The sequence below is a fragment of the Carcharhinus amblyrhynchos genome, chromosome 25 (genome assembly GCF_965287045.1).
Source record: "Carcharhinus amblyrhynchos chromosome 25, sCarAmb.v2.hapA, whole genome shotgun sequence".
Lineage (NCBI taxonomy): Eukaryota > Metazoa > Chordata > Chondrichthyes > Carcharhiniformes > Carcharhinidae > Carcharhinus > Carcharhinus amblyrhynchos.
The window spans coordinates 7370253-7491677 of record NC_137348.1 but is presented as its reverse complement, the minus strand read 5'-3'; the positions used below and the strand labels follow the sequence as shown (position 1 = coordinate 7491677).

The following is a 121425-nucleotide window of genomic DNA, read 5'->3' as shown; positions in this document are numbered from 1 at the left end:
GGTTACTGTCCGTCGGCACAGTGATAGATTTGTCATGTGGTCACTCTGAGTCACAAAGTTCGCCACATTTATGCAAACATTAATTAAAATGTTCACATGGTCACTTCCGATGAGATTTGTTGAAGAAGCATCTTAAAGAGCATTAGAATGGATGGAAAACACGGTTAAAATAGTGCTCGTGTCTTTTTACTGGGTGCAATACATCACAGTGATCGTCTCCTGAGTGTGTACTGAGGCAGTCAGACATCACCCGGACCACCAACCTTAGATGACATGAGCTAAAATAAACGAAAATCGATGTGACTTATTATTAATTTTCCGTACAGATTTGTACGTGACTGCGACCCTGGTCCTTACCGTCCCCTGAGCGGAAAGCCAAGTCTTTAACCTGTGATTATTCTAATTGTTGATTTGGTTGGGAGATGGGACCATTTCATTTCCTTAATTACACCACGATAAGTCACGGCTGAGCTGGACTTAATTAAGGACCGCTTGTGGCATCCGCAACCGAAGATGTAATGGAGGAACATTGGAGTTAAATAACTTGTCAAAGCAAGTATCGGCCAAGGCCGAAGAGGAAATGGTTCATTAAGTGAGAGCATGCCATTCACTTTTTGCTGAATAAGTGTTAGCAGTTGAGCAGAATCGTTGGATGAAAGCAGGTTTCAACAGTTTAGTCCGACTATCAATTGTAGCACTCTTCAAAATTAGAGAGCGAACGCTTAAAAGCACTTGATGCATAATGGTCAGATTATCGATGAAAGACCTGCTCATCTCCAGCTATTCTCCCCCTTAGACGGTCCACAATGAATATGTTTACCTGCAATGATGTAGAGATGCCGGCGTTGGACTGGGATGGGCACAGTAAGAAGTCTCACAACATCAGGTTAAAGTCCAACAGGTTTATTTAGAGTTGAGACAATTCACACCTCTTTAACCTATGATTATCCCTCTCCCCACTCGTACTGTCCGTGCCTAAGACTTGAATACCTGTAAAGATGCGCATTCCAACCATCATTTTGCAATTGGGTCTCTGTCTATAAATGTGCAGTGTTTGTGAAATTTACCTCTCCACTCATCTGATGAAGGAACAGCACTCAGAAAGCTCGTGATTCCAAATAAACCTGTTGGACTTTAACCTAGTGTTGTGCGCAGGTAGTCACGATGTGGAGATGCCAGCGTTGGACTGGGGTAAACACAGTAAGAAGTCTCACAACACCCTACTCACCACTCACCTGATGAAGGAACAGTGTTCCGAAAGCTATTGGTGTTTACTACCAAATAAACCTGTTGGACTTTAACCTGGTATTGTGAAACTTCTTGTTGTGATCAGGGGCTGCACAGTGGCACAGTGGTCAGCACTACCGTTTCCTATCACCATGGACCTGGGTTCAATTCCTGGCTTGGGTCACTGTCTGTGTGGAGTTTGCATGTTCTCCCTGTGTGGGTTTCCTCCGGGTGCTCTGCTTTCCACCCATTAGGGGAAATTTCACAATAACTTCATTGCAGTGTTAATATAAGCCTTACTTATGACTAATAAATAAACTTTGAGATTTCTTACTGTGCAATATATGAGGATTAGAGTGTTATTGAAACACTCAATGGGGTGGTAAGGGTCACTGGTGCACTTTAAAGATTTCACCCAATCCTCTCCCCCACCACTCACCCAAATGATCCAATGTAAACCCGTGGCTATTAGTATCTGAACAGCCCTTGATGTATTTTTGACCTGATGTTACTTCCAAGTTTTGAGCTTTTCTGTTAATATCAGAAGAAAATTGGTGAAACCTAAATCTCAAAAAAGAAACACATAAATCAGACTGAGTGATGTTTGGAAGTATAGGGAGCTGGACATTCTTCCAAGAACAAAGAACATTACAGCACAGGAACAGGCCCTTCAGCCCTCCAAACCTGTGCTGATCACATTGTCCTATCTAGACCAACTGCTTATATTCCTCTATTCTACATCTGTTCATACGTCTATCCAGATAAGTCTTAGTGGTTAATGTATCTGTCTCAACCGCCTCACTTGACATTCTAGGCCCCCACCACGCTCTGTGTAAAAAAAAAACTTTCCTGCACATTTCCACTGGGCCTTTTCTGCCTTACCTTGAACTTGTGTCACCTTGTAATTGTCATTTCTGCCCTGAGAAAAAGCTTCCAACTGTTCACTCTATCTATACCCCTCATAATTTTATAAAGTTCTATCAGGCCACCTCTCAGCCTGTCTTTCCAGGGAGAACAATCCCAGTTTATTCAATCTCTCCTCATAGCTAATACCCTCCATACCAGGGCAACATCCTGGTAAACATTTTCTGCGCTCTCACCACATCCTTCTGGTAATGTGGTGACTAGAATTGGACACAGTATTCCAAATGTGGCGCAATCAATGTTTTATATAACTGTAATATAATTTCCTAACTCTTATAATCAATGCCCTTCCTGATGAAGACAAGCATGCAATATGATTTCTTCACCACTTTTTCCACTTGTGCTGCCACTTTTAAGGATCTCTGGACCTGCATGCTAAGGTCTCTCTCTGTTTATGCCCCAGGTTTGTCATTTTTTTCATATATCCCACCTGAATTGGATCTACCAAAATGTATCACCTCAGATTTGTCTGGATTAAATTCTATTCGCCACTTCTCTGCCCAATTTTCCAGCCTATCTATATCTTGCTATATTCTCTGACAATCTTCATCACTTTCCACAACTCCGCCAATCTTAGTATCATCTTCCTTGGAGGGAGAGACTTAACTGTGACACTTAGCTGTAAATTCATCTGTGCTTGTCAATAGACTCAATAAAGTTCAGTGCAGACAACTGGGATAGGAGGAAAATGTGAAAGAAATGAGATATTTCTAGGTTATTAATATATCTTTGCAAATTTACTCCAGAGCAAGCAGCATCCTAATGATAAAACAATTAATCAAAATCATCCAGGGGCAGTTTAAAGAATTTTGGTAAATTGAGAGAGAGAGAGAGAGAGAGAGAGAGTGTGTGTGTGTGTGTGTGTGTGTGTGTGTGTGTGTAGTGGGGGAGGGGGTGGATGGATGTGTTTGATGTGGATGAGGTATGTGTGTGTTTGGGGTGGATGGGGTATGTGTGTATTTGGTGTGTGTCTGTGTGTTTGGAGTGGATGGGGTATGTGTGTATTCGGTGTATGTCTGTGTGTTTGGAGTGGATGGGGTATGTGTGTGTTTGGAGTGGATGGGGTATTTGTGTGTTTGGGGTGGATGGGATGTGTGTGTGTTTGGGATGGATGGGGCACGTGTGTGTTTGGGATGGATGGGGAGCGTATGTATTTGGTTTGTGTCTGTGTGTGTGTGTCAGTGTATTTGCAGTGGATGGGATGTGCCTGTGTTTGGTTTGTGTCTGCGTGTGTGTCAGTGTGTTTGTGGTGGATGGGATGTGTGTGTGTGTGTTTGGGGTGTGTGTGTCCATGTGTTTGGGGTGGATGGGGTGCATGTGTGTTTGATGTGTGTCTGTGTATTTGGGGTGGATAGAGTATGTGTTTGTGTCTATGTGTCTGGTGTGTGTGTCTGTGTGTCTGTGTGTTTGGGGTGGATGGTGTGTCTGTGTGTTTGGGGTGGATGGTGTGTCTGTCTGTTTGGTGCATGTGTTAGGATGGATTGGGTGTGTGTCTGTCTGTTTGGTATGTGTCTGTGTGTCTTGGGGTGGATGGGGTGTGTGTGTGTATCTGTGTTTTGGGGTGCGCGTGTGTTGGGGTGTGCGTGTGTGTTGGGATAGATGGTGTGTGTGTTGGGGTTGATGGGATGTGTGTGTGGGTGTTTTTTCTGGGTTTTCTGTTAAGGAAACCCCGACCCCGATGGACTCTATTTTGTAAAAATCGCCAGTCAAATAATACCAGCAGAATGTAAATACTGGATCATAACTTTCCAGGTCAGGTTTCTATTGAACAGCATCGCAGAAAGTGTGATTAAAGTGTGGGAAGAGATGTTAGAAAGTACAGGCAGATTCCTGCATTCTTAAACATTCATCGCGTAGAATAGAGAAACATTGGTGCAGTGGATGGTGTGTGAGATCTAGGATTGTAGGCTTACTGCGGGAGCAGCACAATTTCTCTTGTGATTTAAACCAACATTCTGTGTTGTATTTGTTTGACAAAGTGTCCAATATCTGCTCTAATCTTCCTTTGTTACGGTTAAACTCCCGCTACCTCCACCAGTTGGGTCTAGCGGTCTGTAGAGTCTCTGTTTAATGATTGCTGCATAAACCACAATTACTCATACCCTGGGAGTTAGGAATTAGCGAGCTAAATAGAATCGAAGTCGAGCGCCCAATTTTCACAAAAAAACACAGCTTCTGCGCGGCTCGTGTCCTCACAGTAACGAAAAGAGGGTTCCCTTTGATTCTCGCACTTGTTAGGGGCGAGTATGTTGATCCTGTTTAATCCGTTTACCAGACGCTGAGAGAAGATTAATAATCAGACAGCGCTTCAAAACCCAGTTACAAGATTGTAAGGGGGACACGAATTTCCGGATTCTCACTCAATGCTACAATCTCTGCCGGTTCTGAGAGGGGCACTGAGTGAGAAACTTCTGTGGTTTGCCCAGGTACTTCTTGTTAAACAGAAAGATTGCCCGCCGCTATCAAAACTAGAAAATCGGCAGAGGCAGTAAAAATGTATCATTTTAATGCTAACATGAGGCTTGAATCAACTCAAATGTGTATTAGAACTCATTAAGAACTCGAAACTTCAAGTCTGTTTCTCTCTCCACAGATGTTTTAAAGTTTAAACTTTATTTATTAATCTCACAAGTAGGCGTATGTTAATACTGAAATGAAGTTACTGTGAAAATTGCCTCTGTTCGAGTAAGACACAAAAGCAGAACTAGGCTATTCGGCCCATCGAGTTTGCCCTGCCATTCAATCATGGCTGATATTTTTCTCATCTCTATTCTCCTGCCTTTCCCCCATAACCCCGATCCCCTTATTAATCAAGAAGCTGTCTATCTCTGTCTTAAAGACACTCAAGGACCTGACCTCCACAGCCTTCTGCAGGTAGACTGAAGGAGAATTTAGCAAGGCCAATGCACCTAACCAGTACGTCTTTCCAACTGTGGGAGAAAACCTACACTGACATAGGCAGAACATGCAGACTCTGCACAGAGAGTGACCCGAGCTGGGAATCAAACCCAGGTCCCTGGTGCTGTGAGGCAACAATGCTAACCACTGTGCTGCTGTCCCACCCTGACCTGCTGAGTTTATCCAGTATTTCGTGTCTTTATTTCAGGTTCTATTGAATTTGGTTGCACCTGATCTCTCTCAATGTCATTGTACCTTCAGCCTCTCTGTCCAATAGGCTGGCCGTGTCTGCTTGGGCACAGGCTCTGTATAATTTGCCCAGAGTTTGCAGTAATTTGCTCTTTGTGGAACTGCCTTTCAAAGTGAGATAATTAGGTGAAAACGACAGTTTGAAAGAAGTTGGTTCCGATTGAACAGCAGGTGACTGCTGGCTGATGATGGTGGCAGTTTATTCCAAAAACAGTTTTGATTTCATTTTCCTCACTCACTGAATGGTAACCAGGTTTCTACTCAACCTCCTAATATTCACAGGATAGCATTACACACTTGTACCACCCACTTTGCTTCACTGTTTAAGTAATTATTGCGTGTGCACGCAAGTGAAGCGAGTATGTGTTCACCTCAGTGAATGTGTTACTGTCACTGTTTCAGCGGGTATTGATAGGAGGGTATGATTCTTTCATCTGTGTGTGAGAGTGAGAGTGATGTGTTTCTGTGTGAGCGTGTGCATGTGTGGTTCTGTATCAGTATGTTTGTGTGCTAGTGAGTGCATGTATGGAAGTCTGTGTGTATACGAGTTGTGCTAGTGTGCAAGTGTGTGTGTGTGTATGTGTGTGTGTATGTATGGGAGTCTGTGTGCGTGTATGTTTGTGTGCAAGTGAGTGTGGGTATGGCACTGTGGGCCTGTGTGAATATGTGTCTGTATTAATGGCATAAATGGGTATTTTTCCAATTAATAAAAAAAAGCTCTAGGCTGAAGAGGCTAGGGTAACTACAACTCTGAGGATAGCACAAAATAACTGAAATTACAAAGGGGATTTTTAAAAACTGCCTTTTAAAATTACTATTAACAGAGTAATAGTAATTACTCTATTACTATTAATGTCCAATGTGACAGGTGAGGTTGAGATCTGCATAGGTACAGCAGTTAAATTCAAATTGATTTTTGGTCATGAGGTAACAGGTTGATTTATATTGATCAAGGAGAAATTGGTGAGTCAGCATTCTGAGATACATTGATGGACTGTGTGTCAAAGTTTAGGGCTGATGAGTTGGTTTGACAGTATTTAAAAGTGGCACAGCATGTGATAGAAAAATAAGGGGATACGAGATTAGTACTAACAAAACTACAAACTGCTTTAGTACTGGTGGTAGGTGAACCATTAAGAGCAAGGTTTAGTGGGCCTTGGCAAATTGAAAGAAAATAAAATGAGGTAAATTATTTGATAAGAATGCCAGAGAGAAGGAACATTCTGTGTAACGTGAATATGTTCAAACGGTATTTTGATAGGGAAGGAAAGCAGAAGCAGGATGTGTTAGTTGTTACAACTCAGAGTGAAGAAACAAACTCAGATGATTCTGAATTTGAAATTCTTCACATTAAATTGGACAATGAGGAAATTATCAGAAGTTGAGATAAGTTACTGAGTTACCTTCTGGAGGAAAATCAAAATTACCCGAGTTATTACAAAATACATAGAGCTATACGTGGGAACACATTGGGAAACACCAAAGTAATTGTGCACGATTTGAATGTAGGACGTGCTGTTCCAATTAAGCAACATCTGTATGGACATAATCACAGCTTCGGAAAGAGAAGCAGACACTTGCTTAATCTGAGATGCAGCAGCCAAATTCTCAATCAAATACTACGGAGGTCTGGTGATTATTAATGAAAGCACGAATGGAGGCAGGTGAGTGCAACATGAAACTGGCAAAGGCAGAGAAGGAGAACAGGACAATGATGTGAATAAGGAAAGTGAGCAGGTGCAGAGACAGATGCAGGAAAGTTGACTGATTTGGAGCCTATTCCTGAGTTGTTGAAATCAAGGACTGTCAACAACAACTCGTCATCTATGAGAAGAAATATTTAGATCAGACAGCAATCATGTGATCTCAAGTTGGACATTGAAGAGTAGAAGCATTTTACTACCATAGAAGAAAAGGACAATAACATGAAGCAAGGGTGTTTGATGAAACGGCATTATCATTCCTAATGAACTCTGGAATAATGAATCCATATAGCTTGCACAGGAATTGATACCCATGAAAACAGTGCTGTTAGAGCTGATATTTGAGTAAATTACACTGGTCTTCACAACAGCATGGCTGCCACAATTATCATTAAAGTCATAATTACAACAAATCCTGCCAAAGAGCAATGCAGAAAATGATGACGATCTAGAACAAACAAATTAATAAACTACATTGGAACAGAAAGATATACAATTGGAGACTCTGGAAATAATTTTGAGTGTATCATTTCATAACAGGACTGGGAGTTGGACAATCAGACAGAAGAACTAAGGCCCATTAAGACAAAGGGCAGGTATAAAGTGACCCTTCTGGATGGCCCTGAACACACATGTGAAATTGAGAAAACATGCAAAGATAAAGGGCCCTTTAACAAAGTTTGAGAGCAGCTCAATCTTCTGAAAAAGATTACTACAGTCTAACATTTCAGGATTCTAAAAATCAAAAAAATTGGTTGGATTCAAAGGAAATTAAAAGGTAAATCTGAAGTAGTTTGTGGCACTTTGCATTCAATGTAAACGTTTACCCTCTGGATTCTGCCCAGCTCTCTGAGGACATTACCAGGGTTAAATTACGATCACGGCAACAGAACAATGTTCAGTTTCAGAATCAAAGCAAGATTGGAAATGGAAGGTCTTTGAAAAGAAAGAGGAAGCCATTGAACAAGTGTGTTGAGCAAAGCAGAGAGAATTGCAGATGCTTTATCATGACTTTAATGAAAGATGGATGGAACTTTCAACATTGGAAAAGAAAAACTCAACTGGACTATATGGCTGTTTAACTTTGCATGTAATAAGGTCTATATCTTATAGAATATTAATGGTGTGAAAACTAGAGGCTTTAGAAAAATGAAGCCATCTTTTCATATTGTTAGTTCATTTTAGTTAAGGGGGAGGTATGAATATTGTGCTATTGATGTAATGTGTTTAAAGTTGTATTTTTTTTCCTCAAAGCAGTTGGTGTGTATGGAGGGAATTCAGCAGATGCTGGAAAGCAGGATAATTTAACCCTGTAGTGTTTACTCAAAATGAAATTATTTGCTTTTTGTCTATAACTAGAGAGAATCCCTCGTACTTTTGTTGATTAAAGTAATGGAATGTGAGTTAGTTACACAGGGTCATAAAGTCATGTGCTGTAGTTATTGGGAAGGGCTAGGTATGTCACAGAGAAAAACAGCTTTCTGAGTTCAGATACCAGGGGGTTGTTAAAAGATAGAAGCCTACAGGCTTCTCTGTCTGACCAGTCTCTGCAAAGACTTTCTGGAACCTTCACACCTGTTACCCAAGTCAGAGAAAGTGAGTTTCAAGTCTACAAGAGAAATATTGCTTAATTGGAACTGAAGTAGTGATAAGTTAGAAACAAAAATTGTTTCCTTTCATTTTAAGTGTTGTCCAACTGTTAGAAGTCAAACTACTTCATTTTGTTTGAGCTGCATGTGAACTTTTATGAATAAAGCTTGTTTTAATTAAAAAAAATCAAAGTGTCAAATCCTCATATTTATGCCAAAAATGAAAAATATTGGGGTCTAATCTGACTTCATAATATACTTTGGGGTTTGAGTCCAGCAACCTAACAGCAAATAACTAACAAATTTTAAAACATTACCCAAGATACCATATAGCTACATAGCCAGGTTTAGAACAATAAATAATTATGAAGTCCCACAAGTTTACAAAATGGACAGGACATTTTAGAAGGTCTAATGAAGTTGTGAATATTTAACAGATAATTAGCTAATTCATTGTATTTTTGGAGCAAGCATAATGGTCCAGGGATATAAGTTGCTCTGTGCTATAAAACCTCCTTAAAACACATCAGGTAGTATTCAGATCTCTGGAATCAGAAAAAAAACCCATCAGCCGTTTTGTTAAAAAAGTAAATTTGTCTACATTTTTTTGAGTTGATCTGTTCATTCAAAATATTTTCTGCCCATACAACCACAATTTTCATCTGTATATTGCCCTTAATACAAAATATCCCAAGGAGCGTTACTAAACAAACATTGACACTGAGGCACATAAAAAGATTGTGAATGTACAGTTGACCAAAAGCTGGCAGTAAAGGTAAGCTTTAAGGACTATCTTAAAGGAAGAGTGGTAGACTACAGCAAGTTAAGGATCTGCTTAGTTAACGTGATAAGGCACTGCACAAATTTTAGTTATTTTCTTCCTGCTGCTATTCTAATCATAAGGAGCAATAGGAAATAAAGTCACTTTACCAACCATGACCTCAGAGAAACGTTGAATTTAGGAGTGGGGTTTGGTCAGAGAGGGGATATATTAGTGGAAAATACACCTTGTATTTCAATGTGTGCACAAACACCTGGTCATATAGTAGAGAAACTGCTCGATTGAATCTTACAAATAACACGTTATGTAAGCATTCCCTTTTCATTAAAAAGCACAGCCAGGCAACTAGACTGCTAATTCTGATTATTTGGATAATGTAAACCATCTACTCATTGTTATAAGACGAGTTATTGCAGATTATACATCTATAATTGAGTTGTGAACACCAGAATACAAAATAGGAGTAGGCCCGGTTCCTCAGGCACACCCAGCCGTTCAATACAATCACGGTTAAGCTATGACAGTCTCAATTCCATTTCTGCATCATTTTCTCATAGTTCTCCATTCCTCGATCTATACTTACGGGGCGAAAAACTGCAACAGGCGACGGTGCAGAGGGACCTCGGGGTCCTTGTGCATGAGTCGCAAAAACCCAGCTTGCAGGTGCAGCAGGTGGTCAGGAAGGCGAATGGGATGCTGGCCTTCATAGCGAGGGGGATTGAATATAAAAGTAGGGAGGTCTTGCTGCAGCTGTATAGGGCATTGGTGAGGCCGCAGCTGGAGTACTGTGTGCAGTTTTGGGCACCGCACCTGTGCAAAGATATTTTGGCCTTGGAGGGAGTGCAGAGGAGGTTTACTAGGCTGATACCGGAGTTGAGGGGGTTGAGCTATGAGGAGAGGCTGAATAAACTGGGCTTGTACTCGTTAGAGTACAGAAGAATGAGGGGAGATCTCATTGAGACGTATAAGATGATGCATGGGATGGATAGGATAGAGGTGGAAAGACTCTTCCCGCTCAAAAAAGACAGTAGGACTAGGGGGCACAGCCTCAAGATAAAAGGGGAGCGGTTTAGAACGGAGTTGAGGAGGAACTTCTTCACTCAAAGGGTGGTGAATCTCTGGAATTCTCTGCCCGTTGAAGTGGTGGAGGCTGCCTCGCTAAATATTTTTAAGACGCGGGTTGATGGGTTTTTGATAAGAGAGGGGATTAAGGGCTATGGGGAGAGGGCGGGAAAGTGGAACTGAGCAGCGACAGATCAGCCATGATCTTATTGAATGGCGGGGCAGGCTCGAAGGGCTGGATGGCCTACTCCTGCTCCTATTTCTTATGTTCTTAAGTATTTATCCACCTTCACTTTAAATACTTCTAATGACCCAGCCTCCACTACCCTTTGGGATAAATGAGAATTATACATCCACTAAGTTACGATGGAAATTAAAACATTCCCAAAAACCACAAATTCGAAATTCTGCACTGTTAAACCATGTATTGCCACTTGTAATTATGTCCATTTTTATGTTAATATTTTACATCCAAATATGCTTCAAGTCTGCACAATCTGATTTCACCATGTCATGCTTTCGTTAAGCTTTACATGCTAATTTTTTTCCAATTATAAATGTGGATGCAAGGGATTTGTAATTGCTTATATAAATTTATCATTATTTTCAGTCTGGCCACTGGGTTTCCGGAACTCAAAATGCTTTCTGCAAATGTTTTTATTGTTCTTCTCTCAGTAAGAGATTTCTAATGTCCAAAATAACTTTAAAATGTATATTTTCATAACAACATGATTAAATAAACCTATTACATTGTGCTTTTGTGCATAAGAGCTTCATCCAAGACTTGATACTTTTGCCCAATTGAGTGTGCATTTGGATTGGAACTCTGTGCAAATGCAATATAAAAAGTCTGACAACACTAGGTTTAAGTCCAACCGATTTATTTGATAGTAAACTCACAAGCTTTCGGGGTTTGTCCCTTTGTCAGATGAATGGAGTGTTCTGGTCTCAGACAGAGCATATAAAGCACAGTTTACGGATTACTGATTAGAATGTGAATCTTTACACCTAACCTGCTGTTCAAGTCCTAAAGTGGCCGACAATGTGAGTGAAAGGAGCACTGATCACAGGTTAGAGATATGTATTGTCTCCAGACAGTACAGTAAGTGAGATTTTGCAAACCCAGGCAAGTCACGGGGGTTACAGATAGCGCAACACTTTGTCGGCCACTTTAGGACTTGAACAGCAGGTTAGGTGTAAAGATTCACATTCTAATCAGTAATCTGTAAACTGTCTGTGCTTTATATGCTGTCTGAGGCCAGAACTCCATTCACCTGACGAAGGGACAAACCCCAAAAGCTTGTGAGTTTCCTATCAAATAAATTGGTTGGACTTAAACCTGGTGTCGTTAGACTTTTTACCGTGTTTATCCCAGTCCAACGCCGGCATATCCACATCAAGTGCAATGTACCCGATTTCCAGCTATGCATTAGAAACAAGACACCTATATTGATGGAAAAAAAAGTTTAGATTTTAGCCTTTTCTGCTTAATAATTTCAGATTGTTTTGAAATAAAAACTTTCTAAAAGCTTGTCAAATTTATATTGTACTTATTTTAAAATGAGAAGCGATCGTGTACCCCTGATATTTTTTTCCAAAACTAAATCTTGAAAGTACATCAAGTAGAAAGATACACGAATATTGTGACAAAAAGCCTTGTGTCATTTAGGTATAATTTTTGAATGTTGACGAAAACTAAATGTCTCAGCTATGTTTCGTGACACCATATACATACTAAATGGAAATGCACAAGACCACTGACTCTATCTTAGCTAGGAATTATCTTTTGCACATTCACCTCCAGGCCTACACAGTTCCAGTAAAGGCAAGTGGTAAGGTAGTTTAGCAAGATAAATACAAGCTCCTCTGTAACCTGAATGCCATCATGCAAACTCCAAGAGACCATCACGACTGAGTGATAAATCTTTTCTATTGGCCATTTCCAGGAAAATCAACTGGCATACCATTGAATGCTTCTAAAAGAGACACATTCACTGTGAAAGTCAGCAATTAGTGGCAGAGGCAAATTACTCTGCAAAACATACCTTCAAACATCACTTAGATCCATGACTGGCTTGAAATGCAAATTAAAACTAAACTAAAATAGCCTTCACAGGGACAGTGTCTAATTCTTTCATAATTTTAAGCACAATATGATAGAATTCTTTAGCATGGGAGGTGAACAAGTCCAATCTGAAATTAGGGTCCTAAATCTAAACAAAAGAAACTGCAAAAGGTATGAGGTATGAGGTCTGAATTGGTCAAGATAGCTTGGGGAAATTCATTAAAAAGCATGATGATGGATAAGCAATGGCTAATATTTAAGGAATGAATATATGCATTACAACACTTATACATTCCTTTCTGGCACAAAAACACAGCAAGTGGCTCAAATCATGCCTAATAAAATAAAGATTACTAGGTCCAATGAGGAGTCATATAAAGTTGCTAGAAAAAGTTTGAAGATTGGAAGCAGTTCAGAATTCAGCAATGTAGGTCCAAGAGATTGTGGGGGGAAAAAGTAGAGTATGAGAGCAAACTTGCAAATAACAAGTGGATTGTATGATCTTCTTTAAGTAAAAAGAAAAAGATTAGTGAAGACAAATGTAGGTCTCTTACAGTCTGAATCAGGAGAATTAATAACAGAACAAGAAAATTGAGCAATAACTACTTCAGTTCTATCTTTACAGGAAAGGCGCACAATTTTTCATAAATGCTAGAGAACCAAGGGTCTAGTGACAAAAAGAGGTACTGAAGACATTTAGCTTTACTAAAATAAGTGTTCTGGAGAAATTAATGGAACAGAAAGCTGATAAATCCCCAAGACTGATAATCTACACCCCAGGGTACTAAAGGAGATGGCTACAGAAATAGTGGATACATTAGTTGTCACCTTCAAAAATTCTATACATGCTGGAACAGTCCCAACAGATTGCAGGGGCAAATGTAACTCAACTATTTAAAACAGAGGGTGAGAAAACAAGGAACTATAGACCGATCAACCTAACATCAGTACTGGGAAAATGCTAGAATGTATTATAAAGGATGTGATAACAGGAAATTTAGAAAATATCATTGGGATTAGACAAAATCAAGTTGGATTAATGAAAGGAAAATCATGTTTGATGAACCTAGTGGAGTTTATTGAGGATATATCTAATAGAATAGACATGGTGAACTAGTGGAATTGGTATATTTAGATTTTCAGGAAAGTTTGATAAAATCCCATACAAGAGGAAAATGGGCAAAATAAAAGCATAAGGGATTGGGATATCATATTGGTATGGATTAAGAATTGTTTAGCAGGCTGGAAGTAAATAGTCAGAATAAATGGATCTTTTTTAAAGTGGCATACAGTGAATAGTGGGGTCCTTCTAGGATCAGTGTTTGGGCCCCAGCTGCTCACAATATACAATGATTTGGATGAGGGAACCAAATATAATATTTACAGGTTTGCTGACAAAAGGAAACTTGGTTGTAATATGAATGGTGAGGGGGATGTTAAGAGGCTTCAAGATCACTTAAGTCAAGTTGAGTGAGCAAATACATGGAAAATGCATTAAAACATGCATAAATGTGAACTATCCACTTTCAAACAGAGGAACAAAATAGTGTATTTAAATATAATAGGTTGGGAAATGTTAATGTACAAAGGACCCAGGCACCTTCGTTCACCAGCTGATAAAAGCAAGCACGCAGATAAAGCAAGCAGTTAGGAAGGCAAATAGCATGTTGGCCTTCATTGCAAGAGGACTCGAGTACAGGAGCAAGGACATCATGTTGCAGCTGTAGAAGGCCTTGGTGAGACCACACCTGGGGTATTGTGTGCAGTTTCATTCTCCTTATCTAAGAAAGGATATACTTGCCATACAGGGAGTGCAGCAAATGCGCATCAGGCAGATTCTGGGATGGTAGGATTGTCATTGAGGAAAGATTGGATCAACTAGGCCTGTATTCGCAAGAATCAAAGGGAATCTAATAGAAATGCATAAAATTCTGACAGGCCTGGATGCAGAAATGTTGTTTCTTCTGGCTGTGGGGTGGGGCGTCTAAGATCAAGGAGTCACAATATCAAGATAGGCCATTTAGGACTGATGAGAAATTTCTTCACAGAGGGTGGTGAATCTATGGAATTGTCTACCACAGAAGGCTGTGAGGCTAAGTCACTGAATATCTTAGAGGCAAATGCATTGCTAGAATCTAATTGTGTTAAGGGGTGTGGGGAGAAAGCAGGAGTATAGCGTAGAGGATATGATCATACAGAATGAAAGAGCAGGGTCCTAGGCTAAGTGAATTGCTCCTATTTTCATTATTTCTAGAGATCTCCTCCTTGAAATCCTGGCTTTTCTAAATGAAAAAACCCAGCGTTTTATGCCCATCATGATGAGGAAAAACAATTTAGATTGGTAGTCATCTACATCCCCCAACATCATCTTTGTTCCATTACATGCTACTTTTAAGTTTAGAGATATGACCCAAAGACTATATTTTATCTTGACAAGCCATATAAAAAAAAATCAGAACTAGTATTGAAATAATTGTACATTCTTTCCCATTATTCTGAACACCAATAACTCTCTTTTGAGTGATCTCTGTAATCAAGGATGAGTGTGGCATTGAGATAAATGAATAGCCATGATTATATTGAATGACATTGCAAGCGTGAGGGGCCGAATGGCTTACTCTTAATTTTTATGCAAGAACGTCAGCACTGACATTAAAGATATTTTGTTGATTTAGTGTTTAAAATATTCCTCTCCATAAAAAGGAAAACTTCCAGAGATTATAAAAAATGCTATATAAATTCAAGTTCTGTTAGAATTTATAATTAAAATTTTAAAAACTGAGAAGGTAGCGTCACATCAACATCTGCTGAACTATTTTTACAATGAATTGTTTTGTTGGTTCCTTGCCAGTAAGATTTGGCCAGTATTCAGGTGAACAATATCCCTTGAGTTGTTCTATTTGGTTCATGGTGGGATAAATTTTAGATTGCTTGGAACATTTGAGGGAATACTGTAGCTCAGTGCAGTTACATGCATGTACACTCACATGCAAGTATGCACAGAATCTGGTTCTCAGAGCAAGAATTACTTGGGTCTGAAGCTCCACACTGCTTCCTTTACCTGCAGAAGTAACGTTGAATTTTAAACTTCTCCAAATGCTCATGTGGGGAAGATGTCCAAAAGCTAATCATTCATTGCACTAGTGATACACAAGAACCACTACCTGTTAAGACGCAACACAAATAATTTCACAAGTACATTGCTGCTTTCTAAAATAAGCAAGCCAGGAGATAACTGCATAAATACAAAAGACTTAGGAATTCTTTGCAGAGTATTTTATTTCAAATAGAATTAAGTTTCCTTCAATTTCTGTTCAGTACAAAAGACTGCCTACATTTTTTCCTAATGAAAACATACAGCATTGACTGGCACATATGTCAGAGTACAACAGTTTCAATAAACTGAATAAGGCAGCTATGAACAAAATAAATACATGCAATTATGATCTTTAGGAAACACTTCTGAAGTGAAGGCAGCTTCTGAATGAATAAATGGCACACGGTCGGTTTAGAAATGTAACAGGACAAAGACAGCTTGAAAACTTCCTCCAGTGGCGCAACAATTTCTGGAGAAGCTTCAGGTAGTTTTGGGGTGATATTTCACTGGATAATACTGCAAATAGTACTACTGAACATTCATTTGACTCTTCAAAGTGATTTTTTTTTATATAAAAGGAAGGGTGGAGGAAACACGAGGTAATTGGTCCCTTCCTCAAAGTTGGGCAGCTATTTAGCACATTTAAAATTCAAATAGGACCATTCTCTGCCTGAAGCACACAGTGAACTTGTTGGCATTTGGTCTCAGCACATGCTGTGGACATCACAATCTGTCCACCTCAATGCATAAATGAAAATCTAGTAAATGACAAAAACAAGGTCCCTTTTTACACACATTTCAGGCTATAGAATGTCAGACTGTGGCACAAATCAGATTGAAGTGTTAGCCACCACCCACATTGCCCTCCATTATTGTAAAAAAACCACCCTGGCCCAATATCATGGCCATGTGTGTCACCTCCCAACAGCAATCACCCTATTAAACTACTGTACTAGTGCAATGTTCAATACGTCCTTGCTGTTACAGCCTCTTAAGATCTGGCAATTGTATTTATAACAAATCTAAAGATTGTTTTTAAAGAGAGGGATGGTTTGAACAGAGTTAACATTATTAAACAAGAGTCATTTCAGCATCCCTGCAAAAGCTCAGTGTTCACTGAGCAAGTGTCACACTTGCTCAGTGAACACAGTCAGCCAGTTAAACATCAACAGGCAAATATCTGGTGACACCAAAAATATTTCTGTATGCTTAAAATTCATAGATGTAGCACTAGGCAAATCTTGACTTGACACAAGTACCATAACTATTTGCAGGCTATAAACAGGCAGACAAATGACTATCCCTTTCAGCACCTTCGTTATACAAAATATGTAGAAAAAAATTTCCATGGCAGTAATGCCTCAAAACTTTTTCACAGGCAGATGAGCATGAGGCTTTGGTTAGTACATGCTCCAGTTGAAAGGGATACAGTTACTACCACTTGTTAAAATAACTGAATGCCTTCATTTCAGGCAAGTTTTTTAATTAACATTTTATCATTGAAAAATACACCTTCCAAAAATATAGGCAAAATATTTCACAGACTCAGGCCGATTGAAAACTAGAAATTTGGAGTATAGTCCATGCTGGTGTGATGTTGTCGCACGTAAAATACCAGACATTGGTCTTAAAAAAAGTGCATAAGTGTACAATGAGTGTGCTTGATTCAGCAGAGGGATCTTGGAAAGTAACTAGACAGTAACAGCTCATTCAGTACTGCTAATGTTTGGACAATGAGGTGAAGCTATTAAAAAAGGTGAAACTGTGTTTAGCCAGAACTGTAATGGCTATGCCAGGGCCATGCCAGGGCTGCACAATTGGTCAAACATGAATTATTGCATTCAATTATTGCCCAATCACAAAGAACACATATGTGAGATGGTGCACAGGGGAAGGAGATTAATCCTTGGTGTAAGGGTTAAAAAAAAAGAGTAGAGACGCTGAAATTCACAGGCCAGAATGTACAAGGTTAGTCCATTAAATAAAAACCTACCTGGACACCGATGCTGAAATGCTGAATAGAAACACTTCAATTTGTGTAAAATGAAATTTTTTAAAAGCTTGCATGAAAATCAAGGTTGGGGAGGGAAAGCACAAGGAGAAATACAGAAGTCATCATATCTATGAGGAAGATAAACCCAAATATCACTTCAAAGTAGGGGTGGAAATGTAGGACCAGGGAGATATTTAAGATAGCGGGAAATTAGCCTGAAGTAGTTATTAGGACAGACTTCCTCTAAAGAGTGATGGACATTTGGAATCAGTTAGGGAGGGTAGTGAAGACAAATATACTAGGGGAATGAACTAGATCCCTGCCCAGTTTTCAAGGAGGTGGAGAAGGAGCATGGCTACTACCCAGAGTCGAGTAGCCTGATATTTGTCAAGACAGTTTGTGCGAAAATTAGCTGCTTGGGTGAGCTACCACTGGGTGTCCAGCCTCCATGGAATTGTAAACCAGTAAGAATCAGCAGTCAGGAGTGTTGCTGAGAAAAAAAAAGGGCGAAATGAGTTCCTGGGTCATTTCTTTAAATGCTCTAAAAGGCAGCCAAGCAATTCAAACCTATTTTCCATTTTTCTTATCGCCCAAAGGTAACAGAGTTGCTGTAAAACATATTCATGATCAAGATAACGTTAGAACTAAACTTTCACTTCCTTACCCAGATTGAAAATGCTACAAAAAAAAAAGTAGTGAAGGTGTGCTCTGTGGAAAACAAAGGTTCACCACACCCTCATCAGAATGACTACATGAAGCCATTTTCCTTCTGCAACATAGTTGAAAATGGTCTTAAACAAAAGGGCAAACATATCTAGTTTTCCACTTTTTGGATCTCATTTGGAAGTAGAGGTACATGATCATTAGGAAAAAACAGGAAGCTGCGTACAACATGACACACAGGCTCATGTCCACACTGGAAAACCCTATTCCAAAAAATGAAACAGATTGTTTAAACTCTTTCTTCAGGCTGGCCACATCCCGGTCAAAAGAAATTCTTTTCCGGTTACTGTCAGCCAGATGGCCATTTTCAGGTTTTGTCAAGGCACTGCGTCTTGAGTTTTGGCCTAGATTCTGGAGGTTGCCTTTCTGCTTCTTGTGGCCATTTTCTGGTGGTGGTGGTACCTGCTTTTTACCCTCATTTTCATTACTTTCTGCAGCTGCTTTCCTTGCTTTGTTTGCTTGCAAGTCATATTCACTATATTTATACGAAATGTTGTCCACGCCGTAATGAGACTTCAAAAATGCCAGAACCTCTTCCTCCTTCCAGGTATGGAGTCCCTGAATCTCTTCATGGCATCTAGGACACTGGTCCGGAGTTGGCCATGCCACCTTCGGGAACATTGGATCCTCACTTGGTGCACCTAAAGCAAAACCAAAAGAAAATATAATCAAACTCAAGAGTTATACAATACTACAAGCGCCAAAACCACAGGTCATTTTGAAAATGGAGGCAAATATTTAGAATGAAGCTCATATGAAAGTTTTTTGGATTTGCAGTCTTTTAGATACTTTTTGTTCTAAATGATACGTTAGCTAATTGATCAAAAAATTTCAACCTTATTTTACTTGCTGTATTGACAAGCTACCCAATCATTGTACAGTCTTAACGCTAAAGACATTGAACAGAGGTCGCAGTAGCATTGGAATTTTGATGCATGCATAAAAAATCATCTGCATTTGATCCAGTTACATCTAAAATTTACAATAATACCACAATCAAAAGAAGTTGTAATTCACCAACATCCACCTGTTTCCTTTTGCTTTTCGGTTTTTGGAGTCAGACAGAGGGAACTTGTCTCCTTTTCTTCATGCTCTGCCACTTTTTTTTTTCAGTCCAATTAGAGTGCAGAATAATATTAAAAGATATAATTAAAAGCACTAAATCTGAATGCATGCAGCATTCACAACAAGGTTGATGATTTAGAGGCACAAGTTGTGGTAAACGGATGTGATTTCATTGCTATTATGAAGGCAGGGCTACAGGGCGATCAAGATTGGGAACAGAACATCCAAGGATATTTGCTATTTAGGAAAGATAGGCAAAAAGGTAAAAGGAGGTGGGGAGCGCTCTTAAGAGACAAGATCACTACATTAGTAATAGAAAATCTCAGATCAAGGTTTGAGATGTAGAATAAATTGGGTGGAGCTAAGGAATAGAAAGGGGCAGCAAACATTGATGAAAGTTGCTCAGAGGCCACGAAATAGTGATGGTAATGTTGGGGATGGTGTAGGTCAGGAAATTAGATACGCATGGGTTACATATGAGTTAATATGGGTGACTTCAATTTCCATATAGGCTGCCTTAACCTAAATCAGCATGAATGTGGAAAACGATGAATTTGTGGAGTTCGTACAAGATAGGATTCTGGAGCAGTATGTTGAAGAACCAACTAAGGGTCAGGCTGGAATTCTGCTGAAACCTGCAATTTTTGCCATTGTTTTACATAGTTATAATTCATCTCCATTTATTTCAATCTATGTATCACATATGGCCTCTGTTTGTTGGACCCTGTAACTGAACACAGACATTCAGTGTCTATGTTTTGTTTGTATTTAAGACGACCCTGTTTATTTTCATCTCTTGTTGCAAACTAGTCTTAGTCACAAAACTGTTAATTTATCAGCACTTGTTTGCTGAGGATTCTTCTTGTTTTTTTTCCTCTCTCTCGTCACCTGTAATCAGATCCAATGTCCATCTGGCTAGCACTCAGATTAAAATTTGCAAGCAAAGATCAGGGTTAAACAGATGGATTTACCTTACCATTACTATTGTTATTCAGCTCTGGTGCTTAATGAAGGACAAATTTGCCTGAATGTTCATATTATCCAACTGGACAGAAAGACATAACTAATCCCATACTCAAACACAGCCTTGGGGATAAAAAACACTGAAGCAACAGGAGATTGAGCACCTGGACATCAGTAACTATATCCATAAGGATCAGAAACAAGTGCCCTGCAACTTGCTATGCAGAACTGCAATACGCTTGACAACAAACTCATACATGCAGTAACTATTAGGTATTTGCCTTAGGTGTAGTTAAAATTACAGTAATAGACATTCATATGAGCCATGCTAAGAATGACTAAATCAGATAGCTTTAAGCTATGCCCTTATGAAACAAAAAAGAAAATACTGGCTGAGCTCAGAAGGTCTGGCAAAATCTGTGGACAGAAAAACAGAGTTAATGTTTTAAGGGTTCTACAGACTCGAAACATTAATTTGATTCCTCTCTTCACAGAAGCTGCCAGACCTGATGAGTTCATCCAGCATTTGCAGTTTTTATTTCTTTTTTTCCAGCATCCACAGAATGCTGCTTTTACGCCTTATGAATTTTGACATTCAAATACCCACACTGATCAGGGTGTTGCTTGATTCCACTTCAACAGCTTGGAAAGTATCCCTCTAAGGGGTAAAACAAAGGATACTAATCCAAAACAAGAGGTATCTGGTCCAATAGATATCTTGGAGGGGTCTTAAAAGGAGGTGGATACAATCGAGGAGCAGAGAGAATTTCTTTTGGAAGCTGAAGGGATAATTGGCAATAATTGGCGGTGTGAAAAAGCTGGAATCAGAGTTCAGGATGCGTTTGCAGAAATGGGGAATGGTACAAAGATAGTGAGAGGTAAGAGCACGTAGAAATTTAAACACAGATGAGAATTTTATTTTGATGGAAAGCTAGTAAGAGGAGGCATCTGAACATTGCTCATCCATCCTGCCCTGCACAGAGGTTTAACCAAGTTAGTGAAGGAAAGGCCAGCTTGCAGACCATGAAATAGTCAAGTCTGAAGGTGACACGGCTATGGATGAGGGCTTTAGTGGCAGCAGGGCAGAGCCGATGTTACAGAAGTTAAGTGGGCTGGGGGTGGGGGGAGGCTGTGATGGAGAATATGAAGGGGGTTGGAGTACAGCTTAGGGTCAAGAAGGACACAGAGGTCATAACCAGTTTGGTTATGCCAGAGATAGTGGTTACAATGGGGAAATAAAATTAGTGACAGGAGTAGAGATTGCATTTGGAGCTGAAAATGCATCCTATGCCTTGACAGAGCCAGGTATTGGTGTCCTGGGAATTTCAGGCAGTTGACATCAGCATTAAAAGAAACAATTTCTGATGGGTATAATTTGCCCTAAACATAAACAAGTTTTGAATCGTGACACACAGGCTTGAGATTGAGGGGCTGAATGGATTACCTGTTCCAACATGTGGACAGTACTTCGCAATCCCTCCTTTTTAAATTACAAATATTTGGGAGATTGGGTTTGAAATGCTCATTATATCTCTTCCATTTTGCTTATGGGATAATTTGCCTAAATTGACTATTAAAAACATTTCAACAAAAATGACAGAATCATGCTAAACTCAGAAGACACCTTTTATCTAGCAGCTGTTTCCAGAAATAAGTTAAGAGCATGTGCATAGAATGCAAGTGAAAAGAATTTAAGTTCAATTGAAGTTATTGTAAATAACATTAACTCATGGTCTTTGTCTGACCCAGGGCCAAAATACAAGTCATTGCAGATCGGATAATCCTAGGGACCTACCCCTTTTCCAGGGATTATGTCCCCAAGTTCTTGACTCAACAGCCAGGGAAAACATTCTATTTCTGTAAATCATCACAGACCTACAGTTTGAGAACCAACACTACAAGCATTTTCTGCTTTTACAAAGATTAGGTACAGATGAAAGTTGCAGACAGGTAGCTTCTTGGACGGTTTCAATGCTTTAAATTTGAAGCATGGGTCTTGTAAAGTGATGGACGTGTAGCAGGCTCTGAGGTTTCTTTCTAATTTCTAGGTTTGCTTTCAGGTGAACTTGAATTTGGGGGGAGTTCAATTCTGGCCTCAGCTGGCTGACTGTGTGGAGTTTGCACGTTCTCTCCGTGTCTATGTGGGTTTCCTCCCACAGTTCAAAGATGTGTGGGTTAGGTTGATTGGCCATGATAAATTGCCTCTTACTGTCAGGGGATTAGGAGGGTAAATATGTAGGGTTACGGGGATGGGGCCTACGTGGGATTGTTGCTGGTAGAGGCTTGATGGACCAAATGACCTCCTTCTGCACTGTAGATTCCAGGATTCTATGAATCTCTCTGAATTTGTAGATTAACTACCCTCATAAATGGTAACAAATTGTCCAATTATTACAAGGTATAAATACTTTGCATCTTCATCTGCACAAAATCAAAATCATCCCTTATATATGGAAAACGTTACTTGCAATGAGAGTTACAGGTTGAGGTGATTGTCCTGTACTTTCTAACAATTTTTTCCTGCTCTGCAAGAGATGACAACACCCCAAAGGCAGTGAGTAAAGCTATTCACAAAAGTTAACACGGCATTGTGATGGTGAAAGTTGTACAAGAACTTTCTAAATATAAACACAAATACAAAATCATCAATTTTAGAAAAAAAACACATTCTCCCCTAGTTTTGTTTTAAATGAGAAAGGCTAACAACTGCTGAAAGTTTTATGTGTACATTGTCTCAAAAGGTACGGTCTGACAGATGCATTGTTCAGCTTTAACTGCCTCCTCTACCAGCTGTTTCTTTGAAGCCTGTTGTGTATAGGCCTTGAGCCTGGTTAACAATTCATTACAACACAAGTAAAATAAAACCAACTGGCTCCTACTTTGTGGGCTGTGAATGAGGGATTCTCCCTTTCACTGGTTACTGGTTGACAGATGACAGGTTGTGTGTCATAACTCTCCAGAGAAGAGGTGGTGGTGGCAATGTTTTTTTTGATTCGGGTGGTGGGGGGGGTGGTGGTGGCAGGGAAAGAGAGAGAAACAGGGCTGCATCTCCAAATGTGACCGTCTCTCGGGTACCACGGTGATCTCTCACTTAACGCCCCTTGTGTTTTTATAACTAATTGTTTGGAGACATGCAAGTCCTGCACTGCTTATGGCGGCAAACATACAAAATAAATGATACAACACGGCTGTCTGGTGGGATTCAGCCTACATGTCCTCCAGTCTTCACAAAACAGACTGCTATTCAGTTGCATGGGCAGAAGCACACAAGTAGCCACTACAAGTCGATAGCTGTAGCTGCAGCTGCAGAGTACAATTAATTTGCGCACACCCCTGCTGTGGTGTTATTGTACGTTTGTCAGTATCAATCATTGTTCTCGCCATTTGGTCTTGTGTTAGTAAATGGGACCTATTTTATGGATCATTACACAGGCTTGGGTATTCAGTATATGGTATGGATAGGGAAAAATATATCTGGAATAAACTGCAGCAACAATGCCTAAACGGACAGGCCACGCTGCCCTCTAAGGGTGGCCCTTCACAAAACGAAGACACCCCATCTGTATTGGGCTGCAATAATTCAGAAATCGCCTTTCAGAAGCTGCCCTCTCTTTTCTGTTGCAACATTAACGAAACAGCACTTAACAGTCCACTTGCATTCAAGTGGTAATTGAATACAACTCATAGACAATGACCTCACTCAACAATGGAGATGCAGAACAAAACCCACAATTTACATATTACATGTTTACAACATCACAGAATGTGCACACAGGCAGGTTAAGTAAATCATCACAATTCTCTAATTGAAATTTCCCCAACTATCAGTAAAAACAGAAAAAAATGCTATGCTTGTGTGACTAAAGAAAACATTTGTTTTTTAATTAACAATGCAGCCTTGCACATTATTCAAGACAGCAAAATCCTTCAACTGGATTAAATCGTGCACAAAAGATGGCCATTTGGCCCACTGGATTGGTGTTAGAAAAGCTGAAGGAAAAAGGAATCTGTTCAGACTTAACTCATCAGGTGAGGTACTGTCTCAACATACAATAACCAGATATATATTGGAGATTTCATGTGTTTCCTGCTCATTTCACCCAGGTATACTGACTGGAATAATTATTTTCTGTTAACCTGTTGAATTCCACTAAGCGTTTGCACAAAATTTTTTGTTGGATCACATTATTGATGTCACCTCATGGCATTTATAGCAAATGCATATTTATTAAAGTTAGTTAGTATCTGGAAGAATGAAGAATACTTAGAAGTTTCATTAGTGATTATTGACTTTTTCACCTCAAATCTGCTCCCCAGTTCTCCTTCATTTTTTTCTTTGACCTCAATCTTAAAATGAGAGATCACCATTAAATAGAAAATAAAAATGCACTGCGCATACTCAAAAGGCTTGTTGCGTGAGGCAGCATGTAGAGACTGTTAGAAAGGAAAACAATGCCATGCTACATAAATTAATGGCCAAATGCTTGGTCTAAGTTGTAGGTTTTAAGCAGCACCTTAACAGGGAGCAGTTAGAGAAATTTAAGAACACTAGCTGCCACTGCATGGGGTCATGACGTGGAGATACCGGTGTTGGACTGGGGTAAACACAGTAAGAAGTCTCACGACACCAGGTTAAAGTCCAACAGGTTTATTTGCAGCTAACACCACTAGCTTTCAGAACTGGCTGTTTCTTCATCAGGTGGGGCTGACGAAGGAGCAGCCAGTTCTGAAAGCTAGTGGCGTTTGCTACAAATAAACCTGTTGGATTTTAACCTGGTGTTGAGACTTTACACCGCATGGGATCACCAGTGCGACTCAAAGCCTGCATAGTACCATGGAGTACTGGGAACCTCATGTTTCTCATGCCATTTCCTGTTTTGAGCTTCAAACTAATTTTTATACTTTAAACCCGGATACAAAAATCTGAAAAGATGACCACCCAAGGGTAACCTGACTTCCTTTGTGGATTGGAGCCAGTCCCCTGTCTCAAAAAGGGAACAAAAGGAACATTCCAGACTGATATAAATCAATGCCATTTACTGAAATCAATCCAAAAGGATTATCGGATTGAAGGAGAACACTGAAAAACAAAGACTTCAACTGTCTCAAACGATGTTAAACTACAACACAAGGAATGTTAGAATCAACATGTACTTGGATAAAGGTTTGGGCTTCTAGAAAATCACATGCTGAGGCAGCCATGTTTTCTGTTAGCTTTCAAAAAATTAACACAATCTGTTTGCATAGTTCCACCAGAAGCCATCAAACTCGATGCAAGTAGTTTAAATAACAAAGTGATTAACAGCAATACTTTGTAAATGGAAGAGCTCCCCCAACTTCAAGTTCACCTGAGAACAAACCTCCTAGAAATTCGATTTCAAGAAACCTCTCAGCCTGCAGTGAATCCTTTGCTTAACAAGACCCACACTTCAAATTTAAAGTATCAAAATCCACCCAAGGAACTACTGGTCTGCCACGTGGGAGTCGGAGATTTGCAACCTTCACTTGTATCTAATATTTGTCTGTATGAGACATCACATTTAATTCATGGTAGGTGAACAAGGATAAATAACCTTCTTTATTTTTAAACTCTCAAAAGTTTGTTGCTGGAATTATTTAATTGGGACCCACAATGAAGTGGGTAAGAAAACAAGCCTGTATCACAAAACATGTGATCATGGGAGGAAGGGAACACAAATATTCTGACACCAGAAAGATTGCAGCACCCAAAGAAATCCCATACTTAGAGGTTCATCTACCTATCTGAAAGCAGGTTAGATTTTTTGATGCATGCTAAACTGGGGATTTTCTCTTGACATCCACGAGCAAAAAAGATACAATAATCTGAAATCACATACCAGCTGACTCAAAAACAGCTTCTTCCCTGCTGCCATCAGACTCTTGAATGGACTTACTTTGCATTAAGTTCATCTTTCTCTACACCCTAGCTATGACGGTAGCACTATATTCTGCACTCTCTCCTTTCCCATGCACGGTATGCTTTGTCTGTATAGCACGCAAGAAACAATACTTTTCACTGTATACTAATACATGCGACAATAATAAATCAAATCAAGTTGGAAAAGTTCCAACTAATTGACAGTCAGAGAATGTACTATAAACATGGCCTTGCACGCTCCTACAGTTATACTGTAATAAGGAGGAGAATCAAATTTACATCTCAAGTGCTTCTCAGGTGACTTTACACTCAAATTACACTTCATGGGTCGCATCAATGCAATGTTGACTGTGCAAGCCATGCACAATGCCAGCCAATTTAGTGCTGTCTTATTCTCAGAATTTCTACCAAAATAAAAATAATTAAAAACTTCTAGTTTTAGTTGCCTGGTCACTTTAATAAGCATTTGAGATGACACATTGTTTAAGATTTGATTTGTCACATGTATTACTATACAGTGAAAAGTACTGTTTCTTGCATGCTGTACAAATAAAACATATATATACATAATATAGAGAATGAAAAGGAGACAGCGCAGAATGTAGTGTTACAGTCATAGCTAGGGTGTAGCGAAAGATCAACTTAATACAAGATGGGTCCATTCAAAAGTCTGATAGTAGCAGGGAAGAAGCTGTTCGAGTCAGTTGGTACGTGTCCTCAGACTTTTATATCTTTTTCCTGATTGAAGGTGGAAGAGAGAATGTCCAGGATGCGTGGCATCCTTCATTATGGTGGCTGCTTTTCCGAGGGCAACAGGAAGTGTAGACAGAGTCAATGGATGGGAAGTTGGTTTGCATGATGGATTGGGCTACATTCACGGCCCTTTGTAGTTTCTTGCGGTCTTGGACAGATCAAGAGCCATGCCAAGCTGTGATACAGCCAGAAAGAATGTTTTCTATGGTGCATCTGTAAAAGTTGATGGGAGTTGTAGCAGACATACCAAATTTCCTTTGCTGTCTGAGGAAGTAGAGGCGTTGGTGGGCTTACTTAACTGTAGCATCGGAGGGATCATGACAGGTTGTTGGTGATCTGGACACCTTGCAATTTGAAGCTCTCAATCATCTCCATTTCATCCTTGTTGATGTAGACAGGGGCACACCCTCCATTATGTTTTCTGAAGTCTTTGACTATCTCCTTCATTTTGCTGACATTGAGGCAGAGATTATTGTCGCAATTATCTGCCATGAACTCAGCTCCTCAGCCAGACGGCCAAGTCTTTGGAATGACTGAAGTGTTTGCACTTGCCACGATTGTGAGCAAATGTAGAGTCAGAATAGTGATTACCTTCTTGACTGATCTCCAAAAGTACAACAAAGCACTAGGGCAGACTGATATAATGCCTCACTTGTCACAGGCCAAACAGAAGCCTAAGTTACTGTTGCAAGTCCCACAATTCAGATAATCATTCTGCCCCGGGAGGAAGAAAATGGGGAGGAAAAAAGGATAGATTGCAACAGGTCGAAAATAGGCTCAAACAAGCATAACATGGCAACAATTAGGAGAAAGCAAGTGGGAAACTGGCAGACAGGCTCAGTGCACCTCCCAGTGGCTGAATCTCAGTGACACAGTTCCTTCCCAAATTCTTAACATTGGATAAGCAATGCATGCAATTAATTCCATTTCAAAATCCAGGGAAAGTCAATGAGTTGCAACTTTTGTTAAAGGATTATGTCAACGTTTTGCACCTGAGAACTACTCAAAATCCCACAGTTCAATCCATGATGTGTACACGTGCATCAGGAGTCACCAGAGATGAGGAAAACCGAGTATCAACATGTGCACACAACGATATGCCAAGGCACACAATTATTCATTTATTTTCCTGGCCATTAAGGGGATGAAGCAAATGCTTACCCTCACAAAGCTAGCAATGTGCCAGTTATCTCACTGGCAGTTTCTTCATAAATCTCCGCAAGGAAACTTTTACCTTAATGTCAATCAATTTATTAGTTAGTAGCACTCCAGTCTCGGGAGTCAAAAGTTTCTGGCTATTAAGTCCACTCCGAGGCTTGGACACAAAACCAAGCCAGATACTTCGGTCCAGTTTCGACATAGTGCTGCACTGGAGGTGCTGTCCTTTGAATGAGACATTAAACTGAGTCTCCATCTACCATCTTGGATGAATGCAAAAGAGCCCAATGTGCTATTTCCAAGAGCAGGGGAATTCCCCGCTCCAGTGTATCCTGGTCAATAGTTATCCCTCAATCAAAATCAGATATGGTCATCATCACATTGCTATTGGTGGGAATTTTCTGTGGGCAAATTGACTGCCATTTTGCTGAGAATACAATAGTGGCTTTGCATCTAAAGTACCTGTATCGGACTGCCACCTCACAGTGCCAGGGACCTGGGTTCAATTCTTAGCTTGGATCACTGCCCATATGGAGTATGCAAATTCTCCCCGTGTCGCGTGGGTTTTGTCCAGACACTCTGGTTTCCTCTCAGTCCGAAAGACATGCTAGTTAGGTGCAATGACCATGCTAACTTCTCCCTCAGTGAGCCTGAGCAGGCAAAGGGTGGTGACTTGGGGATTTTCACAGTAACTTCATTGCAGTGTTAATGTAAGCCTACTTGTGACACTAATAAATAAACACTAACTCCATTGGCTGTGAAGCAGTTGAATTTGAACTAGTGAAAATGAAAAAATGGCAAGGAACGCCAAAGTCAGGAAAGAGTGCGTTTTGATGGGGTCAGAAGTGGATGTTTACTTTTCGTCATTTGCAGTTACACTACAGCTGAGAGAGACCATCACCTCCTGCTGGTTTCACTTCTGAAGCAAACTGCAAAGAAGAGTCATACAGACGAGAAATGTTAACTCTCGAGTCTGTCTACACTTCCCACTGCTTCGGCAAAGCAGCCAGCATAATTAAGGACCACGCACTCCGCACATTCTCTCTTCCACCTTCTTTCGTCAGGAAAAAGATTCAAAAGTCTGAGGTGACGTACCAACCAATTCAAGAACAACTTCCCCGCTGCTGTCAGACTTTTGAATGGACTTATCTTGCACTAAGTTGATCTTTTTCTACACCCTAGCTATGACGTTAACACTACATTCTGCACTCTCTACTTTCCTTCTCTATGAACAGCATGCTTTGTCTGTATAGCGAGCAAGAAACAATACTTTTCACTGTATACTAATACATGCGACAATGATAAATCAAATCAAATCTTTTTTTCTCCACAGGTGCTGCAAGATTGACTAAGTTTATCCAGCATTTTCTGCCCTTACTCCAAAAGGACATCAGTTTTGTGTTTTTTTTTACATTGTAGTGACGCTGACACTGTTGCTTAGAGGCACAATATATACAACATAACCATCCATAGAAGTGTATGCTTTGAGTGATTAATTCTGAATTGTCCAATGTTTGTTTGAAGCATTAGCTGCTGCTTAGCTGGTAGCACTTTGTCTCTGAACACCTCAGCCTTCTGATTCAGAGTTGAACACAACACCAAGGCTGACACCCCAGTGTAGTGCTGAAGGAGTGGTACACTGTCAGATCTGTGTCTTGTTAAACCAAAGCCCCATTGGCCCTTTCAGGTCACCACAAAAGATCCTACAACAGCACTGTTTTTGAAGGACAGTGATCTGGTTAATAATTACCCGTCAACTGACACTATTGAAAGCAACAATCTGGTCATTTTCTCACTGCTGCCTGTGGGACCTGGCTGTGTGCAAACTTGCTACTGTATTTCCTACGTCCAACAGTGACTACATTTCAAGTCTATTGTTAGGTGTAAACACTTTAGGAAATGAATGGAGATTGTGAGGATACTACATAGATGTTAGACTTGAAAAAATTGGGAGCTGGTTACTTCAGTACTGGAAGCACATTCCATTTATCTGATTTACAAACATCCAGTCACTGGCTACCTTTTGAACATTATTGTAGCAAAACCTCGGCGATGTACACTTGAACTCTGCTCTTACCTGCCAATCTGTTGTTCACTTCGTTGTGTTTTCTCCATAGCCAGAGAATGGCATCATCCAATGTGGCCACCTTATCCATTGATTCTTTTGCCATCTCTTCAAAGTGCTGTGCACAGTCTCTGCAGCCGAAGAAATGATGAATGTATCTCCTGATAATCTGCAGAACCACTTGAGGGCTATCAAAACCTAAACAGAGAAAAATAGGTATATATTTTAAACCAGCACAATATACCCTTTTTTGAAAGATTAGGACCTACCTTCTCACAATGTCTCCAATTTCATTTTCCCTCCCAAAGTACATTAAGCAGCTACATTAACTCGTTTATCCTGACAAATATCACAATAAATACTGGGCATGCCACAGGGTGAAAATTATGCTCAACTTTCCTTTTGCGCTTAAAAGCTGCGATGCAAGTACTTTTCCCCTAAAAAAATCCTTCATTAAAAGTGAGTGCTTTATCACTGCAACTTAATTGTAAAGGGAGGTATGCTGCTGAAGCACTTTACTTTTTCACTGATAAATGCAAGAATGTTAAATTTCAAGTCATCATAAGAACATAAGAACTAGGAGCAGGAGTAGGCCATCTAGCCCTTCGAGCCTGCCCCGCCATTCAATAAGATCATGGCTGATCTGTCGTGGCTCAGTTCCACTTTCCCGCCCTCTCCCCATAACCCTTAATCCCTTCTCTTATCAAAAACCCATCAACCCGCTTCTTAAAAATATTTAGCGAGGCAGCCTCCACCACTTCAACGGGCAGAGAATTCCAGAGATTCACCACCCTTTGAGTGAAGAAGTTCCTCCTCAACTCCGTTCTAAACCGCCTCCCCTTTATCTTGAGGCTGTGCCCCCTAGTCCTACTGTCTTTTTTGAGCGGGAAGAGTCTCTCCACCTCTATCCTATCCATCCCATTCATCATCTTATACGTCTCAATGAGATCTCCCCTCATTCTTCTAAACTCTAACGAGTACAAGCCTAGTTTATTCAGCCTCTCCTCATAGCTCAATCCCCTCAACTCCGGTATCAGCCTAGTAAACCTCCTCTGCACTCCCTCCAGGGCCAAAATATCCTTGCGCAGGTGCGGCGCCCAAAACTGCACACAGTACTCCAGCTGCGGCCTCACCAATGCCCTATACAGCATAATTTATACTACAGGAGGATGCTAATTGGTTGCTAAGTTGACTCTGACTGGCTGAGGTGCTGCTGTGCAGAAAGCAATGGAGAACAATAAGACTCGTCAAGCTTGTGGGTAATTCAAAAAAAGGTGCAAGGCTTGAACATCTTTCCTTTGTTTGCAGAGAACGTGTCCTTACATAGAAATATATGCCGCAAGTGTTTAGGTATTCAGATCACCAACAACCTGTCCTGGTCCCTCCCCCATGCTGACACTATGATTAAGAAAGCAGTCAGCATAATTAAGGACCCCATGTACCCCGGGCATTCTCTCTTCCACCTTCTTCCGTTGGGAAAAAGATACAAAAGTCTGAGGCCACGTGCCAACTGACTCGAGAACACCTTTTTCCCTGTTGCAGTCGGACTTTTGAATGGACTTACCTTGCATTAAGTTGATCTTTCTCTATACCCTAGCTATGACTGCAACACTACATTCTGCACTCCTTTCCTTCTCAAAGAACAGTATGTTTTGTCTGTATTGCATGCAAGAAATAATACTTTTCACTATATGTTAATACATGTGACAATAATAAAATCAAATCAAGTGCAAAAGGACTACCTTATGAGTTTGACTATCTTAAATTAGTTGTTAGCGTGGCTATTAGCACTCTCGGGATTGGTCAACAAATGCTGCACAATCATTTATTTTAGGGTCCTGCATGCGCAGGTTTTGTAGTATTAGGTCTACAACTATGCTTATTATAAACAAAGCAACATATTGATTCTATCAGCCAATCATTGAGACATATTGCCCAAGAAATTAAGAAATGCTTCAAGATAATTTTTTGTTTACTGTTAAAAATAATAAAATATTTCTCAGAAATACTTGAACAGTCAAAATAGAAGAATTTAAAAATAGGACTATTTCCTTAAGTTAAATTTCAAAAACTTCACTTGCAAAACAAAGCATGACATATCATTGGAGCTTTCAGGTTAATTGCAAAACGTGTATATCGCAGCTCTGAGCAACAATCTAAAATAGCTGATTAACTGATCCCTAGAGAGGTGGCACTAGAACTTCAAGTCTACAATGATGTCCGAGGGCTATGATGAAAAAAACAACTCATAATAGCCTCACCTGTATGGCTATCATGAATCACAATAGAAATTACACTTTTGCCTTTCAAGTTGTGTAGGCTGGCACTTCAAACAAGTGCCTGTCTTCCAGACATGAGCTTATACTTGGTCCCCAGAAGCACCTTTAGGGCTATTTCCAGCCTTTGCTCCCTGCTTTATGCTTTTAGATCCTACCTTTCTCCCCATCATTGTTTCCACCACTCTATTTCCTTGAATGCATTTCCCCTTCCTCCTACATTCAGCCACCAAATCCTTCATCTGATCTCCCTTGCTCCTGATTGGGGAACCTAGGACAGAGAAAAACTCCCATTTTTTGACTGAGGTGAGGTGGAGGGTTGTCAGTCTTTGAAATCTCTTCCATTGAGAACAATGCAGGCCAGGTCATTTATTCAAGATAGAGTTGGATAGATTTTTGATTGACAAGGGAGTTGAGGATTATGGAAGACATGCTGGAAAGTGAAATTGAGACCACAATCAGACCATCCATGATCTTATTGAATGGTGGAAGAAGCTTGACTGACTGAATGGTTTACTTCTGCTCCTTTTTTTTAAATCTTATGCTCTGCACTCCCAAGGACTTTTGGTTCCTTCAACCACTTCCTGGCTGCCACAGATCTCTAATGGCCCTGACATTTTGAAGAATCTCAGTCCTTCTCCAGAGATCCCACAGTCTCACATTATCTTTACTTTCTCCATGTACTAAGCATCAATCCCATTTCCCAAGTGTTCCCAGGGCTCACATGCAATTGTCAGAGTCTTCCCAACTCTGAGCTCCACCATGTTGAAATCCTTCAAGGTTTCAGATTTCAACCCCACTCGGTGTTCCTACAACCAGTTCCCCAGTTATTCCCAACATCTTCACACTTTCGCATACCATGTGTAACTTCTTCTGTCATCACCCCCTACATTAACAGCAAACCCTTTGTTTCCTCAAAGCTGCTGTCATCCTTGAGCCTTTCCTGGTAAGACCTCAGTAACCATTTCAACATAGCTCTTCCATAGCCACATATCAATCCCATCTTCAATATAGCTTAGGCCTTAACCAAGCTCAGAAATTAATATCAATAACGTCAGTAAAGGAATCTAGTTATTGGAGGCATTTAATGGCCATGAGAAAAATTACACTGAGCAAAATGTATATAATTGGAAAATTGCAAAGGAGGAAAGAACAGAAAAATTGAATAGTGAAAACAGAGACACACCTGCAGGTACTTTTAACCATAGTCAGAGGTTTACAGCATGGAAACAGGCCATTTGGCTCAATTTATCCATGCCGTCCAGTTTTTAACCATTTAGCTAGTCCCAATTGTACAAGTTTGGCCCATGTCCCTCTATCCCAATCTTACCCATGTAATTGTCCAAAGACTTTTTAAAAGACAAAACTGTACCCGCCTCTACTACATCTGGCAGCATGTTCTAGACATTCACCACCCTCTGAAAAAACTGCTCCCCTGGACCCTTTCATCCTAAAGCTATGCCAATTTTAGGCTCCCCTACCTTGGGGAAAAGATGCTGACTATCTACCTCATCTGCGTCCCTCATTATTTTATAGGCCTCTATAAGATTACCCAAGTCTCGTACGCTCCAGGGAAAAAAGTCTCAGTTTATCCCGCCTCTCCTTATAACTCAATCCATCAAGTCCCAGTAAGCATCCTAGTAAATCATTTCTACATTCTTTCTAGTTTAATAATAATATTTCTACAATAGGGCGACCAGAATTGCACACGGTATTCCAAGTGTGGCCTTATCAATGTCTTGAACAACTTCAGCAAGACGTCCCATCTCCTGTATTCAATGTTCTGACCAATGAAACCAAGCATGCCGAATGCCTTTTTCAAAACTCTATCTATCTTTGACTCCACTTTCAAAGAGCTATGAACTTTAACCTCTAGATCTCTTTGTTCTATAACTCTCCCCATTGCCCTAACATTAACTGAATAAGTCCTGCTCTGGTTCGATCTACCAAAATGCATCACCTTGCATTTATCTAAATTACATTCCATCTGCCATTCATCAGCCTACTGCTCAACTGCAAGATCCTGTTGAAATTCTAGATAATGTTTTTCACTGTCCACTATGCCACCAATCTTGGTGTCATCTAAAAACTTACTAACCAAACCTCCTGAATTCTCATCAAAATCATTAATATAAAATGACAAGTAATGGTGGACCCAGCATCAATTCCTTCAGGCACACTGCTGGTCACAGGTCTCCAGTTTGAAAAACAAACCTCTACAACCACCCGCTATCTTCTGTCCTCAATCCAATTTTGTATCCAATTGGCTATCTCATCCTGTGAGATTTAATCTTATACAACAACCTACCATCTGATACTCTGTCAAAGGCCTTGCTCAGGTCCACGTAGACAACGACGACCACAGTGCCCTCATCTACCTTCGTGGTTGCCCCTTCAAAAAAACTCAAATACCTGAGACATCATTTACCAGTCACACACCGACAGTCCCTAATCAGTCTTTGTCCCTCAGAATACCTTCTAATAACTTACCCGTCACAGATGTTCGGCTCACCAGCCGATAATTCCCAGGCTTTTCCCTGCAGCGTTCAGAGAATATCTGGCTAAAATATAAATATCTATAATGTACAGTATTCATTTTCTTTACCAATGGATGCAATTCACATTGCTGCATGCTACTTGGTGTAATAATTTTGATTCTAGACAAGATTTAGCAATGCCTGGCACTGTCATTTTTAATGGGCAAGCTATAATAGGCATTAAAATGACCATTATGCTTAAGAAATTGCTTTTCAGTCTTCCCACCATTAATCATCAACATCTTACTAAAGTTTTAACCTTTCCTTTCTAAATCAACCAAGTATATTAATATAGATACATTTTCTTGCTGGTTTTGTGCCTGTCAATTCCTGGCACCTGCCCTACAATTAGCCACCCATCCTTCAGCTTCTTCACACTGGACCCTGCTGCTTCCATAGCCACAGTAAAAAGTCTGACAACACCAGGTTTTAGTCCAACCGATTTATTTGATAATAGACTCACAAGCTTTCGAGGTTTCCCTCTTCGTCAGGTGAATGGAGAGTTCTGGCCTCAGACAGAGCATATAAAGCACAGACAGTTTAGAGATTACTGATTAGAATGCGAATCCTTACACCTAACCTGCTGTTCAAGACCTGAAGTGGCTGTCAATGTGAGTGGAAGGAGCACTGATCACAGGTTACAGAGATGTGTATTGTCTCCAGACAGTACAGTAAGTGAGGTTTTGCAAACCCAGGCAAGTCACGGGGGTTACAGATAGTGCGACATGAACCCAAGATCCCTGTTGAGACCGTCTTCATGTGTGCGGAACTTGGCTATCAGTCTCTGTTCAGCGACTCTGCGCTGTCGTGTGTCGTGAAGGCCGCCTTGGAGAATGCTTACCCGAAGGTCAGAGGCTGAATGCTCGTGACCACTGAAGTGTTCGCCAACAGGCAGGGAACAGTCTTGCCTGGTGACTGTTGAGCGATGTTCATTCATCCATTGTCGTAGCGACTGCATGGTCTCCCCAATGTACCATGCTTCGGGACATCCTTTCTTGCAACGTATCAGGTAGACAATGTTGGCCGAGTTGCAAGAGTATTTACCATGTACCTGGTGGATGGTATTCTCACGTGTGATGATGGTATCCATGTCGATGATCTGGCATGTCTTGCAGAGGTTGCTGTGGCAGGGTTGTGTGGAATTGTGGTCACTGTTCTCCTGAAGATTGGGTAGTTTGCTGCGAACAATGGTCTGTTTGAGGTTGTGTGGTTGTCTGAAGGCAAGAAGTGGGGGTGTGGGGATAGCAGTGTTGTCAGACTTTTTACTGTTTACACGCCAGTCCAACGCCGGCATACCCACATCATGGCTTCCATAGCCAGCAGGAATCAGTTGAAGACTGAAATAAAGTGATCCATACCATAAAAAATTATTAAACTTAACTATACAATTGCATTGTGTGTTGGAAATGCCTGTCTTTGAAGTGCTACTTTGGTCAGAGAATTCCTGGGGTGGCACGGTAGCACAGCAGTCAGCAATGCAGCCTTACAGTACCAGGGACCCGGTTTTGATTCTCGGCTTGGGTCGCTGTCTGTGTGGAGTTTGCACGTTTTAAACATGCAAACAAAGCTTTGTTTTGGACATAGCTTTTAATTAAGGGGTGGTAGTTATAGGACAGATGTCAGAGATAGGTTCTTTACTCAGAGGGTAGTAAGAGCGTGGAATGCCCTGCCTGCAGCAGTTGTGGACTCGTCAACTTTAAGGGCATTCAAATGGTCAGTGGATAGGCATATGGATAATATTGGAATAGTTTAGGTTAGAGGGTCATTAGATTGGTTCCACTGGTCGGCGCAACATCGAGGGCCGAAGGGCCTGTACTGCACTGTAATGTTTTAAGTTCTATGTTCTATGTTTTCCCCGTGTCTGCATAAGCTTCCTCTGGGTGCTCCGGTTTCCTCCCACAGTATGAAAGGCATGCTGGTTAGGTGCATCGGCCATGCTCAATTCTACTTCCACGTGCCATAAGCGCCAGAGCATGTCGACTAGGGGAATTTCACAGTAACCTCACTGCAGTATTGTGAGCCTACTTGCGACAAAGAAATAAACTTTAACTTTCCTATTGAGAAGCCTGCGTCATAAATTCAATGAAGGTTCCCAGGGCACACTCCACAGCCCATCCAATGGTAAATTAGGCAGAATAAAATTCTCACGAATTATTAGAACAGAGAAAACAAACAGTTTATTCTTTGTAAAGCAAAGATAAAAGGAAGACGCAAACCGCAACATTTAAGCAATTTTCCTTAAAAAATTATAAATACCAAAGTTGCCAATTCTCTTTGGAAACGTCTGATGCTTTTGAAAAGAAGTACACTTTCTGATGTAAAGACTCATGATAAACTGCTACTAAACAAGAAAGGAAGGATCCAAAATCATCCTTTCCCCCCCCCGCCCCACCCCAAGAGCTCCAAGTCTCAGTATTTAATCCTTTCCTTGAGTGGGGACCTGGCCGTGAGTTCATTAGCTCCCTCATCTGGTATAAATGTTAAAATGCAAGGAACATACTCCGTTGGGGGATTAAGTTAAGGCTTATTTATTAGTGTCACAAGTAGGCTTACATTAACACTGCAATGAAGTTACTATGAAAATCCCCAAGCCACCACTCTCCGGCGCCTGTTCGGGTACACCGAGGGGGAATTTAGCATGGCCAATGCACCCAATCCGCGAGCCTTTTGGACTGTGGGAGGAAATCGGACCACCCAGAGGAAACCCATGCAGACACGGGGAAAATGTGCAAACTCTACAGTGGCCCAAGCCAGAATAAAACCCAGATCCCTCGTGCTGAAGTGCTAACCATAATTTATTTTGATGTTACAGCAGGGCCGTTTACTGATCGAATTACTCATCCCCAATGCTTTGATTGACAATTGGGATGCTCACTCTTATAAACACTTGGCTGAGGTGCGAACAGTAGCCTCCTAGTCCTTTGGTTTATCTAACAGCATCAAGACCATAATCTTTCCAACTGTTTGGTACTGGCTGGCATCAGTGTAAATACTTGCATTCCTTTAAAAGATCTGCTTCATTTGAGTATAATGGCTGTGGGAAGTAAAAACATGATTGTGGTTCTGACAGAGCAGAGATAGTGAATCCCCCTTAAAAACAGAAAGGATTGGATTTACTCAGCAGGTAGAGATGAAGTCCAGAAAAGGAAGATTCAGATACGGACCACATAAAGGGAGAGTCAAAAGATTTGCAACGTTGAAGTATGTGCAAATAAACAGTCTAATGCATATTACAAAATATTACTGTAGCAAGCTATAATATATCAACCTGTGTTTTACCAGCACAAATATTTAGTCATTGGCATTTCATTTTATTTGGACTTGGTAGAGGTGAACTATAATTGATTAAAACACACTTTTTAAACACGTAATCCTCCTGTCCTTGCTAGTACCACCCCAACTTCTGCAATTTAATTTATCCTAATCTTTAAAGTGGACGAACAACCCACCGACTTGCAGTGTAGGATTAAAGGATCTTCACTGGTTACAATAGTCAATATAGGCAAATAATAAGAAACAAACATTTCTGCACATAATCCGGCTGTCTTAGCTGACCTAGTTCTTAAAATAGTACATCAAGAGTAACGGACAGACTCATCTCTGTGTATAAATGTCAAAGACCAGCTGGTGCCACTGAGCAAATGAACGAACTGTCATTTCCTGATTTTCTCTCCACAAACAATTCATTTCGAGGTATAGTTGCAAAGGTAGATGAAGTCTCCTGAAACTGATCACCCTTTGCTTGCAGGTATTGACTCAGTTCCTACCATACGCTCAACTCAATCTGGTCCCACATTCTATTTTCCAGCAGGATTCACTGCATCAGGAAGAAATCAACCTGCTTAGTTTTCTCCTTAGTGGCCAATAGAAACAAAGATGATCTCAGGCACCCTGCTGTGATCAGCCAATTCAGCACAAACCAAAGACTAAACAAAGGACAGAGCTTACTAAAATGTTTTGTTTTATACTGTAACAAAAGGACACTGAAGATAGGGATTTAGTCATTAAGGAATATGGAAGTTAAACTCAAGGCAGATAGGGAATATATAATGAGTTGGTTTTAACTGAAGAAATGGTACTATTAACATTAGTCATTAGCAATAGCTATAAATCAGGAAAGGGAAAGGAGCAAAGAACTTGGAAAAGTTACATTCACCAGGGAAATGGGCATTGCTGGCTGGACCAGCATTTTACACCCATCCCTAACTGCCCATGAACGAAGTGGCTTGGCCATTTCAAAGGGCACTTGCTGTGGCTCTGCAGTCACATGGAGGCCAGGCTAGGTAAGCATAGCAGATTTCTTTTCCCAAAGGATACTAATGAACCAAACGGCTTTTTATGACAACCAGTAGTCCGAGTGCATGAATCACAAAAGGTTAATATATAGGTACAGCAAGTAATTAGTAAAATTAATAGAACACTAACATCGATGGTGAGGTAAATTCAATACAAAAATAAGGTCATGCTCCAGTTATAAGGCAATGTTGAGATCACATCTGGAGTACTGGGTATGGTATTGTTCTCCATATTTAAGGAGATGTAAAGATGAAGATGTGAGAGCAAATCAGAGAAGGTTTACCATATTAACACGTGGACCTCTATCAGAAAAGGTCGGAAAGGCTAGGCTTTTATCTGCTGGAGTTTAGAAAGAGTAAGAGATGACGTAATTAAAACACAAGGTCCTGTGGCACCTTGACAGTGTCAATGTGGAAAGGATGCTTCCACTTGTGGCAGAATTTAGTACTAGAGGCCACTGTTTAAAAATAAGGGGCTGCCTATTTGGGGAAGAAATGAGGAGAACTTTTATCTCAGAGGGTTGGAAGTCAATGGAACTCTTCCTCGGAACCACGATCTTTGAATATTTTAAAAAGTCGAAATGGATAGATTCTTGATAAGTAACAGGGTGAAAGGTTATTGGAGTAGGCAGAAATGTAGAATTGAGGTTACAGTCAAATCAGCGATGATCTTACTGAATGGCAGAGCAGGCTTAAAGGATGGTGTGGCCCACTCCCAATTTATACGCTCACTGAAGCAGTTAAATAAGAACGAACATGCTGGACAAGATCTGCCATCTGTGAGCACTAGAGAATAGGAACTCACCTGAATCATAATGTTGTACCATTCCAGGGAACTGAGCACATAACGTAGACTTAAACTTCAGGGCGTGACCAAGATATAGCTGCTAGGTCAGAGTTGCCATCTATCAGATGATAAGTTATCCGTTCTCAAAGTCATTCACAAAAGATCTTGTGGCATTATTTTGAAGAGCAAAGCAGTTCTCCCTGGCATTTGGTCAATAATTATCCCTCAACAAACATCACAAAATGATATTTTTTCTATATCACAATGCCATTTATGGTACCTTGCTGCACACAGGGCTTTTATTGATAATCAGCAATGGTCCGAATGCATGAATCAGAAAAATAGGTTGCCATGTTTCAGAAAGTATATTTCAGAAAGTAGTTCATTGGCTGTGAAACGCTAGGCATGTTTGGAATATGCGAATGATCAATGTCATTTGTACAAACAAACATTGAGTAGACAAATTATAGGACTGAATTCTCCATTTACAAGACTAATTACAGTGGCAGAAGGCTCCAGCAGCATCTTTCTTGCTGGCCAGAATGGCTGGATCTCACTGCAGATTCTATTTGTAAGTTCAAGAATGATGCACAGGTGAGTTCCCCTCCAAATTACCTGACATCTGATTTATCCACCCACCATCAGCTGGGGGTGGGGGTTCAAAGCTCCTGGTACTATGACTAAGCACCAATCCAGCAGACTGATATCACTCTTTCCAGCCCACCTATCTTCTGCAAACTGCTGAAAATGTCACAAAGCCAGAAGCAAAAGAGTAGTCTCAAAAAAGGCACAGCTGTTTTCACTGCCAAAAGTCTTCAGGGCTCTTATTTGAAGAGTCCAGAGCCACAGGCACTTGCTGTACCCCATGGACGGCGCAAAAAACACACTAACATCACCTCCCCGGCTTGGGACGTTAAAGACCAAATACTGCGGATGCTGGAATCGGAAACGAAAACGAAAACGAAAGATGCTGGAAAATCTCAGCAGCGACTGTGGAGAGAGAATAAAGCCAATGTTTTGAGTCAGAATGACCCTTTATCAGAGCTGCAGGAAAAAAAGGACAAAAATTATGTTGTGAAGAGTGTTGGGTGTGGCTGTAACTGATATGGATGGCATAGACAAAAAGACAATGTAAACATTCGAGATCCTTGACCTCTAAATTTGAAGAAGCTGCAGTAGAGCTTGCCAGCAAGAACAGCAAATCCCCTGTAGCAATGCGGTGCTTGGCCTCTCGCAACAACCTCATGGCAACTCCCAGGGAACCAAGCACATACGTACAGCATGTATTTGTGATGGTCACACATCAGTTGCAAGTTGATGGAATGGAAGCTCTTGGAGTTGACAAAAATTAAGGGTTGCTGCTAGGGAGCCCTTATAAACACACAGGTGAGGTCAATTGCACCCTGCAATTGGAAAGCCTGAGATAACTGAAAAACCTGGGAATCTGAGCCTGGATATCTTCTCCCAGAGAGAAGTTTAAATAATGATGGGTCTTCCTGTAGAGGAAGGGTCACCGCCTGAATACACCGATGAGTTAATAACTGTGAAACTACACGGGTCCCCAATTTATCCCTGGAAAGACTCAGAAGCAAAGAAAGTGAGTGAGTGTTGCCGTCACTTCTGAGCCACTGATAGGGAGAAGTGTCCAAACCCACGTGGCATCCAGTTTTCTCGCAGCAGGTGGCAAAAGTGGTAAATTAAATCTCCGAACAACCACAGCTTTGCCCTGTCTTTCACTCATGTGCAAGGTAGAAGACATGTTGATGGCAGTCCACTGGTGTGGCAAGTCGTCTCCACTGTCTTGGCTGAGATCCTCAACCTCCTGTTGAAGATCTGGCTCCCTCTGGCCATGTCCCCCATACAGCACCTCCTGCTGGAGCTGTGCGCAGCGATGCCTTTCTCTCTTTCATCACCCTTGTCAAAAGACTCCAAGAAAAGCTGCCTGGACCACGAGATCCATTCTCACTTTCGTCTCCTCTTTGAAAAAATATATTGAGGATCAGAAAGGTTAAAGAGCGCGGAAAAGGAAGGAGTGAAAGAGAGACCTAATGGAAGTAGTGGGGCAGCTACGCTTTGGTAGCCTAGGTTGTAATGTTCCTCATGCTACCTCATCCTGGGACATGGATACGCATGCGCGCATGCACATAAGCAGCAATTCCACAGGTAAGATATCTGGAGTCCTGTGGGGGACGGGTGGGCAAGGACTTGTGAATTTCACGATTGGACCAACATGGCTCTGAATTCCAATCACTGACTTGGTGTAACTATGAGCTTTCAGTTGCTTATGGTGACCGAATGGAATCCATTTGGCCACTGAAGGTCGGCATTAATTGTTAATCTCACTAACTGTCTTGGCTGGGGACAATACACATCTCTTTAACCTGTGTTTAACCTTCTCTCCACTCACATTAGCTGTACCTTTAAGATTTGAATATCTGTAAAGACTCGCATTCCAACCATTATTTTGTAAATTGAGTTTGTGTCTTTCCATGCCCTGAACAGACCTCCCACTCATTTGATGAAGGGGCAGCGCTCCGAAAGCTTGTGGCTTGTGCTACCAAATAAACCTGTTGGATTTTAACCTGGTGTTGAGAGACTTCTTATTGATTGTTAACCCAGAACACCCCGTCACTGATGGGATAGCAGAATTGATGCAGCTGTGTCCTCTTCATCCTAAGACTTCCAAGCGGCACAATGGTTAGTACTGTTGCCTCATGGTACCAGGGACCTGGGTTCGATTCTGGCCATTCGTGGCTATCTGTATGGAGTTTTCATGTTCTCCCCGTGTCTACATGAGCTTCCTCCAATTGCGCGGGTTTCCAACCATAGTCCAAATATGTGTAGGTTAGGTGGGTTAGCCATGGTATATGTGCAGGGTTATGGTAATAGGACTGGCCTGGGTAAGATGCTCTTTTGGAGAGTCAGTGCTGATTCAATTGGCTGAATGGGCTCCTTCTGCACTGTAGGGATTTGATGATTCTTAACTTCATTTCTGCCTTCTACTATGTAGCAATGGAAACTTTGACGTGAGTCTATCGATTGTACTTAGTTGGAAGTACAAACTTTGAATTCTGGCTTTCTGCTGCTTCCTGGGCAATGGGGTCTATGTCTTATTGACCTGGATCCTGTCGAGTCCATCACCTGTCTACCAAGTCCATCACCTGCAAGGCCCCTTTGCTGTGAGTCACAGATCTGGACACCCCACCTGGAGGCAGTGTGCACCATAACTCTCAGGAGTTGCCCCCTCTTCACGCCAGCTTCAGTGTTCCCTATCTACAGGCTGCAGATGCCCTGTCACCGTCACAATATCCTCTGCAGCCTTGTACTTAGCCCATCACAGCCGAAGGATGTTGACTGTAGGACAGCCCTTTACACATAGTCCCTGCAGCTGGGCTTCCCCATGCTTCCAATGATCCCTCTTGTTGCATGGTAGCTGTGTGACTGCACTGTCTCCTATCTCTTGACTTCAGACAGAGGTCCACATAGCCCCTGGATTGTTTATAATCTGTGACTCACTTCCATTAAACAGCAGGAATGCCTATACTGTCTGCCAGCCCCAAAACGCAAATGGGAGCCTTGACATCATTCCTGCTACTGAAGAGGGTTATGGACAACAGTGACTTCCACAAACCACTGCAGCCCTTCCCTAATGTGCCACATGAACACTTTCCCACCTCATATCCTAGATCTGTCTGCGGCCTCTTCCAGCAATATACACACTATCCTTTCAACCCCTTCTTTGTCTACTTTTCATGCAGCCTTGTTGGGATCCAGCACCCCTTCCCTTGGTTTCAGCCTTCCATTGCTTGTCTTCTTCATCCACCTCCACGTCCCTCTGCCTGCCATGAGTCCTTGTACTCACACCGCACCACCCCCCCCACCCCACCCCTGCTTCCCACTGTACACTTCCCTTCTTCCCCCTCCCCATACCTTTGTTTGCCCTTCTTGCACACTTTTCCTTTCACACTGCACCCCTGGTCGTCATCAGTTCACGTGCTTTCCCTAACGCTGGCTTCCCTCACCCCCCAATTCCAGTCAAACTCTGGACCTTCATCATGAGACACTGGCGTATCACCCAAGGAGGTGAGATGCAATATCTTGTATTCCCCAACCCCAGGTGCAGTACTGATTCCAAGCTGGTGATGCAGGACTGACAACGTGTCCAATAGCACAATGCTGTCTCTGAAGGCCAGCTCAGCATGGAGTTCATGGGCAGAAATCAATCTGCCCTGGTAGGGTGGTGCACAGCACAGTACTGAGGTAGGTAGGCTTTGTAGGTTGTACTCACCCCAAAGTCTGAGAACTGAGGACTGCCTTCTGCGCGTCACTCTATCAATCTGGTTCTAGACCGACGCAAATTTCCGCTGGTGTAAGACAAAATTGGAAGACCAAATGGGATGACCAAATGGTATTCTCACTGGACTATTAATCCAAAAACTCAGCAAATGTTCTGGGGACCTGGGTTCGAATCCCATCATGACAGATGGTGGGATTTGAATTCAATAATAAAGATCTGGAATTAAGAATTGACCGATAACCATGAAACAATTGTTGGAAAAACCCACCCGGTTCAATAATGGAAGGAAATCTGCCATTCTCACCTGGTCTGACCTACATAAGACTCCAGAGGCATATAAATGTTGTTGACTCTCAACTGTCCTCAGGCAATTAGGGATGGGCAGTAAATGTCGGTCAGCCAGTGACACCCATGACTCACGAATGAGTAAAAAATGCCAGCAGCCAGCTATTTTAATAAGCATTATTGAGATGCAAATGAATGCAGATGGCATTGACACCACTTGACAGTGGGAAGACTGACCAGTCATTGAGAGAATTAGAATAAAATCTCTGCAGTGCAGAAGGCGGCCATTCGGCCCATTGAATCTGCACTGACCACAACCCCACTCAGACTCTATTCTCACAACCCCGTATATTTAACCTGCCAATTCCCTGGCACAAGGGTCACTTTTACATGGCCAATCCACCTAACCCACACATTTTTGGAGTGTGGGAGGAAACCAGAGCGCCCAAAGGAAGCCCATGCAAACACTGAGAGAATATGCAAATTCCACATAGGCAGTGACCTGAGGCCGGAATTGAAGCTAGGTCCCTAGCCCCCTGCCCCCGATTACAAAAAGTGTTTACTCTTTGGCTCCTGCTAAATTCTCTGCTCCCACTCAGCACCAAACCCACTGTGGGATGGGAGGATTCCACCCCTAACATTCAAGTTTTCTGGTCATTAGCACCATTAACTTCTCAGACACAGTCAATCATGTTGGGTCACAGAAGATAAAGCTGTTTGAAAATAAACGGTTTTACCAGGAAGAATTCGCATTTCAGGGCGTGTCACAGCATGTACTGTCAGGGTATGAAAGAGTGTCCAAAGCGAGCATGGGTAACCTCGGTACTGAGGCTGGCTGCCCTGGCAAGCAACCCACTCGATACGATTTGCAAGAAACATTCCAGATATCTGCAAGAGAATGATACACATAGAAAATAACTGAACAGAATACTTGGACTGCATTTGTATACAAAGGTATGTCAAAACTTAACTGAATATTATAATAAAATTCTCCCTCTCTCTTTTCCCATTATTAAGACAGATTTAATAGCAGTTGGCTGGATTGACAATGACGGAAACAACATAAGCCCCCATTATCTCTACCTAGGGCATAATGAGAACAGGTCCTCATGGAAGACTTCCTCAGCCTGATAAGTAGGAATATCATGTTCCATATGTAAAGCAACTATCTAAACTAAGTTAACCACATGTGCCTCAAAACCACTTAATGGCCAGGCAGTGAAAATAGAACAGATTTAGCTTGGGCATCTACCCCTTGCTAGTTGGATAAAGTAGTAAATCATTGGCAAGGGACACCCTCAAACCTATAGAAATAAGGTAAAGAAATAGACTCGAGTCTGTAAAAAATACATTGGATGAAAAAAAAAGGTTCCCGAGGGTCCAGCTTAATAACCTGGCTCAGGTTGGGATGACAAAGACCAAAAGAGACCGTGGCTACAGCAATGTAGACCATCATTTCTCCCCTTGTATTTTCTGGGATCTGTAAACTGTTCTTGCCTGCTTTGGATTGCATATTTGTTCTGCCTATTTAGCTCATGTGATATATTTAATTCATTGCTATGGTAAGTGGCTTAAAACAACCTATGAACTCGAATCCTTTCTCTGGTAATCAGCGACTCCCAGAACAAATCTTACATAGTCATCCGATAAGGTAAATGCAGGGAGCATATTCCCAATGGTGAGGGAATCTAGAACCAGGATCACAGCCTGAGGTTTCAGTGTCGACCATTTAGGACGGAGGTGAGGCGCCATTTCTTCACCCAAGGAGTGGTGAGCCTATGGAATTCATTACCATATGAAGGAGCTGATGCCAAAACATTCAATGTATTCCAGGGGCAGCTGGATATATGACTTGGAGTGAATGGGATCAAAGGTTATGGGGAAAAAGCAGGATTAGGTTACTGAGTTGGATAATCAGCCATGATCATAATGAATGGTGGAGCAGGCTTGAAGGGCCAAATGGCCTCCTCCTATGTTTCTATGATAATTGATTCTCAAAAATTCATTCTCAAAATGTGGACTTGGCTGGGATCACTGCGCAAGGAGGTGGATGACATTATTGAACCACCACAACAGTTTGATGCAATTAAATAGTTTGCTAGGCTACTTCAGAGAGTAACTAAGAGACAAACACGTTGGCAGGAATTTTCCAGACTCTTGGATTGGTTTTGCTGCAGACTGCCTCAGGACTTTCTGGTTCTGCTGAAGTCTATGGCATTTTGCATATTCGCTGGTCTCACTGCTGGGAAGCAAACAGTAGGGGTCAACTGGTGTGGGACTGGAATCAAAAATAGACCAGACTGAGGAAATGTGATCAGTTTCCTTTCCTGAGAAACATCAGTGCACCAGTTGGGTTTTGATGACAATCTGAATATTTCATGCTCACTTTTTACTGATGACTCCTTTTGCATGTAGATTATGCCGCTGTTTTCAGCATCGTGACCAATGTCATTGAAAATAAACAAGCAGCAAGGCAAGGAGTTTTGGAGGCGAACAGCATGCAAATGTCACATTTGAACAGCCTGCAATAAATGCTTTAAGATGGCAGCAATCCCAGAAAACAGGCATCAATTATCTTGTTGAATTGCAATGAAACCAAATTCATTTACAATACCAGGAGCATTTTTGTTTGCAAACACAAAGATTACAATAGGATTAGGAAGGGCTGGTAGCTGGCAAAATACTTTAAAAATTTAATCAACCAGTCAGTAAAAAGTTAGTTAGTGAGCAGAGATAATTCATGTTCCTTCGTAATTCATTTTAGCTTAAGGAGCATTCTGGAAGTCCCCACTTTAGCAGTTTTTAGAAAAAAAATAACCTGTTCCTAGCTTACTGGTGTACTTTGAAGTTGCAGTATTCCTGCTCAAATTGAAACCTCCAAGAAAAGCAGTTGATATCAGAATTTTCACTATGAACAACTAGTTGGTCTCTTCTTAATGAGAACATTTATACTGCCCTGCTACAAGTCTGTTCCCTGGCAGCTGAGAAGTTCATAAGACAAGTTCCTCTCACTAAATCAATAAACAAAAGATTGCTTGAAGACATAATGCAAGCAAAGGTAGCTTGGAACACATTTCAATGATTTTTTTTTCCAGTCACTTACTAAACACACTAGATCTGGGGAAGGTTCACCACAGCAGCTGGTGAAATTTAAATTCAATTAATAAGATCTGGAATTGAAAGCTAACCTTAGTTTCATGATCACCATCATTATCATTGGTTGTTGTTAAAAAAAACCCTATTTGGCTCACCAGTGTCCATTAGAGGGGAAATTTGCTATCCATACACAGTCTCACCTACAGGTGACTCCAAACCCACAGTAGTGTGGTTGACTCTTAGCTGCCCAATGAAATGGCCTAACAGGCCACTCAGATGGGCATCAAATGCTGATCTTAAAATAATGTCTTCAACCTACGAAAGAATAAATGAAGACAACATGCTGACAATATCTTAACGTCAACTTATTACAGCACTGCAGTTCTTTATTTTCATATCAGCCATCCATGTGGCTGGTGAGAATCTCAGAGTCCTAATATCCAGCATAACTTCAACAAAGTGAAAAGAAAAATAAATTAATTGGCAGACCTAGATTGAGAGAGGAACACAGAAAATAATGGTTTTCATAGATCACACATTGCAACTTGACGTTGGATGCTTCCATTCAAAATTATTCAAGGTTTTCCACTTAGCAGTGCAAGGGTAATCATAGAATCATCTCCCTACAGTGCAGGTGGTGGCCATTTGGCCCATCGAGCCAGCAACGAGAACAACCTCACCCATGCCCTAGATCCATAACCCATGTATTTACCTTGCTAATCCCCTGACATTAAGGGGCAATTTAGCATGACCAATTCACCTAACCCGCACATCTTTGGACTGCAGGAGGAAACCCACGTAGACTCGGGGAGAAAATGCAAACTCCACGTGGTCATCCGATGCCAGAATTGAACCCGGGTCCCTGGTGCTGAGAAACAGCAGCGCTAACCATCGTGCCACCCCAGAAACCCTATAACCATGGCAGTAAGACTACATTCCTACTAGAAAAATTCTTCACTCCCCAAATTGCCTAAAAAAATTTTTAAAGTCTCATGGATTTCGACTGAAAACATTTCCCACGAGATTTACACTCTAAGCTGAAACCACAAAGTAAAAAGAGAACAATTTGCAAGTATTTTCAGACAATGAAATAAGACTTTTCAAGAGATAGTGTTCTTATTGAAACCTCAGCTATAAATAAAAATAAGTAGGCAGCGAGGAGATTAATGCAGTTTATCTTGAAGAAATATTGTCACAATCATCACAGGACATAAATTCAGCTATTGCATTAACAGAAGAATTTTCTACTTTACTTGCAGAATTGTTTTTTGAGAATTTGCACAAAAGAAAAACATTCCCTTCTTTACTATGAACAAATATCAGGTAGTGGTTTCTGTGGCAAGCAAGATACGTACCCTCATTTTGTTATTCACCAAATCTAGGATTGCATCATATGGGATTTTATCCAATGGAAGGCTCACTAACCACTCCTGCAATGTTTCCAGTAACTTCACCACTGGCTGCTGACCAGGGAACAGCTGCCAAAAAAAGAGAAAAAGTTACCGGGCAAGATTTTCCTAAGAGCTGAAGATCATTACATTACAAAGCATGATCATTTGACAAACTTAGATTACGTCATAAGGCTTTCAATTTCAACTGTGGTTAGCATTTCATGACTGTGCAACTTGCAGTACACCAGAACCATGCTATGAACAATGATAACATAACACTGTAATCGTCAAAGTGGGTGTGACGAGTGATTGCTCTTGATATCATGGCAGCATTTGACAGAATGTGGCATCAAGCAGTCCTAGCAGAATAGAAGTCAATGGGAATTGGGAGAAAATTCTGCACTGGTCAGAGTAATACCTAGCATAAAAAGATGATGTTTGTCGTTGAAGGTAAACCACTTCAGTGCCAGGACATTGCTGCAGGAGTTCCTCAGGGTAGGGTTTTCGGCCCAAACATCTTCAATTGCGAGATCACCAAGCTTCACTCCATTAAAAAGGTCAGAATTGGGGACTTGCGCTAATGACTGGACAACGTTCTGCACCATTCGTAACAACTCAGACACTGAACAGTTCAAGTCATGTAGGTAGACCTGGACAATATTCAAGCTTGGGCTGTGAGAAGTAACATTGGCACCACACAAATGCCAGGTAATAACCATCTTCAAAAAGAAAGAATTCAACCATCTCCACTTTGACATTCAATGTCATTGCTGAATTCCTCACTATCAACATTCTTGGAGCATTAACCAGAAACTGAACTGGACTAGCCCAATAAATGCTATTGCAGGTCAGAGGCCAGGAAATCCACAGCAAGTAACTTACATCCTGACTCTCCAAACCTGTCCACCATCAACAAAACACAAGCCAAGAGTGTGATGGAATACTTTCCACGTGCCTGGATGAGCACAGCTTTAACTAAACTCAAGAAGCAGGATAAAGCGGCTCGCTTGATTGACATCCCACCCCATCACCTTCAACATTCACTCCCTTCACCTCTGACACACACTGGCAGTAAGACGTATCATCGATGAGATGCACTGCAGCAAGTCATGAAGGTTCCTTGGTCAGCACTTTCTAAACCTGTGAATTCTACCACTCAAAGGAATAAGGGCAGCAGATGCATGACAACTCCACCGCCTGCAAGTTCCCCTCCAAGCTGCACGTCACCCTGACTTGGAAATATATTGCTGAGTCAAAATTCTCCCTCCCTCATGGCTCTCTGCGTGTATCTACACTACACGCACTACATCATTCAAGATGGTGGTTCACCATTACTTTCTCATGGGTAATTCGGGGTGCTAGCTTTGCTAGTGACACCCACATCCCAAGGACAAATAAGAGAAAACTCAATGCATAATGTTCCTAACATATTATATATAAATATATAAAGTCTATCTCTCACTGTCCTATCCCCCGATTCCTCCCTTCACTCCTCTCTGGAAATACTGGACAATCTACCTTAAGCTTTCTAAATCCCAATAACAGATGCTATGATTCATTACTCTATTAGATCTCCTTCTGTCACAGAGGGACATCTGCCAATTGTTGCAGCCAGTTTGTACTTCACAAGATTAACAAATGACATTTCAATTCAAAAGAGAGCCCTGCAATCAATATAGTTTATTTGATTTGTGATTTTTTAAAAATAATGGCAATATCTTTTCGTGCCAAGACCAGGAATCATAATCCAGGCTCAGTACATAAATCCGTATCGGATTAAGCGGAGTTGCTCCACCTGTACTACCGGGCAGAGCAGCAGTGTAAGAAAAATATTTTAAAGAAGGTGTTGCACAAATTCATTGTGGACCGGATGTAAAGAGTTGTGTTCACAAAACAGATTTCATGCAAGCTGTTGCATATTGCCATAAAGCAAACCAACAGTACAGCATTGTGGCTCTATGCATGTCATGACAGCTGAAGGCACAGATTCAAATTTCAGGACATTGATTTCAGCTGTGGTTGAGTCATGTGGGTAAGCAAATGAACATATATTACAGTCACTACACTGGCTATAAAATGCTTTAGGATGTCTTGAGATAACAAAGACGCAATGTAAAGCACAGGTTTCTACCACTGGTCAAGGAATGCAAATAGGAGTCTGCTCCCACTGCTTAGTCTTTTACGTTTATTTATTAGTGTCACAAGGAGGCTTAGATTAACATTGCAATTCAGTTACTGCGAAAAATCCCCTAGTCACCACACTCCGACACCTGTTTGGGTACACTGAGGGAGAACTTAAGGCGGCTAATGCACCGAACCAGCACGTCTTTCGGACTGTGGAAGGAAACTGGAACACTGAGGAAACGCACGCAGACACAAGGAGAACATGCAGACTCCACAGGAAGTGACCCAAGTTAGGAATCAAACCTTCTTGAGCTGCAAAATGTAAATTGAAAAATATAAGAAACAGGAAGAGAAACAAAAGAAAAGCCCCTTAACAGTGTTCAATAAGCCCATGTATAACATCCAGAGAATATCAGAAAAAGGGGCTGGGTGTATACTACATTCACTACACAAAACCTAACAATCTGCATTATACTAAACAGAAACAAAATAGAACTAATACCTTCATGTTTCTGAGCAATAATCATGAATACTAAAAAAAACAGGATTTCAAACAAAGTATTTTGCAAAATTTTTCCAGATCACCATTCTTTACAATTCCATTTGACAGTTTAAACCCAACATAATCTTAAAGTGTCTGGCATTATTGAAAAATCTCTGTCTGAAAAATTAATCCCTCCTGTTAGAGGATCAAATCTATAGATGTCATGCTTTCCTTTAAGAAAGCGCAGTATTAATCTGGCCATCACATTATCTCAGCCAAGTGACATCATTTAGTTGAAGGCTAATAGGAATAAAGGCGTGTAGGGAGGAGGTGGGGTAAGATTGCATTTATAAAACTTCAAAAAAAAACAAATCACATGGAGAAAGAGTTATATACAATTAGCATTCAAACCAGCAAATTATTCAGTTACAAATAGTAAAGAAATCTGAATACAGCATATAACCCAATAAATTAACAGCAAAAAGATCCCTTTGAGTGCCATTTTCTACAGAATTTAGCGAGAATTGTTTTTGCAAGGGTTGAGTGGTTGAGGGCACTTACAGCCATTTCCAAAAGTACAACCAAACTACTAAAAATGTGCCATCTAGAGCAAAGACTTCTAAACACAAGTTAAACTTGCTAAAAATGTGCTTGCACAACTAGCAAACAAGATAATCTTTGATGATTTTAACTAATAATTTGGGCCTTGTCTGATCAGGCTGTGTCTGACTGCATCATCTCACTGCAAAGTGGTTTCGCAGAAGTGAGTCCCTGTTTCTACTGGGGAGGGATTGCTGAAGACAGGGCAGGTATTTTGGGTTGCATTGTGGCACACTGCTGCCTCACACTGAGGGGCTTGGGTTCAATTCCTGGCTTGGGTCACCGTGTGCAGAGTTTGCACATTCTCCCCATGTTTGCGTGGGTTTCGTCCAGGTGCTCCGGCTTCCTTCCGCAGTCCAGTTGGGTGGATTGGCTATGCTAAATTGCCCCCGAGGGTCAGGGGGACTAGCGAGGGTAAATGCATGGGGTTATGGGAATAGGGCCTGGGTGGGATTGTGGTCACTGTAGACTTAATGGGCTGAATGGCCTCCGTCTGCATTGTCAAGACTCTTACTTTCCTGACTCATGGGATGGAGATCATCATGGAGTATCATCTATGGGTGAATTTAAGAGCAGCAGCGTATTATCACAGCCTCTCTGGGTCCTTCAACTACAGTTGCTGCTTAAAACAACCAACCATCCACAAGATGCACTTCAGGAATTCATCAAGGTTCCTCAGAGGACAGTGGCAGGGATCAGGGAATACAACCACCTGGAGGTTTTCCTCCAAGTCACTCACCATCCTGATTTGGAAATACATCACCATTTCTTCGCTGTTACGAGGGTAAAATCATGCAACACCCTCCCCAACAGCACTGTGGGTGTACCTATACCTCAGCGACTGCAGTGGTTCAAAGCGACAACTCACTATCCTCTTCTCAAGGATGACTAGAGATGGCAATAAATGTTGGTCCAGCCAACTATGCTAATATTCCAAAAATGAATTAAAAAAAAAATCACAGCTGCAATTGAGGAATAAATGGGAATTCATTTAAATATAGATGTTTTGTTGTACATCACAGAGCATTCATTCAAAAAGGGAAGGTGGCATGGATATGGAGCAAAGGTGGGAGAATCACTCTAAGCGAGTTGCTCATTTGGAGAACCAGTGCAGACATGGGCCGAATTGCCTCATCCTGTCCTGTAACAATTCTGCAGTTCTGTGGCATATTCCATCTGAACAATTAAAGCTCTTTGATGGCATCTCTCTCTCCTATTTGCTGCACATTTGGCACACAGATGAAGTGATTACTGCCTGCGTAACTGAAGATTTTGTCCCTGAAAAGTTTGCTGATACAACCTGCACAATAATTAAGAAAACACCAATTAAACAGAAAATATGTTCAAATTTGAAGTCTCAAACTTTCATATGAATTTCAAAAGGCTTAGGGGGTGACCCTACTATCCTGTTGCGCTACTTTTGTAGTGGTGGCGTGCCAGAGATCAGCACAGAGCTGCCTAATTATTCAAAAGCTAATTTTAATAAAATTCAAATAGCATTAACGGGTCCGGGACTGAAATCTAGCCTTCCTCACAACATCCCACTCCCCAATTTGCAGGGAGTTCGCAACTTGCCGTACTGGAGTTAAGGTGAGGGGCAATCGTGGCCCTCCAGAGGTTCGGGTGCCAAGGTGCCCCTGGGCATTGTCACCTAGACAGTGCCAGCCCAGGCCCCCCGGCACTGTTGACAGTAATGGAGCAGTGGGTTCTGCTGCCAAACTGCACTGGGATCTGTGACAGAGGGAGGCCAGTGATCTGGGCCTGGATATGTCTGGTTTGGGGGGCAGTGGGGGAGCCAGCGATTGAGCCATGGATGGGGGTCGCATGGCCGACCAGCGATTGAACGGGCCAATCAGGAGGCCGACAGAAAGGAGCAACTACGCATGTGTCACTCTCAGCGATCACAAATTGGCGCATGCGCAATGCCTGCTCAACGCTATGTTGCTGGCCCCACCCCAATTCACACCAGTGCACTCTGCAGTACAGTGTGAGAAATCCATTTTGAAACTCCTGCTGAGAAAACCAGTGCGATTTACTCCAGTTTTTACTGGAGTTCAACAATTTGGAATTTTTTTTGGGAGAATCACCTCCTTAATCGTTCAAGTAATACTTCGTACAACAATCTCTATTTAATTTTTCAGCTACTCCCCCACCATTGCACCCCCAATTTGATTCTCATCTACAGAGATTATTTATTTCCATTTAGCTCCCTTTAACCAGAAACCTACTAAAATCAGCCTTGCTCTACAATCTGGCAGCAGGAACCATGCTAACACACATCAGTTAATCCCAATCATCAAACCAAAGGTTCAACACTACCAGAACACAAGGTGCGCCATCTGGTGGCTTGACTGGGAACACTAGATTTATTCCAAACTGCAGTTAAGTGGATTTAATCGCCAGACTGTTAAGAGTTCCATCTGTTATGGAAGACAAGGGTCGACCCTTGCAAATCTGCAATTTTAAGTATGCCTGTGTCGGCAGCATGAGATAATCAATTGCATCTTGCTCCTCCTTTTGAAATGGCTGTATGTGACCCAGATACACTGGATTAAAATATATTAAGTACCAGTTTTTTTTAATCCTTGTAGATACATACATTTTCAGACTTGACTGGTACGGAGTGGTAATTTAGTGATCAAACAGGCTTTTAGTGGAACAATGCTAGAAATGGTTTGCTAGCTATATCCTTACAATTACAATTTTTAAGTTTTAAAAGGCAATGATCTTAAAATGCTAAAAAAATGCAAATGGACGACAGCACTTTTTGGCAATTTTGGTTATTGTTATTGGTGTGACAACTCAGGAAACTAAGTACTGTGCACAATTCCTAATTTCTCCCCACATCATTACTGACGAGCGCTGTGCCCAGTTCCTTAACACAGAAGCCAAGAACAACAAGCACTACTGCTTGGTGCAGACATCATTCCTGCGATTCCCAAATATAGAGCTACAAGTTCCTTCCTGGTGACCAAATTTGTTCCTGCCTTTAAAAGAGGATACAATCGCAAAACTAGTCTCAGACATGCTCATGAAATTCAAACAAAATGAAATTAAACACCTGCGCTGCTGAATCAGTTTAGCTCAAGCGGCTGGACGACTGGTTTGATGCAAAGCAACGACAACAGTGCGGGTTCAATTCCCATACCAGCTGAGATTATACCTGAAGGCCCAGCCTTCTAAACCTTGACTCTCACCGGAGGTGTGGTGGCCCCGAGGTCAAGTCACTGTCAGTCGGCTCCCCCCCACCCCCCACCTCAAAAGGAGACAGCAACCTATCGTCACCTGGGACTACAGCGACTTTACTCACTGCTGGGTACAGAAAAATAGTAGTAAGAAGTCTCACAACACCAGGTTAAAGTCCAACAGGTTTATTTGATAGTAAACGCCACTAGCTTTCAGAACACTGTTCCTTTGTCAAGTGAGTGGAGAGTTCTGATCAGAAACAGGGCATATAAAGGCACACACAGTTTACAGAATCCGTAAACTGTGTGTGCCTTTATATGCCTTGTTTTTGATCAGAACTCTCCACTCACTTGAAGGAACAGCGTTCCAAAAGCTAGTTGCATTTATTATCAAATAAACCTGTTGGACTTTAACCTGGTGTTGTGAGACTTCTGACTGTGTTTACCCCAGTCCAACACCGGCATCTCCACATCATGACTATAGAAAAACAGAAGTTGCATCTCTCCAGAGTCCTACCTATTTGGCAACCTGACGCACTATGAGGAGAACTAGCAGCAGTAGAAGCAGATACAGCATTTAAATATTACTTTGGTGGCAATAAGCATAGGAAATTATGCTCAGGCACATGGAGGTCGTGGGAAAGTACAAAGAGTAGTACAGCACAGGAACAGGCCTTTCAACCCTCCAAGAATGCACCAATCACGATGCCTGCCTAAACTAAAATTGTATTCACATACAGAGTCCATATCCTTCCATTCCCATCCTGTGCATGTATTTGTCCTGATGGTCCTTAAATGCTGCTATTTAACTTGCTCCCAACCCTTTCCCGGGCAGCACGTTCCAGACATTTACCACCCCGTGTAAAAAAAACTTCTCGCACATCTCTAAATTGTTCCTCACTCACCTTAAAACTATGTCCTCTAGTACTTGGCCTTTCTACCCTTGGAAAGTGCATCTAACTACCCACTCTGTCCAAGCCATCGTAAACCTCTATCAGATCACACCTCAACCTCTGTCCTTTCAGTGAGAGAACACAGTTTATCCAATCTTTCCTCTTAGCTAGTATCCTCCAGACCAGACAACATCTTAGTAAACTTCTTCTACACCCTCTCCCAAGAATCCACATTCTTCTGGTAGTGTTGCGACCAGAATTATACACAATATTCTAAATGAGGCCTAAGGTTCTGTACAGCTGCAGCATGACCTGCCAATTTTTATGCTCGGTGCCCCGACTGATGAAGGCAATATTGAGGTAAAAGTACATCAGACCAATTTTTCTCCACCTGCGTTGCCACTTTAAGTGATCGGTGGACATTTATGCCTAGATACACAAAGATAGGCAATACTGAGGTAAAAGTACATCAGGCCAATTTTTAATTCATTTTAGTTTTGCCATTGTGTCAATGGCTGTTTATTTCAGCCCAGCGTCAATGTTGCCCAACGAATCAGTCATTCTGTGGTCAGCCTATTAGCATAGATCCAAGCATGGGAATTGAACACATTTGAAACAGAAGACTGGGAGAATGCTGCATGGAGCATTGTCCACTGAATAGTACCAGCGCACCGGCATTTACAGAAAAATGTTGGACATTTTTCTCTTTTGCAACCTACTTGATCAGACAACCAGTGTGGCTCTTGCATTTTCATACCCCCAACCACTTGTGCACACTCAACATCACACCTAAATCCATACCTATATCACATGCTGACCACAGATAATTGACCACAGTATGCAAGTCTGCCTGAATCATCCACTAGCTATTCTGACGTAACACCAAAAACAAATCTGTTCCAACCAAATCTTTCGGACAGTGCAAGAATAGCTACAACATGGTTAAATGGTATCGACGACCAGCCCGAATTTTAGCGCTCATGTTGCTGAACTGCGGAAGACCGATAAGAAGCTCAATGAAATGGAGGAAAGAATTCTTAATATTAAAAATGCAGCTTCCTCAGGCGAGGCCCACTTTCACTCCTTGGAAAGTCAGCTAAATGATGTGTCAGATATCCTGATCGTACCAGAGGAGGAGTGTTTGTGTCACCGGTTTTTCAGTCGGAGCTGAAGGCCAACTCCAAGCTATATTTTTTGAGAACCGGTTACCATGTTTTCTTAATCTCAACTGAAAAGCTGGACGTATTAATTTTGGAGAGACAAGTCGAATCCTGGCTGGTGATTGTGATTCCATAACACCAGTCGCAGATGTTTCTATAAGACTGGAAAGCATCTGAAAACTATCTGAATGCAGATTGCCCTGCTTTATTCTGAGGGTGGTAGCTGATGAATCCTTAAGACTGCTTGACAATCCTACTAATGCTTTGGCCTCTCCGAGCTCCAAGAATGGCAATAATTTGAAGTCATAATCTGCAGTTCATCATTAATCTTGGACTTTACCCCTTGTTGTTACACTCCTTTTCCGATTTTGAGATGTTAATTATCATGTTGACAGGAATGATCCAGTATCCAAGTGATGAGGTGAATTTTGCCCATTAGCCTTAAAAACTAGGGACATACGTTCCTCAGTGTGCTCCTTTAATTGCTCCAGGTTTAACACACAGATCCTACTATATCCTTGTGTCAGGGGTGACACAGGGGACCTATCTGCATTGCTTCTGGTCCTGTGTCAAAATTGAACCCCAATAGTTTAATATCCTTCAAGAGCTTGATGGGGAGTGTGTTGGCCAGGTTATATGGCACTACGGTTGAACTACCTACCTGTTTCTTCTTCTTATAATCCTTGCATTTATAATGGTGGCACAGACTACGTGGTATCCTTGACTTTTACCATAGCTAATATATGAGTAGTGCCATTGCGGGGAGGTGGGTGGTTGTGGGTATAGCCCAAGTCCTCTCAGCTGGTGAGGAAAAGCCCCTTAGAACTACTGGTATTGGTGTAGTTATTTTTCTGTTTTGTTGATATTTTGGGGTCAAAGAATCTCTGACAGGTTCCTGCAGATGTGCAGACAGAGCACATGCCCTGGGAAAATGCATTGTTTTGTGTCAACGGCACTCCTGATGTAGCTGATGGAGAAGTATGCTTTCGTGCCCGCCTAAGCATGGCATGAGAATCTTTGGCTGTTCAGCCTTTTCTACGCCTATGTTCTTCTCGATTGAATACGCAATGGCAGTAACTACTTCAAAGATCCTGGAACGTGCAGGAAATACAACTATTTAAATGGAACACATCCCTTGATGTGCTCCTTCAATGAAGCAGAGGAGACTGAAATTACAATACAACACATGCTTTATTTGAAGCCAGTATTTTTCAAACTTTTCTACGATGACCCACTTTTACCAAGTGGCAGGGGGGCACCTTGAACTATGTTTGAAGGACCCTGTTTGATGTGCCTTCTTGTGGACAGCTGTGTCGACAGTTTCCCTGAGATACTCCATTTAACTTTATCCTCAATAAGATGGCTGTTCTGAGGCTATGCTTCTCTGGTGGAAAATGAAAAGTTCTGTTGTCTGTGGAACCTAAGCAAGCATTTTGCTTTGGATTCTGCAAGAAGTTGGGTTTCACATCGTCTGACTTACTCCTATAATACCTTCCCTAAGTTACATGACGTGAAGGCACGTGCACAATTCTTTATCTTATTATCCTCCAACCTTTGAAACATCTTTTCATTGTTGGTATCTTTGGAGGTGCCAATTGTAATAAATAATCTGAGCAAACTGCATTGGCACTTCCTTGTCTCTTTCTATATGCGTATGAGGAGAAATGATTATGCTGTATTGTACCAATCCTTGAGGGTTTGTTACATTGTTTGATCTTCAATCCAAATATATTTTAAAAATCTGATGAAACACTCTGCTGTTTGTAGAATTGTGTGCTTAGTTTGACTGCCGTGCTTCCTACAACAGTGGCTACACTTCAAGTACTTTAACAAGTCCTGGGTCATGAAAAGCGTTATATAAATGCACATTCTTTATCTGGAAACCACACTGTCCCATGCCATTTCCAAGAGGAGTCAATGATGGCTTTAAAGAAATATAGTTTTCTTTTCAGGTTAAATAGTCTCTTGAAAACTAAATGATTAGCAACAGTCAAAAACATACCTTAGAGAGGACTGTAACAAAATCCTTCAGGGTAGTCAGTTCTGGTCCTTCCAATATCTTGTGACTCGCAAGTTCTACTCGCAGCAAGTAGTGTAAACTGGATTCTAGGTCAGCCATATATACCTTACTCCTGAAAACAAAGGGAATCTTAGAAACAAGCACATTTCAAACAACTGTCCATTATTTGTTAAGCTTACACATTTCTTTTTATTTATAGCATGGCTGGGAACAGAAACTCTTTTTTGCTCCTTGTGTCAAGGTGGGCAAAGGCTTTTCAATATTTTAAATTAAGCAAAAATAATGTCCAAATTACTGTGACAGATTAGTTATCATGACAGAAAAAGTGAAATTTAAGTCTTCTGCAGCATCAAGATGCCAATTTACAAATTAGGATATTTCATACCTACACCCCTCCCACAAAAAATTAAAGATTTCTTCAGCAGCAGTGATTCAATGCTTTGTGAATTATGGATGTCACATACAACTCAAAACCATCTGAGAAGCAGGGTAAAGGAGCCAAAAAAACACACATTTTAGCTTTTCCAAGCTATGTTATAAAGGAAAATATTTCAAAATGGTGCACAACAAAAACAGCTATGTGACTGTTAAGAGAATGAAAAGTCTACACAGCAATAACCATAGAATAGTTGAAAATTACAATACAAACTAACTTGGAGAAAACCAACTTTGTGGGCAGTATAAAATTAGCAATAAATTTGTCTGTAAGTGGCCTTTATTATCACTATTTTAATCACTGCTACGTATTGGTAATCATGATGTGGAGATGCCGGCGTTAGTCTGGGCTAAACGCAGTAAGACGTCTGACAACACCAGCTTTAAGTCCAACCGACTTATTTGATGGTAAACTCAAGCTTTCGAGGTTTACCTCTGTCAGGTGAATGACCTGACAAAGAGGTAAACCTCGAGCTTGTGAGTTTACTATCAAATAAATCAGTTGGACTTAAAGCTGGTGTTGTCAGACTTCTTACTATGTATTGGTCATAGCAGTTTCCGTTTTCCTGTCCAAAGAGATACATATAACAAATGGAAGGACCTTTTTCAAAACCAGGATCAATTACTCATTTTTTTTTTAGCCCAAATATAAATTACATTTGCAGTGCTTCAACAGAACTAACTAGGTCCCAATACTTGCTGCTTTAGTTTAGTACATCAAACTGCACTACCCTGCCTTGCCAGCAGAGAGCTGCACTACCACAGAGTATCTCTCATTTGACTACACTGCATTTTACAGGTTGTGGCAGTGTCCTGTCACAAATAGTTGGGGCAAGAGTTTTGGGAAGCAGGTTGGTTGGAGTAGAAAGCTACTGCTATAATTTTACGATCCAAGATGATGCATCTCAGGATAAGATTCCTTGGCCTCCTTTAAAAAAAAATTAAATGGCATGGCATTTTTGTTGGTTTCCTCACAAAAGGCAATTGCTACTTTGAGGTGCATAGTTTCTGGCTTCAAAATCATATCTACGAGACACACCTTCAAAAAAAAAAAGGACATTGTTTGGCAAGCCACATTTCCACATTTTTCACATAGCATTGTCTACAGTGACCACAGTTCAGTAGTTTTAAGTATTCTGAGGTAGTGCAAAAAGATGTGTAGGGTATTAGAATGTGTGTATAGTGTTAGATATGTCTGTTACATATACACAGACACACATTATACTTACAAATATAAAAACGTATTTTTCCACTGCCAGAATATTGTCTTTAAAAGATAAGGTAGGAGAGGAGCAAGAGCAGAACACATTCTTTTGTCCTGGTTTACGTTAACATTGGATTTACCCATTTCTCTGCTCAATAACAGCAATGAAAGAATGGATACCAAAGTTGCAGCAGAAGCCTTTTGTTAAGCCAAAGACAAATTGAGAAAGCAATATTAAATAGAAGCTAGCTGCCCCGGAGGAGAGGCCAAGTCTAAGTTCCTTCTTTACTATGACATTTGGGAGCACCAAGATGCTCCAGGACTACTCTCAGCAACCAAGAGTAGATGGGTGACTGACTCCATTGTCAAGTGAGTAAGAGGATGATACCAACATGCTATTTGTGAAATACTGGCATTCCAAAAAAGCAGGTCGAAAAACTCATTGTATCACAAGGATGTAAAATAGGAATAGAGTTGGCCGCATGGCCCCTCAAGCTGTTTTGCTGTTCAAAACAATTATAGCTGGCCATTTACATCAATTCTACTCATTTTGCTTATACCTCAATTCCTTTTGGTGTTCAAAAATCGACTGGTCTGAGTTCTTAACATATTTAACTGAGTATCTCTGGATGGAGAATTCCAAAGGGTCACAAATACAATAAAGAAAATACTCCACAGGTTAGGCAATGCCTGTGGAGAAATTTTTATTTCTGATTTCCAGTATCTGCAGTATTCTGCTTTCCCCAAAAATTCACAAGCTGATTATCTGCTTCTAAAGGCATCAAGTTTTACAAAGAAAGACTTACCGATCAAAATCCTTCCATGGCTTGACAAGATTGGTTGTCTCTTCCTTCTGCCTCATCCGTACAGTGTTTTGTGAAGACAGTCTCTTGGTTACTCCTGACAGTGACTTTAAATAGGAAGAAAAGAATGATCGTAGAGGCTTCTCCCTGTTGTAGAAAGCAAGAGAAATTATGTAGAATAACCAAACCATGTAGCTTGCATGTAGAGCTCTTAAGTAATGTAAATCCATAAAGCTTTACAAGCCTTAAGATTTTCTCAAATCGAATACATTTCATTACAATACTCAAGTATCAAATGAATTGGAAAATGGTGCTCATGGAACCTGTTTGAAATCCAATAAAGTACATGCATATAAATAGGGACTTTTGAGTTGCCCGCATCTATAACTTGCATTAATAGAGGTCAGCATACAAGAAATAAAACAGAAAATGAAAATGCTGGATTTGTTCAGCAGGTCTGGCAGCATCTGCGGAGTGAAACAATATTAACATTTAAAGTCCATATGACCTTTCCATAGGAAACAGCAATATCTACTGGATGTTTTTCCAATCACTGAGTTTCATGTGCATGCAGATGGTTAAGAATCCAACTGCACACTTAGACACCCGCCCAGTAAAAGGCAATATGAAAAATTTGGTTGATATCTGATAATTTCTGCAAGACAAATTACTTTCAATTATGGATGGTTTTGGAAGACAAGAAGAAAGGTATTTGAAATGCAGGAGTTCATGGACAGCATTACCAAAATCATTACAGGTCACCTTTAGGCTCTGCCTCTGAATCTGTATTGGGAGAAGATTAAGGAATGCAAAGGTAGCCTGATTCAGAAAAGCAAGGGCCGACCTGCAGGCAAAAGTACGTTGTGGAGAGATTTGCAAATGCAGGAAAGAATAATTGGGAAGGGCAGTCAGTAGTGGTTGGTGTGACAGTGAAGAGTAGGATGAGAATGGGATGAGTTGCAGTTCATGTGGGGTGAAACTCAAGATTAACAAAGAAATAATGAAGAAAATTAAGACTGGGATTTCAGTAGCAATAGGGGGAGAGTCAAGGGCAGAGATAATCCACATTATGGAGAAGGAAATAGGAAACTTGGTCATGGGTGTATCATGACATTTGAAACTTAACTCAGGATTCAACAGAATATTCAGGATACACCCCATCAGGTGAATTCTAAGAAAGCAATCATAGAGGAAAAGGATCAGAGGCAATAGTACAGAGCTTTCAGTGGCTCTACTTGGGATGGTTTTGATCTCTACAATGTTAAATTGGTTCAATCTTATGGGAAATCAGTGGATGATCCTCCATCTGATTTAGTGAAAAAGGATCCTTGCAATCAACACTGATTTAAATCAAAGTCTTAGAGAGAACAGGCCAGTCAATTAGGGCTTTGGCATATTCACTTTCACGATAATTAATCTGCACTTTTCTTCAGCATGGATCAGCGCCAGTCACTGCTATTCTTCATTAACAGTAAAGCTGAAGTTCTCATGGTTAAAACTGCAGTTGGAGCATTGTGTAGCGTTTCAAAGAGTGCATTCCAGTGTAAGAAAGAGTTAATCTGTTCAAAAGCTCGGTTACAGCATTTGTACTTAATTGCTGCAGATGTTAGCAAGTTAACAATGAGCAGATACTATATAGAGATCAATGAGTCATTAAACAGCATTCTGTATTGAAGCTGAAACAAACTGCAGCCATGGTGCGAGTGAGATGGGACATGATCAAGAAACTGTGCATTGATTGGTATGATGGAAATTGAGGGAAGTGTGGGATGTGCCAATTCATTAGGCAGTATGTAGTTCCAAGCTTTGATGTTTAATGTGGGGAAAAAAAATCCAAGGTGCAACATCAGAAGGAAGAGAACAGATCTGTTGTTCTCAAGATTACAGGATGCACTTCCACCCAGGATGGAAGCGGCAATATATTTTCTGTTATGTCACCAGGAAGCCATCACCAGGGCTGAGGGTTTACAGTTATGAACCGAGACCCGACGAACTAGGGCTACTTTCTCAGGGATGAAAGACGGTGCAAGAGTGGGCAGACTGATGTCTTCAAGATTGAGAGAGGTTGAGAAGTAACTATGGCCATTTCCATTGATTACCAAGATGGAAATGAAGGTGACAAATCAATAATCAGAAAATGAATGGTCACTACTGGAAACAAGTCTTCATGTAGAGAATGAAACCTGATGTAGAGATGCTGGCGTTGGACTGGGGTAAACACAGTAAGAAGTCTGACAACACCAGGTTTAAGTCCAACCGATTAATTTATTTGCGTTTACTATCAAATAAATCGGTTGGACTTAAACCTGGTGTTGTCAGACTTCTCACAGAATGAAACCTGCCATACACTGTTGAAGCAAATAATGTTCCAAGCAAGTTAAATGGCTCCTTGCAAAAATATGAAGTCTGCAAGAGTGTGAAATGGTTTACGAGGAGAAAAATGTTGATTATATGCTGCAATATTCCATGATCACCAGAATACATTAAATCAGGTTATTTTAAGATCAGATTAACAACCTTAAGTTGCTTCCAATGCAGCACTCTCAATTTGCTCCGAAACATATAGGTCAAGAAAACATCATTATCAAAAAATGGATTACCAAAACATTTCAGTTTCTTTAAAAATGCTCATGAATTATAACAACAACCTGGTGCCGGACAGATACAGTCCACAGGAGTCACGGGAAATAATGTGCTTTTATTAACCTCAAATAGGCAACAAACGTTAGCTTGCATGTTCCATTAAACTCAGTGATTCTGCAGCATTAATCCTTAAAGCAACAGTCAGCACTTATTTTATGAATGCACTACAAGCTGCCTTATGCGGCGTTGCAAAAGGTACAATAGCTAGGGTTAAGTGTTGTTATGCCAGCAGGATGACTGACGCCTGCTTATCCAGCAGGGTAAAGGTTAAAAGCAACAGAAACTGACTTTATTGCACTAACCATCGCATTTCTGTTCATTCAGCAGAGTAAAACACAAATTTATTTTTACAACACCATTAGTTACACAGTGTCATTGCATCAGAACTCATGCAATCCCAACACAAGAGATCTAATTCACTACTATATAAAGATCACAAAAGCCTTTTCAGCGCTTAAAATGTTTTCACACTGTCATTGAGTTATTGGGATTATGCATGAATGCAAACATAAGAGTTCAGAGCCAATACAAACTGCCAGAATAGAAAATGCAATATAATAAATTTTCTAGTTCCTAGTTCGAATAAAGGTACAAATGACACTGCACAGTACTTGAAACTGCACTTTAGGAAGGATTAGTTTATTCTCAATTCGAGGATGGGAATATGCAAATTTTACTTGGGGCGAACAATGAATCCCACAAACAAAGCAGGAACTGCTTCAAAGGATAAGCAGCGTTTTTATGCCTCATGTTTTTCAAGATTATCTAGACGGTGCATATTGTATAGCAGGGAGGTGGATCAAGATGCACAGAAAATCTAACATTGTCTAATTTCAAATATGCCAAAATTAAAAAGGTCAACACACTTGAACATGCCACTACTCTCACGTGGCATGTGAGAGTAGTGCCACGTGTGAGTAATTTTGCCAACATCAAAATTAACATTATTCAACACAACAGGGATGGTTATTAGCTGGAGCTATTTTGGAAGAAAAAAGTGAATTAATTTCTTTCGTCTGGCTGGGTGCAATTTTTTCCAAATAAATCCTGGCAAGACACTAGAAAAGAGGCTAAATCACAAATGGATTGTTAAGATGCTGAAGCCATTTCTTGATTAGCACTGTATTCAAATCCAAACATGTATGTAGTACTTCAATGGTGGGATCTGCAAATTTATGGATTTTTTTCTTGCTCATGAATTTTTTTTTCCTACCCACCTAAAGTAATTTTCCAAACAGTAACACATCCGTCACTGTTTCAGTCAAGGAAAACTGTTGCAAGGACAAAAACTCAGTCAGACACCAATGTCATGTGTATGCAAAAAGTACTGAGTTACTGTCCTAGCTTAAAAGTGCTTTCCTGGACATACTCCAAGTAATAAATTTAAAACACCCAATACCAGATGTGAAGTTTCTGCAGTTTGGAATTTGCTTTGAGGGAAAGTAAGATTTTCAAAAATGGTTATGGCCAGGTGGTCTTTAACACATTCTCAAGAGCCATTTTATCCAAGTAGCAGGCTCAGGCTTTGACTTCCATAACAACTTCCTGCATAATTCTGCAGATGAAACACAAGATTAAAAACACAAAAACTTGTATTTGCAGGAATAAGAGTTTTCACGTTTTAGAATTTCCAAAGTGCAGTTGTTTTAATTCAAATGTACTGTAGTCTGCAACTTCGCCGCAAATTGAGTCGAAAAGTATAAATTGTAACTCAGCTTTGACAGAGAGTCATCTGGACTTGAAACTTCAGCTCTTTTCTCTCCTCACAGATGCTGCCAGACCTGCTGAGATTTTCCAGCATTTTTCTTTTTGTTTCAAATTCCAGCATCTGCAGTAATTTGCTTTCATTTAAATTGTAACTCATTGGGTAAAATTCTTGCAATGGTAGGTGGCTCCAGTGGTGCTTGTCTTATTGACCAGAATAGCAGGATCACAGAATACCACAGTACAGAAGAGGCCTTTCAACCTATCAAGTGTGCACCAAGGCATGAAACATCCTGACCTGCCCACCTAATCCCACTTGCCAGCACTTGAATGTTATGGCATGTCAAGTACTCATCCAAGTACTTTTTAAGGATATGATGCCTTCACCACCCTCCCGGGCAGTGCGTTCCTGACTGTCACCACTCCAAGTAAAAAAGGGTTTTCCTCAAATCTCCCCCCAAACCCTTCAGTTTTAACATGTCACCTCGTAACTGATCCTTCAATGAAGGTGAACAGTGGCTCTCTATCCACCCTGTCCATGCCCTCAAATCAGGTCGCCTCTCAGTCTCCTCTGTTCCAAGGATAAAAACCCACGCCTGATTACATGCCAATTATGCACTTGAAAGTTAACTGGTATGGACAAGTATGATCTTCAGCTTCCCTGGTGAGCCAGCAACTGGTGTCTCTGCCCACCCTCAGATGACAGGATCAAAGATCCCAGCATGAGTTTAAATACCAATCCAGCACATTCTCATTACTCTCTCCTGTCTTCACCAGATTATGCATGATGTCAACAACCCAGAGGAAGAGGCTACTATAGCCAAGAGGAAGTCAGCTCCTTGGTTCATCCACTTACTTGACACTGTGCATACCATTGCAAACGTCACCCTTTCCCCCCTTGGTTGCCCTCTTGCACAGCCCTCCTTTCACATTTTCCCCTGTCTTTGTCCAGTCACCACCCCACCCACCCCCGACCAAGACCCACTTCACACCCTATCCGTGGTTGAACTTTGGACTTTTGATATGGTGGCAACACGAACTCCGTTGCACAGTCCTGTCCAAATAAACACTGCTGTTAGCACCATGGGGCAAGGAAACCCCTGTACTCCCCAGTCCTAGCTGCAGTACTGATTGGACTCAACCACAAGTGGTGCTGTCCACAAAAATCAGTTTGGTGTGGGGGATGGAGGCCGGAACCAACTTGCCTTGGCAGAGTGGTGAACAGCATATTAGGTGCAGCGCAGCATTATGATAGAAAATTGCTCCACCCAGCTTGAAGTCTGGCGAACTGAGGATCACCGTGCACACGCCACTCATGAGCAATTGGGTTTCACAATGGTGTAAATTCCTGCTGGCGTGATGCGAGATTGAAAGGCCTGATGGAATGCTGGCAGGTTGCTCTTTTTAACGAGCATGCATGAGAAGCAAACGAAGGCAAGTTGCGTTTGTGTCACCTGCCAACGGGAAAAGCAACTTGCCATTAGGAGAGTTGCAACAGGATATTATGCCGGTGGGTTTCTGACTTGTTAGCTCCAGCCAAGTTCACTGCATTTGCCTGGCACCAAACCAGCCACAGGCTGGTTGGAAGAATTCCAACCATCACTTTTGCCTTTGTCAATCCTGAACACCTGGTCAAGCACAAGTGCCACAACGTTGCTGTGTGTGTGCGTGCGTGCATTAATCCATTCAACATTACTTGAATTTTTAGTTTGAGGGGAAAAAAGTTACACGATTAGTTATATTGATAATGCAAAGCACCAAATAAGGATTCAATTACCAACTTTGTATGTGAACCGCTGCCAGGATAAACAATAAGTAACAAGATATTACTGTATAAGAAGCAATGAACAGATGGTGGAGTAGCCTTACATACAAATTCTCCTAAATATGTTCAACTGTATATTCCTTTCTGGAATTATCTGAGACCCATCCCCACAGTTACACATCTGCAGGTTACAGGAACAAAAGTGCAGGATCCTATTACAGTTGTCAAGATTGCAATAGGTTGTTTTCAACAGAATAGAGCAGCACAGGGTGAAAGTATTCACTTTCTTCTGCTGCCAGTTCAATAGATGCAGTGTTTCACTAAAGCATATTGTTTTTTGTGTCATACTTGATTTGTTGCTGTTTACCATCTTTAGTGCATTTAATTATTTACTTTAAATATTTTATAGAATAAGGAGCAAGGAAAATGAATGGCACGGCAAGGACCAAGTTAAAGCTGTCTTCACTCTTTTTCTCCAAACCAATAAACATGACAATGGATTATTGTTATTCTGACAATAAGTAGGAATTAATTTGGGCATTTTGACCCAGGTATAGATCAATACAAAGATAAAGAACAGAACTTCCCACAACCAAGAGCTAACCGACACCTTACTGGGAGCATCACCTAGAAATGCCACAAGTTTTTAGGAATACAATTACGATAAAACAGAGCATACTTGAACAGTATCGTGCAAGGATGTACAACCTTTTGATGTGAATAGCCATCTGCCAAAGCAAATGAGTGAGCCAAATTTAGTTATGAAGCCCTATGCATAAAATACAAGCCACTCCACCCTCAATCATACATAAAATGTTCAACACCAATCAGATCCCCTCCAAGCACACAAAGCGAAATATTTATTCAGATTGGCTTTATTTGACTAAAAATCATAGAATTCCTACAGTGCAGGAGGCAGCAATTCAGCCCATCAAGTCTGTACTGGCTCTGTTAGAATATCTTACCCAGGACCACCATCCCATCCTATCCCTATAACCCTACACATTTAGCATGGCTAATCCACACAATCTATACACCTTTGGAAATGTGGGAGGAAACCCACGCAGGCACAGGGAGAATGTGTAAACTCCACAAAAGAGAGCCACCCAGGGTCGTAATTGAACCTGGGTCCCTGGCACTGAGAGGCTGCAGTGCTAACCACTGTGCCACATTTGCATTGTGGTTTACAAAGCAGAAGTTATCAAGCAAGGAATATAAATACCATAATTCACATCTTAAACTTGCAGGATTATTTTTGCCTTATAGAATCAAAGCAAGTGCTACACCAAATTCTCTCAAACAAAAATGTTTTTCCCCCAGAAATAATTAAATGAAATATCATCCAAGTGGGAACAATCATGAAACCTGCGTACGTCCCTCTCTTTATAAGGCTCAAAATCATACAAGTATTCCCATACAGCATATATTACAATTCATTCTGCAATAAGACTTAACTTAGTGATGGTGCCAAGAATGAATTTGTGGGATACTTTTACAATGGAAATACTTTTTCAATTCTGAGGATTAGATTTTATCTTCAATTTTTGAGAAAGTTTAACACGACACTATTTAACATTTGTTGCAAATTAACAAGAAAACATACATGACAAACAAGGAAATTTCCACTAGATTTGCTGAAATGTACACACTATTAACATGAATTTGAGTCGACATTTGTCAGGATGGTGTAGTCACTCCCAGCAGAGAAACAACAAACAGGTATTTGGCTTATCTGCCCATGTAAATCTGAATTAAGTTACGTTATTGCCAATGCGCTTCCTAAATTTGATTGTGAATTTAAAAGCTTCTTGCAATTGGAGCTTAAGGAGAGCTGCTTTGTAAGAAAACCACAGGATGTCCATTAGGGGATTGTATATATTAACACAATGCTGAGTCTAAGCTCCACCAGATGCCCATTACTCCAGACTGAAATGCAGGCTGGCTAAAGTGCTGCTGCACCCATTAGATTAACCTTTCAACCATTTTTTTTCAAGTGGCAGGGAAATCAAAGAAAAATAAAGCAAAAACACACACAAAATAGGTTGAAGATCAAAAACCTACTTAACAGCAGAACCTCCGTTATCTGCACTGCACATTATCTGCAAAAGTCCTTCGACATGTTGGAGCTTGGTATTGCATTCATCAACTAAAAATAATCAAGTACTTTTAATTGATTTTTCAGACTCTATCCTTGATCCACTAACCCTAGAAACTGTTGCAAGATCTGTTACATCCTTGTAGAATTCACCCAGATCAAGAAAGATTGTTTTGCGTATTCAGCACTTGTAACTGAGAATCACTGAATGATTACAGCACAGGAAGCCATTCAGCTAATTGTGCCCATGGTAGTTCTCAGCAAGACCAACTCTGCTAGTCTCACTTCCCTGCTCTTTCCCTATAGTAGGGAGTCTCACAACACCAGGTTAAAGTCCAACAGGTTTATTTGGAATCTCGAGCTTTTGGAGCGCTGCTCCTTCATCAGTTAAGTCTTTCATCCTTCGTCTTACAGTGCCTACCCCAATCCAACGCCAGCATCTCCACTTCACGGCTTTCCCTCCAACCCTGCAAATGCTCTCCTTGGATGCTCATTGAATTCCCCTTTGAAAGCTATGATGGAGTCTGCCTCAACACTTTCAAACAGTGCATTCCAGGTCCTAACCACTTGCTGCATAAAAGAATTTAAAATGTGACATTACCTGTACCTTGCTGAGAATTTGATTAGATAATTAAACAGGCAAATCACAAGATAACTATCAGACCAAAAGTGGAAGAGCTCAATTACCTGGGAGACAGGAGGGGAAAGAGACAGTTGCTCACTTAATGACAGATAATTTAGATTTCAATTGTAATTAAAATAAAATTAACTTCCCTTATCTGCATCTTAAATCAAAAAAGTTTAAATAACTACCTTGTTCATAGATATAAAAATATCAAATTCAACACTAATTCCTTTAAAAAGGCAAATCCTTGTGGAGCAATAGAATAAATGCCTGGTTTTATCCACTGACTCTATAAATCAATAAAAAAATGTATCAACAATTGCTTCACTTCTAACCTAAAAAAAAGTTTGAATTCTTATCCTAGCTCCCAACAAGAAATTTCAAATGGAATTATACAATTAAATGGAAGTTTCAGCTTAAGTCAGCATAAATTTGTATTGATCACAAAAGCATCACCAACAAAACTTGTAAATTCTATTCACTTAATCTACATTAGTGGGATGACAACATGCTGTGAAGCATTTTATTTGGATTCTAACACTGACTGGACAGTAGTTTTACAATAAACCATATCCAATCTGCAATAAGAGAGGCACCATGTATTCCCAAAGGGCCCAAGCACAGGTACAAAAGAGAAAAAGGCCCTGGAATTCAAACAGTAAAATCATCAAAGGTGGAGAAACAATCAAATAGCGGATGAGAATTCTTGTTCCAAAAGAGAGAAATTTTCTCATTAAAGAGACAATTTGAGTAGGAACAGCAAAGATTTTAAGCTATTAATTCATGGGATGCTAACATCAATAGCAAGGTCAGCAGTGGATGAACTGCCTTTTTGAGTGCCGCTGACCGATAGGTGAAGACACTCCCACAATGCTCAAAATTTTGTGATTTTAATCCAGCAACACTGAAGAAACAACAATATATTTCCAAGTTAAGGTGGTATGTGACTTGGAGAACTGGCAGACCATGCTTCCATGCCTTGTCCTTCCAGGTGATTGGAGACTGCAGGTTTTGGATGTGCTACTAAAGCAGCCATGTCAAATTTCTGCAGTGCTCTTTGTAGAAAATACCCTCTGCAGCCACAATGTGCCAGTGGTGGAGGAGAGTGAATGGCACTCCATTCACCACTTTCAAACAATCAAGTTGATTTCTTTGTTCAGGATGGTGTCCAGCTTGTTGAGTGTTTTTAAGAGCTACACTATCCAGACAAATGTATGGCAGCACAATTCTGACTTGTACATTGTAGAAAGTGGACAGGTTTTTTTTGTGGAGGGGGAGGCTAGGGTCAGGAACTGAGTAAACAACAGCAGAATATCTAGCCTCTAACATGTTCTTGCAGCCACCTCTTATTATAGTGAAATTACCAGTCAATGGTGACTAGCAGGATGTTGACAGAGGCAGATTCAGTGATGATAATGCAACTGAATGTCAAGGGTCTGTTGTTCAGCTTTCTGCTGGAGATGGTCATTGCCTAGCACAAATATTACTTGCCTCTTATCAACCCAAAACCGAGTGCTGTCTAGGTCTTGCTGCATGTGAACAAGGACTGCTGCAGTATCTGTGGAGTAGCATTAAAACACTATGCAATCATCAGCAAGCATCTCGTTATTAATCTTATATTGGAGGGAAGGTCATTGATGAAGCAGGTGAAGATGGTTAGAATCCAGGACAAGAATCCCAAATTACATTTGAAAGCTAGACTAGCACTGGACAATTTTTCTATTTGGCATGAATGTGAGAAAAGGATACTTCCTTCCAAGAATGACTCCATGACAGAGTTGGGATCTTTTATATCAAAACAAACTTTAGTCATTAACACAGTTTACATACAATTCTAACAAGTGAAGCACTTAACAATTAACAGTTGAACAATTTTTAAAAAGGAAAAGTAAACAACTTTATTCCTGACTTATCAATGCTTCAGTTCCAAATAGCAACATTCATCTTCCAGACATAAATCCCACTTTGAACACAGTTAGCAACCATATATGAGTGTGTACACAGTTTTGGAAGCTTTCAGAGAGTTACAGGGGCCTGCAAAATCCATCTAGCTTCAGCCAGGCTTCAGCTGCAAATGAAACTGTTTTCTGCAAAAGAATTTCTTTTTCTCTGTTACAGACCCAGGACTGTACATAAACCACATCATTACATGACTGTCAATCATTCTAATCATAAATCCTATGGGAAACTTGGGTAAACAAAAGTCCATTAACTCTACTTAACCACTTGCAAGGCTAAACTGAGTATTTATCTTGCTCTCCCAGCATCCAAGTTGCATTCCCTCAAGACATATAGCTTTATGCTACAGATAGTGGTATTTTAAACATTCCCCTGAAACATGAAGTAAAAATCTCTACATTAAAGGTACAATTATCATCGCAGTTGAGCCAAGGCTGCTGTCTAGTGGAGCTTCTGCATTAATCTTATTGGGTATGAAATGATTGGCCTTCAACAAATATGACCACGTTCCTTTGTACACCTGGAATACAGTGTGCAGTTTCAGCCTCCATATTTAAAAGAATTATACACTTGCATTTGAAACAGAACATTGAACATTCACTAGATGAGAAGGCTGTCCAAGGTTAAGAAACTGAGTAAGTTGGATCTATATTCTCTGGAGTTTAGAAGAATGAGAGATGATCTCATTGAAACACTTAGAATGGAAATTTGGCAGGGTAGGTACTGAGACTTCTCTTTCCCTGGTTGGGAAATCTAGAACAAGAAAAAGTTTCAGGAAAGAGACCAATCGTTTTAGACAGATTTGAGGAGAAATTTCTTCAAAGTGTCATGAACCTTTGAAATTCTCTATCCCAGAAGGCTGGCGGTGTACCAACATTTAATATATTTAAGGCTGATATAAAACAGACTTTTGGTCTCTCAGGAATATGGGAGAAGGTGGGAAAGTAGTTATAGCCTGAGATCAGACTGAATGATGGCATAGGCTTCTGTTCCTATTTTCTTACATCCTGTGCACTAGCTATGACTTCAGCTGGTGAAGAGTTTCTTCTCCCACCACTCTCCCAATTTCCACTGACTTCTAATTTTACGAGGGCCCCTTGATGCCACACCCTGTCCAATGCTGCCTTGTTGTCAAAGGCAGCCATTCTCACCACAACTCTGGAATACTGATTTTATATCCACATTTGGACCAAGGCTAGAATGAGATCTCAAGCAGAGTGGCCCTGCCAGAGTCAAACTGACAGATGAACGCATGTTACTTGATAACATTATCAATGACATCTTTCATCGCTTTGCTAATGACGAACAGCAGACTAATGAGGTGGCAATAGTCTGATTGGCTTTGCCCCACTTTCTGTAGACAAGACCCACCTGGACAAATTTCCATTTTGTTGGATAGATGCTAGTGTTACAGCTGTATAGGTACAGCTTGGTGAGAGGTGTATGCAGTTCTGGAACATAAGGGGTGACACGGTGGCAGTGGCTAGCACTGCCACCTCAGCGCTAGGGACCTGAGTTTACTTCCTGGTCTTGGGCCACTGTCTGTGTGAAGTTTGCACATTCTCCCAGTGTTCGTGTGGGTTTCCTCCAGGTGCTCTGGTTTCTTCCTACAGTCCAAAGATGTACGAGTTAGGTGGAATGGCCAGGATAAATTGTCCTTTAATATTAGGGGATTAGCAGGGTAAATATATGGGGTTACAGGGAATGGGCCTGAGTGGGATTCTTGTCAGTGCAGTCTTGATGGGCCGAATGGCTTCCTTCTGCACGGTATGGATTCCATGCAATGATAAATCTTCAGCATCACAGCTGAGATTTGTCAGGGCCCATAGGCTTCACTGTAACCCCTGCATTCAGCTACTTCACAATATCATATGGAGTGAATCTGATCAGCTCAAGACTTTCTCCCATGATGCTGTAAATCTCGAGCGGAGGCAGAAATTAACCATTTGCTCAATGCCTCTGACTGGAAGATATTTGTAACTGCTTCAGCTTTTTCCTTTGCATGCATTTGCTGGGCTCCACCATCATTGAGGTTCTGGGTATTTGTAGAACAGCCTCTCTCTACTTGGGGCTTAATTCTCCAGTATTGTTCGATTTGATCTTTTGGTTGTTGGATTGCTTAGCTATTTATAGCATGCATGCAGTACTGTATTGCAAGCTCACTTGAAATGATGCCTCATTTCAAGTCAGTCTATCCACTTTCATAATAGTTTATCTTTGTGGTTTGACATTTATTAGCTTGCTAGGCCATTTCAGAGAGAGTTAAGTGTCATCGACATTGCTCTGGGCCTGGAGTCCCATGAAAGGTGCAGGTAAAAACAGGTTTCCTTCACAGCAAGGGCATTAGTGAATCAGATGGATATTTACAACAATCAGATAACTTCGTGGTCAGCATTACTGGCACTAACTTTTGAATTACAGATTTGTTTAACATAATTCAAATTCCTCAGTTTTCACTGTATTATACAAATTCATTTCTTCAGATCATTAGGCTAGGCACATGAATTACTAGCCCAGTAACATAACCACTATATGTTACAATACCACCATAGCCTTCAAATGAAAACCAATTTCCAATACAATTTCTTATTACAGATATGCAAACAGAGCATACAAATTGGTCAAAAACAAATCCCAAATGGAATTTATAACAGAAACACAAGATTTGTGTGGCATTCTAGTAAGACCATGGTGGGCAAATCGCCGAGTGAGATTGTCAAAAACCGGCAGTGTTCGGATACAAATTCACACCCTCAAGGTGAAGAAATTACAAGTTGGATTACCTGTTGCGCACACATAACCTTTGTTATAATTCAGGTCAGAAACGCCAACGAGTTTTATGAAGTCCTCCTGGATCATAGGTTTTATAATTTGAATTTAGCTAGGGCGAGCACAAGATGTTTCATTTCAGGTATGATTCAACTGATCCACTAGGGAGTTTTTGTCAAACAAAGTTTATTTAAGAATACAGTTAACATGTATGGGAAGAAAATGATAACTTTTACCAATTACAAACAACAAAAAAACCCATGATATCATATAACCTTAACAGCTAAATACCGTTCTCAGCAAACAAATCCCACACCACAGGTTTAGCACAGAAATTACACATGCTCATGTGATGCTGGAGCTTAGTCTAGGGGGGAGTGGGAGAGGCTCTAAGTATAACTATCAAACCAACAACAGAATTTTCATTCCAGGAAGGTAAGAAACCTTGCTTCCTGCTCGCCAGCAGAACTTTCAATCCCAAGGACAGAGAGAAAACCTATCTGCCATTTGACAACCAGGACTGTTTCTGATTCTAAAACCAAACTGAAAATGAATCCTTTGATTCTTCTGCGAAGGAACCACCTGACTTTGACATGTCAATCAAACTTCTCTGCACAATGCTCTGCACTACCTCATTAGTCACCCAGCAAACATTGGTGAAAGATTCAGTATGTTTAAATTGTTTCACACTTACACGTAAATTAATCCATGGGAGCCATTAGGATGGAATAGATAGCAAGATGGCACTGAAAGGATACCAAATTTCTCCATTAACTTTTTGTCTGTGTCCAGTGCTCGTTTTACAATAATATTTTCATACTGCATCAAATCGAGTATCACCTGTTAGAAAATAATGAAAAATACTTTTATGGCATGAGTAGTTTAAATATATAGAAGTCTTAACAACCACTTAATCAATCTCCTATTTGTTTTTTGGCAGTGAATATTGGTACAGACTGTTCAAATCGATTGCCAAAAGAAAAAGAAATGAGTGCCTGGGTTTAACATCTCATCCAAAGAGCTGAGCTTTTGGCATATAGGGCATAGAACATTGGGTGGCACAATGGTTAGCACTGACTTCCTCAGTGCCATGGACCCAGGTTCAATTCTGGCCTCGAGTGACTGTCTGGGTGGAATATGCACGCTCTCCCCATGCCTGCACGCGTTTCCTCCGGTGTCCTCCAACATTCAAAGATGTAAGGGTTAGGTTGATTGGTCATGTTAAATTGCCCCCTTAGTGCAAGAGGCATTAGCAGGTTAAACACGTGGGGTTACAGGACTAGGGCCTGTTGTTGGTGCAGACTCGATGGGCCAAAAGGCCTCCTTCTGCACTGCATGAACTCTGATTCGAATCATCCACCGAGATATGTGCAACTGGAGTAGGGCTTGAATTCAACCTTCTACCTCAAGGAAGAGTGTACAACCAAACAATCCAAACATCCAGAATTTAAATGCTGGTAATATTTAGCTCTGTATAACCGAAAACAACTTGAATTCAAAATCCTGCATTGAGCTTTACATTTCTGGATTTTCAGAAGGCGTTTGACAAGGTACCTCACAAGAGGTTATTGCAGAAGGTCAGGGGACATGGAGTTGGGGGTAGGGTGTTAGCGTGGATAGAGGATTGGTTGTCAAATAGGAGGCAGAGAGTGGGGGTCAATGGGTGCTATTCGGATTGGCGGTTGGTGACTAGTGGGGTGCCCCAGGGGTCGGTGCTGGGGCCTCAGCTATTTACCATTTATATAGATGATCTGGAGGAGGGAACCGAGTGTAGGATGTCGAAATTTGCTGATGACACCAAGACTGGGGGAAAGGCAAATTGTGCGGAGGGTGTGGAGAGTCTGCAGAAGGATCTAGATAGGCTGGGCGAATGGGCCAGGAAATGGCAAATGGAATTTAATGTTGGCAAGTGTGAGGTGGTCCACTTTGGTAGGAAGAATGGTAGGAAGGACTATTACTTACGGGGCGAAAAACTGCAGCAGGCGACGGTGCAGAGGGACCTCGGGGTCCTTGTGCATGAGTCGCAAAAACCCAGCTTGCAGGTGCAGCAGGTGGTCAGGAAGGCAAATGGGATGCTGGCCTTCATAGCGAGGGAGATTGAATATAAAAGTAGGGAGGTCTTGCTGCAGCTGTATAGGACATTGGTGAGGCCACAGCTGGAGTACTGTGTGCAGTTTTGGGCGCCGCACCTGCGCAAGGATATTTTGGCCTTGGAGGGAGTGCAGAGGAGGTTTACTAGGCTGATACCGGAGTTGAGGGGGTTGAGCTATGAGGAGAGGCTGAATAAACTGGGCTTGTACTCGTTGGAGTTTAGAAGAATGAGGGGAGATCTCATTGAGACGTATAAGATGATGAATGGGATGGATAGGATAGAGGTGGAGAGACTCTTCCCGCTCAAAAAAAACAGTAGGACTAGGGGGCACAGCCTCAAGATAAAGGGGAGGCGGTTTAGAACGGAGTTGAGGAGGAACTTCTTCACTCAAAGGGTGGTGAATCTCTGGAATTCTCTGCCCGTTGAAGTGGTGGAGGCTGCCTCGCTAAATATTTTTAAGAAGCGGGTTGATGGGTTCTTGATAAGAGAGGGGATTAAGGGTTATGGGGAGAGGGCAGGAAAGTGGAACTGAGCCACGACAGATCAGCCATGATCTTATTGAATGGAGGGGCAGGCTCGAAGGGCTAGATGGCCCACTCCTGCTCCTATTTCTTATGTTCTTATGAACCACAGCAGAGCTTTAGTCAATGCTGTACAAGAACTTGTTCTTCCAGATTTGGTTACAAGTGTAACCAAAATTTTTTTTTGAGCTTCGTCTCAGCTTCCTCATCACTGATCCTCATTTCAGTTTTAAATCAGCAGCTAAAGGGGACCATTTTAACCCAAGTATATGAAAATAAGATCCAAGCTATTAACCCTTTGGTATTGGTGGTTGGGGAATGAGACATGCAGGAAGGAAGAAGGGAAAATAAAGTATCAGGGAGGACACAAACTCACCTCTCGACCAAGATAGGACAATTCTGTTTCAAATATAACCGCCGTATAATGGTTGTGTTGTTTACCCAACAAAGACAGGATAGAGTTAGAGCTGAAATAAAGATAGACATTACACAAGGAACACTTGCAAGACATCTACAGTGACCATATTAACTTTACATTTAAAAATGTACACTAGAGATAGCATCAAAACCTCATTCTATAAAATTATTAAATTATATTGATGTTCTGCATAGCTTATATTATTCTGCATAGTACAAGTTTATACATTTTTTTAGAATTTAGCTTTCAGGGCCATTTATTAGCACAATGTGGTGGGAGTTCAACATAATTTGGGATCCACACCCATGATCTTTATTATAAAAAACAAAGAACAAAGGAAATTACAGCACAGGAACAGGCCCTTCGGCCTTCCAACCCTGCACCAACCATGCTGCCTGACTTAACTAAAACCCCCTACCCTTCCAAGGACCATATCCACCCATTCCCATCTTATTCACTTATTTGTCAAGATGCCCCCTATTGTATCCTCTTACACTAGTCACTGAAGGTAAGCATGCAGATGCAGGAAAATGGTATGTTGCCTTCACAGCGAGAGGATTCGAGCACAGGAGCAGGAATGTTTTGAAGCAGTTGTTTGAGGTCTTGGTGAGGTCACAGCTGTAATAATGTATGCAGCTTTGGTCACCTTACTGGAGGAAGAAAATTGTTGCTTTAGAAGGAGTGCTGAGAAGATTTATCAGACTAATTCCTGAGATGACAGGACTGACTTACAGGGAGAGATGGAGTCAGTTAGGATTATATTTGCTCGAGTTCAGAAGAATGGGGGGGGGCGGAATCTCAGAAACCTATAAAATTCTAACAGGACGAGACAGAATAGATACAGGAAGAATGTTCCCAATGGTTGGGGTGTTCAGAACCAAGGGTCACAGTCTGAGGACACAGGATAGACTGTTGAGGGCAAAGATGAGGAGAAACTTCTTCACCCAGGGTGGTAAACCTATGGAATTCACTAGCACAGAAAGCAGTTCAGGCCAAAACACAATGTTTTCAAGAAGCAGTTAAATGTAGCACTCGAGGCAGGGTCAAACTATTGAGTTGTATGATCAGCCATGATCATAATGAATAACCGAAAGGGCCAAATGGCATTCTTCTACCTCTATTTTCTACATTTCTACGAAAAAGCAGAAGTGGACCATATGCCCGATGAGCTTGCTCCGCAATTCAGTACAATCATAACTGATGTTGGGCTTCAATTTAATTTCTCTGCCTGATCTCCACAACATTTATGGGACGGCATGGTGGCACAGTGGTTAGCGTTGCTGCCTCACAGCTCCAGGGACCTGAGTTTGATTCCTGACTTGGGTCACTGTCTGTGCAGAGTCTGCACACTCTCCCTCTGTCTGCGTGAGTTTCCTCAGGGTGCTCTGGTTTCCTCCCACAGTCCAAAAGACTTGCTGATTAGGTGCTCTGGCCATGCTAAATTTTCCCTCAGTGTACCCAAAACAGGTGCCAGAGTGTGGCAATGAGGGGATTTTCACAATCAATTCATCTCAGTGTTAATGTAAGCCTACTTGTGGCATGAATAAACTTTAAAAACTTGATTCCCTGAAACACCAAAGGTCAGCCTATTCTGAACACGTTCAGTGATAGAGCAACTACAACTGCCTATGGGCAGAGAATACCAAAGAATCACAGAAGTAGTAGCGCTTATGAGTAGAACACCTCTTGAAACCCATTTGACAGAACGTGCTTTTCACCCAGTTTGAGCCGTATATAATTGCAAGTGGAAGACTTCATAGAAGAGCTCTTTCAAATGTGTACCAAGCATACAGTTTCATTGCAGGTCGACAAATGGCATCACTGAGAAGAAATGATACTTCCAACAACAGTACCTTGCCACGCCCAGCATAGGGCAAGCAGGAGGCTTGTTCACACTCGTGTGATTTTGTAGAAAGTCAATCATTATTTGTCGTACAGTCTGCAACTCTCTGTTTGGTCCTGTAAAACAAATTTTCATTTGATTTCCTAATACTACTGCAGATTTTTTTTACATTTCCCTGAAATCTTTTTCATCCATGGATTCAGCAAGACTAACGAAACGACCATTGTGGGAACTAGGAGAGAGATTTGGAAGAAGTCGAAGCTTGAATGGCTAAACTCAGAAATATAACAAAATGCTGAAATGTTACAGTTGACCTGCATCCACTCCAACCATACAATAAGAGGGCTAGACGTTCAGATGACAGTTTTAGTTAATACCACAAGCTTGATTTCACAATAAACGAAGAGCCATTTGTGTCTTCCTCATAGGTACTTTGTGGTAACTCCCCAACTATATCCAGCTCCCGTTTCGTATTTTTAATTTCACTAGCAGTATTTTTGAGTTCTGGTTAGAAAGCAACAGAAGACCTTCATTAAAAATGCCAATTAACTTTTTGAAGTCAATTTGTACCTCATAAGTACAGAATCAAACAGAAATATATTTTCAATACACCTTCAGCACGGTAACCAAATTGACCTGAATCTGTTAATGAAGGATTTTGATTTAAAAATAACACTAGTATGTATTTAAAGATAGATAGTGAGTTGGGTACGGGGAAAAAGGGGGAAAGAGGGGGAAGGTGGGCAGGTCAGGGCCTTTCATGCATTGGTGCGAACATAATGGGCTCTTCTGCACTGTAGCACTATGTGATTTGAAAGACTAGCTTTGAATTTTTTTTACACTACTTTTAAATTTTTGCCAGATGATTTGAGATTTTATATTACACGTTGCCTTAGTTGAATAACCAAACAACTCATTTGGAGAAAATGTTATCTAATCTACTGTAGTCCTTAACAGTCAGCAGACTCACAGTAACATTCTTGCCAATGGTCTGAAGTCTCATTATAGGTCTGAGCACTTAATATCTTTGCAGATATGGTGATCTAGTACTGCTTTGCCACAACATTTTCCCATACGAGAGGTCAAAGCAAAATTACAGCTACCTAAAATAAAAATAGAAAATGCTGGATATACACAGGTCTTGCAGCATTTGAGGAGAGAAAAACAGATTTAACATTTCAAATCAATGGAGTTCTCTCGGAACAGGATAATTCTAGGCCTAATTTTGGGTGAAAGTTGGAATCAAACTTACTTTCATTGGAAGGAAAAGTTGGCACAGCATGACAAGTTTTTCAAATAAATAAGTAAAGATAAGATTGACTTTGTCCAAGGTCAGTAACTTGTTTATGAGCAGAGGACATGGGACAAAATGTAAATCAACCTCCTGACAAGGAAGTGGAGCACATGCACAAGGAAGATAGCTAATATTTTTTGTAAAAGGAAGCTAGATGGTTAACTTTTGAGCAAAAGTAGGGAGAGGGCTACAAAGAAAGAATATTTCTCCTTTTATTCCCTTCAAGTTTAGCAGGCATTAAATGTCAAATTCCTTCAAACACAGGGAATCAAGCAAGTGGCAGTAATGCTGGCAGAAGGAACAGGAGAAAAAAGGACAAAGCATCCATGATTGAATAATTGTTCATCGGGTCTGGAAGGAGCACACTGCATAAGCTACATGACGCTTCTCAATTTATACCAAGGCAAAAAGCTGGGGGGCAGGGGGTGTTGGGGGGGGGGGGGGGGGGGGGGTGCTGGAAATCGAAAATAAAACCCAAAGTGCTAGAAATACTCAGCAGAGCAGCCAGCATCTGTGTAGAAAGAAACAAATCTTGCAACATCAAATTTCCCCATTAAGCACATAGGGAAGGGGAGGATAATACAACAAAAATAAAGATCTGGCATAGGATGGGGAGAAGAGATTAAATGGTAAAAAGGATGATAGTAGAATAAGACAAGTAATGGGTCTGAAGGTGCAAACTGGAATAATGGATTCATCAACAACTGTTGTATGAAAAATTTCTCATGACAGATTGATTCTATATCTAACTGCCCTAATGGTCAGAAGATTTATACATGAACAACTTGCTCAGCTATACTTGCTTACAAACACAGACATTGCTGTCACTTGGAGGAAAACAAGTATTAAAATAGGATTTATCTTTTGAGACATAGCATTTACATGTGCTGGCCACCATTTGAAACTTGACCATTTCAGAAAATAAATCCAAGATATGTACCACAAAGTTTAAACAAGAATAGTTACTAAAATGATGCAACTGCTGCTGACCTTTCAGTCCACTCCCAAATGGTCAGATTTAAAACTCTTGCTTAGAACTAAATTTTGCTCGAGTGTTAAAATAGCATTGAGACTTCACAACACGTGGTGGGACCTGAGGCAAACATTAACCACCAATCTGTCATTTTACTTCTAATTGTGGAATTTTCCCCATAATGCTTATGTACCGTACCTTTGTAATTTTCTCCTGTTGTGAACTTGGTTGCAAGTGCTTTGAAGTACTGGAAGGGGAAAACAAAATAAAAATTAACAACGTTAACACAGTGGGTTTTCAGTGACAGCATGCAAGTTGGTGGAAATTAAAATGGCTCCCCAGCAGCAATTAATTTTAACATCTTAACCGAGAAAGCAGAGCCCTATTACAAAAGCAAGAAAAACTTGGCAAAAGAAAGCAACGGATCCACTCCAAAAGTTCAACTGACGTAAAAACAGATTAGAAATTTTATCTGTCCCCACTCACAGAGCCAACAGTTGTTAATTTATTTTTTCTAACTATGGCAGCATGTTCTGTTCTGAAGCAAAATTTATATTTGATACGCTCATGTTCAGAAGCAAAGTCAGGTCCAGTAGTCTGCCCAGTTGTACCCTCACTGGAAATAAGACGCACTAGACCTTCACACAAGAAGGTGGGATTGCTGTTGGGTCAAAAATTAATGTTCCAATTACTTGAGAGTATAAGAAACAGGAGGAATAGGCCACTTAGCTCCTCAAATCTGCTCCACCATTTAATAAGATCATGGCTAATCTGATCGTGACCTGAACTCCATTTTCCTGCCAACCCCGACAAGTCTCGACTCCCTTGCAGACAAATTTTTGAAAAGTGATAAAAATTCTGCACGCAGTTGCTCTAACTAGAATTTGATGGATGACACTGGATCAGGGAGAGAACCACCAAGAATGACAACTGCTGTTTCCCTCACCACCAAAACGTCTGCCAATTTTAATCCCAAGGAGACATTGAGGAGGGAAAAAAAAATCATGTCCAGCTACACATTACACTTCAAGGGATGGAAAGAAAAAAAAATGGAGGATCCATCCATCTCACTTTGGTTCAAATTGAAACACTTCCCCTGAGGCTAATCAAGATCTAAATTCTGACCGACACTGCCATGTTCTCATCTCATTGATGACTCGTGGTTCACCGCTTAATAAATCAAGCCGAGTAGTAAAACATATTTACCCTCCTCAAAAACCAAAACCAATAACTCGCTATGCAACATGAAATTCAGATGTGAAAGAAAGGCATAAAACTCAGTACCATTCCACAGACAAGAACAAAATAAGTCTCAAGGGACTTGGAAGAATGCTTGCTCCCCCAAAATAGATGCTTATTTATTATGTGCTGGCTAAGCTGAGGAAACACAGTAAGAAGCCACTGGTGGCTTTTGCTACCAAATAAACCTATTGGTCTTTAACCTGGTGTTGAGAGACTTCTTAATGTGTTTACCCCAGTCCAACGCCAGCACCTCCACATCATAAGCTGTCGAATACAGCAAAGAAAAATCACCATCTCTTATTGCGGTGTGTCTGAAATTCATGAGACAGATTAGAAAAAATAATTACTTTTGCACAATAGTTAAGTACCAGTCGTGTTCAACATATTTCAAGGTCCTGAAGACATTATCCAGTGATACAGGCATATTGCTCACAGACCATTTAAGTGCCATCCTCTTACACCTGGATTCCAATCAGGAATTGCAAATATTGATTTATTTCATTCATCCTTGACAAAGGAATGTTTAATTCAACACTGTAACCGGGGTCTAAGCAGAGCTGTGAACAAGCACAAAATAAGAACTGAGCTTGAGATTTTCAAGTGCTCATGGCTTTGTGTTAAACCAAGATGGTGTCTTTACCCTTGGCTGCCTTATCTCGCTACGGCATTAAAATAGTTCTAACAAATAACAAAGATCAGTAAACTACAGGAACAGGCCCTTTGGCCCACAAAATCTGTGCCGGAATAGATGCCTCTCTAATATTTTCTTGCCTTTGTGTGATCCATATCCCTCTATTCCCTGCCTATTCATGCATCTATCCAGAATGTTGTTATAGAATCAACTTCCACCATCTCCTCCGGCAGCGTGTTCCAAGCAATCACCACCCGATATCAAAAACTTACCCCTTACATCTCTTTTAGACTTGCCCCCTCTCACTTTCAACCTATGCCCCTAAGTAACTGACCTTTTGACCCTGGGAAAAAGGGTGACTATCCACTCTATCCCAGCCTATCAATCTTGTAAATCTCTATTAGGTCCCCCCTTGTCCCCTGACACTCCAGTGAAACCAATCCAAGTTTGTTCAACCTTTCTTCAACGTCCATATCCTCCAAACCAGGCAACATCCTGGTAAATCTCTTCTGCACTCTTTCCAATGCATCAACATTCTTCCGGTAGTGTGGCGACCAGAATTGTACATAATACTTCAAATGCAGCCTAACCAAACTCAAACAGCTGCAACCTGATTTTCCCATTCCTATACTTAACACCCCAACCGATGAAGTCCAGTATGCCATCCGCTTTCTTCACAATCCAAGTTGTCGCCTTCAGGGAACTGCATGCCTAGATCTCTCTGTATGCTAATATTTCGAAGGACTATACCATTTAGTGCATACTTTCCTTCTGCAGACCTTCCAAATTGCATCACCTCACGTTCGTTCAAGTTAAATTCCATCCGCCATCTTTCGGCCCAGTTCTCGAGCTGATTTATATCTTGCTGTATCACTATGCACCACTCCCCCAATTTCTGTATCACCTCCAAATTTACTAATCAGACCACCTACATTTTCCTCCAAATCATTTATACATTATAAACAGAGGCCCCAGCATTGATCCTTGTGGAACATTGCTTGTTACAGGCCTCCAGTTAGAAAAATACCCTTCCACTGCTGCATTCTGCTCTGAATGCCCAAGCCAGTTTTGTATTCATCTCACCAGTTTACCTCAGATCCCATATGATTTCAATTTTTCTATCGGCCTGCTACAAGGAACCTTATCAAAGTTCATGTATATAACATCCACTGCCCTGCCCTGGTCAATTTTTCTTGTCATGTCCTCAAAGAACGCCATCAAGTTTGTGCGACATGACCGCCATTTTACAAAACCATGTGACCTATTACTAATAAGCCTGTTCTCTTCCAGATGCGAGTACATCCTGTCCTTAAGAATCTTTTCCAATAATTTCCCCACCATTGATGTAAAACTCACAGGCTTGTAATTTCACAGATTGTCTCTTTTTCTTAAACTGAGGAACAACGTTAGCTACTCTCCAATCCTCTGATGCCTTGCCTGTGATTAAAGAGGATACAAAGATTTTGGCCAATGCTTCAGCAATTTCTTCCTTCGCCTCTTTAAGTATTCTGGGATACAATCTATCTGGCCCTGGGGACTTGGCCACCTTAATGTTTTTCAAAACCGCCAATGCCTCCTCTCTTTTTATCTCAAGATGTCATAGAACGCCAACATCCTCCTTTCGACACTCACCATCCACCACATCCTTATGTTTCAGTTTGATTACTTCTTGCCCTATTGAACCAATACCCCATTGAAAAAAAAGGACAAGGAAGCAAGTTAACTGATAAATAAGGTACAACTTTTCTCGATTTATGAATTTTGTTTTTTTATTTACCCTGTGTGTTAGGTATCCTCTGCTACTAACTTCTATTGGATAGCATTAAATCTGTGGGGAAGATAAACTACATGACTGCCTATAGCAATGCACTATGGCTACAATTGGAGACCCACTACATTTTGCAAACTTTAACAAAAGTAACTTAATGTAGCTTACTGTGAAAATCCCCCAGGTGCCACACACTGGTGGCTGTTTGGGTACACCAAAGGAGAATTTAGCATGGTCACTGCATCTAACCAGCACATCCTTCAGACTGTAGGAAGAAGCCGGAGCAACCGGAGGAAACCCACGCAGACAGAGGGAGAAAGTACAGGCTCCGCACAGTGACGCAAGCCAGGAATTGAACCTGGGTCGCTGGTTCTGTGAGGCAGCAGTTTTAAGGTTTAAAAAAATTATTACGTTGTAAATGCCATTTTCCACTCCAGCAGGTGGAGAAAAAGGGACATCAAATTTCAACAGAACAGATGGTGTATTGATGGAATTGATCTGCATTAAGACAGATAACCTTGTTTTCCATTTCAAAATACAGCAGTTTGCAAAGCGAGTGGTTTATAGCACAAAGCCTGTTCTCTCCAAAAGCCACGATTAGTTATCAGGCGTGTCCTTACCCTAAAGGTTGGATAGAAATGAATGCCGTATTCTGTACACGTGGCAAAATTCTTCTCATCGGCACAATCCATCACACCAATGCGAATTGCCAACTCCCAATCTGAAGGGGGAAAATTTATTGCATTAACACAAACACAGTAATCCTCTATTTTCACAAAAGTTTTCAGTTAGACTTGACTTTGTTTGGAGGACCCTACCCCACTTCCCATTTAGTGAATCTAGAATATGCTGTAACTGCCAGAGAAGGAAGAAATGTTTTTCATTTCAGAAGTTGTAAATGTTGATCTGCCTTCAAAAAAACTTTTCCCACTTAACCTCTCAACATGTTAGTTCACTTCATAATTAGTAATCTTTCAACGTCACAACTACCTGAAAAACCATTTTAGCTGTTTCTAAATACAAATAATGTCATTTCAAAATTCAAAAAAGCCCTCCTCAACTAATGATATCACTCTCGATCAGATTGTAAGATAAAGTCAGTGGGTCCAAATTACATAATGCTCACACTTCACCATATAAGCAGTAGGTGGTCAATTGTGCAGAGCTCTGCTTCCAAGCCCAAGCTTGGAATGCATCTAAGGACAGTAACTGAAAGTGATTCAAACGTAAGCTTATTAAATGTCACAACATGGCTAAAATTACAGCAGCCCAAGTAGACTACCTATTGGGTGTACTTGCATGTTACTCAGGCTCGTGCACACACTTGATAGTGACCTTGCAATTGATAAAGTAAGTCATGAATATGTCACTGAGCAACTGAATGGTTTAAAATTGTGTTGGAAAGCAGAAAGGAGATAAGTAGAGATTATTCCACTGTCATTTGCTCTGATAACAAGATGTCAAAACTCATAAAAGGTAACAGCAGTCATGGCAGTTTGCAAATCTACTGAAGCAGATAAAATGCCTTGGGGAACATGAAAATGTATTGCATGTTTGGCCTTTGCCATGTATGCAAAGCAAGTGATATTGGTGCTGGAGACCACAGTACTGCATTTCAGGTACATAATGTTAGAGTGTGATTATTAGTTTGAGTGGTTTTTGTCAGATGTAAAAGTGGCTTATTTTCTATTTAAACCCACAAAGGGGCTTTTTGTAAACTTAGTACAAGATACATTAATGTATTCCCTTCTCAGAAACTCACTATGGATGCAAAACTGCATCTGCGACAGAATATTTGTCAGTCAACATAACAAAAAAGAACAACTGAATTTAGAATCTGTGCACATGTACAATAATCCAAAAAGGTGAAAGTCTATTAGAATGTTCACTCCAGATGAATGTTTAAGAGATGACCATTTCTCCTTCAACAATATTTTTTGTCTCAAAATGGCAAAGGGAAATGGAAAATAATATAGAATATTTTTCTAATCTTCAACACCACTTCAAGTTCAGAAACTAACTTCTTTTTTCTTTCCTGACAGATGCTGCCAGACCTGCTGAGATTTTCCTGCATTTTCTCTTTTGGTTTCAGAAACTAAGACTAAAGCCATGAAATGATTGTTCTAATCAGAGTTGCCTTCAAATATTCAATAAATGGAAACATACTTGCACAGATGACTACACATTAGCTTCAATGGTTGGATCTGAAGCAAATTACTGGCCAGAACTCCTTTGCTTGAATTTCCTTGTGACTTCCGTGCGGCTTGTGTACAAAGCATTTTTTTGATCCTCGCCAACTTCAACATACCCTATAAATCATCTTGTTCTACCTACTCAGATTTCTTCCCTCTTTCAAAATCCATTCTCCATACAAAGTTCATCTACACTTTCATGAATAAATACCTTTGTTCACCTGTTTGCTGCAGTGGGAAGGGGCAGATGTGGAAAAGAAGAATTCCAAAAACAAACCCAAACTTGTCAACTGAACACTGAGTAGAGCAAATATATCCACCATGCAATGTTAAATCAAGCCTCTTCCTGGAGGCTTTTCCCTGTTGATGTTTTAAGTACAAAGCCGAAAAAAGGAATACATTTATTAAGAGCTACTATCGCATTGAAGAGGCTTCAGGCCATCTACATGACATTAAGATGGGTGGCACAGTGGATAGTGAAGGAAGTTATCTCCAATTGCAACGGGATCTTGATCAATTGAGCCAGTGGGCTGACGAATGACAGGTACAGTTTAATTTAGACAAATGCGAAGTGATGCGTTTTGGTAGATTGAACTAGGGCAGGAGTTACTCATTAAAGGTAGGGCACTGGGGAGAGTTACAGAACAAAGAGATTTGGGGTACATGTTCATTGCTCCTTGAAAGTGGAGTGACAGGTGGACAGAGTGGTGAAGGCGGCATTCGGCATGCTTGGTTTCATCAGTCAGAACATTGAATACAAAAGTTGGGACGTCTTGTTGAAGTTGTACAAGACATTGCTAAGGCCACACTTGAAATACTGTGTGCAATTCTGGTCACCCTATTATAAAAGGATATTATTAAACTGGAAAGAGTGCAGAAAAGACTTTAGGATGTTACCAGGACTTGATGGATTGAGTTATAAGGAGAACTTGGATAGAGTGGAACTTTTTTCTCTGGAGCGTAGGAGGCTGAGGGGTGATCTTATAGAGGTCTGTAAAGTAACGAGGAGGACAGATCAGCTAGATAGTCAATATCTTTTCCCAAAGGTAGGGAGTCTAAAACTAGAGGGCATATGTTTAAGGTGAGAGGGAAAGATACAAAAGGGTCCAGAGGGGCAATTGTTTCCCACACAGAGTGGTGAGTGTCTGGAGCAAGCTGGCAAACGTAGTAGTAGAGGCAGGTACAATTTTGTCTTTTAAAAAGCATTTCGATAGTTACATGGGTACAATGGGTATAGAGGGATATGGGCCAAATGCGGGCAGTTGGGATTAGCTTAGGAGTTCTTAAAATAAGGACAGCATGGACAAGCTGGGCCCAAACAGCCTGTTTCCATACTGTAAATCTCTGACTCTGACATCCATCAATCAACTCTTAAAACTCTGCTCATAGTGATAGCTGTGACAAATTCCACCATATCAGCTGAGACGATTAACAACATTCTACAACAAAAAAAACTCAGATGCAAAACAATGCACAAAACTCTAAAAATAGTCAATTTGCCCTATTTTGTGGAACCCTTTTAAATAAAAATCCCGGGATTCTGATCTTCATCTCCACCAAAAACTATTCATGATATGGCGATGCTGACAATGGACTAGGGTGGGCACAGTAAAAAATCTCAAAATACCAAGTTAAAGTCCAACAGGTTTATTTGGAATCACGAGTTTTCGGAACGCTGTTCCTTCATCAGGTGAGTGTGCACCTGATGAAGGGGCAGTGCTCCAGAAGCTCGTGATTTAACATGGTTTTGAAAAACTACCCAGTTTTTGAGTCAGACCCTGTACCAAGTTTTATTGAAATCCATCAGCTATTGTTTACAGACAAACAATCTCAAATACCATGTTATAACTAGCTCTATTGCAGAATATATTAAAAGGAACAGAAGTTCAAGCATTGTTTCTAAAGACACACAGGCATATTGGACTAAATTGAAAGCTGGCAACCCCAATTTACCTCTGGTTTCGATTTAAGGTAAATTGTGGGCTGCTGATTCGGTTTAATTCAGCATGCTTGTGTACATTCACAAATAATGCTTGAACTTCTGATACAGCTGGGGTACTTTTAGAAGCAAGGAAGCCCCGAGGCTGCTACGGAAGAAACTTCTGAGGGGGAAGTGATTTTAGAAAATAAGTGCAAGATAAGCTTTTTTGAAGCTGCAAACCTGTAGTCTGTTATGTTTAACCAGACAACTGGGTCCGACCAAGTAGCTCTATAAAGATAGGAAAAGTTCAGCTACAGAACATATGGTGTGTGCGCGTGCATGCGTCTGGTGAGTTGTGGCACATGACCATGAGGAACGTCCACACTTGGTGACCAGGAACATACAACAGACCTGAGCATTGACTGGGCAGCCAGACTCGAAGGAAAAAGAACTGCCTTCAGAAGTACGACTATGTTCACAAGCCTATCAGAGAGAAAACCACAGCAAAAGGGTTAACCTGAACTAGGAAGCTCATATTGTTTAGAATCGTTATTTCGTTTGCTCACTGTACCCATTTAGTCATTTTCGCTTGTTTGTTTGGAAAAAAAGTAATTTGGTGTTTGAATTTAATCTTGGAGTTCTGCTACTTATTTCCATGTATTACATTCTTCAAAATGGTTAAGCTCTGTTGTGCACTCTCATAACACGACTATCAGGAGCAAAAACATTACCTCCATCCACCTTTCGTAACGGAGGCTAAAAAATAGAAATTCAGCCATGTTAACCATGGTAAGTAACAGAGACTTGTCAACTGAATACCACATGCTGACACATGTTGATGTAGTATGAGATCTGTAGCATAATTACATTTTGTCAAGCCTTAGGTCTAAGGCCATAAATCATATTAAGACAGATGGTTTGATAATGAAAATATTAAGGAGTCTGTGATTGCTTACACGTTGGTGTTAATGACAGAACTGATAAAGAAACCTGTTGCCTTAATGGGTAATTACAAGAGGATGATTGTCGCCCATCATTCAATATTGATCATTAAAGAGTAGATTATTAGTTTCAATCCCAGTTTCTCAAAATAAAAGGATTGTGTCTGCATAACTGGGGACTGTATAGTTTTCAGGAAGGAGGTAAATAAGTAATGCTACTAGAAAATAATTAAGACTAATTAGGACCAGGATGCAATAGCTCACAATGTGCCTCATTCTATTAAGAAAATGGAATACAGGTAGCAGTAAAGATTTCAATTACATAGATGAAGATTGTTGGAAAATGAATGTGGAATTATTAATATGCCTCATTGAAATGTGAACAAACATTTCAAATGGGGCAGCATAGTGGCTAGCACTACTGTCTCTCAGCGCCAGGGACCCAAGTTCAATTCCAGCCTGGGTCATTGCCTGCGTGGAGTTTGCACATTCTCCCTGTGTCTTCATGGGTTTCCTCCCTATGCTCTGGTTTTCTCCCACAGTCCAAAGCTGTGCAGTTTCGGTTAATTGGCCATGCTAAATTGACCCTACTGTGTGAGGGATGAGTATGGAAAGTGTGTGTTGTTACAGGAATAGAGTCTGGGTGGCATTGTAGTCGATACAGACTCGATGGGCCAAATGGGCTCCTTCTGTACTGTAAGGATTGTATGATTTTACCTGAAATCTTAGTCATACTGATGGATATTGAAGTGTATTTGCAGGATCATATGGATTTTTGTCACGATATACTGACCGATAAAAAAGGGGGGCTACAGCTTTACTGGATGAAGCTCATGCAACTGCTAAGGAAAAGGAGGACCCTGTTTAATAATTTGGGTGCAGCGGACCTTGGGAGTTGTTTTAAGATTGACTTCTTATTATAGACCACTAGCGCAACTGATAGCTCAAGACAAGAAAACCATGTTATCATATTAGGTGGGAAAAGTAACAACATTGCTGTAGGGCAAAACCCAGGGACTGTGGGCTGCAGCAGGACAGGAGTGTATGCAAAGGTTTAAACAGACAGCACGGTAGCATCCATACTCACTACAGGCAGACAAGACAAATAACTATATCTCAGATGGCACTAAATAGTCACACTCCAGATGGTATCGCTCTAAGATTACAACAACCATTTGAAAATCAATATCAATCATCAAGGCTCCAAAAGTTAAAGTCCAATAACACTTGGATATTGTAAACACAGACAGGAGATGTTCAGAAAATGATTAAAAACTAAAGCACACAAGACAATGGAACCATGTAAGGCCAATTTTGATGGTATCAGGAAAAAACTTTTAAAAGTTGATTGGGACAGTCTGTGGGAAGGCAAAACGACGTCTGATAAGTAGGAAGTTTTCACAAATGTCTGTTAACCAGGGTTTAGGGTCAGCACATTCCTCTTAGAGTGAAGGGCAAGGCTGGTAGACGTAGGGACCCCCGGATTACTCGGGATAGAGGTCCTGGTCAAGAGGGAGGCGGCACTTGACATGCTAGGATCAAGCAAATCCCTTGAAGAGTATAGGGGGTGTAAAATTAGAGTCGAGAGAGAAATCAGGAGGGCAAAAAGGAGACATGAGATTATTTTGGCAGATAAGGCAAAGGGGAATCCAAAGAGCTTCTACAAATACACAAAAGACCAAAAGAGTCAATAGGGAGAGAGTAGAACCTCTTAAGCATCAAAGTCATCAATGTGCAGATTCACAAGAGATGGGTGAGATCTTAAATGAATATTTCTCATCAGTATCCACTGTTGAGAAAAGCATGGATGTTAGGGAACTTGGGAAATAAATAGTGACGTCTTGAGGGGTGTACATACAACAGAGGTGGTGGTGCTGGAAGTCTTAAAGCGCATCAAGGTAGATAAATCCCCGAGGCCTGATGAAGTGTATCCCAAGACATTGTGGGAGGCTAAGGAGGAAATTGCAGGTCCCCTAGCAGAGATATTTGTATCATTGATAGTCACAGTTGAGGTGCCTGAAGATTGGAGAGTGGCAAATGTTGTGCCTTTGTTTAAAAAAGGGCTGCAGGGAAAAGCCTGGGAACTACAAGCCATTAAGCCTCACATCTGTAGTGGGTACTTGAGAAAATATTTTGGGAGACAGGATCTACAGCCATTTAGAGATGCAAGGACTGATTAGGGACAGTCAGCATGGCTTTGAGTGGAAAATCATGTATCACAAATTTGATTGAGTTTTTTGAAGGGGTAACCAAGAAGGCAGATGAGGGCAGTGCAGTTGATTTTGTCGACATGGACTTTAGCAAGGCCTTTGACAAGGGACTGCATGGTAGGTTGTTGCGTAAGGTTAAATCTCACGGGATCAGGGGTAAGGTAGCTAAATGGATACAAAATTGGCTTGATGACAGAAGCCAGAGGGTGGTTGCAAAGGGTTGTTTTTCAAATTGGAGACCTATGACCAGTGGTGTGCCTCAGGGATCAGTGCTGGGGTCCACTGTTATTTATCATTTATATTAATGGGCTGGATGAGAATATAGGAAACATGGTTATTAAATTTGCAGATGACACCAAGATTGGTGGCATAGTGGACAGTGAAGAAAGTTATCGCCAATTGCAACAGGATCTTGATCAATTGGGTCAGTGGGCTGATAAATGGCAGATGGAGTTTAATTTAGACAAATGCAAGGTGATGCACTTTGGTAGACTGAACCAGAGCAGGACATTCTCAGTTAACAGTAAGGCACTGGGGAGAGTTACAGAACTAAGAGATCATATAAATATGTCCTTGAAAATGAAGTCACAGGTGGACAAAGTGGCGAAGAATGCATTTAGCATGCTTGGTTTCATTGGTCAGAACGTTGAATACAGGAGTTGGGACGTCTTGAAGTTGTACAAGACATTGGTAAGGCCACACTTGGAATATGGTGTACAGTTCAGGTCACCCTATTATAGAAAGGATATTATTAAACTAGGGAAAAGTTATTAGGATGCTACCTGGACTTGATGGTTTGAGTCATAAGGAGATAACTGGGACTTTTTTTCTGTAGAGCATAGAAGGCTGAGGGGTGATCTTATAGAGGTCTATAACATAATGAGGGGCATAGATCAGCTGGATAGTCAATATCTTTTCCCAAAGATAGGGGAGTCTGAAACTAGAAGGCATAGGTTTAAGGTGAGGCGAGAAATACAAAAGGTCCAGAGGGGCAATTTTTTTCACATAGAGGTTGGTGAGTGTCTAGAACAAGCTGCCAGAGGTAGTAGTAGAGGCCACTACAATTTTGTCTTTTAAAAAGCACTTAGACAGTTAAGCAGGTAAAATGGGTATAGAGGGATATAGGCCAAATGCGGGTAATTGGGGCTAGCTTAGTGTTTAAAAAAAAGGCGGCATGGACAAATTGGGCTGAAGGGCCTGTTTCTATGCTGTAAACCTCTGACTATTGAATTGGGATTTTGTTCTTCCAAAAAAAAAAGTCAATGCGTAATGACAAGGCAATAAAGAGAAAAATATGTTTAATGTAAATGTACTGTGTAGACAACAATTAGAGGAAAAAAATCAGACCTCATGGGGTTACATAACTGGTAGTACACTGCATTATTTCAACCAGCTGTCCATCCAGAGGACTGTTACTAATAGCAGTGGATCTGATTGCAGCATAGTTGAGACCAGAATTCCACACAGCTCTATTGAAAGTCCTGTGCCTCAGGTGTTCATTTGGGGACCACATACATTAGTTTTAATAGGTAGATGATGCAAAAAGCTGAGTGACTGTCACTGTGGATTACAATACATCAAAGTACTCCTTAGTTGGCTGCGAAATACTTTGGGCTCATGGAAGGTGTTTTAAGTGCAGATGCTAAGTGTACATTCCTTATCTAAATTGACCAACAACTTGATTAAGATGGGTTAACCGGTCCATATCATCGAATGGGGACAAGCAGAGACAATGGAGGTTTGGAAACTCCAGGCAAGTTTACAACATGTGGACAGATCCTGAAAAAAGATCAAGACACAAACCGTATCAGGTGGCTATCAGAAAAGTTTGTACCGTTTTAGGATGCACTCCAAGGACTGTAGGATACAAATCTAGTACTGTACTTATACTGTACATGATTCTGATACCAAATAAATGATTTGGGCATCAGATTTAAAAGACCACAAATGAAACCAATAGCCACATTTAAAAGCCAGGTGTAAAACCATTAGAAAAACATGGTGCTGTCTGGCTGACCTTTCGCAAAGTGTGTTGTAAACAAGTTATTCAGGAGGTTGCTCAAGAGCCAATTCATTATCCATACATTCTACCTTGCATGAGCAACTGGAAAAAATAAGCAGCAGCAATTCTTACTTGTCACATACTTGCTCCTTTGGGAGCCTCCTGTAGTAATGAGCCTCAGCATTCCGCCCAACCAATTGGTGCACATTCCCCAACTCAACAATGCTTTAGGAACAATATTTTTTAAAAACTCATTTATGGGACGTGGGCATCAATGGTCAGACCAGGATTTATTGGCCATCCGTCGTTTTTTTCTCAGTATGGTGATGGTAAGGTACCTTATTGAACCTCTGCAGTTCTGGAGGTGTAGGTACACCCACAGAGAGTGAAGTGGGGATTTGTCGAATGATGGCCTGATTCCTAAACTAAGTATTTGAAAATTAAATCTCACAAAGGCAAAATCAGTTTTAAAGCGTACCGAGGTTTATTAAAAACATAACTTATACAGACAAAAACATAAAACAGCTGAGGGGAAATCCTCATATTACCAGGCAGTACAGAGTACCACCAAACCTTCCAAAACTCCCAACTTTGTGCCAAAATTAAAACAAAATTCTCTTTCTCTCTTATCCAAGTCTTTATCTTAATTTGGTTTCATTACATGTTAAATTGTCAGTTTTTATCATGTCAAATGTCTTAGTCAACTGCAATGCACCATCCGGTTTAGCGAGATTTCTATTGGCCCATTCCAACATCTGATTCCCACCTATTTGGCACAATCAAGATATCATTCTTTTCTTGTATGATCTGTGGCACTAATACCAAAGATTTGGATAATATCAAATCCTGGGCCCTTGGATCTAATATTTGCGCGTGCTTGTTAATTAACTCTTTATTATACTGCAAATTCAATGTTGCATCGATTGTTCTTGCATTGAAACATTGTTGCTGTTAAGCAGATCATCAACATTTAAATTCCACAACTGCCACTTCTGCATTCTTTAACTAAATGCTTGGAATATTTGTAGTGTTAGCATTTTACTGAGGGGCACAAACATATTAAATTTTAGTTAACATTATTTAAAAGATATTTTCTCAGTTGAATAAAGATACTTTTTGTCATATAGTTAATTTCACTTCAATTAAATGCACTCACATATTAGAAAATGTTAAAATCCAAGGTTGAGTTAAAATCGTTTTAATTCTTCCCTCTCCATGTGCTACTGGAACTAAACCAACGTCATCCTCTTAGCTAACTGGAATCCCCTTCTACACGACGGAATTCCAGGATGTTGAGCCAACGACAGTGAAGGAACAGTGATATATTTCCAAGTCAGAATGGTGCGCGACTTGGAGGGAAACTTCCAGGGGATGGTGTTCCCAGGTATTTGCTGCTCTTGTCCTTTTAAATGGTAGTGGTCATGGTTTTAAACTCATTTACAGGGCGTGGGCATTTATTTCAAAAGATGCTAAGGAACCTCAGTGAGTTCCTGCAGTGCCTCATGTAGATACCCACACAGCTGTCACTATTCATTGGTGGTGGAATGATTGAAAGTTTGTGGAAGGGGTAGCAATCAAATAGGCTGCTTGTCCTGGATTGTGTTGAGCTTCTTGAATGTTGTTGGGGCTGCACTCATCCAAGCAAGTGGCGAGTATTTCATTACATTCCTGGCTTGTGTCTCGTAGATGGTGGATAAACTTTCGCCGGGGGGGGGGATGCTGTGAAGAGAAGTAACCTACTTGCCACAAGGTTCTGAGTCTTTGGTCTGCTCTACCAGAGTATTTATCTGGCTAGCCCAGTTATGTTGATAACGGGGCATTCAGCAAATGGTAATGCTACTGAATGTCAAGGAGTAATGGTTTGATCCTCTCTTGTTGGAGATGGTCATTGCCTGGCACGTGTGGGGTGAATGTTACTTGCCACTTGTCAGCCCAAGCCTGGATATTGCCCAGGTCTTGCCGCATTGAACGTGAACCTCTTCAGTATCCGACGAGTCACAAGTGGTACAACAAACATCCCCACTTCTGAACTTATGATGGAGGGAAGGTCATTGATGAAATAGCTGAAAATGATTGTGCCTACGACAATACCCTGAGGAACTTCTGCAGTCAGGAACTGGAGCGCAAATGACTGACCTCTTGCCATCTTCCTTTGAGACAGATTTGGCTCAACGAACGAAGAGTTTTCCCCTGGATTCCCACAGACTCTAGTTTTGCTGGAGCTCCCCCAGTGCCGTACTTGGTCGATGCTACCTCGATGCGAAGGGCAGTTACTCTCGCCCCTGGCATTCAGCTCTTTTGTTTATGTTTGAACCAAGGCTGCTACGAAGTCAGGAGCCGAGTGATCCTGGCAGAAGCTGCGTTGTTGATGACCCCTTGTATCACACTGCTGACAATCGAGAGTATACTGATGAGGTAGTAATGAGCCAGGTTGGATTTGTCCCGTTTTCTTTGTGCAGCACGTACCTGGACAATTTTCCACATTGCCGGGTAGATTTCAATGTTGTGGCTGTACTGCTTGGTTAGAGGCATGGAAAGAGTTGGAGCACAAATCTTCAGGCCTATTTCCTGAAAACTGTCAGGGCCAATTGCCTTTGCAATATGCAGTGCCTTCAGCCATTTCTTGACATCACATGGGTGTGAATCGAATTGGCTGAAGAATAACATGTGATTATGGGGGCCTCAAATGCAGGCAGAGATGTATTGTCCACTCAGCTGAAGATTTTGCACCGAAGCGCTGGGTTCCTCCATCATAAAGGATGGGGATAGCTGTGGAGTCACTTCCTCCTCCAGTGAGGAGTCTAATTGTCCACCACCATTCACAGCCATATGTGGCAAGGCTGCAGAGTTTAGTCCTAATCCATTGGTTGTGGAATGGTTTAGCTCTGTCTGTTATTTGCTGCAAATGTTGTTTGACATGGAAGCAGTCCTGTGTTGTAGCTCCACCAGATCGACATCTCTTTAGGAATGCCTGGTGTTGCTCCAGACATGCCCTATAGGACTCTTCATTGCATCAGAGTTGATCAGGGTTTAAGGGGAGGCGGTGGCATAATTACATTACCACTGGACTAATAATCCAGGAATCCAGTGGAAGATCTGGGGACCTGGGTTCAAATCCCACCATGGCAGTTGGTGACATGTGAATTTAATAAAATTCCAGTAATGACCACAAAACCATTCTTAATGTCACTCCCACAAATGACTTCTTGCCTTGATCATTCCTCATGTCTGCCCAAACCGCTTCTATATCTTGGCTTCCTGAAATTAGGTCATCCCTCTCTATTTTGCTAATATTGTCTTTAATAAAAAGATCCAAACCTCTACCTTTTCCTAACATCTTAAATGTCACATACTCTTGAATATTCATGTCCAATTCATGCCATAGTGCAGCACGTCGTTGTCATGGCTAATGGTGCAAATGGAGATAACTAAGTATGATTTATCAGTTTATCTTGTTATGAAACCCCACTGATGTTATGTGAGATTGTTCCAAACTGAAACACTGGCTTCATGTGGTTTTTTTCATATTAGCGAGAAACACTTGCAGAAACAATGAGAATTCAGATTTCCCTTTCGTTAAACAATTTATTGAAGTGGAAGAAGATGGTGGCGTGTAAAGAACAATCTTACACTTCAGCAAATTAAAAGCAAGCACTTAGTCCCTCAAAGACCTAAAATCCAAAAGTATCACTTTCCCCTGTATTTAGCAGCATTTAAGACCCTCGTTTCCCAAACAACCAGCATAAACATACTGGTCAAATCTAGCCAGAAATTACCACACCATACAGGTTTAATGATCAGAACTTAGGAACGGTCTTCGGTTCAATGAAGAAAACCATCTTTTGCACAAACTGGCTTGCCTTTAGCACTTCAACTCTAGCTGAACTGTATCCTGAGGATGAATGTCCCTCTGTCTTTCTTGCTGCTAGTTCAACACCTTATCTGTATCTAAACTGCTTCCAGAGCAGGAGCACTCTGACTACTAATGCTATTGAGTGCAAGGAATTGCATTGTTTCCTAGTATTTCCTTTATTACTGCTCAGACATAGCTTATGAAATATGGTTTATCTGTGCAAACAAAAACATTTTAAAAGCATCCTGACAATTTGTTTTTTGAATGCTACCTGCATTTAGATACAGAGCCTTAAGTTTCATCCGTTTATTATTTGTAATCTCTAGTCATTTCAATTGATTATTTAGATTTGTACTCTGTCCCTTCCTGTCAGTCTGTTTATCATTTCTCATATTAATACCTTCCTCTCTGTCCCTTCCTGTCATGGTCCATGTACTATTTTGTATTTTATATTCCTCTCTTACCTTGTCTCTGTTCTTTGGTGCATCGATACTTCCACATTTGATCCCTCGCCTCCATTATTTTGTTTAAAACCCTCAATTTCCCAAGTTATGTGGTCTGTCAGACCTCTAGTCCCAGTATGGTCGAGGTGCAGACCACCAAATTGGGGATTGGCAGGGTAAATATATGGGGTTACAGGAATAGGGCCTGGGTGAGATCGTAGGTGCAGACTCAATGGGCTGAATGGCCTCCTTCTGCACTGCAGGGATTCTATGATTCTATGAAATGGTAAAAAGTCTGACAACACCAGGTTTTAGTCCAACCGATTTATAAATCGGTTGGACTAAAACCTGGTGTTGTCAGACTTTTTACTGTGTTTACGCCAGTCCAACGCCGGCATACCCACATCTATGAAATGGTACAGCCCCCACTTTCCCCAATGCTGCTGCAAATGCCTCATGAACCATGGCCCACTTCTCCCACACCAGTTTTTGAGCCATGTATTCATCTCATTAATCTTATTTTCTCTATGCCACATGGTTCCGATAATAAGCCAGAAGTGATTACCTTTGGGGTTTTGCTTCTTAATTTGGTGCCTAGTTCTTCATAAGGACTGCTTAGAACCTCTTTGTCAAGGGGCAAGACAAGAGGTCTTGCCAAGGTCATTAGTACCTACATGAATTGCAATTGCTGGATTCTTCCTCTCCCACTCTAAGTGCCTCTTTAGCCCCGAGCAGACATCCCAAACCCTGGCATCAGACAGGCCACATGGCCTTCTGGACTCACTTTTTGCTGCAAAGAACAATGTCTGTCTATCTCCATAATACCACTAAATTCCTTTAGGATTCCCTTGCTTGAATGGCTTCTGCTATCATGGTGCCATGGCCAGTCAGCTGATCCATCTTGCAGACTTCATAAGAACGTAAGAACTAGGAGCAGGAGTAGGCCATCTAGCCCTTCGAGCCTGCCCCGCCATTCAATAAGATCATGGCTGATCTGAAGTGGATCAGTTCCACTTTCTGGCTCTCTCCCCATAACCCTTAATTCCCTTGTCCGTCAAAAACCTATCTACCCATGACTTAAATATATTTAGCGAGGTAGCCTCCACCGCTTCAACGGGCAGAGAATGCCAGAGAATCGCCACCTTTTGAGTGAAGAAATTCCTCCTCAACTCCAATCTAAACTGCCCCCTCCCCCCCCCTTATCTTGAGGCTGTGCCCTCTAGTCCTGCTATCCTTTCTAAGCAGGAAGAATCTCTCTACCTCTACCCTATCCATCCCTTTCATTATCTTATACGTCTCTATAAGATCCCCCCTCATCCTTCTAAACTTCAACGAGCACAGACCCAGTCTATTTAGTCTCTCTAACCCCCTCATCTCCGGTATCAGCCGAGTGAGCTTCCTCTGCACTCCCTCCAAGGCCAAAATATCCTTGCGCAAGTGCAGCGACCAAAACTGCACACAGTACTCCAGCTGTGGCCTCACCAGTGCCTTGTACAGTTGCAACAAGACCTCCTTGCTTTTATATTCTATCCCCCTCGCTATAAAGGCCAGCATCCCATTCGCCTTCTTGATCACCTGTTGCACCTGCAGACTGGGTTTTTGCGACTCATGCACAACGACCCCCAGGTCCCTCTGCACCGTAGCATGCTGCAGCTTTTCACTCTTTAAATAGTAATCCCTCCTACTATTATTTCTGCCAAAGTGGATAACCTCATACTTGCTAAACATTGTACTCCATCTGCCTTTGCTTTTGTCCACACAACGTCAAAGTACTTCAAACTTGTTTGACAATTGCAAAGTCTGAGTTTCCTCCACTTGAGTCTGCTCGGTCCCTTTACCTGCCTCACCTCCTGGTCACATCCTCATTTCTATTGCCTGTTTAATTACTTTATTAATTACCTTAGAATAACTCCTACATATTACAAATTTACTGTACTTAAATGCTAGTATCACTTACTAAAAGTTATACATTTCTTGAAATAAATACTTTACCCATACCTGTGTAATTAAGTTAATTTTTATTTTACAGACAGATCTGGTATCCTAAAGCTAGTAATAAACACACTGTCCTTTACACCAAGCACTTATAACTAACGTTACTGCTGAATAACTGTCACTTGATTGCACTTTTATGACACTCTACATCACTTTTGAGAAAGTAGACTAGAATCATAGAACCCTACAGTGCAGATGGCCCTTCGAGTCTGCACCGAACACAATCCCACACAGGCCCTACCCCTATATCCCTACATATTATACCCACTAATCCCTGGACACTAAGGGGCAATTTCTTAGCATGGCCAATTAACCTAACCCGCACATCTTTGGACTGTGGGAGGAAACCCGAGGAAACCCACGCAGACACGAGGAGAATGTGCAAACTCCACAGTGTGACCCGAGCCAGGAATCGAACCCAGGACCCTGGAGCTGTGAAACAGCAGTGCTAACCACTGTGCTACCATGCCGACTCATGGAGCAGTAATTGGCTGGGCTGGATTCGTCCAGCTTTTTGTGCTTAGATCATGCCTGACAGTTTTCCACATTGCAGTAGCTGTGCTGGAACAGTTTGGCTAAGAGCACAGCTAGTTCTGGGCACCATTTTCAGTGCTACCATGGAATGTTGTCAGGGCCCATAGTTTTTTCTGTATCCAGTACCTTCAGCTATTTCGTGCTATCACTCGGAGTGAATGAAATTGGCTGAAGACTAGCACCCGTGATTCTGGGGACCTCAAATGCAGGCTGAGATTGATCACCTGCTTGGCACTTCCAGCTGAAGATGGTTACAAATGTTTCAGCCTTGTCTTTTGCACAGATGTGCCAGGTTCCCTGATTTTTTTTGTGTTAACCAAAAGGCAATTTTTTTTTTCAAACTTTCATTCAATCCAAATTCCAATTCATGGTCCCCAGAAGGGAGACAAACAAGATCCAAGCTGACAAGATGAAGCATTTCACCCCATCCTGGATTGACCTAATGCTTGATTTTAGCCAAAAGGCTGAAGTGACTTTGAAATATTTCATCAGGAAGATCAACCTGCCTGATCATAAACTTGATTACTGAGTTTGGGGATATTTATTAAGCCTCGTCTTCCAATCAGTTGTTTATTTGTCCACCATCATTCACAGCTAAATGTGGCAGGGCTGTAGAGCCAAGATCTGTTCCATTGGTTGTGGAATCACTTAGTTCTATCAATTGTTGCTTATGCTGTTTGGCATGCAAGTAGTTCTGTATTGTAGCTTTACCAGGTTCACACCTCATTTTTTAAGGTATGCATGTCGCTGTCCCTGGCATGCCCTCCAGCACCCTTCATTGGATGGTAGCAGCATGAACTCAACATTCTGGGAAAAATAAATAAAGATGAGCCAGAACCACTGAAAAGACGACAGCGAACCAGGTGAATAATTGTTAGACCTGGAATTAAGTGGATTTCAATGTTTCTAAAGTGGTCAGCTAGTTTATATTCTCATCATCTATTGTGGTCGAAATATTTTTGCTATTAGCTGTCAAGTATGCAAGTACCCAAGAATGTCCCAGTTGCCACTGATAGTGACATGTTACCAATACAAAACTGTAAACTCCACATCACAACACAAGTTGTTGCTTTCCTGTGTCGCATGCACAAAAGCTTTAATCTGCCATTATAAAATGGAGATTACAAGCTGTTACCACCAGCTGGCATTTCCCTATTCAATGTAAATAGAACGAGATCAGACTGAAATCAACACCCTCTATCAGCAGACATACACCACAGAATAAGAATACAATCCATTAACTTGAAAACAAAACAGAAACCAAGGTACAGTGCATTTCACGATTGTTACTTTTCTTTTGTCTTCCTTTTTGATGGGAAGACAAAAGTACCTTGGAAATTTTCACTGCTAATGTAGATCACAGTACAAAACTCATCCCGTTTTATACTGCATTACATTATAGCACTGGCTTTGTGTGTTCTGCAACTCACTCCGTCCAGTACAATGCCTTCACGAAAGTGTGTTGAAGTGAGGTCATCTTTTCAGCTAGATGCAAAGTAAGCAATTTTCTTATTACTCTCATGGCTATAGCATGTCCCATTAAGGCAGCACGGTTACCTTGTGATGCAAGATGTTAATGAACTAGCTTTCTCAAAGGTCCCTAATCCACTCAGCACAAATCTTCAACTAATCCATACAACTTGACCCAAGGTAGAAAAATATGTTAGATAGCTATGAAAAAATACCCTGGAGATTCTTGACTTCGTAATGAAGCACAATATCAATTCATCAAACGAACATGTGCCAATGTAGATGTAGCCAGAACTATGGCAAAACTTTTCTGAAACTGAAACCTGTGGCCACTATAATGCAGGAATGAGGCAGCTTCTTGTTAAAGCTTTCAGCTGTACACTATCGATTTCAAGCATTCAAGAGGCAAACATATTCACTCTGTGCATCACAGTCCAGTGACCCAAGACAGGCACCAGCCCCAATTATAAATCTTTAGTGGCAGACGGACATCAATTCACGCCGAACACAAAAGGGGTAACAATCTCTGCATGAACGCAATCAAATGAAAAGCTTGGTTTCAGGGCAACCAGCTCCCCAGCACCCGCCTGCTTCCACCTGCCTGTATCCACAAGTATAATGAATAGGGGGAACTATCATGGTAATAGAAACAGGGCATTGCCCAACAATGTGAGCTGTGGCCATAATAAATGTGTGTTTCTACAAGCAGCAGCTGAAATTGTTTTTAAATTCTAACCACTCCTAGCTGGAGACCGGGATCTTTTGGTGGAAATGGGAGAAGAAAAAGAACAGAATAAGGGGAAAGGAAGAGGCTGTAGGTTACTCACAAATACCAACAAAAGCAAGATTAATAAGTTAGAGTTTTGTGATCAAAAAGCCAAAATATAGTACAACTTCAAAGGCTCGAAAAAAGTGTTTTAAAAAGTTGCTTTTCTCCTGTGAGCAGAACAGCAAATTTTAATACGCATGTTAACCATTTGTCTTAAAATGGAATGAAGGCCTTCCATTCACCATTTTTGCAGAGCTTTCCAAATCAATCTATAAAAGCATTTCAACACAGTATTCTGTACTTACATAGTCTTGATAGCAGCCTTTAGTGTACAAAAGTCACAGCAGAGGGAAATTAGCGAGTACAAAAAAGTTACATCAAACTACACAAAGGTAACTACAATCTGCTGAAATCAGCATAATATCAGCAACATTACACTTAATTTCAGTAACAGAATATGGAGAATAAAGCTACAGAAATGTTCTCTCATTAGCGCAGGCTCATGAACTAAACAGCACAACTGATATTAAAAGAGAAAACCTGTTGAGTACTTAATGCCAGCCTGCAGTTGTTACAAATATTAGCAAGGCCAAGCTGATTCTGAATTCAACAGGGTGTGGTATGAGTGCAGTTAAAGTTATTTGTGAATGTTGTGTAACCAAACAGGCACTGGAGTGTGGCAACTAGGGGATTGCGGGGTTAATGTAAGCCTACTAATATAAGCCTGACTAATAAATAAAACTTAAAAACTTTACAAATACATATGCACAGAACTCAAGATATAATATTTTCTGTATCTGCAAGCACCTTTGATAGGTCTGTGCGCCATTTCAGCCCAACTACAACACTCATTTGGAGCCATGGAATGGAAAATGTGACAATCACGTCTGCTGTTTTGAAGTTGTGGTTGATATCTGGTCATTTGAGTACAAAAGGTCAGTACAGTTCGAGTATTCTTTATCCATAGTTCTAAAAACCGAACACATTCAAAACTGTACTTTTACGGAACCTCACCGACATTTAGCACAGAGTTCTGGTGTTAACCTTGCAATTTTTGTAGTGAACATATCAAAAAGAAAATTATAGGCAGCCTATGTTTATTATTCAGCGATACAGCACACTTTTCTTGCCATTTTACCTACTTTAGAATAGACTATAGCTTGCTTGGGCTTAGGCTATTGAAATGCTTGTAGAGTTAGGCCTTTCTGCAGTATTTGAAAGCCAAAATTATCTGAATCACAAATGGCTCCGAGGGTTTTGAATAAAGGATACTCGACTTGCAGTATATTTATAAACGCACACACATCCTGCAAATATCTTAGCTGGCATCTTGAGAACCACAAGATTCTCCCTATAGTTTTACATTAACTGAATGCAGAAATTCATGATACTGATACAGATCAAAGCGCGAATCAAATTCTCTGAGATTGCAATAAAGCTGGCTGGCCTCCTGCAGCATCCAGATCCCATTATTATCAATCACATGATTAGTGTTGATCCTAATGATCAGAAGAAAACTGCTTGTTATGACAGAACTTTTTGTTCTGTGAAATTAGTTTCAGGGTGTTCCATGAAGACACTCATTATGCATAGTAAAACAGAAAAAAGAACTGGTCTGTATTTTCTCTTCTGATAGATGCTGGTAGACATGCTGAGTTTTTCCAGCATCCTCCGTTCTGGTTTCAGATTCCAGCATCTGCTTTATTTGGCTTTTGTTTGCACTTCATTGTAAGGTCGTAAGTGGCACTGCACATTTTAGATGAGCAACCATTTTTACCCCAATGCTTACAAGCTTTGCAACAAAAACATTTTAAAAATCCACTTATTCAGAGTGTGACCACTGCTGGCAAAGCCAACATTTGATGCCCTTTCCCGCAGAGGTGGTGGTGATCACCTAGCATCTTGAACTGCTGTATCTGCGCATAGATAGGATTATGACTCAGTTGCAAGATACTTCCAAGTTGAGATGACATGCAAATTGGAGGGGAACCTGCAAACGATGGTGCACTGATGCATTTGTTGCCCATGTCCTCCTTTGCAATACAAGGCAGAAGTTTGAAGAGTCTATTGAAACAGCCTTGCCAAGTTGCTGCAGCTCACCTTGTGGATGTTACACACAGCAGTCAAGACTATCAGTGATGAAGGTGACACCAATCAAACTGGCTTTGTCTTGAATGAAGTTGAACTTTGAGTGTTATTGGAGCTGCTTTTATCCAAGCAAGTGTGGAGTAATTCATTCTAATTGGGAATCAAGTAGTACATCATTCATCACATAACAACCAACTTCTGACGAGCTCTTGGAGCAACGTTGTTTGTGGGGGGCTCATCCAGTTAGGTTTTTGGCCAAGATCAGAAACACGGCAGCTCAAGTTAGAATTGGCTGCATTTCTTGTGCGTTAACCTCATGTCACAACAGGTTAGCAATAATCCAACAATCTGGGCATTGTGTGTCAAACATTAGATGCATTATCCATCATTCTCCATAATGACACTGCTAGAGAAAATTGCTGACCAAAAATTGAACAAAGCCAGGCTCCAGAATTTGAGATGAAAAATGTCTTGGAATAGTTTCAAAGATACAATTTCATCCCATGTTTCAGTAACTAACCCAAAAATTCCATTCTGACTGATTAAACCATTAGAATCAGATTGTCAGGGTGCCCATTATTATGACCTAGACCGTTTTATTCCTGTAAATTTATTCTCCATGTGATTGCAAACAACAATAATCACAACATTAATTGGCTATAAAGTGACATAGGATGTGAAAGACCTGTGTAAATACGGGTTTGAACTTTATTTTCAAGTGGCGGTCATGTGTTGTGCTAAAGCATCACTTGCCTGTAGCTCACTACTCCCCTTTCCATTTTTGATATGGGTCCTCGAGAAGCTGTACAAGACTGTGCAAAGCCTCAATCCACTCATTTACAACACAAGTTGCATAAATGTGGAAAAAAACAAAATACTTAAAATATTCAGCAGTTCTGACAGAATCTGTGGACAGTGAGACAGAGGTAGCATGACCATTCCGGTGAGTCATATTCGATTCAAAACTCTCATCTCTCTCTATTGGATGCTGCTAAACCTGCTAAGTATTTCCAATACTTTGTTTTTATTACATAAACTTGAACTGTATTCCCAACAGATTGAGAGGTGATTAAATACTTAGTTTAACACAATTCATTGGGGTCGGAGCATTTCCTCTGATGGAACATCACAGCAAGGGGGCTAAAGATTTTAAAGTTCAAGCAGTATTTTTATGTGAAAGGGTAGTGGAAATCTGCAATTTTCTTCTTCCAAATGAGTTTTAAATTAGTTGTTGTCAGAAGATTTTTGTCTGGCAATGATATCAAAAGATCTGGAGCAACGATGGGTAAGCGCAGTTTGGATCAGCCACGACTTTATTTAATTAGCCAACCGGATAAGTTGGTGAGTTAAAAATGCAGAAGATTTACTTCACAGGAGAACATTCAGCCCCTTGCCAGCTAAAAAAGCTATCCAACCTAATCTCACTTTCTGGTGTACACTACACCTGTAGGTGTAGGTCTTTCAAGTGAAAATCCATTTTTTAAAAACCCCTGACAGGCAGAGATCCAAAGCCCTCCCACCTTCTTTGTGAAAGAAAATTCTCTTCAACTCCTCTCCAATTCTTCTACCAATTATTTTAAATCTGTGCCCCCTGACCATTGACCTCTGATATCAGAAATGGGTCCTTCCTATCCACCATCTCAAAATTTTATAGAACTCAATTAAAGCTCCCTGCAGCCCCATTTACTCCAAAGAAAGCAGACCGCAAGTGATTCAAGTGTCAGGTGCTAGGTAAATGGAGGCAGAATGAGCATTTTGAACCAGGATAGAGGTCTACACAGGTCAAAAAGCCTGGAAAACTTGGCTAATTTCTCACTCCTTTACCTTGGGACCAAGAGGCCAACCGCAGCAACACAATCACCTTGTCAACTGAATTCATTTAATTTTTTTTTTATAGATCATAGAATAAAATCTTGGATCTTCCAGTCCCTGAAATTAATTTCAGCATGAAACAATCTAAAACTTATTTAAAGATCTATTTAGTTTCAATCACGTATCAACGAATGTATTGATAGACTGACAATTCCATCTGATTGAGCTAAAACACAGGATAACTGGGAAGTTAGCACTGCTGTATCACACTGCCAGAGATCCAGATGTGCAGGTTAGATGGACTGGCTATGCTAAATTGCTCCTTAATATCCCAAGGTGTATAGGTTAGACGGATTAACCATGGGAATTGTGTGAGATTATTGGGTGGGGTGGGGTGGGGTGGGGTGGGGTGCCTAGGTAAGTTACTCTGTCAGAGAGTTAGTGAAGACTCAATGGCTCAAACTGCACTGTAGGAATTTTATGATTCTATACAGGCAGGTAGTTCAAGATAGGATTAGTTGGAATCACATGTAATGCATGGAACCAACTGCACGCACATCAACATGGTTTGGTCAGCCAAGCAGGCGCAGAAACCATCATACTCCAAACCAAGCAACAACACAAAAAAAACAAGAGCTCTCAATTTTGCAACAAAGTGCACAGTCTTCCTGCAAGGGCACATCTCACCCACCTATTTTGAAAGAACAGAAGGACACATTAGCAAGAAACAACTTTGGGAACCTTCTCAATGATGCACAGGTAGAGATTTGCTTGGTAAAATAAACGCAGCTTCTAATTAGAGCATAAGACTTCCTGCTGTATGCCCAGTCACCATCACCAAACTGGTGGCCTACTTTTTGTTTCATTGAAAATCTCAAACAAACATCTTCTGTCCACCCTAAAGTCAGGTTTCAAGCATGGAGTGCACTTTCAGAGATTGTAGCATTCAAAGGGGAACAGACTACTATCTGAAAAGGAAAAATGTGCAGGGTTAGAGGGAAAAGGGAGGGGAATGGCACTAGGTGAATTGCTCATTTGGAAAACCAGTGTTGATATGATGAGCTTAATGGCGTCCTTTGGTATTGTAACAATTCTGTGAATGACTTTTTTAAAAATTGTTTCTACAATAGAAAGTGCAAAACACCTATTATGCAAGAGATTCTACAGAGTAACAGTGTAGCATTCCTGCAATGTTACAGATGTATAACCAAGTCCTTCATCTAACCACTGTAACTTCAATCTAAATATTGATGACCAAACCTGCAAGCCAGCAGAAGAAATTCCGCCTTCTGCTAACTGTCTCATATTCAAGTTCTGAAACTACGCACCTCTCCGTTCATCTACCACTAAAATGTGGAATTATAAAAGGAAGCAACTGTGTTTCCTCAAACCTGATTGCATTGCTTTCTGAGAAGTAGGTAAAAAAGAATGCTTTTGTTAGGTTAGTTAAATTTGTGAATTTCATGATTTTTTTCTCATTCAAAATGTCAGCTGAGTATATTTTCATTCTATATACATTTTCGCATCCACATCCAGAACACCACCAGCTTTCAACCCTGAGTGATTTGTGGCTCACTTAATAGCACTTTTCTCCTCTGCGGCTAAAACTTCTGGGTTCATGTCCCATTCCAGCATTTGAGCGTAAAAACCAAAGCTGATACTTTGGTGTAGTTGAAAGGTGCTGTCTTTCAGATGAGATGCTAAATGATCTGCCTTCTCAGGTGGACATAAAAGATCCAGTAGAGCAAGTTTGAAGGACAGCAGGGAGTTATTCAGAGTGGCCTGGCTAATATTCATCCCTCAATCAACATTACAAAAATAATCCGGCCATTACCGGATTGCTACTTGTGGAAGCTTTCTTTGTGCAAGCAAATTAACGGCTGCATTTCCAACATTACAACAGTGATGACACATCAAATGTAGTTCATTGACTGCAGTCATTCTGAGGGGTCTGGTGGCTTTGAAAATCTTTTAACTCTCATCCATGCCTTTGCCAACTCCAGACTCAGCCTATCTTTGACCCTTTGTACATCTCAGCACATCCAAACTCTGTTGCTTGTGTCTTACTTTGCACAAAGACCCATCACCCTTGTTTTTGCTGGCTCCTCATTCCTCCAGCGCATCAAGTTTTGACACTTCTTAGCCTTGTGTCTAAACTGCTTTGTGTGCTTGTCACTCACAAGAAGCTCTGCAGCCCTATGTACCCTCACATCCACATTCTGTTGCTCTGGTATTTTTATGCATCCTCCCATCCCTTTATCCAACCAACGGCAACCTTGTCTTCAGTCATCAAGGCCCTACTTCTGGAACTCACCCATTTTCCTTTAAAGTCCTCCTCAAAACTACCTCTTTGATCAAGCCTTTGGTCTTGTGCCTCTCTAAAACATCTTGATAGATTTCCACATGTAATGCACTGGAGAAATGCAAATTATGATACAATGATGTTAGTCACTTTGATTTAGTCTGATACAATGTTAGACAGCGGTCATGGAAAGGAATGGAGGCATGACGAAAGTATGGAGTTGGTCTCCAAAGTTTAGCTGAAAGAAAGTCCAACTCATCCAAGGCTGGTTATATTAAGCTTTACAGACATTACTGCAAAACATCCATCATCAATCCAAGACTGGAAAATACTATCAGAACCAAGTAGGGTGAAGTAGCTAGATTGTGTATAAATATTTCTTAATTCTAATACCCAAAGTAAAAAATGCTTTAACTGTAAAATACCCATTATTTTATGCTAAAATAAATAACGTTACATAAGAAATAGGAGCAGGAGTAGGCCATCTAGCCCTTCGAGCCTGCCCCGCCATTCAGTAAGATCATGGCTGATCTGTCTTGTCTCAGTTCCACATTCCCGCCTTCTCCCCATAACCCTTAATCCCCTCGCTTATCAAAAACCCATCAACCCGCGTCTTAAAAATATTTAGCGAGGCAGCCTCCACCACTTCAACGGGCAGAGAATTCCAGAGATTCACCACCCTTTGAGTGAAGAAGTTCCTCCTCAATTCCGTTCTAAACCGCCCCCCCTTTATCTTGAGGCTGTGCCCTCTAGTCCTACTGTCCTTTCTGAGCGGGAAGAGCCTCTCCACCTCTATCCTATCCATCCCATTCATCATCTTATACGTCTCAATGAGATCTCCCCTCATTCTTCTAAACTCTAACGAATACAAGCCTAGTTTATTCAGCCTCTCCTCATAGCTCAACCCCCTCAACTCCGGTATTAGCCTAGTAAACCTCCTCTGCACTCCCTCCAAGGCCAAAATATCCTTGCGTAAGTACGGCGACCAAAACTGCACACAGTACTCCAGCTGCGGCCTCACCAATGCCCTATACAGCTGCAGCAAGACCTCCCTACTTTTATATTCAATCCCCCTCGCTATGAAGGCCAGCATCCCATTAGCCTTCCTGACCACCTGCTGCACCTGAAGGCTGGGTTTTTGCGACTCATGCACAAGGACCCCGAGGTCCCTCTGCACCGTCACCATCCTTCCTACCATTATTCCTACCAAAGTGGACCACCTCGCACTTGCCAACACTAAATTCCATTTGCCAGTTCCTGGCCCATTCGCCCAGCCTATCTAGATCCTTCTGCAGACTCTCCACACCCTCCGCACAATTTGCCGTTCCACCAATCTTGGTGTCATCAGCAAATTTTGACACCATACACTCGGTTCCCTCCTCCATATCATCTATATAAATGGTAAATAGCTGAGGCCCCAGCACCGACCCCTGGGGCACTCCACTAGTCACCAACCGCTAATCTGAATAGCACCCATTAACCCCCACTCTCTGCCTCCTATTTGACAACCAATCCTCTATCCACGCTAACACCCTACCCCCAACTCCATGCCCCCTTACCTTCTGCAATAACCTCTTGTGAAGTACCTTGACAAACGCCTTCTGAAAATCAAGAAAGACCACATCCACCGGCTCTCCTCTATCCACCGCCCTAGACACATCCTCATAGAACTCCAATAAGTTTGTCAGACACGACTTCCCCTTAATGAAACCGTGCTGCGTCTGCTCTATCAAGCAATTCCCCTCAAGATGCCTCGCTATTTCCTCCTTGATGACAGATTCTAACATTTTACCCACAACAGACGTTAAACTAACAGGCCTATAATTCCCTGCCTTTTGCTTGCCACCCTTCTTAAACAACGGCGTAACATTAGCCGCTTTCCAATCTTCCGGCACTTCCCCGGAATCCAGCGACGTCTGGAAAATAACCAAAGCATCCACTATCACCTCCGCCATTTCTTTCAGAACCCTCGGATGCATTCCATCCGGTCCTGGGGACTTGTCCACAATCAGTCCCTCCAGTCTGTCGAGCACCGCCTCTCTAGTAACAATAATGTCATTGAGACTCTCCAGTCCTACCACCCTTCCATCGCTAACACCCGGCAAATTATTCACGTCTTCCTCCGTGAAGACCGAAACAAAAAAGTTATTCAAGACCTCAGCCATTTCCCCATCCCCTACCACTAAGTCCCCCCTCTCATCCTCTAAGGGTCCAACGTTCACCCTAGCCAGCCACTTCCTTTTTATATATTTATAAAAACTCTTGCTTTTTTTTATATTAAGCGCTAGCCCAGCTTCATAGTTTCTCCTACCCTTCTTTATCAACTTCTTTGTCACTCTTTGTTGACATTTAAACCTCTCCCAATCCTCTTCTCGCCCACTACTCTTAGCTACTCTAAACGCCTCCGCTTCTAATTTAACACTTTCCTTCACCTCCTTGGTTATCCACGGCTTATTACCTCTCCTCCTACGGTCCTTTTTAACCATCGGAATAAATTTGTGCTGAGCACCAAGAAAGATCTCCTTAAAGAGCCTCCACTGCTCCTCAGCAGACCTACCTTCCAACGCGCTCCCCCAGTCAACATTCGCCAATTCTTCTCTCATCCTACCGTACTCCCCTCTGTTCAAACAAAGGACGCGTATCCGGGAACCCACTTTCTCCTCCTCCATCTGCACCAGAAACTCCACCATACAATGATCACTCTCCCCAAGAGGATCCTTCACCGCAAGGTCCCTAATTCTACCCGCCTCATTACATAGCACCAGATCCAAGATAGCTCGCTCCCTCGTCGGCTCCAACACACACTGTTCAAGGAAACTATCCCGGCAGCATTCCAAGAACTCCTCGTCGAGCCCACCGTGTCCAACGTGGGTCGACCAATCAATATGCAGATTGAAATCTCCCATAATTACGGCCGTTCCATTCCTGCACGCCGGACTTATTTGCGTTAACAGCCCGCCCCACCTCCAGATCATTATTCGGGGGCCTATAGACGACACCCACCAGCGTCTTCCTTCCTTTGCTGTTCCTAATCTCCACCCACAATGATTCCACGTTCTGCTCTTTGGTTCCTATATCATCCCTTGCTACCACCCTGATGCTATCCTTAATCAGCAGAGCTACGCCCCCCCCCCCCCCAACTTTTTCCTCCCGCCTATCCTTCCTAAACACTTGATACCCCTGGACATTCAGCTCCCAGTCCCTGTCACCTTGCAGCCACGTCTCTGTAATGGCCACCAGATCACATCCATTTGTGCCAATCTGCGCCACCAGCTCATCCACTTTGTTCCGAATGCTTCGTGCATTCAGATAAACGCAAACAGAAACAAAACCTCAACATGATAATAAAAACAAAGAGCAACAAAAAGTTAACCATATGTGCGCAAAAGGTGATTAGTGATCCATGGCATGCCTTCTTCTGTTATGTTAACTTGGCAACACTCACCGTAAGCATTGGGAAACTTTGTGATAGCAACAGGAAAGATTCCAACATAAAATAAAAACACTTGCGGCAGGGTGACACTCTGCAATTCACAAGCCCAGCAATCCAGACACACTTTAGCACCTTCATTGAAGTTGCTGTTGCAAGATGCAAAAGCAGCGGCAAAAAAAGGCAAAAGGAAAGCAACAGCAAGCAGAATTGTGATGCATAAGTAGGCCACTTGACTCATCAGCTCCAGCCCTCTCAACAAACAATTTACCTACTGTCATTGCCCCACCTTCTCCCCGTAACTTTGCACACTTGCCTTTTTCAGATAACAGTCTAATTTGCTTTTGAATGTCAAGTTTGAAGCTGCCTCCACCACCCTCTCAGGCAGTGCAATCCATTTTGTGGCTTGAAAAAAATTCCTAATGTTGCTTTTACATCTTTTGCAGATTCCTTTAAATCTGTGTCCCCCATTTCCAACCTTTCATGAATGGGAACAGTTTTTCCGTCCAGATCCCTTGTGATTTTAATTACCCCTTAATAATACCTCTTAGGGGGCTTGAGTTTAAGAGCCGTGGAGTTATACAGGACCTTGGTGAGACCTCATTTGGAATAGTGTGTGCAGTTCTGGTCACCTCACTATAAGAAGGATGTGGAAGCATTGGAGAGAGTGCAGGGGAGATTTGCCAGGATGCTGCCTGGTTTCGAGGGTAGGTCTTATGAGGAAAGGTTGAGGAAGCTGGGGCTTTTCTCTTTAGAGCGGCGGAGGACGAGAGGCTACTTAATAGAGGTTTATAAGATGACGACGGGGATAAGTAGAGTGGACGTTCAGAGACTACTTCCTCGGGTGGATGGAGCTGTTACTGGGGGCATAACTATAAGGTTAATGGTGGGACATATAGGGATGTCCGAGGTAGATTCTTCACTCTGACAGTGGTTGGGGTGTGGAATGGACTGCCTGCTGTGATAGTGGAGTCAGACACTTTAGGAACTTTCAAGCAGTTATTGGATAGGCTCATGGAGCACACCAGAATGATAGGGAGTAGGATAGCTTGATCTTGGGTTCGGACATAGCTCGGCACAACATCGAGGGCCAAAGGGCCTGAACTGTTCTATGTTCTATAAACCTCTTCTCAGCATTCCTTTCTCTCAGGAAACCATTCTTAACTTCTTTGATTGTATTTGTACAACTATCATGGTAATTCAAATTGCTCATCTCTAAAGCCAGATTAAAGAATCTTTCCTGCACCCTCCAGTGCCTTCACATGGAACAGCTAGAACTGGATACAATAGCCCAGCTGCGACCCCATCAGTCTTCCACACAAGATCATAACCTCTAAATAAAGCAAAATACTGCAGATCAGAGAATCCCTTCAGTGCAGAAGGGGGCCACTTGGCCCATCAAGCCCAAACCAACAACAATCTATCCCCTTACCCCACTGCTAGCCCCCCTGACACTAAGGGGCAATTCAGCACAACTAATCAACCTAACCTACACATCCTTAGACTGTGAAAGGAAACCAGAGCACCCAGAGGAACCTCATGCAGACACAACAAGAATGTGCAAACCCCCCATAGACAATGACCCAGGCCAGGAATCGAACCCAGGTCCTTGCACTGAGAGGCAGCAGTGCTAACTACTGTGCCACTCACTGGGCTGCAGTTCCAAAATAAATAGAAAACACTGCAAAAACTCAATAGGTCCAGCAACATCTGTGAAGACAGAAATAAAGTTAACATTTCCAAGTTATGAATTGGCAGCACAATGGTTAGCACTGCTGCCTCAGTGCCATGGACCCAGTTTCAATCCCCGGCTTAGGCCACAGTCTCTGCAGAGTCTGTACGTTCTCCCCATGCCTGCCTGGGGTTCCTCTGGGAACTCCAGTTTCCTCCCACAGTCCAAAAGATGTGCTGGTTAGATGCATTAACTGTGCTAAATTCTCCCTCAGTTGTACCAGAACAGGTGCCGGAGAGTAGCAACTAGGAATTTTCACAATAACTTCATTGCAGTATTAATGTGAGCCTACTTGTGAAACTAATAAGAACATAAGAAATAGGAGCAGGAGTAGGCCATCTAGCCCTTCGAGCCTGCCCCGCCATTCAATAAGATCATGGCTGATCTGTTGTGGCTCAGTTCCACTTTCCCGCCCTCTCCCCATAACCCTTAGTCCCCTCTCTTATCAAAAACCCATCAACCCGCTTCTTAAAAATATTTAGCGAGGCAGCCTCCACCACTTCAACGGGCAGAGAATTCCAGAGATTCACCACCCTTTGAGTGAAGAAGTTCCTCCTCAACTCCGTTCTAAACCGCCTCCCCTTTATCTTGAGGCTGTGCCCCCTAGTCCTACTGTCTTTTTTGAGCGGGAAGAGTCTCTCCACCTCTATCCTATCCATCCCATTCATCATCTTATACGTCTCAATGAGATCTCCCCTCATTCTTCTAAACTCTAGCGAGTACAAGCCTAGTTTATTCAGCCTCTCCTCATAGCTCAACCCCCTCAACTCTGGTATCAGCCTAGTAAACCTCCTCTGCACTCCCTCCAGGGCCAAAATATCCTTGCGCAGGTGCGGCGCCCAAAACTGCACACAGTACTCCAGCTGCGGCCTCACCAATGCCCTATACAGCTGCAGCAAGACCTCCCTACTTTTATATTCAATCCCCCTCGCTATGAAGGCCAGCATCCCATTCGCCTTCCTGACCACCTGCTGCACCTGCAAGCTGGGTTTTTGCGACTCATGCACAAGGACCCCGAGGTCCCTCTGCACCGTCGCCTGCTGCAGTTTTTCGCCACGTAAGTAATAGTCCTTCCTACCATTCTTCCTACCAAAGTGGACCACCTCACACTTGCCAACATTAAATTCCATTTGCCATTTCCTGGCCCATTCGCCCAGCCTATCTAGATCCTTCTGCAGACTCTCCACACCCTCCGCACAATTTGCCTTTCCCCCAATCTTGGTGTCATCAGCAAATTTCGACACCCTGCACTTGGTTCCCTCCTCCAGATCATCTATATAAATGGTAAATAGCTGAGGCCCCAGCACCGACCCCTGGGGCACCCCACTAGTCACCAACCGCCAATCCGAATAGCACCCATTGACCCCCACTCTCTGCCTCCTATTTGACAACCAATCCTCTATCCACGCTAACACCCTACCCCCAACTCCATGTCCCCTGACATAAGCTTTAAAAAAATTCCAAGGAAGACTCAACATACAACTAGAAACATTAACTCTGTTTCCTTCTCATCAGATGCTGCTAGGCTCGCTCAGCTTTTCCAGCTCTTTATTCCAATGGTCTTGTACTCTCAAGCCGAGAATTGAACACAGGTCCCTGGCGCTGACAGGCAGCAATGCTAACCATTGTGCCACTGTCTGTGAACAGCATGTTTTGTCTGTATAGCACACAAGGAACAATACTTCCATTGCATCCCAAAATACATGACAATAGTAACTCAAATTTAAAGCAAGCGTAAAATGCAAAGCTATAGTTTAAAATGTATAGCAGGCTGTTCAACTCATCTATTCCACCTCGGCACCCCAAACGGAGCACCCTCCGGCAGCAGTGGTTAGCACTGCTGTCTCACACCAGCAGGGACTCAGGTTCAAACCTGGGTTTGGGTTATTGCCTGTGTGGAGTCTGCACGGGTTTCCTCCGGTTTCCTCCCACAGTCCAAAAGACATGCCAGTTAGATGTCGGCCATGCTAAACTCTCCCTCAGTGTACCAAAACAGGTGCTAGAATGTGGTAATGAAAGGAATTTCATAGTAACTTCACTGCAATGTTAATGTATGCCTACATATATAAATTAAAGCAATTGTGTAAAATGATAAAGCAATAATGTAAAACAATAAAGCAGCACAATGGCAAGCACTGCTGCCTCTCAGCACCAGGGACCAGGTTCAATTTCAGCCTAGGTTAACTGTCCGTGTGGTGTTTTCAAATTCTCCCCATGTCTGCGTGGGAGTCCTGCAGGTGCTCCGGTTTCCTCCCACAGTCCAAAGATGTGCGAGTTAGGTTGACAAACCATACTAAATTGACCACAGTGTCAGGGGGATTAGCAGGGTAAATATGTGGGGTTACAGGGATAGGGTCTGGGTGGGATTGTAGTCTTTGTACACTCAATGAGCCGAATGGTCTCCTTCTGCACTGTAGAGATTCTATCATTTTAATAGTGTAAAATGATAAAGCAATAGTGTAAAGAACAACAAAGAAATTATAGGAACAGGCCCTTCGACCCTCCAAACATGCACTGACCATGCTGCGCATCTGAATGAAAACCCCCTACCGTTCCAGGGACTATATCCCTCTATTCCACGGAATCCCTACAGTATAGGAGGCCATTCAGCCCATTGAGGTTGTACTGACCACAATTCCATCCATGACCTACTCCTGTGACCCCACACATTTACCTGCTAATCCCCCTGACACTAGGGTCAATTTAGCATGGCCAATCAGCCTAACTGACACATTCTCTCATCCACCTTCTTCCATTAGGTAAAAGATAAAAAAAAGTCTGTGGTCACTTACCAACCGATTCAAGAGCAACTTCTTCCCTGCTGTCAGATTACCCTGCATTAAGCTGATCTTTCTCTACATTCCAGCCATGATTATGACACTACATTCTGCACCCTCTCCTTCTTAGGTTATGGGGAGAGGATTATGGGGAGAGGGCGGGAATGTGGAACTGAGACACGACAGATCAGCCATGATCTTATTGAATGGCGGGGCAGGCTCGAAGGGCTAGATGGCCTACTCCTGTTCCTATTTCTTATGTTCTTCTCTACAAACGGTACGTTTTATCTGCATAGTGCACAAGAAACAATACTTTTCAATGTATGTTAATACATACAGGAAGTCTCACAACACCAGGTTAAAGTCCGACACATTTATTTGGTAGCAAAAGCCACTAGCTTTTGGAGCGCTTGTTGCCCGTTCATCACCTGACAAAGGGGCAGCAAGCGCTCCAAAAGCTAGTGGCTTTTGCTACCAAATAAATGTGTTGGACTTCAACCTGGTGTTGTGAGGCTTTACTGTGTTTACCCCAGTCTAATGCCAACATCTCCATGACATGTTAATACATATGACAAGATATCAAATCAAGTCTCCTTTAAATCTTGCCCCTTAAACCTATGCCCCCTAGAAAGTGACTCTACCACCCTGGGAAAAAAGCTGCAGACTATTCACTCTATCCATGCCTTTCATAATCTTGTAGACTTCGAACAACCATAAACTGAATTAGGATGCTCGGCGCCCCCTTCTCCCCTCCAGGAGCCCAGGCCTCACCTTTCACATCTCTGGCCAGCGCCTTCCAGGTGGGCGCGTAGCTGACACAGTGGCCGCACCAGGACGAGTAGAACTCCACTACCCAGGCGCTCGACGAGTTCCCCAGCAGGCCCTTGACCCCGTCCGCCTCCAGGACGGTCAGCGGGTCCTGACTGCTGTAGAGCCGGGCAGCGTGGCCCTGGCGCAGCAGCTGCACTAGGAAGGTAAGGGCGGCGGTGAGGGCCAGCACAACACAGCCGCTCCGCCGCTTGCCCCGCTCGCACGGCGCCATCTTTCCAAAACCCCGAGCCTGGCAACGGCCGCGCAGCGCTCGAGCCACTTCCCCTCCCCCACGGCCCCGCGCGCCTGACGTCACCCTGGGGGCGGGACCTCCGTCGCCAGGCAACCGCCCCTCACGCTAAACACGCTCATTCATAAAAAACCTTCCACAGCCCGCCGAGAACGGAAAAGCGACGTGTCTACGTTTAAAGGGACATGTCTGCATTTAAAAGGACATGGCCATATTTAAAGGGACACGTCTGCATTTAAAAGGACATGGTGATATTTAAAGGGACATGTCTGCATTTAAAAGGTCAAAGCCATATTTAAAGGTTCACATCTACATTTAAAAGGACAAAGCCATATTGAAAGGGATATGTCTTCATTTAAAAGCAGGAGGGGGCAGCACGGTGGCAACAGGATGCCAGCACCAGTGAGCCATGTTCAATTCTGGCCTCAGGTGACTGTCTGGAGTTTGCATGTTCACGCCATTTCTGCACGGGTTTTCTCCGGGTACTGCAGTTTACTCTCGTTGATCCAAAGGTGTGCAGATTAGGTGGATAGGCTATGGTTGATTACCCCTTAGTGTCCTAAAATGTGCGGGTTAGGTCGATTGGTGGGGTAACAAGAGATACAGGGATAAGGCCTGGATGGGATTGTTGTCAGAATGTTATGGCCTATTTAAAGGGACATGTCCACGATTAAAGGAACATATCTATCTACATTTAAAGATTTTTTTATGTTACAAGTAGGTTTACCTTAACACTGCAATGAAGTTACTGTGAAAATCCCCTAATTGCCACACTTTGGTGTGGGAATGTCAACATTTAAATTGGAATTCTAGAAGCCCAACAGACTTCCCTCAATTTTTATTCCCCACCCCAACTTCCCTCTCCTGACAGGGTACAGGGCTGACTGGCTATTTCATAGAATCCCTACAGTGCAGAAGTAGGCCATTTGGCCCATCGAGTCTGCACTGACTATCCAAAAGAGTATCTTACCCAGACCTACATCATCCCATTGCCCGTCCCTGCCCCCTGACATTCTCCCCATGACCCCATACATTTACCATAGCTAATCCACCTAGCCTACAAATCTTTTGACACTAAAAGGGGCAATTTAGTATGCCCATCTTGTACATCTTTATGTGCAAGTCTGTTCAGTTTGTGATCCAGAGGTCCTTGCTACTCATCTTGTCCTCAGTCAATATTCACATCTGTGCACTTTCCAGGAGTGTCATCAAAGAAAATAAAGAATAGATAATAAATACTGGGCTTTACAGCAATGCCCAGATTCCACGAGCAAGTAATAAAAGGTCATTGGTTTGCCACCCCCACCGCTATGCAGCAGAACAACTATGTGAGAATCAGCTGATCCATGCAAGCTTGAACTCCACAACCATGAAGTTTATATCAAATACAATCGTTTCTACCTCTTATTCAGATCAATTTTTTAAAGTTTATTTATTAGTCACAAGTAGGCTTACATAAACACTGC

General features: G+C 41.5%; 1 protein-coding gene across 1 annotated transcript; it reads right to left on the bottom strand.

Annotated features, from left to right (window-relative positions):
• Positions 1 to 15772: 15772 nt before the first annotated feature.
• On the bottom strand, positions 15773 to 119978 carry qsox2 (quiescin Q6 sulfhydryl oxidase 2). Its single transcript, XM_080212020.1, has 12 exons — positions 119671 to 119978; positions 87049 to 87149; positions 82986 to 83034; positions 80531 to 80636; positions 78636 to 78726; positions 76341 to 76486; positions 62090 to 62233; positions 59627 to 59756; positions 49143 to 49265; positions 45429 to 45579; positions 30227 to 30412; positions 15773 to 18952 (listed from the first exon to the last, which is right to left on the bottom strand). Exons 1-12 carry the CDS (start codon positions 119939 to 119941, stop codon positions 18381 to 18383), a joined length of 2070 nt encoding a protein of 689 aa, XP_080068146.1. The 5' UTR covers positions 119942 to 119978; the 3' UTR covers positions 15773 to 18380.
• Between the last annotated feature and the right edge of the window lie 1447 nt (positions 119979 to 121425).

What these genes read in the sequence shown, in the direction of transcription:
- qsox2 (XM_080212020.1), bottom strand. Translation starts at nt 119,941, where the DNA reads ATGGCGCCGTGCGAGCGGGGCAAGCGGCGGAGCGGCTGTGTTGTGCTG. An exon ending in ATTTCTATCCAACCTTTAGG is followed by an intron (nt 83,035 to 87,048) that starts GTAAGGACACGC and finishes TTCCCCTTCCAG; the next exon opens with TACTTCAAAGCACTTGCAAC. An exon ending in TGAAATGCGAATTCTTCCTG is followed by an intron (nt 30,413 to 45,428) that starts GTAAAACCGTTT and finishes TTCTCTGTTTAG; the next exon opens with GTTTTGATAGCCCTCAAGTG.